This window comes from Cherax quadricarinatus, chromosome 61 (assembly GCF_038502225.1).
Source record: "Cherax quadricarinatus isolate ZL_2023a chromosome 61, ASM3850222v1, whole genome shotgun sequence".
NCBI classification, from domain to species: Eukaryota; Metazoa; Arthropoda; class Malacostraca; order Decapoda; family Parastacidae; genus Cherax; species Cherax quadricarinatus.
This window is the reverse complement of record NC_091352.1, coordinates 16,605,480-16,749,658: the sequence shown is the minus strand read 5'-3', so window position 1 is coordinate 16,749,658 and position 144,179 is coordinate 16,605,480. Positions and strand designations below refer to the sequence as shown.

General features: G+C 40.0%; 3 protein-coding genes across 10 annotated transcripts in view; 2 read left to right on the top strand and 1 right to left on the bottom strand.

Moving 5' to 3' along the window:
* The window catches only part of LOC128699302 (serine/arginine-rich splicing factor 6), a 227,318-nt gene extending 182,023 nt beyond the window's left edge, over positions 1 to 45,295 (top strand). For all 7 annotated transcript variants that reach the window (XM_070098266.1, XM_053791909.2, XM_070098265.1 and 4 more), the window contains 4 exons: positions 3,629 to 3,799; positions 31,987 to 32,100; positions 38,115 to 38,294; positions 38,555 to 45,295. In XM_070098266.1, the coding sequence (XP_069954367.1) occupies positions 3,629 to 3,799; positions 31,987 to 32,100; positions 38,115 to 38,294; positions 38,555 to 38,654 (565 nt within the window). In that variant the 3' untranslated portion in view covers positions 38,655 to 45,295. The remainder of the gene's footprint in view (positions 1 to 3,628; positions 3,800 to 31,986; positions 32,101 to 38,114; positions 38,295 to 38,554) is intronic.
* A 25,268-nt stretch (positions 45,296 to 70,563) lies between these two features.
* LOC128699303 (serine-arginine protein 55) lies at positions 70,564 to 130,535 on the bottom strand. Of its 2 annotated transcripts, none has more exons than XM_053791911.2 (10): positions 130,378 to 130,535; positions 111,455 to 111,586; positions 104,364 to 104,434; positions 104,119 to 104,196; positions 103,389 to 103,461; positions 101,606 to 101,679; positions 94,681 to 94,869; positions 94,431 to 94,475; positions 82,956 to 83,081; positions 70,564 to 72,774 (listed from the first exon to the last, which is right to left on the bottom strand). In XM_053791911.2, the coding sequence occupies exons 2-10, from the start codon at positions 111,578 to 111,580 to the stop codon at positions 72,681 to 72,683; spliced, it is 876 nt and encodes a 291-aa protein (XP_053647886.1). In that variant the 5' UTR covers positions 111,581 to 111,586; positions 130,378 to 130,535; the 3' UTR covers positions 70,564 to 72,680. The 2 variants fall into 2 exon arrangements, with proteins under 2 accessions (XP_053647886.1, XP_053647887.1); XM_053791912.2 differs by having other exon boundaries at positions 94,431 to 94,472.
* An 11,140-nt stretch (positions 130,536 to 141,675) lies between these two features.
* Positions 141,676 to 144,179, top strand: part of LOC128699487 (ESF1 homolog) — a 64,248-nt gene continuing 61,744 nt past the window's right edge. The window contains exon 1 of the mRNA XM_070098259.1: positions 141,676 to 141,847. The gene's annotated coding sequence lies outside the window, so the exon portion shown is untranslated. The remainder of the gene's footprint in view (positions 141,848 to 144,179) is intronic.

Genomic DNA, 144,179 nt, shown 5'->3' with positions numbered 1-144,179 from the left:
GTCACTGACACATGAGAAGTTGTACAGATCATTGGAGTACATAAGGCAGGGTAACAAACGAAGGAAATAGCTGAAACTATTGTTGTATGTGAGCATTCAGCAAGGATCTGGTTGCATCGGTTCCTTGAGGACAGTGGTGATGACATGCCCACAAATTCATGTATAGGGAAGCATAGAAAAACATCTTCCTAACATAAACTGGAATAACGACCCCAGAATCACCTTGTGATCATCTTTTACACAATGTGGTTCAGGGTTTTTATACAAGACAGTAGTGTTTCTTGCCACACCACAGAATCTGTTGTTCATTAGCTTCGTGACTGTGAGGCACCCTTCTTTGATGACTGACCATGAAATTCCCCAGACCTGAATACCATTGAGAATCTCTGGGCTGTGATATTGAGGGATATTGGAGTATACTATCAACAAGTTGCATTGGAATTTGCACTATGAAATTCTGAAGAATGCATGTTAATCGCTTCCTAGACTGTTGATGGATGTCCTAAAGCACAAGGAATGACCTATTTTGTGGTTATGGTTTGAAAGAGATGCTGATATACAATAATGATGAGCACCATATATGCCCACCTGCTTTTAATATCTGTCTTAATCCCCATCTATCCCAGTTGCTGTACCCCTTTCTTTCTGCCCACTGCCTTGTGTATTTTCCCCACATCCACCTCAGGCTGCTCCTGGTTCCTATCCTCTTCATCTTGCCATGACATCCACTTCATCTAACTTCTCCCTTCTTTCATTATTAAGAGCTAAGTTAATTTCCTCTCCATGCTTCCTTACTATTGGCATTATTTGTACGTACTACTGTATGGGATTTTTCAGGTGTAAAATTCTGTATTGGTATTAATTGTAATACAGTGGACCCTCAGTTATCGTAATTAATCCGTTCTGGAAAGTGTGACTAAAGCCAAATTTGATGATTTCCGAATTAATTTTCCCCATGAGAAATACGGTTGACCCTTTGTTATAGCCGATTTCGGTTTTAGCCAACTTTTTTGTCAGTTTTTTGGTTTCGTTTTTGTCGATTGTATGGAACCTGTCTGGTGCCCAGTGAGCAGACAAAGCCGCCTCCCACACCATTCTCAGCCAGTGTAGCTTGTTTCTCGGTGAGTGAACATATCCTGCCAGGTCATGCGAAACATTTCATAATAATCCATTGTTTTTGCCACTTGTTTATTGTGTATGACTGCTAAATAAGCCACTATGGGCTCAAAGAAAGCTTCTAGTGCCAGCCCTTTTCTGGCCCTAGAAACACGATATAATTCAAGAGAAAGTTTGTAGAAAAATGCTAAAGTGATGGTGGTAGAGGGTAGTAGTGGTTGTGATAATAGTAGAGGGTGGTAGTGGTTGTGATGGTGGTAGAGGGTGGTAGTGATGGTGATAGAGGGTGCCTTCTTCAGTGATTCAGCAATTCTACTAACTCCTCCAATGTTGTTGGAGTTATATAGGCCTACAGAAAACACCGCCGCCTCAGCTGCAGCCTTCACCAACATTATGTATGGCTTATGCTCACAGTGACCCATATACACCCACCAACAGCAGAACACCTGTCATTACATACATAATGACTTATTTTATTCATTCTAGAGTATATGTCATGTTTCTTTGTTATAAATATTGTTTATTATGTCATATTAGTTGAATTGTGATAGACAAGTAAGCCGTAGAGTTGATACTAGTGTCATATTCTCCAACAATAAACTCGCCTCCCTCTCCCCTCTGCCCAGTCTGCCATTCACCAACAAGTCTTTTCAATAAAGGTAAGTGTGATGTTAAATGTTCATTTATACATTTCATTAGTGCTTTATATTTATTGTCATTCTTTAAGCTAGAGAAGGGACCCCTGATAAGGACTTGGTACGTAGAGTCCTTATGGAGGGGGATTCCCCTTCCAAACAATAACCTCTCTTCCCTTTCCCCTCCTCCCTGTCTTCAATCAACAACAGCCTTCAATAAAGGTAAGTGTAATGTGTAATGTTCATTCTTTTGTGCATGTAAATTTATCTTTAAGGTAAAAAAAAATTTTTTTGTTGATACTTCTGGGTGTCTGAAACAGATTAATTCCATTTACTACATTATTTCTTATGGGGAAAATGGTTTTGGTTTTGGCCGATGGCTCTGGAACAGATTAAACACGAAAACCGAGGGTCCACTGTAATGTAAATCCAATTAATCTGTTCCAGACACCAAAAAGTATTAAAAAAAATTTTTTTTACTTGAATTATTCATTTACCTACACAGAAAACAAAGAGACATAAAGAATAAATCAATAATATGACAGTTACCTTTATTGAAGACTCTTCTTATTGTATATTGAAAACAGGTGGAGGGGAGAGAATGGAGAAATTACTGTTTGGAACTGGAATCCCATAACATAAAGACTTCAGGTACCAAGTCCTTTTCTGGGGTTACTTCCCTTCTTTGTTTTTTAATGCCACTAGGACCAGCTTAAGTCACTGGACCCCTGTCACTCAAAAAAGTGTTCCAGAGAGGTCTGTTTCTGGTGTATGTTAGGAATTATGGCAGTGGCAGGGGAGTGTATTTGGAGTCAGGACAAGATAATCCTTCAATATGACACTAATATCAAATCTGCGGCTTACTTATCTAGCATAGTTCATCTAATATGACATGATAAACAATATTAGTAACATAGAAGCATGATATATACTCTAGAATGAATAAAATGTTGTATGTCTCTCCCCCTAACCAACGAGTGCTGCTGTATTGTTCGTTGTTGGGTGTAGTATAAGGGCCACTGAAAGATAAGCCTTACATAGTGGTGGTGATGGCGGCAGCAGAGACAGCGGTGTTGTCAGTCACCCTATATAACTCCAACAACATTGGAGGAGTCAATTTCATGCTGTCCTTTTTCTATAGATTAATCACTTAATTTGCTACACTGTTAATGCTACACTTTATCTCTGGCTGGCACTATAGCCTCTATCGACTCCTGCTGCTTTAGTATTGTACATATTGTAGAATCAGTGAAGAAGGCACATTCTCCCCTCTCTCAGCCCTTTACCAAAGGGTTGGCTGGCACTAGGAACTTCCTTGGGGCCCATGGAGGCTTATTTAGCAGTTGCAAGCCTTAAAAAGAATGGAATAATACGAAATGTATCGTATGAACGTGTGGGATCGTGCTCAATGGCTGATAAACAGTGGAACACTGAGTGTTGGGCTGCTGTTGCCATGCAGACGCATTCAGGACGAATGACTATGACTGAGCTCAGTGACGATCACCGAGCCAGCATTTTGACGAAAAAATTACGATTTCCGAATATTACGAAATCCGACGACTACAATATCCAGGGGTCCATTGTATGTTTGATTTTTTAAGCATAAAATATTTGATTTAATTATAGTACAGAAGTATAGCATATTGGGTATTTCCCTGAAATGCAATTTTGAATATGTAGATAAATAAGAGTCTTAAAGAAAAATGTACTTTTCTACATGTAATTTTCCTTAAGGATTTGTTTTGTGATTGTATGTTTGCCATTATGCAAGGGATGCTTGTAATCACTATTCTCTTGTACTGTACATAATAGTAATTATAGTCCTGATATCTTCAAAAAACAAAAAGAAAACTAATTAATATTTTTTTTGTGGACAGAGTTGTAGAGTTTGCAACATATGCTGATATGAAGGGAGCTATTAACAAGTTGGATGGCAAAGAGCTCCATGGTCGACGTATCCGCCTGCTCAATGACTCTTCTCGGCGACCCCGCAGATCACATTCAAGATCCTCTTCAAGATCTAGATCTCGGTCTCGTTCACGCTCCAGGTAAGAATTCTGAATAGCTGTTTACCATTCTCCAAAGAACAAGGCTTTAACACAATGGTAAGTAAAAGGGTGAGACAGCAACCACCCATTGAAATACTACTGTCTTGTTTAAGTGCATAACCCATTCTCTCTGCTAATGGTACTCGTGCAGATTTGAATGTTTCCTGGTGCTCCTTAGCCAGTGCATTGCCAGATGTGTTGCAACTTTTTATTTTTATTTCCTTGTTTGTGGGTAAACTTTATACTGTATTAGATTTCTAGGTTTGTGTATCCTAAGCTAACTCAACCTAAGCCAAAGAAAAATTTACAGCCTTTCCCTTGCTTTATGCAATTCCTGTGCTCCAGCCCCATGACACAAAGCAAACCCATTATAACTTGGTAAACATAGGGATTCATTCTAAGACTGCAAATTCTACTTTTTTAACTATTGATTTCCCTCCAAAAAATGAGCCTACCAAAGATGCACCTAATGTTCATATAGAAAACAGAAATTAATTTGGTAAAAAAATGGAAATATAAAATAAAAAATCAGTCATAATCCTTCTTTCAACAAACTGGTTGTATCCCACTGAAGCAGAGTGGCCCAAAAGGGAAAACAGAAGCTTCTCCTTTTAAATTTAGTAATATACAGTGGACCCCCGCATACCGGACGCTTTGATTGCAAAAATTTGGCCTCGCATACCGCCCAAAAACCCGCTCACCGTCCTTCGTCCGAGACGCGTCCAATGTGCGGCCTGAGCCAGCCTCATATGTTCCGCCGGTGGCATTGTTTACCAGCCAGCCTCCGCGGTAACATCCAAGCATACAATCGGAATATTTCGTATTATTACAGTGTTTTCGGTGCTTTATCTGGAAAATAAGTGACCATGGGCCCCAAGAAAGCTTCTAGTGCCAACCCTACAGCAATAAGGGTGAGAATTCCAATAGAAATGAAGAAAGAGATCATTGATAAGTATGAAAGTGGAGTGCGTGTCTCCGAGCTGATCAGGTTGTACAAGAAACCCAAATCAACCATCTCTACTATTGTGGGCAACAGAAAGGCAATCAAGGAAGCTGTTCTTGCCAAAGGTTCAACTGTGTTTTCGAAACAGAGATCGCAAGTGATGGAAGATGTTGAGAGAGACTTATTGGTGTGGATAAATGAAAAACAGCTAGCAGGAGATAGCGTCTCTCAAGCGATCATAAGCGAAAAGGCTAGAAAGTTGCATGATGATTTAATTAAAAAAATGCCTGCAACTAGTGATGATGTGAGTGAATTTAAGGCCAGCAAAGGTTGGTTTGAGAGATTTAAGAAGCGTAGTGGCATACATAGTGTGATAAGGCATGGTGAGGCTGCCAGTTCGGACCACAAAGCAGCTGAAAAATATGTGCAGGAATTCAAGGAGTACATAGACAGTGAAGGACTGAAACCTGAACAAGTGTTTAATTGTGATGAAACAGGCCTGTTTTGGAAGAAAATGCCAAGCAGGACCTACATTACTCAGGAGGAAAAGGCACTCCCAGGACATAAGCCTATGAAAGACAGGCTTACTCTTCTCATGTGTTCCAATGCTACTGGTGATTGCAAAGTGAAGCCTTTATTAGTGTATCACTCTGAAACTCCCAGACCGTTCAGGCAAAAGAATGTCCTCAAGGAGAATTTGTGTGTGCTGTGGAGGGCAAACAGTAAGGCATGGGTCACTAGGGACTTTTTCTATGACTGGTTACACCATGCATTTGCCCCCAATGTGAAAGATTACCAAACTGAAAAGAAATTAGAACTTAAGTGCCTCCTGGTGTTAGACAATGCCCCTGGTCATCCTACAGACGTGGCAGAGCGACTTTATGGGGACATGAAATTCATTAAGGTGAAGTTTTTGCCTCCTAATACCACTCCTCTCCTGCAGCCCATGGACCAGCAGGTTATTGCAAACTTCAAAAAACTGTACACAAAAGCTCTGTTTGAAAGGTGCTTTGTAGTGACCTCAGAAACTCAACTGACTCTAAGAGACTTTTGGAGAGATCACTTTAATATCCTCAATTGTGTAAACCTTATAGGTAAGGCTTGGGAGGGAGTGACTAAGAAGACCTTGAACTCTGCTTGGAGGAAACTGTGGCCAGAATGTGTAGACAAAAGGGATTTTGAATGGTTTGAGGCTAACCCTGAGAGGATTATGCCAGTTGAGGAATCCATTGTGGCATTGGGAAAGTCCTTAGGGTTGGAGGTTAGTGGGGATGATGTGGAAGAGTTGGTGGAGGAGGACAATGAAGAACTAACCACTGATGAGCTGATAGATCAACTTCAACAGCAAGAGGCCAGACCTGAGGAAACTGGTTCAGAGGAGGGGAGAGAGAAATTGAAGAAGTTGCCTACTACAAAGATTAAGGAAATCTGTGCAAAGTAGCTTGAAGTGCAAACCTTCATGGATGAAAATCACCCTCACACAGCTATTGCAAGCCGTGCTGGTGATTATTACACTGACAATGTTGTGAAACACTTTAGGGAAGTCATAAAGGAACGAGAGGTACAGGCCACTATGGACAGATATGTTGTGCAAAAGAAGTCCAGTGACTCTGAAGCTGGTCCTAGTGGCATTAAAAGAAGAAGGGAAGTAACCCCAGAAAAGGACTCGACACCTCAAGTCTTAATGGAAGGGGATTCCCCTTCTAAACACTAACACTCTCTCTCCCCTCCTCCCATCCCATCAATCATCATCAGATCTTCAATAAAAGTAAGTGTCATGTAATTGTGCATGCCTTTTTCAGTTTGTGTGTATTAAAATTAACATTTCATGTGGTAAAAAAAAATTTTTTTCATACTTTTGGGTGTCTTGCACGGATTAATTTGATTTCCATTATTTCTTATGGGGAAAATTCATTCGCATACCGAACATTTCGCATAACAACCAGCCCTCTTGCACGGATTAAGGTCGCTATGCGGGGGTCCACTGTATACAGGAGAAGGGGTTATTAGGCCCATGCTCCCAGCATTTTAGTCGCCTCTTACGACATGCATGGCTTAAAGAGGAAGAATTCTGTTCCACTTCCCCATGGAGATAAGTGGAAATAAACAAGAACTAGTAAGAAGTTAGAAGAAAATTCAAAAGGGTGTGTATATATATATATATATGCTTGTACATGTATGTATAATGTTACCTAAGTGTAAAGAGAAGTAGCAAGACATACCTGAAATCTTGCATGTTTGAGACAGAAAAAGACTCCAGCAATCCTACCATTATGTAAAACAATTACAGGCTTCCATTTCACACTCACTTGGCTGGACAGTAGTACCTCCCTGGGTGGTTGCTGTCTACCAACCTACTGCCTAGGAGTCATAATCCTATACAATATAAAATCTGGAAAGAAAAAAATCAACTTTCCTGTACAGTGGACCCTCATCCAACAATTTTAATCCATTCCAGAGAGCTTGTCCTTAGCTGAATTTATCGTTAGCCGATATACATTTTCCTACACAGAAAACAATGATACATGAACAATAAATACTACGTGAAGAATAAATGACACTTACCTTTATTGAAGATATAGTGATGAGTGATGAGATGGGAGGAGGGGAGATGATGGTGGTGTATTATTGTTTGGAAGGGGAATCCCTTTCCATAAGGACTTTAAGTAACAAGTCCTTTTCTGGGGTTACTTCCCTTCTTTTTTTTAATGCCACTGGGAACAACTTGACAGTCACTGGACCTCTGTCGCACCAAAAATCTGTCCATAGAGCTCTGCACCTGGTGTTCCTTTAAGATTTTCCTAAAATGGGCCACAACATTGTCATTGTAAAGGTCACCAGCACAGCTTGCAATATCTGTGTCAGGGTGAAGTTCTTCCATAAAGGCTTGCACCTTTGTCCACATTGTACAAATGTCCTTAATCGTTGAAGAAGGCAACTTCCTCCATCTCTCTCTCCCCTCCTCTGAAGCAGTTTCCTCAGTTGTGGTCTCCTGCTGTTGCTCTTGCAGTTCATCAGTGGTTAGTTCTTCATCGTCGTCCTCTACCAACTCTTCCACATCCTCCCCACTAACCTCCAACCCCATGGACTTACCCATTGACACAATATATTCCACAACTGGCATAGGCTCCTGAGGGTTAGCCTCAAACCCTTCAAAATCCCTCTTGTACACATTGTGGCCACAATTGCCTCCAAGCAGAGTTCAAGGTCCTGTTACTCACTCTCTCCCATGCCTTACCTTTAAGGTTTATGCAACTGAGGATACTAAAGTGATTTTCCAAAACTCTCTTAGGGTTAGTTCAGTGTCTGAGGTCACTTCAAAGCACTTTTGAAACACTGCTTTGGTGTACAATTTTTTGAAATTTAAAATGACCTGCTGGTCCATGGGCTGGAGGAGAGGAGTGGTATTAGGAGGCAAAAACTTCACTTTTATGAAACTCAACTCCCACAATTTGCTCTGGCAAGTCTGAAGGATGAGCAGAAGCACTGTCTAATACCAGGAGGCACTTGAGGTCCAATTTATTTTCCAGGAGGTAATTTTTCACAGCGAGGCCAAACACATGATAGAACCAATCATAGAAAATGTCCCTAGTGACCTATGCCTTACTGTTTGCCCTCCACATCACACATAAATTAGCCTTGACGACATTGTTTTTCTTGAGCACACTGGGATTTTCAGAGTGACACATGATTAGAGGCTACACTTTGCAATCCCCACTAGCATTACTACAAAACATTAGAGTTAGCCTGTCTTTCATAGGCTGGTAGTGCTTTTTCCTCCTGTGTAATGTAGGTCCTGTTTGGCATTTTCTTCCAAAACAGGCCTGTTTCATCACAATTAAACACTTGTTGGGGTTTTAATTTTTCAGTGTCTATGTACTCCTTGAATTCCTGCACAGATTTTTCAGCTGCTTTTTGGTCACAACTGGCAGCCTTACCATGCCTTATCACACTGTGTATGCCACTACGATTATTAAATCTCTCAAACCAACCTTTGCTGGCCTTAAATTCACTACATCACCACTAGTTGCAAGCATTTTTTTTTTAATTAAATTGTCATGCCTTGCCTTTTCACATATTATTGACTGAGAAACATTATCTCCTGATAATTTTTTTTGTTTATCCTCACCAACAACAGTCTCTCTACATCTTCGAGTATTTGCAATCTCTGTTTTGAAAACATACTTGCACCTTTTGCAACAACAGCTTCCTTGATTGCCTTTCTGTTGGCCAAGATAGTAGTGATGGTTGATTTGGGTTTATTATACAACCTAGCCAGCTCGGAGGCACGCACTCCACTTTCATACTTTGTGATTATCTCTTTCTTCAATTCCATATTAATTCTCACCCTTTTTACCACAGGGTTGGCACTAGAAACTTTCTTGGGGCCCATGGAATAATACAAAATGTATCGCAGGTACACGTGGAACCGTCTGCAGTGGCTTGTAAACAATGGCACACTAGCTGAAGGCAGGGCAGCTGAGGCGTGCTCAAGCTGGACGGACAGGCGGACACGTTCATGACAATTTTCCTTACCCAAGTTTTTCATCATTGGTCGAGCCAAATTTTTTACGCAAAAACGCATCGTTGCCCGATTTTATCGTTAGTCGATGCCAAAGTTGGTCGAGGGTCCACTATATTATAACCAAAGAACTTTATACAGTAGAACCCCAGTATCCACAGGTCTGGTATCTGCAGTTTCAGTTTTCCATGGTTTGCAGTGGCCTGAAAATAACCCTTAATTTTGCATAGTTACCTCAAAGTACAAAAGTAATAAGAGAAGCTGTGGAGCGCTTCTGGTCAGTGAAAAAGTGCTAATTCTCGACTTAGTGCGTAATTTACCAATTAAACTTTATAGTAGGTATGCATGTAAACAAAAAGCGACTTAGATATAAGGTTTGCTACTATCCATGGTTCTGGCATCCGCAGCAGGTCCTTGAAATGCATTCCCTATTGATACAGGAGTCCTGCTCTATAAATACTAGCTAAACACTGAGCATTCACATGGCAAAAATTAATGCAGTCAAAAAACAAACGAGAACAAATTTATTCAGTATTTAACCCCTTAACTACTATATGTTGTGTATCTTTATACGTATATGCTTCTAAACTGTTGTATTCTGAGCACCTCTACAAAAGCAGTGATAATGTGTGAGTGTGGTGAAAGTGTTGAATGATGATGAAAGTATTTTCTTTTTGGGGATTTTCTTTCTTTTTTGGGTCACCCTGCCTCGGTGGGAGACGACCGACTTGTTGAAAAAAAAAAAAACTACATTGTTACTGCTAGCACTCCAAACGTAAATAAACGTTTTATTTTTTCTGCTTCCAAATTTGGCATGATTGGTCTGAGATGCCTGGTCAGTATAGAATGGGTCTTAACACACTTTGTGCAGTATTAAAAAAATCTTGGCCCACCAGTTCAATTGAGTACTAGCTAGAGCAAACAGCCTGACAAACACCAAGCATTCACTGATGTTATGTCATATTAACACTCCCCTTTTAAGAGGAAAGTGATGCTGACCCTGAGTTTAGTGGCTTTGAGATGGATGTGGCCACAAGTGGTCGAGGAAATATCAAAAACCTCAATAATAACCCGTGTGCAACGTGTCCAACATCCTTTCAATTTTGATACCACTGGTAGTGTCATCATGCCAAAATGTCCTGTAACCTATGTCCTAAGTAAAGAGAAACAATTCTGGAACGTGTAATATGTGTTCAGCAGGCTGGCTGGCTAGGTGGCTGGCTGATTGACTTTGGCTGTCTCTATCTCTGTCTGTCTGTCTGTATCTATCTCTGTCTCACAGGTACACATAAATACAATTATACATAGTGTAAATTACCTAAGATAACCCCAAAAAATATCCAGACAAAGTGCTATACTGTGCTTGTAGATATAAGGCATAAGCATGACTGGCAAGGAATCAGGAATCAGACGTGATGACTCTGCATTATGTGCAATACTTGTTAGTCCATGAGTGGCTCTCTCTCTCTCAGAACAAGAGAGAGCAGCAGACAGAGAAGCAGGAAGACAGACACACACACAGACACACACACAGACACACACACACAGACACACACAGACACACACAGACACACAGACACACACACACAGACACACACACACAGACACACACACACAGACACACACAGACACACACACACAGACACACACACACACCTAGCCAAGCACGTAAAGAAACTAGAGAAAGTGCAAAGGTTTGCAACAAGACTAGTCCCAGAGCTAAGAGGTATGTCCTACGAGGAGAGGTTAAGGGAAATCAACCTGACGACACTGGAGGACAGGAGAGATAGGGGGGACATGATAACGACATACAAAATACTGAGAGGAATTGACAAGGTGGACAAAGACAGGATGTTCCAGAGATTGGACACAGTAACAAGGGGACACAGTTGGAAGCTGAAGACACAGATGAATCACAGGGATGTTAGGAAGTATTTCTTCAGCCACAGAGTAGTCAGTAAGTGGAATAGTTTGGGAAGCGATGTAGTGGAGGCAGGATCCATACATAGCTTTAAGCAGAGGTATGATAAAGCTCACGGCTCAGGGAGAGTGACCTAGTAGCGATCAGTGAAGAGGCGGGCCCAGGAGCTCGGACTCGACCCCCGCAACCTCAACTAGGTGAGTACAACTAGGTGAGTACACAGACACACACACACAGACACACACACACACACACACACACACACACACACACACACACACACACACACACACACACACACACACACACACACACACACACACACACACACACACACACACACACACACAGACACACTCACACACACACACACACACAGACACACACACACAGACACACACACACACAGACACACACACACAGACACACACAGACACAGACACACACACACAGACACACACACACACACACGCACACACACACACACGCGCACACACACACACAGGAAGACAGCAGCGAGTCATGGTACGTGGCGAGGTGTCAGAGTGGGCACCTGTGACCAGCGGGGTCCCGCAGGGGTCAGTCCTAGGACCAGTGCTGTTTCTGGTATTTGTGAACGACATGACGGAAGGAGTAGACTCTGAGGTGTCCCTGTTTGCAGATGACGTGAAGTTGATGAGAAGAATTCACTCGATCGAAGACCAGGCAGAACTACAAAGGGATCTGGACAGGCTGCAGACCTGGTCCAGCAATTGGCTCCTGGAGTTCAATCCCACCAAGTGCAAAGTCATGAAGATTGGGGAAGGGCAAAGAAGGCCGCAGACGGAGTACAGTCTAGGGGGTCAGAGACTACAAACCTCACTCAAGGAAAAAGATCTTGGGGTGAGTATAACACCAGGCACATCTCCTGAAGTGCACATCAACCAAATAACTGCTGCAGCATATGGGCGCCTAGCAGACCTCAGAACAGCATTCCGACATCTTAATAAGGAATCATTCAGGACCCTGTACACCGTGTACGTTAGGCCCATATTGGAGTATGCGGCACCAGTTTGGAACCCACACCTAGCCAAGCACGTGAAGAAACTAGAGAAAGTGCAAAGGTTTGCAACAAGACTAGTCCCAGAGCTAAGAGGTATGTCCTACGAGGAGAGGTTAAGGGAAATCAACCTGACGACACTGGAGGACAGGAGAGATAGGGGGGACATGATAACGACATACAAAATACTGAGAGGAATTGACAAGGTGGACAAAGACAGGATGTTCCAGAGATTGGACACAGTAACAAGGGGACACAGTTGGAAGCTGAAGACACAGATGAATCACAGGGATGTTAGGAAGTATTTCTTCAGCCACAGAGTAGTCAGTAAGTGGAATAGTTTGGGAAGCGATGTAGTGGAGGCAGGATCCATACATAGCTTTAAGCAGAGGTATGATAAAGCTCACGGCTCGGGGAGAGTGACCTAGTAGCGATCAGTGAAGAGGCGGGGAAAGGAGCTCGGACTCGACCCCCGCAACCTCAACTAGGTGAGTACCCACACGCGCACGCACACACACACACACACACACACACACACACACACACACACACACACACACACACACACACACACACACACACACACACACACACACACACACACACACACACACACACACACACACACACACACACACACACACACACAGAAACAGAGCTAGACAGTCGTGTTAATATGTAACAATGAGAAATAAAGCCAAGGCAGTGCACAATCAAGTGTCACTCCACTGCTGTACTGTCAGCAGTGGAGTGACACTAGTCTTACACTGTGCTTCAAGGAGTTTCATATATACTCCAGCGTGTCTAAAACATTGCTTTGTATGTATTACTAGACAGTAGTATGTGACCAGGCAGGTGAAAATGTTGCCCGTCAGTGTGTTTGTGACTATTTGAGTACTATTTCAGTACCTAATATTAGTGTCAGAACAAACATTGGCTATGAAATCACAAGAACTACTACAAATTGTAATTTTTTTAACAAGTCGGCCGTCTCCCACCGAGGCAGGGTGACCCAAAAAGAAAGAAAATCCCCAAAAAGAAAATACTTTCATCATCATTCAACACTTTCACCTCACTCATACATAATCACTGTTTTTGCAGAGGTGCTCAGAACACAACAGTTTAGAAGCATATACGTATAAATATACACAACTGCCAATATCCCGAACCCCTCTTTTAGAGTGCAGGCATTGTACTTCCCATTTCCAGGACTCAAGTCCAGCTATATAAAACCGGTTTCCCTGAATCCCTTCACTAAATATTACCCTGCTCACACTCCAAAAGATCGTCAGGTCCCAAATACCATTTGTCTTCATTCACTCCTATCGAACACACTCACGCACGCCTGCTGGAAGTCCAAGCCCCTCGCCCACAAAACCTCCCTTACCCCTTCCTTCCAACTTTTTCGAGGATGACCCCTACCCCGCCTTCCTTCCCCTTCAGATTAAAATGCTCTCCATGTCATTCCACTTTGATCCATTCTCTCTAAATGACCAAACCACCTCAACAACCCCTCTTCAGCCCTCTGACTAATACTTTTATTAACTCCACACCTTCTCCTAATTTCCACACTCCGAATTTTCTGCATAATAATTACACCACACATTGCCCTTAGACAGGACATCTCCACTGCCTCCAACCACCTCCTCGCTGCTGCATTCACAACCCAAGCTTTACACCTATATAAAAGTGTTGGTACTACTGTACTTTCATACATTCCCTTCTTTGCCTCCATAGATAACATTTTTTGTCTCCACATATACCTCAGTGCACCACTCACCTTTTTTCCCCTCATCAATTCTATGATTAACCTCATCCTTAATAAATCCATCCGCCGACACGTCAACTCCCAAGTATCTGAAAACATTCACTTCTTCCATACTCCTCTCCAATTTGATATCCAATTTTTCTTTATCTAAATCATTTGATACCCTCATCACCTTACTCTTTTCTATATTCACTTTCAACTTTCTACCTTTACACACACTCCCAAACTCGTCCACTGACCTTTGCAATTTTTCTTTAGAATCTCCCATAAGCACAATATCACCAGCAAAAAGCAACTGTGTCAATTCCCATTTTGTATTTGATTCCCCATAATTTAATCCCACCTCTCTCCTGAACACCCTAGCGTTTACTTCTTTTACAACCCCATCTATAAATGTATTAAACAACCATGGTGACATTACCCTTTCCTCTCTAAGACCTACTTTTACCGGGAAGTAGTCTCCCTCTCTTCTACACACCCTAACCTGAGCCTCACTATCCTCATAAAAACTCTTTACAGCATTTAGTAACTTACCACCAATTCCATATACTTGCAACATCTGCCACATTGCTCCCCTATCCACTTTATCATAAGCCTTTTCTAAATCCATAAATGCAATAAAAACTTCCCTACCTTTATCTAAATACTGTTCACATATATGCTTCAATGTAAACACTTGATCTACACATCCCCTACACACTCTAAAACCTCCTTGCTCATCCGCAATCTTACATTCTGTCTTACCTCTAATTCTTTCAATTATAACCCTACCGTATGCTTTTCCTGGTATACTTAGTAAACTTATTCCTCTATAATTTTTACAATCTCTTTTGTCCCCCTTCCTTTTATATAAAGGGACTACATGCTCTCTGCCAATCCCTAGGTACCTTCCCCTCTTTCATACATTTATTAAACAAAAATACCAACCACTCCAACACTGTATCCCCCCCTGCTTTTAACATTTCTGTCATGATCCCGTCAGTTCCAGCTGCTTTACCCCCTTTCATTCTACGTAATGCCTCACGCACATCCCCCACACTCACATCCTGTTCTTCACTCCTAAAAGATGGTATACCTCCGTGGCCAGTGCATGAAATTACCACTTCCCTTTCTTCATTGACATTTAAAAGTTCCTCAAAATATTCTCGCCATCTACCCAAAACCTCCATCTCCCCATCTACTAACTCCCCTACTCTGTTTTTAACTGACAAATCCATTCGTTCTCTAGGCTTTCTTAACTTGTTTAACTCACTCCAAATTTTTTTCTTATTTTCATTAAAATTTCTTGACAGTACCTCTCCCACTCTATCATCTGCTCTCCTTTTGCACTCTCTCACCACTCTCATTACCTTTCTTTTACTCTCCATATACTCTACTCTTCTTATAACACTTGTGCTTTGTAAAAACCTCTCATAAGCTTTCTCTTTTATCACACCCTTTACTTAATCATTCCACCAATCACTCCTATTTCCTCCTGCACCCACCCTCCTATAACCACAAACTTCTGCCCCACATTCTAATACTGCATTTTTAAAACTATTCCAACCCTATTCAACCCCCATCCCTCCCCACTACTCATACTTTCACCAGCCCACCTTTCTGCCAATAGTTGCTTATATCTCACTCCAATTTACTCCTCCCTTAGTTTATACACTTTCACCTCCCTCTTGCTTGTTGCCATTTTCCTCTTTTCCCATCTACCTCTTACTCTAACTGTAGCTACAACTAAATAATGATCTGATATATCAGTTGCCCATCTGTAAACATGCACATCCTGGAGCCTACCCATCAACTTTTTATCCACCAATACATAATCTAACAAACTACTTTCATTATGTGCTATATCATACCTTGTATATTTGTTTACCTCTTCTTCATAAAATATGTATTACTTATTACCAAACCTCTTACTACACATAGCTCATTTAAAGGCTCCCCATTTTCATTTACCCCTGGCACCTCAAATTTACCTACTACTCCCTCCACAACATTTTTACCCACTTTAGTATTGAAATCCCCAACCACAAGTACTCTCACACTTGGTTCAAAACTCCCCATGCATTCTCTCAGCGTTTCCCAAAATCTCTCTCCTCTACACTTCTCTCTTCTCCAGGTGCATATACTCTTACTATAACCCAGTTTTCACATCCAACCTTTATTTTACTCACGTGAGCGTGTTTGATAGGAGTGAATGGAGACAAATGGTTTTTAACCCTTTGACTGTCCAAAGGCCCAATCCTGAAGTGTCTCCTGGTGTTGCAAAATATTCGGAAAAAAAAAATTTTTCTTATGAAAATGTTAAGATTATTTTTCTGATTGTTTTAGTCCCCAAAAAAATTTTTCCCATCAGTACTTACCCAGATATAGAGGCATGAAGTGTGCCCTCAGACATGACATCTCCACTGCCTCCAGCCTTCTCCTCACTGCAACATTCATCACCCATGCTTCACACCCATATAAGAGCGTTGGTAAAACTATACTCTCATACATTCCCCTCTTTGCCTCCAAGGACAAAGTTCTTTGTCTCCACAGACAAAGAACTTTGTCCTTGGAGGCAAAGAGGGGAATGTATGAGAGTATAGTTTTATCAACGCTCTTATATGGGTGTGAAGCATGGATGATGAATGTTGCAGCGAGGAGAAGCTGGAGGCAGTGGAGATGTCATGTCTGAGGGCAATGTGTGGTGTGAATATAATTGTGTAGCCTATTTACCAGTGTTTCTTTACTGTAGTTTCTAGTTGACCTCATTTTTATTGTCCTGTGTAGGCCTATCCTATCCCTAGTGATTTTCCTGGTGCAGTAAATTATGAAATGATCACTAAGACCTGTGGTAATGACGCCTGACTGACTAATGTTCTCAGAGCGGTTACAAAGTATGTGGTCAGTTAGGGTGGCTGAGAACTGTGTGATCTGGGTTGGTGTATTAATTAGTTGAGTGTAACTATTTAAACCTAGAATTTGCTTATACCTTTTGCATAGACTGTTATTGTGCTGCTGAAAACAGTTATTGAAGTCGCCCAGTATTATTGTCTCGCAGTTGTTTTCAGGTCTGGACAAGACTCTGGAAAAAGTCTTCTAAGAACTGGTCCTGGGTAGGAGGGTGGTAACTAATTCCTACTAAGATGGGTTTGGTCTTGGGAAGCAGCACTTTAAACCATAGAATCTCCAGTTTATTGTTATTTAAATCAGGTCTTGGGTTGTAAGCTAAATCATTTCTAATGTAGGCACATACTCCACCACCCTTTCTGTTACTATCTAAGCGTTTTATATTGTAACCTTCTATTTTGACCTCGTCGTCAGTCACCGTACCATCCAACCAGGATTCAGAGATGGTTATAACTGCCGCCCTAATTTTGTTAGCTAGAATCCTAATCTCTGCCAATTTAGGAAGAAGTGATCTTGCGTTGACATGAATAAAGTGAAGGCCTGTTTTCATAAAACAATTATAATCATCAATACAGTGGACCCCCGGTTTACGATCAGCTCCCAATGCGACCAATTATGTAAGTGTATTTATGTAAGTGCGTTTGTATGTGTATGTTTGGGGGTCTGAAATGGACTAATCTAATTCACAATATTCCTTATGGAAACAAATTCGGTCAGTACTGGCACCTGAACATACTTCTGGAATGAAATATCGTAAACCAGGGGCCCACTGTATATGGCAATGGGTCATATGTATTAAAATTAGGTAACTCAGTGTCATCATTGCTAAAGGGTAACTGTGCCAAAGTGCATTTGTTACACACAAAGTGAATTCTGGCACCGTTACTATAATTGTACATAAATCCATCATGCACCCACCCCATACACATTTTACATAAGGTGCCTTTTCTGTTTTTCATGCGTACTTTAGTATGCACCTGTTTGGTAGTGTTTGAGATAATAATGGCTGTATTGTCTCACATTGACCTATGTATGCATTACATATGGAGTTAAGGTTATCATTCCTAGCTACTAGACCATCATTATCACTGTCATTTATCTGTCTGTTTTGCCTCTGCACAATAGTTTGAGGTCCTGGATTAATTTGGATATCACCACTTAAGAGTGCTACAATAAGAGCTGTGTGCCACTGTTTTTGTCTGGGTATGCGGTGTTGCCGTACCTTGCGGCTATAGTGACATTTACTTTTCTGGTAGGATGGCAACTGTTGGGCTTTTACTGTCCAGGGTGCTATTACTCCATTCACCTTTTCCAGCCCCCATGACTGATTTCTTTCTTCATGAAATTGAAGGAGAAAGATAAATATACAGTGGACCCCTGGTTTACAATATTATTTCATTCCAGAAGTATGTTTAGGTGCCAGTACTGACCGAATTTGTTCCCATAAGGAATATTGTGAATTAGATTAGTCCATTTCAGACCCCCAAACATACACATACAAACTGGGGGTCCACTGTAATTATGGCAGCCTGTACCCCCCCTAATGCCTGCCATTTTCACTCTTTGCTCTTTTACTCATATGCAGTAATATTTATTCTCTTTTCCAGTCACCTAGTACACCCTAGTATCTGCTTTAGCAATCACCACTGAATTACTAGTAAATTTTCTTCAAAACCCTCTTCACTGCTCACTTTTCCCTTAACTTCACACACCCCTTTCAGTTAACCCCTTATTACACACTCCCCTTCCCGCCTCACTTCACAGTCCGGTTTCACCTATTAACTTCTAACTCCTTTCCATTCTGGTAGACCAGAAAGGTTTAATCAATGGTTTTATCCTTCCAAATCCCCTCGATTCCATTTATCGGGGGTTGTGTCGTGTTGTTGACTCCTGACCTAGTCTGCTGACTCGGCCATTTTTTAAAACACTGAGGGAAGTAAACGCCACCTACAACCTGACTCGCCTTGAGTTTATAGATATATTTGGTGTTTTCTCCTATGATTCTCTCACTGTACACTGGTCAGCTGAATATAGGTCAGCTACTAAAACATTAACCTTGGGTGTTTAACTATTCACTTATTTCCCACGACTGGCACTGAGGGATAACCGTCCTATAACCTTTGAGTTTTGTATTGTTGATTTGACGATGTCTCCTGTGTTTCCCTCTCGTTAGCACTGGTACAGGTGATATGATGCTACTGTCAGTACAGATGAACGTCAGTAAAGATGAGAAATTCACTTCGCTAGTTGTACGTCTGGCAGTAGCTGCTGTTTGGATGCCGGTCAGCCATGTTTAACTGCTCAGTTCTTTCCCTCGTTTGGCGCTGAGGGGAAAAGAGTCCTACAGACCTGTCATTTCCTTGGAGTTTTGTTGATCAGGTTTTCTGCCATGTTGTCTTCCCGTTGAACACTGGTGCAGTTGATATGGAGGTCAGTTATTTCATTGTAGTGGAAAATGTCTCGTGTCTGGTTCACGTCTGGCAGCAGTTCTGGTACTTGAATGCCGGTCCCTCTTTTGTCATATTTAGTCCATTTCGTTGTCGTCACCGTCAGTTTTCATGTCACTACAGGTTCCTTGCATGTTGTTGCTTGCAGTACTTGCAATTTGGCCATCACTGGAGTTCGGATAGACCCAGGGGACGGCAAGATATAGGAGCAGCCTTGTTGCTGCTTGCTGCGGCTGCAGCTAGGCTTTTATTTCTCTCCACTGAAACTCTCCTACCCCCTTTAGCTTTGTTTCACGTAACGCTTTGACTGTCGCAAGCCCCTTTTTGAAAATGTCATTCTATGTTGCAAAATTTTTGGAAAAAAAAAATTTACTTCTGAAATGATAGTCTTTTCCCGATGGTAATTAATGACACCAAAAGTATGAAATTTGGTTGAAAACTCACAGAATTACGCTCCCGCGAAGTTAGCGGTCTCGGCGACATATACGCATCAGTGATTTCGCCAAATTTGAACCCTGTTTTTGGCCAATTCCCTTGTTCTAGTTGACCAAACTCATAGCTATTTCTTTAGAACTCCATTTTTTCTATCAATTGACTACAAGAAACCGCCCATTTACCGATTTTAACTACCCAATAAAGTAGTCAGAAATTGGCAGTTTTAACAAAAAAAAAAAAGGCACAATACCGTGACTGGAACGATACTTCTATGTGTGGGTTATTTGTGTATTGGCAGTTTGGCCATTTCACGCAAATTAAAATAGATGCCAATTTCAAAATAGGGTCCAGAATAGACAATGTAGACATTCATGGCACTTAAATAACATCTTCTGTTCATTAGTCACGTCTCTAGGCCCCTCTTATATTACTATTGCTTTGTTTTAATTTTTTATTCATATAAAAAATTCAAAATTTACTGTTATGCAGACTACTGCATCATTGTAAAAATGGTATAAGAATGGTTCAGAGAACCGACATGTTGATAAATTAGACACAAGTGCAACTCTTGGGTATCTTTATCCTCAATAAAGATACCCAAGAGTTGCACTTGTGTCTAATTTATCAACATGTCGGTTCTCTGAACCATTCATCTACAAACCTGTCAGACATATTTATACCATTTCTACACTAATGCAGTAGTCTGCAAAACAGTAAATCTTCTATTTTTTTGTGAGAATGAAAATTCAAAGTGGAAAGCAAGAGAGATGTAAGAGGGGCCTGGGGACGTGACTAATGAACAGAGAAAATGTTATTTTAGTGCCAGGAATGTCTGTCTTGTTTATTCTAGACCCTATTTGGAAATTGGCATCTTTTGAAATTTATGTGCAATTGGCAAAATTGCCAATTTGTGGCCACTTTATTAGATAGATGAAATCGGTAAATGGGTGGTTTTTTGTACTCATTTGATAGAAAAATGGAGTTTTAGCAAAATAGTTATGATTTTTGTCGACTAGTACACTGGAATTCGCCGAAAATAGAACTCATAGTGCTCGAAATCGCCGATGTGTAAACATCGTCGAGACCACTAACTTCGCCAGAGCATAATTCCTTAAGTTTTAAATCAAATTTCATACTTTCAGTGTCATTATGATCGGGTAAAGATTCTCTATTATTTCATAAGTTTCTTACCCTGAAAAGGTTAAAAACAGAGTAGGAGAGTAGTTGTTGGGAAGCTAGAGGTATTGCGTAGATGGCGGGAATATTTTGAGGAACTTTTAAATGTTGATGAAGTGAGGGAGGTTGTAATTTCTTGCACTGGTCAGGGAGGTATAGCACCTTTTAGGAGTGAAGAAGAGCAGGATGTGAGTGTGGGGAGAAGTGTGTGAGGCATTACGTAGAATGAAAGAGGATAAAGCAAATGGAACTGATGGGATCATGACAGAAATGTTAAAAGCAGGGGGGGATATAGTGTTGGAGTGGTTGGTATTTTTGTTATTAAATGTATGAAAGAGAGAAGGTACCTAGGGATTGGCAGAGTGCGTGTATAGTTCATTTATACAAAGGGAAGGGGGACAAAAGAGATTGTAAAAATTATAGGGGAATAAGTTTACTGAGCATACCAGGTAAAGTGTATGCTAGGGTTATTATTGAAAGAATTGGAGGTAAGACAGAGAATAGGATTTCAGATGAGCATGGAGGCTTTAGAGTGGGTAAGGGATGTGTAGAAGCATATATGTGAACATTATTTAGATAAAGGTAGGGGAGTTTTCATTGCATTTATGGATTTAGAAAAGGCATATGATAGAGTTGATAAGAGGAGCAATGTGGCAGATGTTGCAAGTACAGTGGACCCTCGCATAACGCTATTAATCCGTTCCTGAGAGCTCAATGTTATGTGAAATTATTGTTATGCGAATTAATTTTCCCCATAAGAAATAATGGAAATCAAATTAATCCGTTCCTGACACCCAAAAGTATGAAAAAAAAAATTTACCACATGAAATATTAATTTTAATACACACAAACTGAAGAAGACATGCACAGTTACATGACACTTACCTTTATTGAAGATCTGGTGATGATTGATGGGATGGGAGGAGGGGAGAGTGTTGATGGTCTTAGTGTTTAGAAGGGGAATCCCCTTCCATTAGGACTTGAGGTGGCAAGTCCTTTTCCGGGGTTACTTCCCTTCTTCTTTTAATGCCACTAGGACCAGCTTCAGAGTCACTGGACTTCTGTCGCACAACATATCTGTCCATAGAGGTCTGTACCTCTCGCTCCTTTATGACTTTCCTAAAGTGGTTCACAACACTGTCAGTGTACAGGTTGCCAACACGGCTTGCAACAGCTGTCTGAGGGTGATTTTCATCCATAAAGGTTTGCACTTTAAGCCACATTGCACAGATTTCCTTAATCTTTAAAGTAGGCAACTTCTTCAATTTCTCTCTCCCCTCCTCCGAAGCAGATTCCTCAGGTGTGGCCTCATGCTTTTGAAGATGATCTAGCAGCTCATCAGTGGTTAGTTCTTCATTGTCCGCCTCCACCAACTCTTCCACATCCTAACCACTAACCTCCAACCCTAAGGACTTCCTCAATGCCACAATGGATTCCTCAACTGGCATACGCCTCTCAGGGTTAGCCTCAAATCCTTCAAAATCCCTTTGGTCTACACATTCTGGCCACAGTTTCTTCCAAGCAGAGTTCAAGGGCCTCTTAGTCACTCCCTCCCAAGCCTTACCTATATGGTTTACACAATTGAGGATATTAAAGTGATCTCTCCAAAACTCTTTTAGAGTCAATTGAGTTTCTGAGGTCACTACAAAGCAAACAGAGCTTTTGTGTACAGTTTTTTGAAGTTTGCAATAACCTGCTGGTCCATGGGCTGCAGGAGAGGAGTGGTATTAGGAGGCAAAAACTTGACCATAATGAAGCTCATGTCCCCACAAAGTCGCTCTGCCAAGTCTTTAGGATGACCAGGGACATTGTCTAACACCAGGAGGCACTTAAGGTCTAATTTCTTTTCAGTTAGGTAATTTTTCACATTGGGAGCAAATGCTTGGTGTAACCAGTCATAGAAAAAGTCCCTAGTGACCCATGCCTTACTGTTTGCCCTCCACAGCACACACAAATTAGCCTTGAGGATATTCTTTTGCCTGAACACTCTGGGAGTTTCAGAGTGATACACTAATAAAGGCTTCACTTTGCAATCACCACTAGCATTGGCACACATTAACAGAGTAAGCCTATCTTTCATAGGCTTATGTCCTGGGAGTGCCTTTTCCTCCTGAGTAAAGTAGGTCCTGCTTGGCATTTTCTTCCAAAACAGGGCTGTTTCGTCACAATTAAACACATGTTCAGGTTTCAGTCCTTCACTGTCTATGTACTCCTTGAATTCCTGCACATATTTTTCAGCTGCTTTTTGGTCCGAACTGGCAGCCTCACCATGCCTTATCACACTATGTATGCCACTACGCTTCTTAAGTCTCTCAAACCAACCTTTGCTGGCCTTAAATTCACTCACATCATCACTAGTTGCAGGCATTTTTCTAATTAAATATTGATGCAACTTCCTAGCCTTTTCACTTATGATCGGTTGATAGATGCTATCTCCTGCTATCTGTTTTTCGTTTATCCACACCAATAAGAGTCTCTCAACATCATCTATCACTTGCGATCTCTGTTTCAAAAACACAGTTGCACCTTTGGCAAGAACAGCTTCCTTGATTGCCGTTTTCTTGGACACAATAGTAGCGATGGTTGATTGCAGTTTACTATACAACCTGGCCAGCTCGGAGACACGTACTCCACTTTCATACTTAGCAATGATCTCTTTCTTCATCTCTATTGTAATTCTTACCCTTATTCCTGTAGGGTGGGCACTAGAAGCTTTCTTGGGGCCCATGGTGACTTATTTTGCAGATGAAATCACCAAAAATGCTGTAATAATACGAAATGTTCTGATTGTATGCTTGGATGTTACCGCGGAGGCTGGCTTGTAAACAATGCCACCGGCAGAACATATGAGGCTGGCTCAGGCCGCACATTAGACGCGTCTCGGACGAATAGCATTGAGCGAGTTTTTTAGTGCTATGTGAGGCAAAATTTCAGCAATAAAATGTATCGGTATGCGGATTTAACGTTATTGATGCCAACGGTATGAGAGCGTCCACTGTATATGGAATAGGTAATAAGTTACTAAATGCTGTAAACAGTTTTTATGAGGATAGTTAGGGTGTGTAGAAGAGAGGGAGATTACTTCCTGGTAAAAGTAGGTCTTAGACAGGGATGTGTAATGCCACCAAGGTTGTTTAACCCTTTCACGGTCCTTGTTGTAGTTTTACGGCTTTGAGTTGTGGGTCCAAACCTTAGAACTATGCCAAAATTGTAGCGGCCTGAATTTTAGCATGAGAAGGCTGGTAGGCCTACATCTAAGAGAATGGGTCTGCGTGGTGTGTGCACGCCATAAACAAAAATTCTAGGCGCCTGCATGGCATTGTGGGAACGCCACCTCAGTAAGCTTTGTTCACCATGCCTCGCGGCAAGGCAGCTCTCATTCCGAGGTGAATTGGGTCTCTCCTCTTCCTAACTGATAGTTCTGACTCTGATGGAAGTGGAAAAGAAGTGGAATTCTATGGTTTTGATCATTTAGTGACCAAAAGCAGAAAATCCTGACGATCTTCAACCTTCTACCTCAGTCATGTTCAGTTGTACCTTGTCGCAAGAGAAAACTAATATTTTCGCGTGGCCAGGCCTCCAACTTGAGTAATGGTGATGATAGTGATGTGGACTTCAATTTTATTGCTCTTTCTGATCATTCGAGTAGTGATAGTGATGAATCATGTTTATCAGTGAAGTGTCGACATATACATTGCCACATGCGCTCAGGTAGTGTTCCCAATGCAGTGCCAAGAGGAGAGAGTACATCCTGGAGTACATCCCATGGCCCTACACCAGGAATACACAGTGAAAGTAAGGATGATGTAGCTACACTTGGCATGGATAGACCACAGGCATCAGTAGGTGGTGGTATTGGTGGTGATAGTGGTGGTGGTAGTACCACAGCCATGCATGACTCAACGGCCCAGGCTGGGACCCACGCCACTGACTCATCAGATCCAGGACTAAGCGGAGTGTCATCCACCACCACACCACAACTACAACCACAACCAGCTTATGATGTCCAGTATCCACCAGCAAACCACATCTGGGATTGGCAGCAAAATCCCAATTTTGTCCCCAGTCTGGATCAGTTTGATGACTCTCAAAGCAGAATCCTACCAGCTTGTTCCCTGCAAATGAACTGGAATTCTTTGAACTATTCTTTGATCAGCCCTTGATGGAAATAATTGTCAGGGAAAGTAACAAGTATTTTGAGTACACAATGGCAATACGATCATATCACCACAGTCAAGACTACACCGGTGGAAAGAGACAACTGTGGCTGAAATGTATTTGCTTTTTGCAACAATAATGCTTATGCCTCATGTCTATAAGCATAATATAAAATCATACTGGTCCACAAATCGGCTAATTTGTACCCCGGCCTTCAGTGAAATCATCCCAGTGAACAGGTTTATCTTACTGTTACGTATGTTGCATTTCTCTGACAAAACCAGCCCTGACAAAAATGACAGGTTATACAGGATTAGAAATGTTTTTATGCATCTGAAACAAAAGTTCAACATGTACATTTATCCATTCAAGACTGGTAATTGATGAGTCTTTGAACTGTCGTTCAAGCAGTATATACCGAGCAAGAGGAAACACTGGTACAAAACTGTTTGTACTCTGTGACTGTGACAGTGGCCTGGTATTGGATGTAATTGTATACACAGGAAGTAAAACTTTGAAAGATACCAGGATGTTATTGGGTATCTCAGGTGACGTAGTGAGAAACATGATGGCACCTTATCTTAGTAAGGGGCATATATTATACAATGGACCCTCGACCAAAAATATTAATCCGTTCCAGAGAGCTTGTCCTTAGCCGAATTTATCGTTAGCCGAATTAATTTTCCCTATAAGAAATAATGGAAATCCAATTAATCCGTTCCAGACAGCCAAAAGTATAAAAAAAAAAAATTCATGAAATATACATTTCCCTACAAAGAAAACAATGAGACATGCACAATAACTACATAAATAAATGCTAAAATGACACCTTTATTGAAGAGTATTGATGAGTGATGCGACTATATTTTCAGAGTGATACATGAGTAGAGGCTTCATTTTGCAATCCCCACTAACATTACAACAAAACATGAGAGTTAGCCTGTCTTTCATAGGCTTGTGTCCTGGGAGTGCCTTTTCCTTCTGAGCAATGTAGGTCCTGTTTGGCATTTTCTCCCAGAACAGGCCTGTTTCGTCACAATTGAACACTTGTTGGGATTGGAAATTTTCAGCTTCGCCATGCCTTATCACACTGTGTATGCCACTACGATTCTTAAATCTCTCACACCAACCTTTGCTGGCCTTAAATTCACCAATATGAGCACTAGTTCCAGGCATTTTTTCCTGTTCACCTGGGTGTTAGTCGACTGATGTGGGTCGCATCCTGGGGGGCAAGATTAAGGATCCATAATGGAAATAAGTTACAGTCCTTGATGATGCACTGACTGACTTGGGTTATCCTGAGTGGCTAACCCTCTGGGATTAATTGTTTCTCGTTAAGCCACATCAACAACACTCTCTCCACATCTTCGAGTAGTACATCTGACGGTGGTGCAGCAGCAGCTGACCGTGGTACAGCAGCAGCTGACGGTGGTACAACAGCAGCTGGCGGTGGTGCAGCAGCAGCTGACCATGGTGCAATAGCAGCTGACCGTGGTGCAGCAGCACCTGACAGTGGTGCAGCAGCAGCTGACCATGGTATGATAGTATTTTGATAGTATTTCTCACCCTTTTACCACAGGGTTGGCACTAGAAGCTTTCTTTGGGCCCATGGTGGCTTATTTAGCAGTTAAAAGCACTAAAAACAATGGAATAATACAAGATGTATCACATATACGCATAGAACCGTCCGCCCTGGCTTATAAACAATGGCACACTAGCTGAAGGCAGGTTAGCTGAGGCGCTCAGGCTGGCCAATGCATTCGGGACGAATGTTGTTACCCGAGTTTTTCACCTTTGGTGGAGCCAACTTTTTTACACAGAAACGCATCATTAAGCAATTTTATCATTAGATGATGCCAGCGTTGGTCGAGGGTCCACTGTATATTGATAACTGGTACAAAAGCCCTATACTCAGTGATTTCGTGCGAGTGAACACGGCATATGTGTGTGGCACAGTGCGTTCTAATCATAAACACGTGCCCAGGTTCAATGCAGGCACTCGTAGTGGTGAGCTGCAGGTATTTACTGCCAGTGACATCATGGATTTACAGTGGCATGACAAACAAGATGTCATATTGTTGACAACCATTCACCCTAACGAAATGAAAGACAGTGGCAAAGTTGATAGTGACTAATGGACATATTCTAAAACCAGAAACAGTGATTGATTATTCACAAAACATGATTTTGATTGACAAATGTGACGTGCAGATTGGCTTTGTCGATTGTGTTCGTAAGAGTTACAAGTGGTACATAAAATGTCCATCTCATGGACATTTCAATGCTCAATGCATATAATATGTACCAAATAAAGACCAGCAACAGACCACCTTATGGTGAATTTTGTCTGTCGTAAGACAACTAATAATGAAGTACCAGGTAACAACACCTGCTATACAAACCCGTCCTCGAACTTCTCAGGAAATACCCAAGTGTTTGAGGAGGGAAGGTGATCACTTCCTAATACAGCTTCCTGCAACTAAGAAGAAATGGGCTCAGAAGAGATGTGTTGTCTGTGCACAAACAAAATGACGGGAACAACAACACTCAGTTTGTGTGCGAGGAATGTAAGATACCACTGTGCATGATACTTGTTTCAAGGACTTCCACAGACTACAGCAGTTCTAGAAACATGTCCAGTGACTGTACATATGTAAATATATACTAGAACATTAGTATATACAACATTTGTGCATGTTTATTGTTGTAAACAATATTGGTAAACAGTATTATATTAACTTTAGTGCAGTTATTGTGTTCAATACAGTGAGTGTCTATATATATATATATATATATATATATATATATATATATATATATATATATATATATATATATATATATATATATATATACACACACACACACACACACACACACACACACACACACACACACACACACACACACACACACACACACACACACACACACACACACACACACACACACACACACACACACACACACACACACACACACACACACACACACACACACACACACACACACAGTGGACCCCCGCATAACGATCACCTCCGAATGCGACCAATTATGTAAGTGTATTTATGTAAGTGCATTTGTACGTGTATGTTTGGGGGTCTGAAATGGACTAATCTACTTCACAATATTCCTTATGGGAACAAATTCGGTCAGTACTGGCACCTGAACATACTTCTGGAGTGAAAAAATATCGTTAACCGGGGGTCCACTGTGTATATATACATATATATATATATATATATATATATATATATATATATATATATATATATATATATATATATATATATATATATATATATATATATATACAGGAGGGCCCCGCTTTATGGCGTTTCACTTTACGGCGTTCCGCTAATACGGACATTTCAAATTATGACCAAAACTCGCTATACGGCTCCCCCCACCTGTCTTTCTAATACGGTCACAGCGGCCCACCGAGTTTGTTTACATTCTCCCTGAGCACATCTCCTTATTATGTCTGGAAACTTTCCAAAATTTCAAGTGTTTTAAAGTTATTTTATATTTTATATGTATTGTACTTGATAATTAAACTTGTGTACACCTGTACCTAAATAAACTTACACACTGTGCTGGCATGTAGGTACACATTAAAATCACTAAGAGTCTCTCTACTCTTGATGCAATAATAATAATAATAATAATAATAATAATAATAATAGTAATAATAATCTCTTGGGCGCATTAATGTCGCATATTACGTTAATATAGACATTTCTCTTAATCTATCTGATATTTTTTTCAAAATTATATAAGAAACACATTATGTAACACACAAATATGATACATGCACCCACAGTATAAAAATTTATACAAATATATACGAGATGTTTACCAAACGGTTTGTAGAAGTGTCGGAAGAATTACGTTTTCTCTAGTCCGTCACCTGTTACTAGGGATAACTGTAGAAAAATATTCCTTTCGTATGCCTTCACTTTATAGCTATAATTCTGTACTAACTTGTACACAGTGTAAGAGTATTTGTTTCGTGATTTAATTATTATAATAATAATAAAAATATTATAAGGTAAAAGTTTCACAAACTCTTACAAATGTACATGAATGAACTAAAACTGGACACGTATTAATACCGTCTATTTCGCCTGACCGAGGGATCGTCCACAACCTGTTCAGTTTGTTTACGCTGTCTGAGCTCGGTGTATCATTAAATGTTGTATATTACGTTAATATACACATTTTCATTAATCCAGCCGTGATTTTTTTTTTCAAAATTATATAATAAACACGATACATAACATAAATACATAACATATGTGTAGAGAACCTAGGATAACCCAAAAAAGTCAGAGTGACTTACTTCCATTGCCTTCACTCAGAGCATCATTTCTTCTCAAAATGATGTTACATGAGAATGGGAGTGTTCTTCTTTATTTATTCTACCGTATCAATGTAGAGACAACCTGTACACAATGTAACTTGTACACAAACCAGACGTGTACACTGTTTACAAAACTTACCTTCGCCTGGTTTGTTTACATAACTCTGCGCCTGTCCTCTCTCATGCACTCATTCTTTCTCTCTGGTATGGTAGCCTGGCTGACTACCATACATACCACAATTGATTTTTTACAATAAATACTACTCATCTCACCCTATATTTTAAAGTAAGTAATGAGTGAACTGTATATACATTTTATCGCTCTGGGATGCTTAAATATCATAGAATAGTATGTGTGGGTGGGTTGGCCTGGTATGGTAGCCTGGCTGACTACCATACATACCACACTTGATATTTTACAATAAATACTACTCATCTCACCCTATATTTTAAGGTAAGTAATGAGTGAACTGTATATACATTTTATCGCTCTGGGATGCTTAAATATCATAGAATAGTATGTGTGGGTGGGGTGGCCTGGTATGATAGCCTGGCTGACACCATACATACCACACTTGATTTCTTACAATAAATACTACTTGTCTCACCCTAGATTAAGACTATAAATATTTTAAGGTAAGTATTGAGTGCACTGTGTGTGTATTGTACTTTTTTATTGTTTTTTGATGCCTGGTTCTATTGCTAACATAATATATGTTTGTGTAAACTTGTTATCTAGTGTTTGTATGCATTTGTAAGTGGAAAAAAAGGGTGTTCCACTTTACGGCGGTTTCTGCTTTACGGCGGTAGCCTGGAACCTAACCCGCCATATAAGTGGGGCCCTCCTGTATATATATTTATATATATATATATATATATATATATATACATACATTATATACAGTATTAGTCTCACAGGCCACAAATATTACTAGAAAAAAAAATTGAAAAGAAAAGAAAAAAGTACGAAAAACGGAAAACAAATGCGACTTTGCGGAAGTCGCGGATGTTGCCACCACCCGGTCATTTTGGGTCAACTTCATGCCTGTATATCTCAGTAAGTACTGATCAGAATTTTTTTTTTTTTTTTTGTTTCATTACCTTCACAAAACTATTATCTTTAATTCTGTAAGAAAAATAATTTTTTTATTTTTTCAAAATTTCTTGGACAGTGGGGCACCCATTGAAATTTGGCCTCTAGATCCTGAAAGGGTTAATATATTTGTAGATACGGTTGTAAAAGAAATAAATGCTACGGTGTTGGGAAGAGGGGCGGTATTAAATTATGGGGTATCAATACAAAATGGGAATTGACACAGTTACTTTTTGCTGATGATACTGTGCTTATGGGAGATTCTAAAGAAAAAGTTGCAAAGGTTAGTGGACGAGTTTGGGAGGGTGTGTAAAAGTAGAAAGTTGAAAGTAAGGTGATGAGGGTATCAAATGATTTAGATAAAAATTGAATATCACATTGGAGAGAGGGAGTATGGAAGAAGTGAATGTTTCAGGGATATTTGGGAGTTGTGTCAGAGGATGGGTTTATGAAGGATAAGGTTAACCATAGAATTGATGAAGAAAAAAAAGGTGAGTGGTGTGTTGAGGTATGTGGAGACAATAATCTTATCTATAGAGGCAAAGAAGGGAATATTTGAAAGTATAGTGGTACCAACTCTCTTATATGGGTGTGAAGCTTGGGTTGTAAATGTTGCAGCGAGGAGATGGTTGGAGGCAGTGGAGATGTTCTGTCTAAGGGCAGTTTATGGTGTATATTATGCAGAAAATTTGGAGTGTGGAAATTAGGAGACGGTGTGGAGTTAAAAGTATTAGAGGGCTGAAGAGGGGTTGTTGAGGTGGTTTGGTCATTCAGAGAGCATGGATCAAAGTAGAATGACATGGAGAGCATACATATCTGTAGGGGAAGGAAGGCATGGTAGGGGTCGTCCTCGGAAAGGTTGGAGGGAGGGGGTAAAGGAGGTTTTGTGGGCAAGGGGCTTGGACTTCCAACAAGTGTGCGTGAATGTGTTAGATAGGAGTGAATGGAGACGAAAGATTTTTGGGAGCTGACGAGCTGTTGGAGGGTGAGCAGGGTAATATTTAGTGAAGGGATTCAGGAAAACCTGTTACTTTTATATAGCCAAACTTGAGTACTGGAAATGGGAAGTACAATGCTTGCACTTTAAAGGAGGGGTTTGGGATATTGGCAGTTTGGAGAGATATGTTACACTGTATATGTTTATACATGTATACGCTTCTAAGCTGTTGTATCTGGGTGCCTCAGCAAAAACAGTGATTATGTATGAGTGAGGTGAAAGTGTTGAATGATGAAAGTATTTTCTTTTTTGGGATTTTTTCTTTGTGGGTCACCCTGCCTTGGTGTGAGATGGCTGACTCGAAAAAAAAAAACTCAACATTGAGCTAGGTCTTGTATACCGGTTTAATTCATTCACAGATTGAGACATCTTAGCTAAGGTAAAACTAAGTTCATAAAATGCATTAGTGAAGTGTTATGTGTTAATATTTTATTTCCAGGTCTCGCTCTCGCAGCCGATCAAGGTCGCGTTCCCGGTCACGCTCCCAAACTCGCTCTCGAAGCCGATCAAGATCTCGCTCACCATCTCGCTCACGAAGCCGTTCTCATTCAAGGTTAGTTGCTCTGTTGAAATAATTTTGTGCAGTAAATTAGACTTTTCATAACTTCATGTATGTGTTCTTAAGTACTTAACGGGATATTTTTTTTTTTTTTTTCTCATTTCACTTTCCATGTACAGTAGTCCCCCCAAATTCACAGGGGTTACGTTCCAAGATCACCCACAAATTTGAAAGAACCGCGAATTTGGGATGCAGTTAAAAACATGCCTATAAATGCCCATTTTTATAGTTTAAACCCTAAATATGTCCCCAAAACAGTTAAATTTCAAACTCAGCTTCATACATCACCCTAAACAAAAAATGTAAAGATAAACCCGTATTCAGTACTGTACTATGTCTCCCACAGTGCTAGAATGTAAAATACTGATGTTGCCCCCGTATTTACTGTAATTCATGCAACCTCGTTTTCTTTGGTATACGTACGGTAAATATACGGTAATAATTTAAATTATATTTTTCTTAATATTTATCAATAACACAAAAAATTATGTATTGCCACGAAAAAAGCCAAAATAAAAAATCAGTGAATTTGCAGGGATTTCCATGAACAATTATTAGTTAGGTTCTAAGGGAAAAATCTGTGAATTACTGAAGCCACAAATTCAGAACTGCGAATTCACAGGGGTCCACTGTACTATAAAATGCTGTACAGTATATCCTTCTTTTAACATCAGTCTTCCAGAACGAGCCATTTTAATTTATTTGCAGCTAAACTGCTATTAACTATAATTGATCTTATTGTTATTGAGTTTGGGTTGTGATCAACCCATATAAATATAGCAAGGAAGAGTTTAATTAAAATAGCTTAACCCTTTCAGTGGTTGTCATGTAGATATATGTTGTTGATGCCAGGGCCCCTAGATAAGCTATGAGTGGTGAATTGTGATGAAGATATGAGAATAGGTCTGTGTAGTGAGTGTGCATAGTATTAAAAAAAGTCCTGACCCCCACAGTGCATGATGGAAAAAGCAAAACTAACCATGTGTTTGGTTTAAAATAACTTTGAGGTATTTCCTAGGGTGTTTTTTCTATGGTTTTATTATCTGCATCTTGGTGTCAGTTGATAGAATGGAAGCTATGCTATTTCTGTAATAGATCTTCCATTCTATCAAATGAGACCAAGAAAAGAATACAACCATAAATGCCATACGAAAGTACACCGCAAAGTCGCTGTTGTAGACCAAAAACATGGGCCTAGTTTTTTCTTATTGTGCACTGCTTGCTGCAGGATTTTTTTTATACTGTGCACACTGACCATGCAGACACATTCTCTCACATGTAGGGCTACCAGCTTTCTCCCACAAGATTTGAAGCTGCTAGAATATTGGCATTGTCTTACAGGACTAACACTGGCTTCAAAGCTGTAATTTTATGGGACTGACACTGAAGGAGCTAATAGGTGTGATTCAATTATTGGGATGTCATAAACTATGATCATTCATTCCTGGTTATATTTTATTATCTAATAGGTAAATCTTTATTTATGGGGTTACTAGCCCCTTGCTCCAGGCATGTTAGTCGCCTCTTACAACACACATGGCTTGTGGAGGAAGAGATCTTTTTCACTTTCCCATGAAGATAAGAGGAAATAAACAAGAACAAGAACTAGTAAGAAAATAGAAAAAAAAGAGGGGTTTGTATATACAGTGGACCCTCAGCCAATGATATTAATCCGTTCCTGAGAGCTCATCATTAATCGAAATTATCGTTAGTCGAGTTAATTTTCCCCGTAAGAAATAATGTATATATTAATTTTAATACATACAAACTGAAGAAGACATGTACAATTACATGACACTTACCTTTATTGAAGATCTGGTGATGATTGATAGGATGGGAGGAGGGGAGAGTGTGGATGGTGTTAGTGTTTAGAAGGGGAATCCCCTTCCATTAGGGCTTGAGGTGTCAAGTCCTTTTCCGGGGTTACTTCCCTTCTTCTTTTAATGCCACTAGGACCAGCTTGAGAGTCACTGGACCTGTCACACAACATATCTGTCCATAGAGGCCTGTATATCCCGTTCCTTTATGACATTCCTGGAGTGTTTCACAACATTGTCAGTGTCACAATTAAACACTTGTTCAGGTTTCAATTCTTCACTGTCTATGTACTCCTTGAATTCCTGTACATATTTTTCAGCTGCTTTTTGGTCTGAACTGGTAGCCTCACCATGCCTTATCACACTATGTATGCCACTACGATTCTTAAATCTCTCAAACCAACCTTTGCTGGCCTTAAATTCACTCAGATCACCACTAGTTGCAGGCATTTTTTCTAATTAAATTGTCATGCAACTTCCTAGCCTTTTCACATATGATCGCGTGAGAGATGCTATCTCCTGCTATCTGTTTTTCGTTTATCCACACCAATAACAGTCTCTCAACATCTTCTATCACTTGCGATCTCAGTTTCGAAAACATAGTTGCACCTTTGGCAAGAACAGCTTCCTTGATTGCCATTTTCTTGGCCACAATAGTAGCGATGGTTGATTGGGGTTTTGTGCACAACCTGGCCAGCTCGGAGACACACTCCACTTTCATACTTAGCAATGATCTCTTTCTTCATTTTTTTTTTTTCCAACAAGTCGGCCGTCTCCCACCGAGGCAGGGTGACCCAAAAAGAAAGAAAATCCCCAAAAAGAAAATACTTTCATCATCATTCAACACTTTCACCACACTCACACATTATCACTGTTTTTGCAGAGGTGCTCAGAATACAACAGTTTAGAAGCATATACGTATAAAGATACACAACATGTCCCTCCAAACTGCCAATATCCCAAACCCCTCCTTTACAGTGCAGGCATTGTACTTCCCATTTCCAAGACTCAAGTCCGACTATATGAAAATAACCGGTTTCCCTGAATCCCTTCACTACGTATTACCCTGCTCACACTCCAACAGATCGTCAGGTCCCAAGTACCATTCGTCTCCATTCGCTCCTATCTAACACGCTCACGCACGCTTGCTGGAAGTCCTTCATATCCATAGTAATTCTCACCCTTTTTGCTGTAGGGTTGGCACTAAAGCTTTCTTGGGGCCCATGGTGACTTATTTTGCAGGTGCAATCACTAAAAACGCTGTGATAATATGAAATGTTCTGATTGTATGTTTGGATGGGACCGCAGTGGCTGGCTGGCTTGTAAACACTGGCCACAAGTGGACGCGTCTCGAACAGAACGAATCGTGTTGGTCGAGTTTTTTAACTCTAGTCGAGGCAAAATTTTTGCGTTAAAATGTATCGCTAGTCGGATTTAACATTAGACGATGCCATTGTTGGTCGAGGGTCCACTGTATATGCTTGTACATGCTTGTGTAATGTGGCCTAAGTGTAAGTAGAAGTAGCAAAACATACCTGAACTCTTGCATGTTTTTGAAACAGAAAAAAGACACTAGCAATCCTACCATCATGTAAAACAGTTACTGGCTTCCGTTTTACACTCGCTTGGCAGGACGGTAGCACCTCCCTGGGTGGTTGCTGTCTACCAACCTACTACCTGGGATTATTATTATTATTATTAAAATGGAAAGCAAGTATATGTAGGAGAGGCCTGGGGACATGATTATGGGGAGAAATGTTTTAGTATGTGGAATGTGTGCTGTAAGTTTTTGGTGCTTTTTAAATTTGTGTGTGTGTGTGTGTGTACTCACCTAGTTGAGGTTGCGGGGGTCGAGTCCGAGCTCCTGGCCCCGCCTCTTCACTGATCACTACTAGGTCACTCTCCCTGAGCCGTGAGCTTTATCATACCTCTGCTTAAAGCTATGTATGGATCCTGCCTCCACTACATCGCTTCCCAAACTATTCCACTTACTGACTACTCTGTGGCTGAAGAAATACTTACTAACATCCCTGTGATTCATCTGTGTCTTCAGCTTCCAACTGTGTCCCCTTGTTACTGTGTCCAATCTCTGGAACATCCTGTCTTTGTCCACCTTGTCAATTCCTCTCAGTATTTCGTATGTCGTTATCATGTCCCCCCTATCTCTCCTGTCCTCCAGTGTCGTCAGGTTGATTTCCCTTAACCTCTCCTCGTAGGACATACCTCTTGGCTCTGGGACTAGTCTTGTTGCAAACCTTTGCACTTTCTCTAGTTTCTTCACGTGCTTGGCTAGGTGTGGGTTCCAAACTGGTGCCGCATACTCCAATATGGGCCTAACGTACACGGTGTACAGGGTCCTGAATGATTCCTTGTGTGTGTGTGTGTGTGCGTGTGCGTGCGTGCGTGTGCGTGCGTGTGCGTGTGTGTGTGTGTGTGTGTGTAAAAATATGTAAAATATATACAGTAGAGCCCCCTGTATCTGCAGGGGATACATTCCAACCCCTGCCGTGGATACCTGAAACCATGGGTAGTAGTGAACCCTATATGTGTCATTTTTCATCTACATACATACCTCCTTCTTTCAACAAATTGGCAGTATCTCACCGAAGTAGGGTGGCCCAAAAAGAAAGACGAAAGTTTCTCTTTTCAACTTTAGTATTCTTTCTTCTTTCAACATACCAGCCGTATCCCACTGAGGTGGGGTGGCCCAAAAGGAAAAACGAAAGTTTTGCCTTTTAAATTTAGTAATCTATACAGGAGAAAGGGTTACTAGCCCCTTGCTCCCGGCATTTTAGTTGTCTCTTACGACGCACATGGCTTACAGAGGAAGAACTCTGCTCCACTTCCCCATGGAGACATACATACTTATGATAGTTTAATTGATAAATTAAGCAAAATATGTCTAGAATTATCACTTTTTTCACTGATGGGAAGCATTTCATGGCTTCTCTTAGGCTCTGAAGAACTGCTAGCATCAATAATTTTGCACATTGGGGTCATTCTTAAGTAAAATTAAAGATTATTTTTGGGACACAGTAAACTGTGGATAACTGAAACCGCGGATACTGACTCCGTGGATACAGGGGCTTTACTGTATTTTAACCCTTTCAGTGTTTTCGAAGTACTAGTACGGCTTATGCACCAGGGTTATTGACGTACTAGAATGCCTAAATTCTAGCGCTTTCAAATCTAGTGAAAGCTGGTAGGCCTACATATGAAAGAATGGGTCTATGTGGTCAGTGTGGGCAGTATAAAAAATCCTGCAGCACACAGTGTGTAATGAGAAAAAAAAAAACTTTGACAGTGTTTTTGGATTAAAACGGCGACTTTGCACTGTATTTTCGTATGGTATTTATGGTTGTATTCTAGTTTTCCTGGTCTCATTTTATAGAATTGAAGACATATTACAGAAATAGAGATGATTTTGATTGGTTTCACAATGAAAAGTACCATGAAATTTATTTTTACCTAGGTTCAAAAGTAAACAAATCATGCCAAGAGTCCAATACTGGTGAGTCTCATATTCTTTCACAAGTGCGCTGATATTATTTATACCATTTCTACACTAATACAGTAGTCTGCATAACAGTAAATCTTCTATTGTTTGTAAGAATAAAAATTCAAAGTGGAAAGCAAAAGAATGTAAGAGGGACCTGGGGATGTGACTAATGAACAGAGGAAATGTTATTTTAGTGCCAGGAATATCTTTCTTGTTTATTCTGGAGCCTATTTGGAAATTGGCATCTTCTGAAATTTGTGTGAAATTGGCAAAATGCCAATTTCTAACCACTTTCTTGGATAGTGGAAATTGGTAAATGCGTGGTTTCTTGTACTCATTCGATAGAAAAAATGGAGTTCTAGCGAAATAAATATGTTTTTTGCCGACTAGTACACAGGAATTGGCCAAAAATAGGGCTCAAATTGGGCAAAATCGCCGATGCGTAAACATTGGTGAGACCGCTAACTTCACAAGAGCATAATTCTGTAAGTTTCCATCAAATTTCATACTTTTGGTGTCATTAGGATCGGAAAAAGATTATCATTTCATAAGAATAAATAATTTTTTTTTTTTCCGAGAAATTTTCGACCCTGAGAACAAGTTTAGGAGAGGGCCTCTCGACCCTGAAAGGGTTAATATAATTAGTTGATAATACTTTCACTTATCACCTGTTGTTGCTTTCAATTTGCCAGAGACAGACGGGCAAGGAAGTCTCGATCAAAATCTCGCTCTAAATCCCGATCCCGTTCAAGATTGCGATCCCAGTCAAAATCCAGATCCAGGTCTAAGTCCAGATCTAAATCCAAGTCAAAATCCAAGTCTAGATCTAAGTCTAGATCACGATCCCAATCAAAGGAGAAATCGAAATCCAGGTATGATTTTTCTTTTTTATTAAATCTGTGAACATTAAATGCATGGCCTAACTTATCAGCATTTATGGATATGGTGTTTGTCTTTATGAATTAATTGTCGCAGTAAAAATATTTCATGAACAAGAGTCATCCTTCTGAATTATTGAACCTGTCACTAAGTAAATATAAATGTTAGAAGTGTAACAGCTGATACTTTATGTAGATTCAGTGTTTTATAAACAAGTTATTAGGCTGAATTCCTTAATATGTCTCATTTGCAGGTCACGATCACCGAGTCACAGCAAGTCTCCTGTTAATGATCAGTCATCCAGTCGATCTCGTTCCCAGACCCCAAAAGCAAAGGAAGAAGAGGACAATTAGAATTAGCATGTACAATAATTATAAAAAATATGGTATTGATTAAGGTGGAATAATGGAACTTACTTTCTTACATGTAACTTAAAGAAATTCTTGTACTGCATTTTATTGTTCATAAATTTCTTTGAAGCATTTATTAACTTCAGTGTTGTAAATGTAATTATATCATCATTATTATTATTATTATTATTATTACTACAATTTGTATTAACATTATTGTAGTTATTGTTATTTTGATTGAGTACTATGATGCCACCATCTGGTAAAGAGTAGGATATACTTCGCAGTCATTTTGTCTACCAGTTTTAGAAGTAGGCCTCACTGAATTTATATATCATAAATTATTTTTTTTTATTGTTATAAGTATTACAGTGGCTGTCTCCCACCAAGGTAGGGTAACACAAGAAAGGAAACATTCACCATCATTCAATAGCTATTTTCTCAGAAGTGCACAGACTTAAGAACTAAAGTTCCTGCACCTCTCTTTCGTTTCATAAGCAGATGAAGCCATTCTCTGTAATTTATATTTTTTAGTTATGTGAACCAGTTTGTAAGTTGTTTGCTGGCTCTCTGTCATACTTTCATTTTTTTTTTTTTTTAAGGTGCAGACACCATACTACAATGCCACAGTATATTACTCTTTGGCCTGTATTATGCTGTAAATATTTTTTTAAGCATTCTCACATCTATACCTGAAGGAAATTTAGTGTGTGCACCCGTGTAACATAAGAGTTTCTCAGAATTGTATTTGTGGTCTTTTTGTAGTGATTTTTTGTCTATGATGACTTGTATAATCCAATTTGATGCTCTCAATGTTTTATCACAATAGTATGTATTCTTTGAGTGGCCTCTTATTTCTTTTTCCCCATTTCTACTTCAAAGCACTTTTCAACTTCATATCCCAACATCACCCAGTTGATTTAAGTCTTCTTGTTACAATTTACAATCTCTCTTATTGCAGAGAATTTTTTCTTTCTTCTTTCAACACACCAGCCGTATCCCACCGAGGCGGGGTGGCCCAAAAGGAAAAACGAAAGTTTCTCCTTTTACATTTAGTAATATATACAGGAGAAGAGGTTACTAGCCCCTTGCTCCCGGCATTTTAGTCGCCTCTTACAACACACATGGCTTACGGAGGAAGAATTCTGTCCCACTTCCCTATGGAGACAAGAGGAAGTAAACAAGAATGAGAACTAGAAAGAAAATAGAAGAAAACCCAGACAGGTGTGTATATATGTGCTTGTACAGGTATGTGTAGTGTGACGTAAGTGTAAGTAGAATTAGCAAGACGTACCTGAAATCTTGCATGTTCATGAGACAGAAAAAAAGGACACCAGCAATCCTACCGTCATGTAAAACAGTTACAGGCTTTCGTTTTACACTCACTTGGCAGGACGGCAGTACCTCCCTGGGCGGTTGCTGTCTACCAACCTACTACCTACAAGATAATTTTTTATCATCCACAAATATGTCTCCCCTCCCCCCTTCCCCAAGTCAGTTGCATAAATCATTAACATTGGGTCAGGAAATCTCTTGTCCACTATAATGGTTTGCTTTTTATGTTTTGTGGCCTGTTTTATGGCTACTTTTGTGAACATTCAGTTATTGATATCATCACTCTGGCTTGTAGCACATAATTTATTACGTGCACATGCACAATTTAAATCATGGGGAAACTCATTTTACACTGGCAAATATTAAAAGTTCCTGAATATATGGATGAATGAATGCTAGGAAGCTTTTCACATTGTATGTTATGCTCAAAATATTTAGCAATAGTATTGTGTCTTCATCTCAAAAAATGCATGTGGATAAGATAGCAAAAGTCTCAAGTAAGTTCCAAAAATGGATCTCAACACTAGAAATATGACTTGCAAACAAGGATAAAATTAAGTAAAATGCCTTTGGGTGATTGAAGAAATGAGGAGTGTTAATTATATGTTGGGTAGCTGAATAATATGAGAAAATCTATGAAGATTTCTTAGTACCATCAAGAGAGAGGCTAAAGTTGTAAACCAAGGAGGGAACAAAAAATACTGTACTACCTGTACTAGTGTTTTTCTTAGTGACAAAACAGTGGAATGGTATCTATGAGTAGGTAGCACTGACATCACAAGCCTGGCTTTGTATTCATTGTAAAAAAATTGGTAGTCATACACGTACAGTTTTTCTTTTGTTCCACTAACAGAAAACTTCCAGCTTTGTCTTGCTTGAATTTCTAGTTTTCACTTGTGTCCTTCCCTAATAAAAGGTTTGTTTTATGTCTTAAATGATTACAGATAGATTGTCAGATAATGAAGACAAGGCCAGATTGTTATTTATTAGGAAATCCAGAGCAGTGGGACTTATGGAAATTGAGCTTCCAAGCAGGTTAGAGATGTGAAAAGCATTTCTGCAGAGGAAGAGTAACAAAGACAGACAAGAGATGGGCAGTGACAGAATAGAAACTGACTTCCTAAGGGGATTCAAATTTAAATATGGTTTAGCTAATTTACAGTAATAATTTATAAGGTAAGAAGAGGGCTGAAGAGCTGAGTCTTGATTTCTGCAGTTATAAAGTTGTTAATTGCAGAGATAAGTCATAATTTATACCTACTTTGAAGGGTTTAGAACATTGTCAGTGGTGTCTCAGATTCCTGAAGTGTAAACTGAGGGAAGGAACCAATTTAATTTCTGGTGGTTTACTAGGAGACATTAGATGTGGTGGCACAGACAGACCCACGTGTATAAAATAAAGCTGAAAATAGAGTACTACTGTGTATTTCAGCTTACCCACTGAAGCCTTCCTAAACAGACAAGGATGGAGAGGGCTCTTTTATTTTTGTAATGTTGGTTCATTTGTATATTCACAAAACCACCTTTACCCCCTCCCTCCAACCTTTTCGAGGATGACCTCTACCTTGCCTTCCTTCCCCTACAGATTTGTATGCTCTCCAAGTCATTCTACTTTGTTCCATTCTCCCTAAATGATCAAACCACCTTAACAACCTCTTGTCAGCTCTCTGACTAATACTTTTAGTAACTCCACACTTCCTCCTGATTTCCACACTATGAATTCTCTGCATAATATTTACAGCACACATTGCCCTTAGGACATCTCCACTGCCTCCAGCTGCCTCCTCACTGTAGAATTTATAACACATGCTTCACACCCATATAAGAGTGTTGGTACTACTATACATTTCCTTTATCTCCATGGATAACGTCTTTTGTCTCCACAGATACCTCAACACAACACTTACTTTTTTTCTTCATCAGTTCTATGGTTAACCTCATCCTTCATACGTCCATCTGCTGACACGTCAACTCCCAAATATCTGAAAACATTCACTTTTTCCATACTCCTCTCCAATTTGATATCCAGTTTTTCTTTATCTAAATCATTTGATACCCTCATCACCTTACTCTTTTCTATGTTCACTTTCAACTTTCTACCTTTACACACACTCATACATTTATTAAATAAAAATACCAACCCCTCCAACACTATATTATCCCCTGCTCTTAACATTTTTGTCATGATCCCGTCAGTTCCAGCTGCTTTACCCTCGTTTCATTCTACATAATGCCTCACGCACTACCCCTACATTCACATCCTGCTCTTCTTCACTCCTTAAAGATGTTATACCTCCCTGGCCAGTGCATGAAATTACTGCCTCCCTTTCTTTATCTACATTTAAAAGTTCCTCAAAATATTCCCGCCATCTACCCAATACCTCCAAGCTCTCCATCTAACTCCCCTACTCTATTTTGAACTGACAAATCCATTCATTCCCTAGGCTTTCTTAACCTGTTATCTCGCTCCAATTTTTTTTCCTTAATTTCAGCAAAACTTGGTTGACAGGGCCTCTCCCACTCTATCATTTGCTCTTCTTTTGCGCTTTCTCACCCCTCCCTTCACCTTTCTTTTACTCTCCATATACTCTGCCCTCCTTATATCACTTCTGCTTTGTAAAAACCTATTATAAACTACCTTTTTTTTCTTTTATCACACCTTTTACCTCATTCCACCAATCACTTCTGAAGAGGAGTGATTGGTGGAATGCACCCACACTCTTATAGCCACAAACTTCTGCCCCAAATTCTAATACTGCATTTTTCAAACTATCCCATCCCTTTATTCCCCTTCCCCCTACTACCCATACTTACACTAGCTATCCTTCTTGTGGCCAGTGACACTGAATGAATTATGGATATGGATTGTGGAATTTGAATAATTTTACGTGCTTTTATTTTGGTTTCTGTAATTTGACAGTGAGTTGGTGACAACAGTAGCATGTTGATAATGTAAATTTGATAATGTTAGAAAATGTATAATTTTAAAATACTGAATAACCTAACTGTAATTCTTTGTAAATAAGTAAAACATCTCCATCCCGCCAAGGTAGAGATCCAAAAAAGGAAACATTTTCTATCATTCATTCAATACCTGCCTTGCCAGAAGTCCACAGACATAATTCAGATGACCCTCCAGACTGTAACATCCTCACTCTTCCTTCAGACACAGCTAATAATTTTTTGGTGATGATGGAAATATTTTTATTTGAAAATAAATGAAGGTAATGGAGAAGATAATTATAAAACTTGCATATGAATTTACTAGTTTTTATCTGAGCATGGTTTAGACTTCAGATTTCTAAATACTGTATGAAACTCAAGATTCTTTAAGAAACTCAAGGACTTAGGAAAGGTGGCAAAATCTTCATTAGGAAAGATATATCTAAAGAAGATAGTAAAGATTAAGAGCAAAATATAAACCGGCTTAAGATTTAAATAAAAAATAAGTTTTTTTCCTTGTAAGAGGTCTGAATAATCACACCTGTGCACTGAAGTTGTGTGAAATATAAAACAACAGCATTTTTAGAATGTGTAACTTCCATGCTCTGGACAGGATATCTTAAGGCTTTTAAAGTGAATGTTTCATTTTTTATGGCTACTCTTACTTATGAGACTTCAGTGTGATTAAAGGAAAAATTCTCACCACATGTTGATCTCAGATATGACATCTCCACTACTTCCAACCACATCTTCACTGCAGCATTCTTAATCCATGCCTCGCACACAAAAGAAATGTGAGTTTAGGTCCCAGACCTGTTTTGCTTTTTTAACTTGTTGGCTGTTTTCCATTAAGGCAGGTAAAGAAGGCAAATACACTTGCCATCACTTATTCCTAGTTGTCTTTTTAGAGGTGTATTGATATCACACTTTGGTTGATCTACCAATCTCAGCATCTCCGATGATCCTTCAGTGCTCGTACCATACTTCCCAGCTCCAGAACTTGAGTCGGCCTTACCAGTTTCCCAGAATTCTTTGATAAATATTACTTTGCTTACACTCCAGAAGCCCCCATGAAATCCCAAGAACCACCTGTCTCTACTCAGAGACAGGTGGTTCTTGCTAGTAAGCCTGTACCTCTAATAACCTTTTCATGCCCTCTTATTCTTAGGATAGCTCTCAATACCTTCCATACTGTCTTGGTTAATGTATCCTGCTCCAGCCTTTCTGAATTATCTACCAGTCTTAAAAACCCCTCCTTCACCTACCTTATTCCCTTCAGTTTGACATTCTTTCATTGCCTATATTTTTCTTTAATATTATCACCTTGTTCATTTTCTATTTTCACTGAAAGTTTTTTTTACACTGCCTCTCAAACTTGCTTCATTTTATAGGCATTGTCCTTGTGTACTGTAATAAATACTACATATAATTTAATTATTATCATGAACACAGGAGCAGATTGAGCCGGGGTGAACGTTGTCACCACAGAAGTACATGTATCATCAGTGTCATCTAAGGATCTGCACATTATGGTTCATTCCATCCCCAACTTGCTGTTTTTTTTTGTTTTTTTTTCTTTCACTCTGCTATATGTAGCAGTATTTTCATAATTCATTCATCTAGATGGCATATGCATGTATAATTACAGGTAGTGTAATTCATAGTACACAAAATGGTGGATGCTAGGTTAGGCTGAAAATGTGCACCCTATTTCCTCTTACAATTATTTTTGTATGTGTTGTAGATTATTAAAACATGTAGGATAAATGAATTCTTTGATGCTGCATGCTCTATAAAATTATTCATTAAAACTAGGGCTAATATATTTTTAATAAATATAGTCTTCTGTCTCGTCATTGACTGTCTTCTATCGTGGAACATTTCACGACATCTGCAATTCCGTTAATACTTTCTCATTCGCTGTATTCTGTATCATTCATCTACAAACAAATCACACGTAGAATTGATTCCGAGTAGATATAAATAATGGCTATACTGTTCTGTACAACATATGATTTCAGGATTTCATGTTAATATGGAATAAAAGACATGTATGCATTTTGTAGCTAAACTTGACACCATTTGTAATGCCTAGACAGCCTTCATCTCCCTATTGCTTGCACTTTATTTTGTTTCTTATCAGTCATCAGTATACACATTAGGAGTATATGGTCATGACTATACTTATCACTGTTTATATCTAGGAATTTAATGAGTGGTGGAAGCTCAATAAGGATGAAATTACACTCTGTATTTTCTCTTCCAGCTGTTTCGATGTAGGTTTTCAATTATTTATATGGGGAAGGGGAATTACATATTCATTATAAAATTTTGTTCTAGAGCAAGATAAAATTCAACTGAATAAATATACTTGAAACCCTTACTAGCCAAGAGGAGAAAAATTATCTTAATACTAGTATAATCAAAGATCAGTTCTGACCCCAGTGATTTATATAAATGATCTGCCAGAGGAGAAATTATTTATATAAATTAATTTGCAGAGGCAAAAATCTTAGGCATGGGTAAATATCAAAATGACTAAATATTTGCAGGAAAGTTTGGATGATTGAATTTAATGTTGAAAACTGTCATGGAATGTAATTGGATGAAAGCATAAAGCTCATACAGAATGTAGTGATAAAATCTTAAGAACATCCCATTAAGAAAAAAAGGTCTTTGGCAATTGCCAATAACATTATTGGCAAATATAAATATTTGGATGGGGAAATTCTAAGTAAATTATATAAAACTAGAATATGCAGCTGCAGTATGCTCTTCACATCTAAAGAAACGATAGACAAAATGAATACATAGTTCATTACTATGTAACTAAACTTGCAAAGGAATTAAAAATTATGGCCTACAAAGAATGAATAAAAGTTTTGAAAATTACTTCATTTGAAAAAAATGAATATGAAAAACCAGATAATGAATTTTTGAAACAAGCAGAGAGGTGCCCTGTCCCACTTTGTGAGATTTGTCAGGTTCCAGTGTTGGTTTGTCATATTCAGTTGGACTCTCCTGTCTTTCAGCAAGCACCCAAAATTCACCTCTGACATTGTCACTGCTCTAACATTCTTTATCTTTCCTCCTCTCTGATAGCCCCACCTTTGACACAGGCTCCCTCTCTGACTTTTTGAGAGCAACCGATTTATTGCACAAACTTTGAAAATACAGTGGAACCTCAGCTTACGAACGCCCGCACCATGCCAACTTTTCAGGATACGAACTGTCGTTTGGTCGATTTTTTGCTTCTGGATATGAACGAAATTTTAGGATGCGTACACACCCCTCAAAGGAGGTTCTTTAAATAAAGAAAAATAAATATTTTATTTATTTATCTTTGCAAAGGTTACAATGTGTGTTTACATCTCATGATATGATTGGAGCAAAGAAAGCAACTATCATGCCGAAGCATATCAGGCTGACTTAACCTAATACTTATAGACTACTTAAGTCTAGATAGGTGAAAAGTAGTATAGTGTTTACCAATATTTTGCTGATAGTGGCATCAACTACTGACAGCCTTTTGAAGTTTCTCCTTACTGTTATTATTATTATTATTACTATTATTATTGTTATAATTATATTATTAGTAGTAGTAGTACGTATGTGGTGAGGGGCTCTTGATCATGGGAATTGGATCTGCGTTCCAGTTCCCTAAATTAAGCCTAAATACCTTCCATCCCCTCCCCCCCCCCCACAAGTGCATTCCCATTATATTAATAATATACTAATTAATAATATATAAAATATAACACGTATAATAATAATGTACTATAATAATAATTATAATAGACAGCTTCAAAAGGCCGCCACTAGATGGCAGTGAATGCCACAACAATGCGGAAGCGGTTATGACCGCCTCCACTTATCACATAATGACGTATTTTATTCATTCTAGAGTATATATCAGGTTTCTATGTTATTTATATTGTTTATTATATCATATTAGATCAATTTTGATAGATAAATAAGCCATAGAGTTGATATTAGCATTATATTGAAGTGAATTTTTTCTGCCTCTGAGATCAGGAATTCTACCGGAATGGATTAATGGCTTTTCATTTAATTTAAATGATGAAAATTGACTCAGCATACGAACAAGGTCACAGAACGGATTAAGTTTGTAAGCCGAGGTTCCACTGCACTTCCTTTAGCACTCCTCATATCCCTTCCTAACTCTACCTTTGTTGTCCTCTCCACTCTTGCCTATCCTTTGATCCTGCATCACTCCCTTCCCTGCAGTGCTGTATGACGCTAGTGAGTTTAGCACTTCATTTTCATTATAATAATAATTTGAAACCAGCAGTAGGGTGAATAGTAGGCCGCACTTGTAATTTGAGTTAGACACAACTACAGTATTCAAATGATGGTAAATGGCTCATTTTTACTTGAGGTAATGTGTGCAACAACTACAGGAAATTAAATAATTATGATTAATTAAAGAAAAGGCATGATGAACATAGCTCTACCATTGTAAAGTCGAGTGGTACCTCAGTATACGTCCACTTTGGAATAAATCCAACTTGGTATATGTCCTGTTTGGATGCGAAAATTTTTGCTTGGTATACGACCTTTGTTTGGAATGCGACTCGTGCACTACCCTTGTTTTTCTTTCTCTCAAGACAAAGCCATGACTGCTCACTAGCATCAGTATGCCCGTTGCTACCATTCAATGAACAACCCGCGCTGTAACTCTGAATTTTCACGTGATTTTGTTTTTCCATATAAATTTTTAATAAATTCATTAACCATGAGCTCTAAGAAAGTTTATGAGAAGAGCCAAACAGTGAAGAAAATGGCTAACAGGATCTATATTACACAAGAGAAGGCATTACCAGGACACAACCCAGTGAAGGATAGGTTAACTCTTGTTCTGTGCCAATGCAAGTAGGGATTGCAAACTGAAGCCTCCACTAATCTACCACTCTGAAAACCCAAGGGCCTTTAAAAAACAACTTGCAGAAAACTCAGTTACCCATGATGTGCAGGTCAGACAGCAAGGCTTGGGCAACCAGAGAATATTTCAGTGAATGGTTTAATGTTGTGTTTGGACCAAGTGTAAAAAAGTTATTTAAAGGAGAAAAACCTGCCTCTGAAGAGGCCCTCCTCATAATAGACAATGCTCCAGCTCACCCTCCAAGCTTGCAGGACTGTGCTGCCAGAGTGTGACTTCATCACTGTAAAGTTTCTCCTCCCTAACACGGCTCCTCTCATTCAGCCCATGAATCACCAGGCCATCAGTAATTTCAAGAAACTCTACACTAAAACTCTATTCCAGAGGTGCTTTGAAGTGACCTCTGACATAGAGTTAACCCTGAGAGAGTTTTGGAAAGATCACTTTACTATCGCCCATTGCATAACTCATTGACAAAGCCTGGCAGGAAGTTTCATACAGAACAGTGAACTCTACTTGGAGGAATTTGTGGTCAGATGCAGTGGCTGAAAGGGACTTTGAGGCTGTGAAGGATATTGTGTGTCTGGACAGGTCCATGGGTCTGTATATGAGTAATGGTGAGGTGGAGGAGTTAGTGGAGGGGCACAGGGGAAAGCTGACCACTGAGGAGCTGCAGGAACTTGAGGAGGGGGACCTCTTCAAGGGGGGCTCCTTGGCGTGGTGAAGAGGCTCTTGGTCTGAGGAATTAGACCTGTCGGTCTCCTTATTCAGACCGAACCTAATTACCCCCCAATCCCCCCTTCCCTATCCCATCCTCCCCTTTTCCCTTTCCTCCTCCCCCTCCCCACCCCTCCTTTTTGCCCTTCCTCTTTTGGGCCTTTGGGATTTTTCCCACAGGCGCGCTAGTTCCTAGGTAGGGGAAAGGGTACCGGGGTCCATCCCATTCCGTTGAGGTTCTTGGCGGTGGCGTAGTTTGCCGTGGAATCTGGATTGCTTGGGGATGTCCCGATCCCTCTGCGGTATCCCGGAGAGTGGCTTTGGGTGTCTTTCGGGCGACGGGTGTATCTCTGGAAGCCACCTTTTGGATTCCGGGGGTGGTGGCCGAAGGAGGTATGCTTTGTGGCAGATATCCGGCCGCCCTCTCTTTTGCCCACCAAGGTAGCTCGGCAGATGTGAGGTTGCTATCCCGGATTGCTGGTTTACTGGCATGATGGGTAGGGTATGGCACGGGTTCCATGCTGCATCTATGCTACTTGTGGTGCTGAGGTCCTCTTGGGCGTGGATGGAGATTTCTGGCCCTTTCATTCCTCCTAGGAACTATCTCTCCCCGTTCCCCCCTTTTTTTTTATTCTTTTTTTATTTTTATTTTCTTTTCTTCTTTCTTTTTTTTCTTAAAAACAAAAGAAAGAAGTAACCTAACCATGGAGAACCTAATCCATGAACCTGGTACCCCCGGGCTCCTTCTTGATAACAAACCCCGTTCTGACCCCGCCTCGTCTTTGGACCACTCTTCGGACACTCCTCATGCCTCTGTACCTCTTGCCGGTGCTGTTTCCTCACCCGCTTCAGGTACTGAGGTCTCGACTGACTCCTTTGATTTGTCTGACCTCCGCTCTCCTTTGACTATGCTTCTGGCCTCTCCCTCTATGGTGCGGCAATTTTCGAATCGCCGGCCCATTCCACGTCGGACCAACTCTGATCCCACGCCTAAACGCCAATGACAATTACCTGCTGATGATACTTCTCCACCTTCTCGTTCTTCTCAGAAAAGATCGACACGTCCTGCACTCCCTTTCCACGCTCGGTTTCAGACTGCACAATGGACTAAATTCTTCACTTTATGACCAACTTCCTCTACTGCCTATCTTTCCGACCACAGTATTGGCAAGGCACTCCTATGCCATGTTGGTAAAGATATTTCTTTTCATGCTCTTAAGAGCGGTACGCGCATCATCACGGTACAGAATGCTACCCAAGCTCATGATCTTTCTCTTCTTTTCCATATAGATACTGTTCCTGTCACTATTGAAAGACATCATTCCCTCAATTCTTGTAGTGGTACCGTCATTCTGCCCCATACCATAGTTCAACAAAATTTCCAGACATGTGGCAATGACATTCTTGAACAGCTGGAACTCCAAGATCTCCCAATCCTCAAGGTAGACACTTATGTTCTTCCTGCCCGCGGGCGGAGACGATACCCTAGCAATGTGGCTCGTTTAACTTTTGACAGCCGTGAACTCCCATCCTCAGTTTATGTAGCAGGACATCTGTTACAAGTTCGAAAAGTGATCCCTACACCGCAACAGTGTAGAAATTGCTGGCGATTTGGCCATCCAGTGAAATATTGCAGATCCATAGCCGAATGCCCAGTCTGTGGTGCCGATGACCATTCTAATACGTCTTGCAGTCGACCTCCCTCTTGCCTTAATTGTCATGAGGCTCACCCTTCATACTCTCGCCGTTACCAAGTCTACTTAAATGAGCGGGAAATCCGTTACCTCAAAGAGGCAGAAGGTCTCCCTTATGCCATGGCAGTTTCTCATCTCCGCCTCCAAGGGAGACTACCTCGTGTTTCTTATTCCCATGTTTCAAAACGTCCCCCCACTTCTGGGGTCTCATCTTCTGCAACCTCCTCTGTGGTTACCTCTTCCATAGTCACTTCTGTATCTAATTCTTTTGTTGTCCTAGGCTCAGACGTCCCTACTTCAACGCCTCAGTCTGTTCTCGCTTCTTCGTGTTCTCCCTCACAAGCCTCAGTATTGACGAGACCTCGTACGACACCTCCTCCCAATCATCCCTCTACTTCTCAGAAGTCAAAAAAAGGTCCTTTAACCCCTCCTTCCCTTCTTCCACCTCCTCATTTTACCTTCCCTGTCTCTGTACCAGGTTCTTCCCCTCTCACTGGCTCTGTTACAAGTGTAGAGGTTCACCCTCCTCCTCGTACTATACCTACCTCCCCTGTTCCCTCCCAAGTTTCTTCCTCTTCTGCCACCTCCCAGGTTTCTGCCTCTAATGTCCCCTTCCACGCTTCTTCTCCAGTTCCCTCCACCCTTTCGTCCCCCCCCCCCCCTACCTTGGTACAGTCCATTACAGTTCCAATCTTTACTCATCCTCCCCCTACCATCTCCAATATTGTCTCCCATATGACGTCTCTGAATTCCGAAACACTTGAAGCAATCTCTGAATATATTGCAGAGACCAAACCATCAATGGACACTGATCCACCCTCTGTTCCTTCTCTCTCCTCTCCTCCATCTGCGCAACTCCTTTCTTCACAGTGCACCGTTCCTTCGATGCTTGAACGTTTTCCGCTGCCTCCGCATGTGGACTTTTCTAACCCCTCTAGTCCGTAGGAACCCTTACCTGCGGATTTCAAGTATCTTTATCATTGCCAATCATGGCCTATTTACAATGGAATATACGCGGCCTCAGGGGTAATCGGGGTGAGCTTCAGATGTTACTCACCCAGCTTTCCCCTGTTGGTGTTTGCTTACAGGAACTAAAATTACACTCTGCTGTTATCTCTCCCATCTCAGGCTATAATTTATTGTATTCTTCAGATCCTTTTCCTGATGGGACCTTTAATGAAAGTGCCCTTCTTCTACGCACTGATATTCCGTACCATCAGCTATTTGTTCGTACTTCGCTGCATTACACAGCAGCCCGTATCCACTTGCATAGGTGGTATACGCTCTGTTCTTTATATCTCTCTCCTTCTCAGGCATTATCTATTCCGGATATTGCCTTTCTTGTTTCGTCATTACCACCACCGATTCTGTTACTTGGCAGTTTTAATGCCCATCATTTCCTCTGGGGGGGGTCTCACTGTGATTCCCGTGACATTCAGTTAGAGGCTTTTCTTGCCACCCACCCCCTCCATGTTTTAAATACAGGTACTCACACCCATTTTGATCCTTGGACTCGCACTCTCTCTTGCATCGATCTCTCAGTCTGCTCTTCCTCCGCCGCATTAGACTTCACCTGGTCTGTTCTCCCGGATTTACACGACAGCGATCATTTCCCAATCATTCTTACTTCCCCTTCATATTCACCACCTCTTCGTATCCCACGCTGGCAATTTGATCAGGCAAATTGGAACCTTTACTCACAACTAACTGTTTTTAGTGAGGTTCCTTCTTCGTCCTCCATCGATGAGCTTTTACACCTCTTCTCGTCCTCCATTTTAACTGCAGCTTCTCATTCTATACCCCAAACTTAGGGCAGGCATTCTCAGAAATGCGTGCCTTGGTGGTCTCCTGCTTGTGCTCGTGCAGTACGTTTGAAACGCGCTGCATGGGGCAGGTACCAGTACAATAGAACCACGGAGAGACTTCTTGATTTTAAGCAGAAGCGTGCGATCGCTCGCCGTGTCATCCATGACACTAAATGCACTTGCTGGCGAGATTATGTCTCCACCATCACCTCTGCTTCCTCTATGAGTGCAGTCTGGAAAAAAGTACGAAAACTGAGTGGTAAATATTCTCCTGACCCAGCTCCTGTTCTGCGAGTTGCCGGTGTTGATATAGCAAACCCACTAGATGTTGCCAATGAAATTGGCAATCATCTGGTCCGTATTTCTCAGGGGCTCCATCTATGCCCCTCGTTTCTTTCCTCAAAGTCTGCCAGAGAGTTAGCACCCTTGGACTTTTCTTCTCTCAGAGAAGAACAGTATAATGTGCCTTTTACACTTCAAGAACTGGAGGCAACACTCTCAGTTCGCCGATCATCGGCAGCTGGGCCCGACGACATTCATATTTGTATGCTACAACATTTACATCGGTCAGCCCTTGCAGTCCTATTATGCCTTTTCAATCTTATTTGGTCACAAGGAGTTCTTCCGCCCTTGCAGTCCTATTATGCCTTTTCAATCTTATTTGGTCACAAGGAGTTCTTGCACAGCAGTGGAAATCTGCCATTGTTCTCCCTTTCCGCAAACCAGGCACTACGGGACATGAAGCCTCCCACTATCGTCCCATTGCTCTTACCAGTGCAGTTTGCAAAGTGATGGAACGCCTGGTAAATAGACGTTTAGTGTGGTATTTAGAGACACAACAGTCTCTCCACTCGTCAATATGGCTTTTGTAAGGGACGTTCTACCATAGACCCCTTACTACGCTTGGATACGTATGTTCGTAATGCCTTTGCGAATAACCACTCAGTTATTGCCATATTTTTTGACTTTGAGAAGGCATATGACACAACTTGGAGGTATAATATTTTGGCCCAAGCCCACTCCTTAGGCCTCCAAGGCAATCTACCATCCTTCCTTAAGAACTTTTTAACTGATAGACATTTCCGTGTTCGGGTTGATAATGTGCCCTCCCCGGACTTTATCCAAGCTGAAGGTGTCCCCCAGGGATGTGTTCTGAGCACAACACTTTTTCTCCTTGCTATTAATGATTTGGCCTCTAGTCTTCCATCAAATATTTGGTCATCACTCTATGTTGATGACTTCGCTATTGCCTGTGTAGGCGCTGACTGTCACGTCATTACAGTTTCTCTCCAGCATGCGGTCGACCGTGTTTCCAATTGGGCCACCACACATTGGTTTAAAATTTCCAGCACTAAAACCCACCAAATTACTTTCACTAGACGCTCTGTCATCTCCGATCATCCTTTGTACCTCTATGGCTCCCGTATCCCTGAACGTGATACAGTCAAGTTTCTGGGCCTCCTCTTTGATCGTAGGTTATCCTGGAAACCTCACATTACCTCTCTGAAGGCAACTTGTCACAGCCGGCTGAACCTTCTTAAAACCCTTGCTCATCTTTCATGGGGAGCTGATCGTCGAACCCTCCTTTGCCTACATTCCACCCTCATTTTATCGAAACTTGATTATGGTGACCAGATCTATTCAGCGGCATCTCCTGCTACTCTCTCTAGCCTTAACCCCATTCATCACCAAGGATTACGTTTATGCCTTGGTGCTTTTCGCTCTATTCCTGTTGAGAGCCTCTATGCAGAAGCGAATGTTCCATCCTTATCCGATCGCCGTGATGCCCATTGCCTTCGCTACTATGTACGCACTCATGATCTCCGCAATCCTTCCATTTATAGAATGGTCACTGATATTAGTAGACATTCTTTATTTGTTCGCCGCCCCTGTTTACTCCGTCCCTTCTCTCTTCCCCTTCATTCGCTCTTGTCTTCTCTTCAATTACCACCTTTCTATGTTCATGTAGCATCTCACTTTTCCCTACCCCCCTGGGAAGTTCCAGCTGTTCGAGTCTGTTCTTTCTCTCTCCCTTGCTCGAAAGCCCAACTGTCTATGGTCGCTTCCCGCTCTCTTTTTCTTGACCACTTCCACTCTCATTCTCATGCCATTGCTGTGTACACAGATGGCTCTAAGTCTTCTGACGGCGTAGGATTCGCAGCAGTGTTTCCGGACAGCGTCGTACGAGGGCATTTACTATCTTCGGCTAGTATTTTTACTGCTGAATTGATATGCCATCCTTGCAGCACTTATCCGTATTGCATCTATGCCTGTGTCATCATTTGTGGTTGTCTCAGACTCCCTTAGTGCTTTACAGGCTATACAGAAATTTGATACACCTCACCCCTTAGTCCTCCGTATCCAACTTTGGCTACGCTGCATCTTTACCAAGCATAAAGATATTGTTTTTTGTTGGGTCCCTGGTCATGTTGACGTACAGGGCAATGAACAGGCAGACACTGCTGCGCGGTCAGCAGTACATGACCTACCAGTTTCATATAGAGGTATTCCATTTACGGACTATTTTGCTGCAATATCTTCCCACCTTCACACCTGTTGGCAACAACGTTGGTCTACTATGCTCGGTAACAAACTTCAATCTATTAAACCGAGTATAGGTTACTGGCCGTCTTCTTATCACCAGTGTCGAGGTTGGGAGACTACTCTCTCCCGTCTTCGCATTGGCAATACTCGTCTTACTCATGGATATCTCATGGAGAGGCACCCTGCTCCTCTCTGTGAGAATTGCCAAGCTCCATTATCAGTCAGCCACATTCTGTTGGACTGCCCACTTTATCAACGAGCACACAGAATTTACCTCCGTCGTCTTTGCTCCGCTGCTCTCTCTTTACCTTCCCTTCTCGCTGATGGACCCACCTTTCATCCGGACTCTCATTGACTTTTTGACAACAACTGACTTAATTCACAAATTCTGATACCTTCAGCCCTTTCTACCTCAATCTCTTGCTACCCTCCACCCCCGTACTATCCCCTGCCCCGCTGTTTTCTGTAACCTACTGATCATCCCTCCTCCCTTCTGCTGCCCAATACCCTCGCTTCCTTCCCTACCCTGCAGTGCTGTATAGCCCTTGTGGCGTAGCGCTTCTTTTTTATTATAATAATAATTGAGGAGGAGGAGCACAATACTAAGATGGATGCACTCTCTTCAGGCATGAAAGAGGAGATAGAGGAAGCCCCTACTTTATTAATCAAGGAAATCTTTGCCAAATGGATGGACATCAAAAACTTTGCAAAGAAGTACCACCCCAACACAGCCCAAACAAGCCATAATAGCATTGTCTGGAATGACCAGACAGTGTCACATTTCTGAAACAAGTGAGGTTAAATTTGCATTTATTTCATCTAATTCTTTTGTATTTATGTATGTATTTTAGTATTAAGCAGTGTTTAAATTACATATTTTAGTATTAAGCAGTGTTTAAATTATTGTATACAACCCCATCAATGTATAATATGCCAATAACAATAGGATTTTTTTTTTTTTGTAGGAACGGATTAATTGTTTTCCCTATATTTCTCATGGGAAAATTCGTTTGGTATAAGTCCAAGGTCCTAAAACAGATTAAGGATGTATACCGAGGTACCACTGTAACTACAAATGGGTAACTACAGTCTATCCTCCTTGGTGGGCAAGTGCTGATGTGTTTAAAAATTATTACATGTTTACACATCCAGCTGAGCTACAGATGTCAGGAAATACAGTATGTGTTCACCATATTAATTGTTAAAAAATAGAGCACTTAGACATTAATTATTTTTTATTATACAGCTGTATGGTTTGGAGTAAGACATGAGACAAGAGAAAAGGGTAAAAGCTACTGTACAGGATTCAATACTTGTGTACATTTAATACAAGGAAAACAGCCTTGTGTTGCAGGAGTCAATGATTGCATTTGTAAATATGTATAGTTCATAAAACAAGATTTCGTTTGGATTTTTAACCCCGGAGGGTTAGCCACCCAGGATAACCCAAGAAAGTCAGTGCGTCATCGAGGACTGTAACTTATTTCCATTGGGGTCCTCAATCTTGCCCCCCAGGATGCGACCCACACCAGTCGACTAACACCCAGGTACCTAGTTGCTGCTAGGTGAACAGGACAACAGGTGTTAGGAAACGTGTCGGCATGTTTCCACCCACCGGGAATCGAACCCGGGCCCTCCATGTGTGAAGCAGGAGCTTTAGCCACCAAGCCACCGGGCCACCTTGTGTGACAAGTAAACTGTCAGTATAATTGTGACAGTAGAAAGAGTTGAGCAAAAAAAAAAATTTTTTAATTTGTACCTGAAATTTTTTGGAGAGTGTGTTGAAAACAATATTGCAAATTTTGCCTCACATGATTACCTCAAAGGGTAATTGACAGTGACACTTTTACAAGAGAAGTGGTGGCTGCATTCTTGGATTAATCAAGGTTACAGTTTAAAAGATCCTTACAGTATTAATGGAGAACTGGTAATTTTGAAACAGTTCAGCTCGTGGGTTATGAGAATTCATGAACATATTTTAGTGTTTAGCTAAATAGAATGGAATACCACATTGTTCATTGCCATTTTTGCGAGTCATTACCTTAATTTCATTGGCATTATTTAGGGATATATTGTATTGTAAAAAATTGTCAGATAATAACTGATGCCTAAAGATCAGTAACTAATGAAGTTGTGTACATTAATTCTATACTGTGCTACAGTATATACCGAGGAAAGTGCATAACAGAACTGTTACTGAACGAGTGATGGGTGAGGCAGTCAGTAGGATTGCAGAGGAACAAGTATGATTTACAAAGGGAAGGCGCTATGTGGGTCAACTCTTTTGTCTTTTCACAAAAATATATCTGATTCAGAAGTTCTCTAACATCCTTAGGTTAGTTGATTTTGACCTTCAAGAGGGTGCCTTGGAACTGTCTTCCCTATCCTAAGTACAGTGGACCCTCAATCAGCGATATTAATCCGTTCCTGAGAGCTCATCGTTAATCGAAATAATCGTTAGTCAAGTTAATTTTCCCCATAAGAAATAATGGAAATAAAATTAATCCGTGCAAGACACCCCAAAGTATTGAAAAAAAAATTTTACCACATGAAATATTAATTTTAATACACACAAACTGAAGAAGACATGCATAGTTACATGACACTTACCTTTATTGAAGATCTGGTGATGATTGATGGGATGGGAGGAGGGGAGACTGTTGATCTTGTTAGTGTTTAGAAGGGGAATCCCCTTCCATTAGCACTTGAGGTAGCAAGTCTTTTTCTGGGGTTACTTCCCTTGTTCTTTTAATGCCACTAGGACCAGCTTCAGAGTCACTGGACTTCTGTCGCACAACATATCTGTCCATAGATACCTGTACCTCTTGTTCCTTTATGACTTTCCTAAAGTGGTTCACAACATTGTCAGTGTACAGGTTGCCACCACGGCTTGCAGTAGCTGTGTGAGGGTGATTTTCATCAAAAAAGGTTTGCACTTCAAGCCACTTTGCACACATTCCCCTCCTCCGAAGCAGATTCCTCAGGTCTGCCCTCTTGCTGTTCAAGATGATCTAGCAGCTCATTAGTGGTTGGTTCATCATTGTCCTCCTCCACCAGCTCTTCCACATCCTCCCCACTAACCTCCAACCCCAAGGACTTCCCCAATGCCACAATGGATTCCTCAACTGGCATAGGATTCTCAGGGTTAGCCTCAAACCCTTCAAAATCCCTTTTGTGTACACATTCTGGGCACAGTTTTTTCCAAGCAGAGTTCAAGGTCCTCTTAGTCATTTCCTCCCAAGCCTTACCTATAATGTTTACACAATTGAGGATGGTAAAAGGATCTTTCCAAAACTCTCTTAGAGTCAGTTGAGTTTCTGAGGTCACTACAAAGCATCTTTCAAACAGCTTTTGTGTACAGTTTCTTAAAGTTGGAAATGACCTGCTGGTCCATGGGCTGCAGGAGAGGAGTGGTATTAGGAGGCAAAAAACTTCACCTTAATGAAGCTCATGTCCCTAGAAAGTCGCTCTGCCAAGTCTGAAGGATGACCAGGAGCATTGTCTAATACTAGGAGGCACTTAAGGTCTAATTTCTTTTCAATTAGGTAGTTTTTCACATTGGGGGCAAATGCATGGTGTAACCAGTCATAGAAAAAGTCCCTAGTGACCCATGCCTTACTGTTTGCCCTCCACAGCACACACAAATTAGCCTTGAGGACATTGTTTTTCCTGAACACTCTGGGAGTTTCAGAGTGATACACCAATAAAGGCTTCACTTTGCAATCACCACTAGCATTGGCACACAACAGAGTAAGCCTGTCTTTCATAGGCTTATGTCCTGGGAGTGCCTTTTCCTCCTGAGTAATGTAGGTCCTGCTTGGCATTTTCTTCCAAAACAGGCCTGTTTTGTCACAATTAAACACTTGTTCAGGTTTCAGTCCTACACTGTCTATGTACTCCTTGAATTCCTGCACATACTTTTCAGCCGCTTTGCGGTCCAAACTGGCAGCCTCACCATGCCTTATCACACTATGAATGCCACTACGCTTCTTAAATCTCTCAAACCAACCTTTGCTGGCCTTAAATTCACTCGCATCACTAGTTGCTGGCATTTTTTTAATTAAATCGTCATGCAACTTCCTAGCCTTTTCACATATGATTGCTTGAGAGATGCTATCTGTTTCTCATTTATCCACACCAATAAGAGTCTCTCAACATCTTCTACCGCTTGTGATCTCAGTTTCGAAAACATAGTTGCACCTTTGGCAAGAACAGCTTCCTTGATTGCCATTTTCTTGGACACAATAGTAGCGATGATTGATTGGGGTTTATTATACAACCTGACCAGCTCAGAGACACGCACTCCACTTTCATACTTAGCAATGATCTCTTTCTTCATCTCCATAGTAATTATCACCCTTTTTGCTGTAGGGGTGGCACTAGAAGCTTTCTTGGGGCCCATGGTGACTTATTTTGCAGGTGCAATCACTACAAAGGCTGTGATAATATGAAATGTTCCAGTTGTATGTTTGGAAGCGACCGCGGTGACTGGCTTGTAAACACTGGCACCCACGGGACAAGTGAGGCGCGCTCAGGCCAAAGTGGACGCGTCTCGTATGGAACGAATAGCGCTGGTCGGGTTTTTAAGCGCTGGTTGAGGCAAAATTTTTGCGTTAAAATGTATCGCTAGTCAGATTTATCGTTAATCAATGCCATCACTGGTTGAGGGTGCACTGTATATATTTAGTTGGATGAATCTTATTGTAGCCAGCTGGCCCAGTGGCTGACACATCAGGCTGGAGTTTTACAACTCTCTAACCACAAGTTAAATCCCTGCTCGTGGTATGGTTTGTTTGCAATTGTGTCATACGGTTTTGTGAGTCGTGCTGCTTCATAGGTTGTGAATTTTACCTAGTTTTGGATTATATGGCCCATATATTGTGGGACTGATTCCAAGTTCTCACACTCCTGTCTTTTCTGTATTAATTTTTTACCCAAAGGGGTCATTGGCTGATGGGAGGATATTGGGTTGATCCAAGATGGCACTTCAAGCAGTGCATGACCCACAGTTTGAATTAGTAAACCTTAGCCAACACCAAACCTTATCTCGATACATTTGCCAGGGGGGTCGTATTATCCGAAAAGAGCCAAACCCATACGAGTCAAAGCACTAAAAGGTTAAAGAGAGCTGTCAACGAAGGGGAAGTATGGTAGTTGAAAGAGTGAGCAAAGGAAACTAAGTCAGGAAAAATTGGTAGTCCAGAAACTCAGCATCTGCATCACAAGTGAGCTTTCTGACAAAAGCAGACTAGGTGGGGACACCCAAGTATTGAAAAGGGGTCAACAGAATTTTGCACGACCTTAGATAAACTGTACACTCGGTCAAAAGGCGTTTGATCGTCAACGAGACACAAGTTTCAAAGAGGCACTGGGTGTCCATGTGAGAAGTGTCCCCTGTGTGGTGAATGTGCATTCATTCAAGAACCTTTTCCTTTTCAAGGGGGGACTCCTTGGCATGGTGAAGAGGCTCTTGGTCTATGGAATTAGGCCTTCTGGTCTCCTTCCTCAGACCAAATGTAATTACCCCCCAATCCTACCTTCCCTCCCCCACCCTCCCCCTTGATTTTTCCCTTTCCTCCCCTCTCTCCACCCTTCCTATGTTTCCCATCCCATTTGTAGTCTCTGGGGTCCTCCTCTCAGGCATTACGGTTTCTAGGTGGGGGAAGTGTGCCGGAGTTCATCCCACTCTGTGGGGTCCCTTGGGGGTGGTGTGGTTTGCCATGGAATCTGAATTGTCTGAAGGTGCCCTGCTCCCTTCCCGGATTTACGAGAAGTGAGAGGGGTGCCCTTCAGATAATGGGTGTATCTCCAGAAGCTGCCTGTCGGTTCTGGGAGGTGGCAGCCAAAGGAGGTATGCTTTGTGGCGGGTTTCCGACTGCCCTTTCTTTTGTCCGCTGAGGTGACTCTGTAGATGTGAGGCTGCTATTCCGGAGCACTGGTTTACTAGTGTGAAGGGTAGGGTATGGCATGGGTTTCATGCTGCATCTTCACTGCCAGTGGGCTCGAGGCCTTCTCAGATGAGTGGGATGAACTTCCGTGCCTCCTAGTGACTGTCCCTTTTTTTTTTCTTTCCTTCTTTTTTTACTAAAATAACAAGAAAGGAGATATCACAGAGAAGCACCTTTATTATGGAGTCTTCACCTAATGAAACCCTTCCTCCTTCCAGACCCCTTTCTGATCCCACACCCTGTTCTGACCCGGCTTTGTTATCAGTCCATTCTCTCAACTCTTCTCATACCCCTGTACCTTCTGCCGGTGACGCTTTGTCATCCGCTTCAGGTGCTGTGGTGTCACCCATTTGTCCATACTGCTACTTCTAGCATGCCTTTCACAATGCGTCCGGCTTCCCCGAATACGGTGCAATGGTTTTCGGATCGCCCGCCTCCCTCAGGTCAGACCACCCACAGTACTACTAAACATCCAAGACAACCTACTGATGACAGTTCATCGATGATCGCTCAAAAACAACCTACATGACACTCGCTACCTTTGCGTACTGGGTTAACAAGTGTGCAATGGACAAAATTCTTTTCTTTACAGACAACGTCACAAATGGATTATCTGTCTGATCATGGAATTGTTAACTCTTTTAAGGCACGTTGGCCAAAATATATTTTTCCATGCTCTTCGAAGCTGTGTGTGTGTGTCATAACAGTACAGAATTCAGAGCAAGCTCATGCTCTCTCCCACATCACTTCCATTGATAAAATAAGTCACTGTTCGTAATTCTTGCAGTGGTACTGTGGTCTTGCCGCGTACCACTGTACAGAGTGATTTTTTGTCTTGTGGTGATACTATTTTAGAACAATTAGTCCTTAAAAACCTCCCTATTCTTAAGGTAGATACATCCTGCCCACTCATGGGCGGAGGCGCTTTCCTAGTAACATCGCTTGTTTAACCTTCGACTGTCGTGAATTTCTGTCCTCTGTCTATATTGTGGGTCATCGTTTAGAGGTCCGTCAAGTAGTTCCCACTCCCCAACAGTGTCACAATTGCTGGCATTTTGGGCACTGCTAAACACTGCAGCTCTGCGGTGGAATGCCCAGTCTGCGGTGCAGCAGATAATTCCAGTACGTCTTGTAAGTCTTCCCCCCTCGTCTCAATTGCAAGGAGCCTCATACTTCCTTTTCCCACCGTTGCCAGGTCTCTCGTAATGAACAAGAGATCCATTACCTTAAAGAGCGTGAGGGCCTTACACTATAGCAGTCTCTCAGTTCCCCCTTCAAGGAAAACTTTGTCCCCCATATGCTCGAGCAGCCCGCAGACCTCCAACCTCGACAGTTCTCCCACCTCTCAATCCCTCTGTGTCCATGTCTTCCGGGGTCACTCCAGTTTCTAATGCTTTTGCAGTTTTATCCTCTGACACTCTTACCTCCCCACCCCTTTCTACTTCTACCTCTTCATTTCACTCGCTTACTTCTCAGTCTACTAGACCTCGCAGACCTACACTTTCTTCGCGTCCATCACCTGTACAGAATCTATTTTCTACATCAGAGACTAGTTCTCACCCCCTTTCCAGCTCTCACACAAAGGTGGAGGTTCACCCCCCTAGGGTAGTCCCCTCTTCCCCTGTTTCCTCCCCCCCCCAGTCTTCTTCCATAGTTACCCTCCAACCTCCTTCCTCTACTGTTACACTGCAGGACTCTTCTCCCCTAGCCAATGTATCTCTCCAGGCTCATACTCCCCGCCCCCTCAGACCTCTTTGGTTGTCACCATAGTTACTCTGACCTTTACTTGCAATACCTCTCCTGTCTTTGACATCATGGCATCGTTGGCTTCCTTATCAACCGCGACGTCAAGATGCTATTTCCAGCTATATAGCAAGAGACGGCACCCCTGATGGACACCAACACACCGCCTCCTACCAATTCTATTTCACGACCCGTGCAACAATCTATTCCTCCACAGTATTCTAATTCTTCCATGCTTACCATTGCTCCCACACATTATCTTTACTGATCGTAAAAGCCCATAGGTTTTATCGCTTCTTATTGTTGTCATTTTTATTTCTGTACATAATGTCTTTTTTACAATGGAATATTTGTGGCCTTAGGGGCAATTGAGAACGCAAATTGTTGCTCTCCCAGTTGTCCGCAGTATGTGTTGGGTTGCAAGAGCCCAAAATTCTTGCTGCTGTCATTCGCCCAGTTTCAGGCTACTTTCTGTTATACCCTTCTGATCATATACCTGACAAATCATTTAATAAAAAAGCACTTGTATGCGTTGATATACCGTAACGACAAGTTTTTGCTCGTTCCCCGCTGCATTATACTGCAGCTCGTACTTATTTACAACAGTGGTTTACAGTTTGCTCTCTTCATCTTTCTCCCTCCCGTGCATTCTGTATCTCTGGTATCACATTTTTAATTTCACCTCTACTGCCGCCTATTTTATTGGGTGATTTTAACGCTCACCATCACCTGTGGGGAGGGTCCCACTGCGATTCTTGTGGTGGTCAGTTGGAGACTTCTCGCTTCTCATCCTCTTCATGTTTTAAACACGGGTGCTCCTACCCATTTTGACTCGCACTCAGTCTCCTGCATTGATCTTTGTATCTGATCCTCACCCGTTACACTTGATTTTACATGGTCTTTTCTTCCAGATTTACACGATAGTGATCACTTTCCCATCCTTCTTTCTTCTACTGCATATGCCCAACCATTTCGTAGCCCTCGTTGGCAATTTGCTCGAGCAGATTGGGACTTATACTCCCATCTTACCACCTGTTGTGAGGACCTCCTTTCCTCTATTGATGAACTGGCACACCACTTTTCGACTTTAGTCCTAACTGCGGCAGCACGTTCTATCCCCCTAACCTCAGGCAGGCATTTTCAGGCATGTGTACCTTGGTGGTCTCCTACATGCGCCTGTGCAGTGTTTAAAATGTGCTGCGTGGGGCCATTATTGATATAATTGTACTGCGGAGCATCTGTTGGATTTCAAGCGGGCAAGGGCAGTTGCTCACCACGTCATCCGCAATGCTAAGTGCCCTTGTTGGCGAGACTACATGTCTACCATTAACTCGTCTTCCCCTATGTGTGCAATTTGGAAGAAGGTGCGAAATTGTGTGGTAAGTACACTCTGGGCCCAGCTCCCATTTTGCGGGTTGCTGGAGTTGATGTCGCTGAACCCTTACAAGTTGCCACAGCAATTGGGGACTATTTTGTCCATATCTCCAAAGGGCTTCACCTGTCCCTCATTTCCTGTGTCTAAACCTACCAAAGAGCAGTTGCCTTTAGATTTCTCCTCCGATGGGTTGGAGCCGTATGACGTACCTTTTACTCTTCTAGAACTGGAGTCCACACTTTCCATTTGCCAGCCCTCCGCACCGGGACCTGATGATATCCACATCAGTATGCTTCAACATCTCCATTCTACAGCCCTTCCCATTCTTTTACATCTTTTCAATCTAATTTGGAAGTGAGGGGCTCTCCCTCAACACTAGAAATCAGGACTTGACACCTCTCACTATCGTCCCATTCCCCAGACCAGTGTGGTCTGCAAGGTGATGGAACGATTGGTGAATAGACATCTGATGTGGTTATTAGACACACAATAGCCTTTCCCTTCGCCAATATGGGTTTTGCAAAAGCCGCTCTACTGTAGACCCCTTGCTCCACTTAGATACGTGTATTCAAAATGTCTTTGCTAACAACCACTCTGTCTTAGCAGTCTTTTTTGATCTAGAGAAGGCATATGACACCACTTGGAGGTATAATATCCTAGCCCAACCCCATTTCTTAGGCCTCCACAGTAATCTACCGAACTGTTTTTTTGTCCGATAGACATTTTCAGGTCCTTATTGGCGCCTCGCTTTCCTCTGACTTCGTACAAGCCGAGGGAGTTCCACAAGGTTGTGTCTTCAGCACTACTATTTTTCTCTTAGCTATAAATGACCTACCTTCCATTCTTCCTTTCCATATTTCGTCGTCACTTTATGTTGATGACTTTGCTATAGCTTACTTGGGCACTGACTGTCGACTAGTAGCAGCCTCCCTTCAGGTTGTGATAGACCGAGTATCCCATTGGACCACTTCTCACAGCTTTAAATTTTCTAGTATGAAAACCCAGTTCATTAATAAATAAAAAGGCACAATACTGTGACTGGAACGATACACAAATAACCCGCACATGAAAGAGAGAAGCTTACGACGACGTTTCGGTCCGACTTGGACCATTGACAAAGTCACTCTAACAGAGGTGGAGCAGGACGGCTATATATAGGCAGGAAGAGGTGGAGGTAGTAGTAGTAGTACAAGAATTGTATATAATACCGACAAGATGAAATTAAGACACATGCACAACACCCGGGCATCCCCATCATAGACGTTTCGCCATCCAGCCAGCCACTGGATGACGAAACGTCCACAACAAAGACAACCAGATGCCGCACATGTGTCTCAATTTCATCAGTAGTTGTAGTAGTAGTAGAAGAAGAAGAGGTAGTGGTAGTGGTAGAAGTGGGAAATAAGGATGACGAGCCAGTCAAAAACAAAGGAAGGGGAGCACTGCAAGAGAGCTAGACGTCCTCTTATTCAGGATATTCCCTTGTACTTACAGGGTTCGTGTATTCTGGCATGTGATAGGGTCGAGTTTCTGGACCTGCTCATTGATCGCCGGCTGACGTGATCACACATTTCTTTAAAAGACAACTTGCCATGGTCAGCTAAATCTACTTAAAGTTCTCGCACATCGTTCATGGGGAGCAGATCGTCGAAAGTTCTCGCACATCGTTCATGGGGAGCAGATCGTCGCACTCTCCTCCATTTGCATTCTACCCTAGTCTTGTCCAAGCTGGATTATGGTGACCAAATCTATTCTGCGGCCTCTCCCACAACTCTGTACAAGTTAGATCCCATTCATCACCTTGGTGCCTTTCGTTCATCCCGTTGAGAGCCTCAGTGCAGAAGCGAATATTCCATCCTTGTCTGATTGCAGTAATGCTCATTACCTCCTCTGTTATGTTTGATCTCATGACCTCCACAATCCTTCCGTATATAGGATGATCACTGATGTTAGACATTATTTGTTCGTCGCCCCTTTTCTCTCGTCTTCTCTTCAGTTATTACCTTTATATGTTCACGTAGCATCTCGCTTTTCCCTGCCCCCTTGGGAAGTTCCAGCTATTTTGTCTGTTCTTTCCCACTGCCATGCGCAAAAGCCTAACTACCTGCAGTGGCTTCCCGCTCTTTCTTGACCACTTCTGCTCTCATTTTCATGCCTTCACAATGGTTCTAAGTCTTCTGACAGCATTGGATTTGCAGCAGTTTCCAGACAGTGTCATGCGAGGACGTTTATTATCCTCAGCTAGCATTTTTACAGCTGAATTGTATGCCATTCTTGTAGCACTTATCCATATAGCATCTATGCCTGTGTCGCCATTTGTGGTCATTTTAGACTCCTAGTGCTTTACAGGCTATACAAAAATCTGATACACCTCACCCCCTAGTTCGTATCTAACTCTGGTTACGCTGTATCTCTAGCAAACACAAAGATACACGTATTGTTTTTTGTTGATGTACAGGGCAGTGAACAGACAGACGCTGCTGCATGGTGAACAGTACATGACCTCCCAGTTTCATATAGAGGTGTTCCATTCACAGACTAGCTGAAATTGCTACCCACCTTCGCACCTGTTGGCAACAACGTTGGTCTGATCTGCTCCATCACTAGCTTCATTCTATTAAACCGAGTGTAGGTTTCTGGCCGTCTTTTTGTCATCTATGTTGAGAGACTAATCTCTCCTGTCTTCGCATCAGCCACACTTGTCTTAACTCATGGAGAGGCACCCCGTTCCTCTCTCTGAGAATTGTCAAGTTCCAGTATCTGTTAGCCACATTCTGTTGGACTGTCCACTATCAATGAGCACGCAGAATTTACCTGTCAGTCTCCACTCCGCTGCCCTGTCTTTACCTTCCCTTCTTGCTGATGGACCCTCCTTTAATCCAGACTATCTCATTTACTTTTTGACAGCAAGTGATTTACTACACACACTGATGTCTCTAGCACTCTCCTCCGTCCTTTCTACCTTAATACATGCATCTAGCTACCCGCTACCCATGCACTATCCACTGCCTTGCTGCACTCCATACCCTAATCATCCATTTTCCCTGCCCTGCTGTGCTGTATAACCCTTGCGGTTTAGTGCTTCTTTTTTATAATGAAGAGCCTTTTCTTGAAAGTTCAGTATTGTTTGACCCTTGTGGGTTTAGCACTTGGGTTTTATTATAATTTTCTTCAAATATGACGTGAAAACAGTTGACCAAAAATTCTGTGGTTTGATGGATTGCTCTTCATCCTCTAATCCAGCACTGCCATTGACCCTGAATACCTTGATACAATTAGTAAAGGGCAGGTTGCTGCAAGAGATTGATAGGTCCTGAACCACTGAACGTGCAGTCTGCAAATCCACTGCCCTAAATACCAGAATAGCCAGGGACCCAGCAAAAGTCTTCATGCTTCCCAAATAATACTAGATTTCTGGTTTAGTTTAGTTTTGGTACTACATTCACGATGTAATTATTAAGGGCAGAAAAGCTAAACTTATAGGGGTCACATAGCACCTGGGAAAAGGCAAGAATAATTATTATAATCAAAAAGAAGCACTAAGCCACAAGGGCTATACAGCAAGGCAAGAATAAGCAGCACTGTACGGCCCCTATGATTTAGCACTCCGTTGTGATTATGGTAACAGAGGCGATGCAGCAAACAATGAGATGGACAACAGGATATAAAGTGTTACAAATGCAATGTCTATTAGCAGGCATCTACCCAGGAACACTAGGTCAACCTGTTGATGCGCCTCTAGCATCTAGCCCGTTTCTGGCTTTGTAATAGGTTTGCCAGTACTCATCCTTTACCGAGTTTAATAGTGCTGCTGTAGACCTTTATGGGTTTCGTGCTAGATGGGACTGCAGCGAGGAGAAAGAGCACTAACCATTAAAAGTTCAAAACACTATCCCTTAAGGGAAGTTCCTTGAAGCTGGCAAGGGGCTTTTGATCTAGGGAATTGGATTGTGCTCCAGTTCCCTGAACGAGTGAATACTTCTATTTCCCTGCTCCCCCACATGCACTGTATAATCCTATGCTGTATAGTCCTTGTGGCTTGTATAATCCTATGGGATTAGCACTCCTCCATGATTATATCTATTATTATAATCATGTGGAAGTGCTAAACCCTTAGGATTATACAATGCATGTGGGGGGGGGGGGATTGAAGGTATTCAGGCTCAATTCAGGGAACTGGAGCACAGATCCAATTCCCTACATCAAGAGCCCCTTACCAGCGTCAAGGAACCTCCCTTGAGGGGATGATTATATCAAGAAAAGTGCTAAACCTACATGTCATACAGCACAGCAGGAACGGGTGCAGGGGTATTGGGTATTACAATAATCAAACGCTAAATCCATAGGATTATACAGCACACGGGGATGGGGTGGAAGGTATTCAAGCTTAATTCAGAGAACTGGAGCACAGATCCAATTTTGATCAGGAGCCCCCTCACCAGCATCAAAGAACCTTCCTTGCCCCCTCACCAGCATCAAAGAACCTTCCTTGAGGAGAGGGGTATTATTAGGTCATGAAGTGCTGGGGTCGAGTTCAATTATCACAACAACAGCATCAAGCAAGGAAGGACAAACTACCCTATCTGGGGGTAATTGACCTGTCCTCTACATGAGGCAGAGCTGTATAGCCCTTGTGGTTCAGTGCTTTTTGATTTATGTATAATGAGGCAAAAATAAAATATCCAAATTCCTGAATCTGAGCCCTGTAATTTTAAACCCTGACTACAACTGCACAGCAAGATTCAGGATATGAAGCATAGTAAATGTCAGTCACCAGTTTTAAATAAGGTTCCTGCAAGCATAAACTTCCAATAGAAGAAAAAGTACATGTCAAGATCTTTAGGTAGTTCCTTTACCTTTATCTATGTAAGCTGTGCCCCTGGCTGTCAAACACCAACTTTGTTTATGCTTCCTTTAACACTACTCACTGTCATACTCTTCACCCTTGGTCTCTGATTAGGCATATTTCACCTTTTAGCACACCCTGCCTACAGTGCTGTATGACCCTCATGGGTTTAGTACGTAGTTGTGAACCCTTGATAAAGAAAACACAAATCATGCAAAAAGGCATTTGGACTAGTGTCTCCACCCACAAAAAAAAAAAAATCTTTGAGGACCCCACTCAAAAAGAGGTTTTGATGCAAGGAATTGGACCTATGGTCCAAATCTTTGAATCAAGCCTGAATACCTTCCATCTCCCCAGGCACTAGTTCCCACAGGTTTATTGCCCTCTCCCCTGTAAAATCCCTATGGGTTTAGTGCATGATAATTATTGCTCGCCCCGATGAATGTAATAACCTTGGATGACTGGCATGAAAACCCTCAGCCAGTGCTATGGAAGATGATTTATGATCATGGTCATTTATGAGCAAAATTATTGATGTGGAAGCTAGTGTACAGGTTTTATTCAGTCAACACCACCATTTTTAGTGGGAAGCATTACACCCACAGATGGGGCGTATAATGCTGGGGGAATGGGAGATAATCGGATTTAATCAAAATTAAGGGAAGGCAATTAAAGGAAATATATAAGTAATATAAGAGGGGCCTGGATTTGTGACTAATGAACAAAGGATATGTTATTTTAGTGTAAAGAATGTCTGCATCGTTTATTCTGGACCCTATTTTGCAATTGGCATCTTTTTTAATTTGCGTGAAAATGGCCAAATTGCCAATTTATGACCACTTTATTGGGTAGTTGAAATCAGTAAATGGGCAGTTTCTTGTACTCAACTGATAGAAAAAAAATGGAGTTCTAAAGAAATAGCTACGAGTTTGGTTGACTGGAACAATGGAACTGGCTGAAAATAGGGCTCAAAGTTGGCGAAATTGCCAATGTGTATATATCGCTAACTTCACGGTAGCGTAATTCTTTAAGTTTTTGATCAAATTTCATACTTTTGGTGTCATTACCATCGGGAAAAGATTCTCTATCATTTATTAAATTTGTTTTTTCCCCAAAAAATTTTTTGACACCAGGAGACGCTTCAGGATTTGGGGTTGCGACAGTCAAAGGGTTAATAGTGTGTCTTCAGTAAATAAGTAAATAACTTTTGAGATATTCAAAAACATGGTGAAGCATATTACTAGTGAAATTTTTTTTTAATTTTTGAAAGTGATGCTTTTTACGATTAAAGGCATATAAAGGGTTTTTCTATAGTTAACTCTTATAATACATAGCTTTTCTGATGGTAGTAAACTAGAAAGAGCAACTTATAATTCTTGCCATGAATTCTCTTATGTACACCTGGCTATCACACACCACAATTACATCGATGTGTTCTAGTATGGCTGTGTGCATTATGTTTATATGTAGCATGGTTATATAATTTTCCAAAACATGTCAGATGAATTAATGAAAAATTATAATATATATATGACATTTATAGCAACCCAGAGCAACACGTTTCCTGTGCCAATATCTATCCGATGTTAGTGAGAGACTCTTAGCTACTTCCTTGTCTGGCATAGCTTCTACTAATTTGTAATGCCAAATAACAATTCTAATGAATTAGCAAATAAATATACATCTGTGAAAAATGCTTAAAATTCACTAAATGCAAAGATATATGCATATTACCTGTGATGCCATCACATCAAATGTTATAGTTAATATAAATTGCTGTAGAAACACTAAAAAAATTTTTGGACTATTTTTCTGTAAGCTTCACTCTTTCCAAATATTTTTGTACCAAACATAATACACAACGGGTATAATTGAAAACTGCTGAATTAACAGAACACCATGAAGTATTCTAGGATATGAATGTACAACTGCTATTCAGTACCTTAAAATTTAAAGAAGTGGGCATAGAAAAATGCAGTGTTAGCTCAAGAGGTTTTTTTTTCTTATGAAAGTAGTTTATTTTTTATTGAATCTTTAAGCTACTTTAGAAGAATAAAGTGCATTTTTATATACAATGTTTATTCTGGCATCCAAAAACTTACAATTATTTACACAAAATTGTCTTATTTTAGCTTATAATTTTATTACAGTATACTTTACTTTCAATTTGGGGCTTTATTCACCAAACATTAACACTAAATTCTGTACATAAATATATATTACACTAACATTCCAGATCATATGTACCAAACATCATAATTGTTACGACTCGCCAAAGTATTGCTTTCTGGAAATTAAATAAATAATATCTCGTGGTTTTTAAATGCACTTAAATAATGTTTGATAAAGGTTTTTAACTGCTGTTTTATATAAATAATCTATGAGCAGTCTCAAAATATAATAGAATGACACTTGCAAGTAGAATACTTACAAACTCTTGATAAACAAATTTAACCTCACTCATTCAAATTAACATTCATGCTGTGAACACTATTATGCAACACCCAAAAGTTCCAATTAACACCTGGATCATCAAAGCACTTTAATGCAGAAAGGATACTGTAGGAACTGTCAAAGTGGCACAAGCATCAGTCTTAATGATCTAATTTCAGTTTCCTGTTTAGAGGGCATCAAACTATTTAACAATTTAAAAATTAAGTTGGTGTATGAAGAAACATTATTATTATTATTATAATCAATGGGGAAGCGCTAAACCCGGAGGATTATACAGCGCCTGGGGGGGGGGGATGTGGAAGGCATTCAGCCTTAATTCGGGGAACTGGAGCACAGATCCAATTCCCTAAATCAAGAGCCCCTCACCAACATCAAGGAACCTTCCTTGAGGGGTATGAAGAAACAAATCCACTTTTGTCACTAGACTAAGGGAATTTTTTGTAATCTTCATTTTTGAGACATGAATGCACTAATTTTGTAAATCGGCTTTAATAATCTTACTGCAGTCTGACAGACACACAGACACACTTACTTTTGTGTACTGTACCCAGAGCTGATAAATACCACACATCCTCAATATCCTTCCAGCACAGTGGTGCAGAGACATTCTCCAACAACAGTGAGAACCAATAAGAAATGCCTTCAATATATCAAATTCATTTATAAAATACACCTAAATAGAAGTTTTATCCTCCTAGGGTATACAATTATAATTATTCCATGAAACTAAGTGATCAGTATTCATAGAAATCTGAGGTGTATAATCGAACACTAGGCAATATTTCCTCAAGAGAAAGTTTATGTAACGTGCAAATTCATGAGGGCAATATGGCAATACTTTATGCCCAAAATATTGCCATTTGACAAAACTGAATTCTCCTGCATATTATACTTAAATGATTCCTAACTGTAATTACAATTACAGTAGTGCATTTTTTTGTAACATTCACAGTGATTATCTTTTAAATGCCTTCCTCATTCCACTAAGTGAACTGACAATTTTTTTTTAATCAGTGGGATGCACTAAACCCACAGGAGATATGCAGCACCAGGGGAGATAATCAGATTCAATCCAAGGAAGGGGAGGGCAGGTCCAGTTCCTTGGATCAAGAACCCCTCACCAGCATCAAGGTACCTCCCTTGAGGGGTGAAATGATAAAAGTCTAGTAACTAAGTTTGACTAACATATTAATATTCCTTCATTCCAATTATACAATTGTTTCAGTGTTGATTTAAAACAAATTCAAATGTTAGGGTGGGGTGCTAATGCTCAAGTTTAATCTTAATAAATTAAAAGTCCATACCTCAATAAACTGCAGATTTTCTATAATAAATCAGTACATAGATTAGAAGTAAAGGAAAATAGAATTCTAATTAGCTCATTGCTAAAGCAATGAACCATTTTGATGCTAGTTATACCCACCTCCCAAGCCTTTTAAAAAAAATCCTGCACAGCAATTAGTGCAGTTTTAATGGTTTTTACTATCTGTTTATAGAAAATGAATCTTAACTGCCAGCAAAATGGCAGTGATAACTGGTTCATTCTTCTAATCCAAGGAGGAAATTCTTTCAAGACTCAATCTTATAATGTATTTCACATTAAAAATATATGGGGTCTCAGTCAACAACTTCAAAATGCTCAGAAACATACATATTCATTTTAATCTGAAAGGAATTATTATCCAATTGTACTGACAATGCACAATCCACAACCAGTTAGACTGATTACTTTTCTTCTTCAGAGTCACTCTCTGCTTCAGCAGATTTTGAGCGACTGCGTGATTTTTTCTTCTCTGGGGTAGGACTATGAGAACGAGACCTGAAAGAAACACAAAGTTTTGAGAATTGAAAATGAAAACTGTGAGGGAAAAGTTCAATAGATAGGAATAGAGAGGGAGTATATAGTAACAATAGTTTCATTGCCGGCTACTAGTTAAGGTAGGATAAGTCAAGCTCCTGCCTTTCTTCCCCCTCCCCGAAAGTGATAGTTTCATTGCCGGCTACTAGTTAAGGTAGGGTAAGTCAAGCTCCCGCTTTTTCCCGCCTTTTTTCCCCCTCCCTGAAAGTGATAGTTTGACTGCCGGCTGCTTGTTAAGGTAATGTCAGACTAGCTCCCGCTATCCCCCCCCCCTCCCCGAAAGGTGACGTGTGGGGCTCTGGTCAAACAGTAAATCAGTCGACTCACACCTCCCAACACTACTGTAAGTACAGTGGACCCCCGCATAACGATTACCTCCGAATGCGACCAATTATATAAGTGTATTTATGTAAGTGCGTTTGTACGTGTATGTTTGTGGGTCTGAAATGGACTAATCTACTTCACAATATTCCTTATGGGAATAAATTCGGTCAGTACTGGCACCTGAACATACTTATGGAGTGAAAAAATATCGTTAACCGGGAGTCCACTGTACATGCCTGCCTTGTATTCTAGTGGCTTTATTGGTTGAAAGCTTCACTTTTGATCAATAATAAAATTAGTCTTTTCAGCCTTGCTCTAAGCTAACTGTTGTAATAATCACCACATCTTTTAGGTATTGTACTTGCCATGGAGAGTGATTTTTAAGCAGTGGGTAACCTGTCTATCTTTTCAGCTTGGATGACAGTGAGGGTCACCTGTCAATCAACGAGAAGAACAGGAGACGGACTAACGTCCTGGAGACGTCCCATTTTGGATTTAATTACCTGTGCACCTGTAGGAAATTGCAGGACGTAACCCCTCATCATTGCAGCGGTAAAGAACCTGCTTTCCTGTCATCGGGATAGAATACTCAAGGCCCTATCTACTGTGAAGAACTAGCCAGTGGGTCGTAACCAACACCTGCGACCCCCCCCCCCCCATCATCAGCAACGGCTACGATTTCAACAACAACAGTGTCGCCAACACCAGACACCCCTATATATATTAGCGTTGAATTAAGTTTTTCATTTTTCATTTTCTTTAATGTAGGATTAATATTTCATATTTAAGTGTTTTATATTTTAAATTTCTATTTAATAAAGTGTTTATGTTTGTCTGTTATTATTTCTTTCTCTATTCACTAATTTTCCTGAGGAGGAGCCAGCCTTGGTAATACTGTCTGAAGTTGTTACAGGGCTGAGTAAGCCTTCACAAAAACTATATCTACTGTTGGAGTAATTTCTCCAAGCTTTTAGACCATTGTTCAAGGCAGGTTGGCTAGATATAAAACAAACTTTGTTACTACAGCAAATACATTCTAATGGGATGAGTAGGAATGTAAAGACAAAGGTTGTGCTATACAGTGAATCTATTAAATTTCACAGATCATCACCCATGTGGCCCAGTCTCAGACATATCCTGTATTAGAAGAGGAATAAAAACTAGTACAAATCACACAGGAAATAAACAGTAAGTATATACATATTATTATACAGTAGATGCGTGGGCTATCTCTGAAATCTTGGATGCTAAGGAAACAAAGAAAAGATTATCACAACATGACTGCCAAAGTGCAAACATTTACTGACATTTATTGACTGACCAGCAGTATTTCCCTGGGTGGATGCTGACTACCAGCCTATTATAACCATTTCACAAAAAAAAGTTTTACACATCATGCTCAAGATAAATACATTTAAATATAAAACAAACTGATTTAGGTATAGTACTGTGCCTCAACTCATTTACTGTTGGAAGACCTAAAATTAAAAGTGCTGACAAAGGCAGGATTTAAAAAAAGAAGAAAATGCCATAATGTGAAACCTGATGGAAAATTTAGAATTATACAGGCATATAGTTAGCAATCTGAGAGCAAATTCCATTGCTCAATTTACCCAAATTCTTAAGATATTTTGCTAGTATGCTTTTCATTCTATTGATTGTGCACAAGGAATTCTAATTTAACCCTTTCAGGGTCCGTCCCGTAGATCTACGGCTTTACGTTCAGGGTCCAAACCGTAGATCTACGCCATGAGCTCAGCTCACTCTGATAAACTGTGAGTGGTACATTTGGGCCTAGATATGAGAGAATACATCTATGTGGTATGTGTGCACCACATAAAACAGATCCTGCAGCACACTGTGTATAATGAGAGAAAAAAAATGAAATCATGATTTTTCGATTAAAACAGCAACTTTGCAGTGTTTTTTCATATGTTTTTTTATAGTTGTATTTGCGATTTCTTGGTCTCATTTGATAGAATGGAAGACATATTACAGAAATAGAGATGATTTTGATTGGTTTTAGCATTGGAAATGGCTTGAAACTGAGCTCAAAGTAGCGGAAATGTTAAATTTTTGCCGATATTCAAGAATAAACAAACGACCTCACACGTCTAATACACGTCAGCTGGTGGGTCTAATATACATTCACAAATATGGTGATGATATTTATACAATTATTACAGTATTGCATAACAGTAAATCTTCTATTTTTTGGTGTGAATAAAAATTCATTATGTGAATAAAAAATCAAAATGGAATTTATTTGTAAAGCCTCAAAACATAACTAATGAACAGAGGAAATGTTAGTTTAGTGCCAGGAATGCCTACATTGTTCATTCTGGACCCTATTTTGAAATTGGAATATTTTGAACTTTGTGTTAAATTGGCCAAATTAACAATTTCCGATCACTTTATTTTGTAGTTGAAACAGTTGACTTGGCGATTTCTTGTGCTCAATCGATAGAATAGAAGTAATACTAGTGAAATAGCTAAGAATTTGGTTGATTGGAATAATGTAATTGGCCTAAAATGGGAGTCAAAGTCGGCAAAATCGCCGATTCGTAAATATCGCTGACACATCAAAATTCGCGAGAGCATAATTTCGTCAATTTTCCACCAAATTTCGTACTTTTTGTTTTATTACCTTCACAAAAAGATTCTCTACAATTTCATAAGAAAAAATAACAAATTTTTTTTTGGAAAATTCTTGGACACTGGTGCGTGACTCCAGATTTGGGCCTTGGACCCTGAAAGGGTTAAAAGCTAGCCTTTCCCATACAACACTTTCCATCCATTTTGACATCCATCACATGCAAAAATAGTTTTTTTTTATTTAAAGATATTTTAACCCTTTCAGGGTCTAAGGCCAAAATCTGAAGTGGTGCTCCAGTGTCCAAGAAATTTTGGAAAAGAAAAAAAAAAATTACAGAATTAGAGAGTATATTTTTGTGAAGGTAATAAGACAAAAAAAAAATTCTGATCAGTACTTACCGAGACACAGTGCCAAGAAGTTTACCCAAAATGGCCAGGTGGCAGCAACATCGACGATTTCCACATACGTGCATTACTTTATTTAACGTTTTTTGTAGTTTTGTCTTTTCTTATTTTTTTCTTTTCCTACTAACATTTGGGGCCTGAGAGACCAATACTGTACATAATGTATATATATATGTATATATATAAGTGAACAGTATTTAGATAAGGCTAAAGAGGTCTTTGTGGCATTTATGGATTTGGAAAAGGCGTATGACAGGGTGGATAGGGGGGCAATGTGGCAGATGTTGCAAGTGTATGGTGAAGGAGGTAGGTTACTGAAAGCAGTGAAGAGTTTTTACGAGGATAGTGAGGCTCAAGTTAGAGTATGTAGGAAAGAGGGAAATTTTTTCCCAGTAAAAGTAGGCCTTAGACAAGGATGTGTGATGTCACCGTGGTTGTTTAATATATTTATAGATGGGGTTGTAAGAGAAGTAAATGCGAGGGTCTTGGCAAGAGGCGTGGAGTTAAAAGATAAAGAATCACACACAAAGTGGGAGTTGTCACAGCTGCTCTTTGCTGATGACACTGTGCTCTTGGGAGATTCTGAAGAGAAGTTGCAGAGATTGGTGGATGAATTTGGTAGGGTGTGCAAAAGAAGAAAATTAAAGGTGAATACAGGAAAGAGTAAGGTTATGAGGATAACAAAAAGATTAGGTGATGAAAGATTGGATATCAGATTGGAGGGAGAGAGTATGGAGGAGGTGAACGTATTTAGATATTTGGGAGTGGACGTGTCAGCGGATGGGTCTATGAAAGATGAGGTGAATCATAGAATTGATGAGGGAAAAAGAGTGAGTGGTGCACTTAGGAGTCTGTGGAGACAAAGAACTTTGTCCTTGGAGGCAAAGAGGGGAATGTATGAGAGTATAGTTTTACCAACGCTCTTATATGGGTGTGAAGCGTGGGTGATGAATGTTGCAGCGAGGAGAAGGCTGGAGGCAGTGGAGATGTCATGTCTGAGGGCAATGTGTGGTGTGAATATAATGCAGAGAATTCGTAGTTTGGAAGTTAGGAGGAGGTGCGGGATTACCAAAACTGTTGTCCAGAGGGCTGAGGAAGGGTTGTTGAGGTGGTTCGGACATGTAGAGAGAATGGAGCGAAACAGAATGACTTCAAGAGTGTATCAGTCTGTAGTGGAAGGAAAGAGGGGTAGGGGTCGGCCTAGGAAAGGTTGGAGGGAGGGGGTAAATGAGGTTTTGTGTGCGAGGGGCTTGGACTTCCAGCAGGCATGCATGAGCGTGTTTGATAGGAGTGAATGGAGACAAATGGTTTTTAATACTTGACGTGCTGTTGGAGTGTGAGCAAAGTAACATTTATGAAGGGATTCAGGGAAACCGGCAGGCTGGACTTGAGTCCTGGAGATGGGAAGTACAGTGCCTGCACTCTGAAGGAGGGGTGTTAATGTTGCAGTTTAAAAACTGTACTGTAAAGCACCCTTCTGGCAAGACAGTGATGGAGTGAATGATGGTGAAAGTTTTTCTTTTTCGGGCCACCCTGCCTTGGTGGGAATCGGCCAGTGTGATAATAATAAAAAATAAATATAAATTTGCTGTATTGAACACAATAACCGCACTAAAGTTATCATATTATTGTTTACCACTTTTGTTTATTACAATAAACATGCACAAATCTTGTATAATACTAATGTTCTATCATATATTTACATATTTACAATCACTGGACATGGTTTTAGAACTGCTGGAGCTTGTGGAAGTCCTTGGAACAAGGCACCATGCACAGAGGTACCTTACATTCCTCGCACATGAACCGAGTGTCTTTGCGTCTTTGTTGCCGTTGTTTTGTTTGTGCACAGACAATGCATCTCTTCTGAGCAAATTACTTCTGAGTTGAAGGAAGCTGTATTATGAAATGATCACCTTCCCTCCTCAAACGCTTGGGTATATTCTGAGGAATTCGAGGACCTTGTTGTATAGCAGGTGTTGTTACCTGGTACTTCATTATGAGTTGTCTGACAATAGACAAACAAAATTCACCATACGGTGGTCTGTTGCTAGTCTTTATTTGGTACATATTATATGCATTGAGCATTGAAATGTCCATGAGATGGAAAAAAAGTTTCATGTACCACTTGTAACTCTTACGAACACAATCAACAAAGCCAATCTGCATGTCACATTTGTCAACCAAGCGCATGTTTTGTGTATAATCAATCACTGTCACTGGTTTTCGAATATGTTCATTAGTCACTCAATCAACTTTACCACTGTCTTGCATTTCGTTACGGTGAATGGTTGTCAACAATGTGACATCTCATTTGTCATGCCACCATAATGCCATGGTGTCATTGGCAGTAAACACCTGCACGTCATCACCACGAGCACCTGCGTTGAACCTGGGCATATGTTTACGATTAGAACGCACTGTGCCACACATATCTGTCTTGTTCACTCGCAAGAAATCACTGAGTGAAGGGCTTGTGTACCATTTTTTTTTTTATTATCACACTGGCCGATTCCCACCAAGGCAGGGTGGCCCGAAAAAGAAAAACTTTCACCATCATTCACTCCATCACTGTCTTGCCAGAAGGGTGCTTTACACTACAGTTTTTAAACTGCAACAATAACACCCCTCCTTCAGAGTGCAGGCACTGTACTTCCCATCTCCAGGACTCAAGTCCGGCCTGCCGGTTTCCCTGAACCCCTTCATAAATGTTACTTTGCTCACACTCCAACAGCACGTCAAGTATTAAAAACCATTAAAAACTCAACAGGCTTATTCCTGTATAATTCTTACACTTTTATTCCCTTTCTTCCTTAAGCAAAGAAACCATGCATGTCTTCTGCCAATCCTGCAGTACCATAACCCCCCTTTCATGCATATACTGGGCTAATGCCCCACTCCAAAACTATATCACCACCTGCTTTTAACATTTATATTGATCCTATCTATCCTCCTTTGCCCCCATTCATTCTACTCAATGCCTCACACACTTTCCCCCTCCAACTCAAATCTGGCTCTTCCTCACAATTATGTCCCTTCCCAATGCATGAAATTACTAACCCCTTTCTTAATCATTTAACAACTTAAAATATTCCATCTCCTCATCTAGCAACTTTTTTTTTTAACCTTCAACTTATTTGTTCTCTAGGCTTTCCCACCTTTTAACCTAACTCCAAAACTTAAGTATCAAGCAAAACTTGTTAAATCCTCATTCACTCCCTCACTGCCTCTCCTCCTGCTCCCTCACCACTTAACATCTCTTCTACACTGTAAAAACCTCTCCTATCCCAATTTTTATCCTTTACCACCCTCTCTTCCTAATCATTCCACTAATTGCATCTCTTTCCTCCTGCACTCACCCTCTTATGAAACTTTCAAAATTCTGGAATGCTCTATCAGAAGAAACAAAAAACTGCATAAAGTCAAACCCACTCAAAAACTTAATAAAACTGTGTTAAGGTATAGCCTCTACATACTTTGTAAAATGCTCATGTTCCATGCACCAAATATAATTTACTGTAATCATTATTTATATTTTCTTTTTGTAATTTATATTATACCTATTAATAAAATCTCCTTAGTACAGTACTGGTTAATTTTGTCTTGCCAACTGATAAATTTCTATATAGGGATAAACTTGTTGCTTAGGTTTAATATTAATATGTGAAGTATTTTTAATTTGTATGTACTCTATACTGTATATTATAGATATAAATTATGCTGTATAATATTCTGTAAGTTTCAGTTTAATTTTTTTTTTTTTAACACATCGGCCATCTCCCACTAAGGCAGGGTGGCCCAATAAAGAAAAACTTTCATCATTCACTCCATCACTGTCTTGCCAGAATCACACTTATACTACAGTTATAAAACTGCAACATTAAACATCCCGCCTTCCCTCCACTACAGATTTATACACTCTCGAAGTCTTTCTATTTTGTTCCATCCTCCCTACATGTCTGAACCACCTCTCCTCAGCCCTCTGGATAATAGTTTTGGTAATCCTGCACCTTCTCCTAATTTCCAAACTACAAATTCTCTGCATTATATTCACACCACACATTGCCCTCAGACATGATATCTCCACTGCCTCCAGCCTTCTCCTTGTTGCAACATTCACCACCCATGCTTCACACCCATATACGAGCATTGGTATAACTATATTCTCATACATTCCCCTGTCTCCACAGACTCCTCAGTGCACCACTCACCTTTTTCCCCCCATCAATTCTATGGGTATATTGCTGACAAAATAAATGATCATTCATCAACAGCAGTAATTCATTGATGCCAATTTAAATAATGTCAACCCATTCACAACTACATGTTGAAATGGACAGTGATGTCATTTGTTTACTCTGAAACAGCCAAGCAATGGACCATTTCTCCTAGGTTGAGCTCTTATTTCAAGGTACTTTTCATCGTGAAAGCAATTAAAATCATATCTATTTCTGTAATATACAGTGGACCCTCGACCAACGCTGGCATCGTCTAACGTTAAATCCGACTAGCGATACATTTTAACGCAAAAATTTTGCCTCTACTAGCGCTAAAAAACTTGACCAATGCGATTCGTTCCGTCCGAGACGCATCCACTTGTGGCCAGTGTTTACAAGCCAGCCAGCCACCGCAGTCCAATCCAAACATAAAATCAGAACATTTCATATTATCACAACGTTTTCAGTGATTGCACCTGCAAAATAAGTCACCATGGGCCCCAAGAAAGCTTTAGTGCCAACCCTACAGCAAAAAGGGTGAGAATTACTATGAATATGAAGAAAGAGATCATTGCTAAGTATGAAAGTGGAGTGCTGGCCAGGTTGTACAACAAACCCCAATCAACCATCGCTACTATTGTGGCCAAGAAAATGGCAATCAAGGAAGCTGTTCTTGCCAAAGGTGCAACTATGTTTTCAAAACTGAGATCGCAAGTGACAGAAGATGTTGAGAGACTGTTATTGGTGTGGATAAACGAAAAACAGATAGCAGGAGATAGCATCTCTCAAGCGATCATATGTGAAAAGGCTAGGAAGTTGCATGACGATTTAATTAAAAAAATGCCTGCAACTAGTGGTGATGTGTGCTAATGCTAGTGATGATTGCAAAGTGAAGTCTTTATTGGTGTATCACTCAAACTCCCAGAGTGTTCAAGAAAAACAATGTCCTCAAGGACTTGACACCTCAAGTCCTAATGGAAGGGGATTCCCCTTCAAAACACTAACACCATCCACACACTCCCCTCCTCCCATCCCATCAATCATCACCAGATCTTCATTAAAGGTAAGTGTCAATTATTCTATTATTATTAATCTATTGTTATTGTTGTTATTGTAATTATTCTATTGCATTAAACTTAATATTTCATGTGGTAAATTTTTTTTTTTCACACTTTTGGGTGTCTTGCACGGATTAATTTGATTTCCATTATTTCTTATTGGGAAAATTAACTCGACTAACGATAATTTTGACGAACGATGAGCCCTCAAGAACGGATTAATATCGTTGGTCGAGGGTCCACTGTATCTCCATTCTATCAAACGAGACCAAAAAAACGAGAATACAACCATAAAAACCATTCAAAATTACCCCAAAGGGGTGGCTAATTGCCAAAAAGTGAACTTCATTATTTATGCTTAGATTTCTTTCATTTTTGGTGTAGGTTAAGAAGCATCTTTCCATCATCCACTGCCCAAGTTTCAATAAGATAGTCCAACAAACAAATGAGATACAATTCCCAAGATCAAGAGCAAGAGTCCCTCACCACTGTCAAGGAACCTGCCTTGAGATGTGCTCGCTTGTGGAAATTTTGCTCACGTATGGAAGCAAAAATTCGACCAATCGGCTGCTCGTATTTGGAAAAACTCGCACATGGACACGCTCACAAGTAGAGGTTCCACTGTATATATATTTTATTGCTCTGGGGCGCTTTAATTAAATGTCAGGTATATTACGTGTGATTCGGGTGGGGTGGCCTGCCTTGGCTGGCTACCACACTTCACAAACCTGACTTCCTACAAATAAAACTCACCTCACCCTACACTGAGACTACAAATATTTTAAGGTAATTAATGGACTGTATATGTATTTTATAATGCCAGGAGCAAGGAGCTAGTAACCCCTTTTCCTGTATATATTACTAAATGTAAAAGGAGAAATTTTCGTTTTTCCTTTTGGGCCACCCCGCCTCGGTGTGATACGGCCGGGTGTTGAAAGAAAGATATGTACAGTATTTTATCACTCTGGGGCGTTTTAATTAAATGTCATAGTATATTACGTGTGGGTAGGGTAGGGTGGGGTGGGCTGACCTGACTGGCTACCATACCTCCCAAACCTGACTTCCTACAAATAAAACACCTCTCACCTTACATTAAGGCTACAAATATTTTAAGGTATGTAATGGGTGTACTGTGTGTGTATTTTACTTTTTATTGTTTTTAATGTATAGTTCTATAGCTAACTTAGTATGTTAGTATAAACTTGTTATCTGGCATTTACATGTATGCATTTATAAGTGGGAAAAATGGCATTCTGCTTTCCGGCAATGTCTGCTTTCCAGCAGTAGCCTGGAACCAAACCTGCCATGTAAGTGGGGCCCTACTGTAGTGTAATAAACAGAATAAAGGAAATCAGCTTAAATATACATTTTTTAGGTATGTATACTGGTCAGAGACCCCGTCATAAGTCCGAGTTGTCGGTAAACAAGTATATCACTGAGGAGAGACTAATATAATTTCTGTCTATAACACCTGTGTGCCTTTAATGCTTCTAAATTTATGTGGTGGAAATATAAGCAAGAACCCATTAATGAAAATAATTACCTTGAGCGAGACCTGGATCTTGATCTTGATTTAGACCTCTCTGATCCTGATCTTGACCGGGAGCGTGAACCAGATTTTGAACGAGATTTAGACTTAGAACGACGTTTCTTGCTGTGGCCGCCACTCCTAGAAGGGGTAAACTTATAAGCTTGAAAAAACAATCATTTATTTCATCCTCCATTATTATAATCATAGGGGAGCACTAAACTCATAGGGATTATACAGCACCTGTGAGGAGGGAATGGGGTGGAGGGTATTCAGGCTCAATTCAGGGAACTGGAGCACAGATCCAATTCCCTAGATCAAGAGCCCCTCACCAGCACCAAGGAACCTCCCTTGAGGGGATTTCATCCTCCAGATAACATTTTTTTTCACCTCATGCACAATACCTGACAGACTACCCAAGAAAAATTTTTATATAGATGATTCTCACAAACTCATCACTAGTACTTGAAAGAAGAGATGCAGGAATGAGGGAGGTAAATAAAATGGCAGAATAAAATATGGGGGGTTAAAATAAGAAGGGGAACACAGAAAAGAAATACAGTAAAAGGAAAAAAAGTACCGAGACTGAAGAAAAGACATTGGAAACAAAGAAATGGAAAGAAGAATGGCAGTATTTGTGACTTGTGTCAACTGACAATTACGGAAGCTCTGCTTCACTCAACTCCCTCCCACAAGAATAATGCGGCTTATTATAGAATTTATACAGCCATGAAATCCCTAACAACTGCTAGTAGTAGTAATAGTAGTCAGCTAGAAGTAATCTTGGTAGTCAAGTAGTTAAGTTGAAGTGACAGAGTATTATTAAAATAATTGTCTAGTAGTAGTAAAGTATTGAGTAGTATACACAAATAACCCGCACATAGGAGCTTACAATAACGTTTTGGTAGTAGGAGAGGAAGTAGAGAGGTAGTGGTAGAGGTAGTAGTGGCACGTACATTCACTACTTTCCTTATGCTTCCTCTGTCAAGAAAAGTGCTCTTATCTCCCTCTTTCTCCGTGCTCTCCACATTTGTGATCCTCAGTTCCATGAATCAGAAATTTCCACTGTTTATAATTCATTTTCCCATCGTGGCTACCCTTCCCATTTCATACTCTGTCTTCTCATGTATTAAACGGACTTTTTTCTCTCCCAAACACTCTACCCCTGGGAACTCTCCTATCCTCTGCCTTCCCTACATTTCCAGTCTTTCTAATCTCAACAACTCTCACCATTCCTTAGACATCAAACTTACTTTTCGCCAGACTAACACTCTTCGCACTAATCTAGTTCATACCTCCCCTCCCTCTATAGATGCTCCTGGTGTCTACTAATTCTTGTTCCTCCTGTCCTCTTCAGTACTTTGGAGAAACTGGCCGTTCTCTTTCTGACAGACTCAGAGTGCACAATAGTGTTAGGCTTGCTGACACCAACAATGCTCTTTTCTGTCATGTCAGAGATCACAGTCATCCTATTGACTGGTCTTCTGCTAAAACTGTGTACCCTGCTTTTAACTTTCACAGTTGCCATCTGGTTGAATCATCCCTTACACACAACTTTCCTTGTATGAATCTTAGTCCTGGTTTTGTCTCTCTAGATGCCTTCCTTTCCCATTACATTGTAGAATGCTCCAAACTTCAGAACACCCGTGACTTAACCTGATTCTTTTTCCCCTTCTCCCTTTTCCTCTTTCTCCTCTGGGTTTTCTTTCCTCTGCCTTGGATATTTTTCCTCCCTATGTGTTCTTGCTTCTACCCTTTGTGGGCCCCTAGCTCCCTTGCAGTGCTCCTCTTTCTTAGTATTTGACTGACTCCACTACTACTACTACCACCACCTCTCTTCCTCCTTGCCTACTACCTGTCTTGTCCCATACCTGTCTGCTGGCCTATATATACTCCCTCCTCTCCTTTTTGTTAGTGTGACTTAGTAAATGGTCCAAGCTGGACAAAAACGTTGTCATAAGCTGCTCTCTTTTATGTGCGGGTTACAGTGGAGCCCCATTAATCAGCCGTAAACCGTTCCAGAAGGTTGGCCTAAATCCGAAATGGCTGAAAACCGAAGTAATATTTCCCATAAAAAATGATGTAAATCCAATTAATCCGTTCCAGACACCCAAAAATATTAACAAAAAATACATTTTTAAAGAATACCTACAGAAATACGTACAGAATACATACAGAAAACAATAAGAAATATAAAGCAGTAATTTTAATAATAAATGAACATTACATACCTTTGGAAATATAAACTAAGTTTAGGCAGTATAATGTGATCCTTTATTGACAACATTTTGCCCATGCAGTGGGCTTTATCAAGTCACAAACAGATATACCTGGGTGAAACATACATGGCTATATATAGAATGGGAATGCTGGGTCAGGTGGAGAAAGGTGCACGTGATAATCTTTGGAGATTGTCACACGCACCTTTCTCCACCTGACCCAGCATTCCCATCCTATATATAGCCACGTATGTTTCACCCAGGTAGATCTGTTTGTGACTTGATAAAGCCCACTGTGTGGGTGAAACGTTGTCAATAAAGGATCACATTATACTGCTTAAGTGTTTAGATTTCCATTGTGTTGGTATTTTGTACCATTTATTTCCATTACATACCTTTATTGAAGACTCTTGTTGGCATATGGAAGAAGGTAAGGAGGGGAGAGGGAGGAGAGCTTATTGTTTGGACAGGGAATCCCCTCCTTAAAGACTTCAAGTAAAAGTCCCTTTCTGGGGTTACGCCCCTTCTTTTTTACTGGCACTAGGACCAGCTTGAGTCGTTGAAACCCTATCACACAAAAAATCTTTTCAGAGGCCTGTTTCTGGCATCTCTGTAAACTTTGCCTAAAATGGAACAAGACATTGTCATTAAACATGTTGCAGACAGCTTGCAACAGTCTTGTCAGGGTGATAATTCCCCACAATACTTTGTACCTCACTCCACTTTGCACAAATGTCCTTAATCAATGAAGAAGGCACATTCTCCCCTCTCTCTTCCTCCTATGAAGTAATATCCTCAGCTGCAGACTATTGCTATTCCAGCTCTTCAGTGGTTAGCTCTTCCCTGTGGTCCTCCACCAACTTTTCCACATCCTGGCCACTCACATCCAACCCCATGGACTTCCCCAATGAAACGATAGATTCCATAATAGGCGTAGGGTCATCAGGGTCAGCCTCAAACCCTTCAAAATCCTTGTCGAAGACATTCTGGCTACAATTTCCTCCACACAGTTCAAAGTCCTGAAAGTCACTCCCTGCCAAGCCTTATCTATAAGGCTTATGTAATGGAAGATATTGAAGTGATTCCTCCAAAACTCTCTTAGGGTTAATTCAGTGTCTGAGGTCACTTCAAAGCACCTCTGAAACACTGCTCATCCTCGAAGTCTGAAGGATGAGCAGGAGCATTGTCCATTACCAGGAGGCACTTAAGTGGCAATTTATTTTCCAGGAGGTATTTCTTCCCACTAGGGCCAAACACTTCATTGACCCACTCAATGAAAATTAGCCTCGAGACCCATGCTTTATTGTTAGCCCTCCACATCACACACAAGTTACTCTTCATGACATTACTTTTCTTGAACACTCAAGGATTTTCAGAGTGATACACCAGTAAAGGCTTCATTTTGAAATCCCCACTAGCATTACTACAGAACAAGAGAGTTAGCCTATCCTGGCAGTGCCTTTTCCTCCTACGTGATGTAGGTCCTCTTTGGCATTTTCTTCCAAAAGAGGCCTGTTTCGTCATGACTGAACACTTGTTGGGAGAGGAATCCTTCAGCCTCTACATACCCCTTGAATTCATCAACGAATGCTCCCATTAACCATTTCTTGTTGACCCACACCAACAACTTCTCCACATCCTCGATTGTTTGAGACCTCTGTTTCGTTAGCATATTTACACCTTTCGCAACATCAGCTTCCTTGATTTTCGCTTTCTTCAACAGGAGGATACTGACTGTTGATGTAGATTTACCATACATCCTGGCCAGCTCTGCCACACATACGCCACTTCCATATTTTGTGATAACTTCTTTCTTGAATTATATAGCGTTTCTCACCTTCTTTACCAAACGGCTGGCATTCTGAACTTTCTTTGGCCCCATGGTGGCTTATTTCACAGTTGCCATCAATAAACAAGCACCAAAAACAATGGATGAACGCATGGAGTATTCCTAACCCAATGAGAGAGATGTGCAGACCGAGTGTAATATACGTGAGGAAGCGCGTTGCCGATGGGTGGACGCGTCTCGTACCAATGATTTCCGAGGGGATGGCTGAAATCCAGTGAAAAATTTTGCCGAAAAAAGTGCTGGACTTCCAAATTGGCCAATTTCTGCACTGGCGATATCCAGGAGCCCACTGTATTTGTGTATTGTTCCAGTCACGGTACTGTGCCTTTTTTGTTATTTACTGAGTAGTATAGTAATATCAAAGTAGCAATAGTAAAGTAGAAGTAAACCATTTAGTAGTAAAGTAATAAATTAGTAAATTAGTATACAGTAGAGTCCTACTGATACAGCAGGTTAAGTTCCAGGCTACTGTTGTAAAGAGGGGGGAGGGGGGTGAGATCACTGTAAAGTGAAACAAACCCTCTTTTTTACTTTCAAATGCATATATTAGCCTGATAACACATACAGTACACACATTACTTACCATAAAATATTTTTGCCCTTAGCTTATAGTAAGTGGTGAATATATTTATTGTAGGAAGTCTGAATAAATGAAGAATGGGTATAATTGAAAACCACTGCATTAGTGAAATGCTCTAAAGTGGGGTCCTCCTGCAGCAGTAAAGCAGTAGACAGCAAAATAGTATAAGAGTATATTTAGTAGTAGTATAGTACAGTAGGGGCCCGCTTTACAGCGTTTTGCCTTACGGCGTTCCGCTAGTAAGGCGATTTCAAATTATGACCAAAATTTGCCATATGGCGAGCGGTTTTTCAAGTACAACACACCCCACCTAGTTTTTTTTACATTCTCCATGAGCACATCTCTATTACGTCCAGATACTTTCCAAAATTTTAAGCGTTTTAAAGTTACTGCATATTTTATATGTACTCTGATAATTGTACTTATGTGTACCTGTACCTAAATATACTTACACACTGTGCTGGCATGCAGGTACACACGAAAAACAGTAAATCTCTCTACTCTTGACATAATACGTAATCTCTTGGGTGCGTTAAATGTTGTATATTTCGTTAATATAGACATTTCCATTAACCCTTTGACTGTTTTGGCTGTATACATACATCTTATGAGCCAATATTTTCAACATATTAATACACCAAAATTCTAGCAGTTTCAAATCAAGCAGGAGGAAGCTGGTAGGCCCACATGTGAGAGAATGGGTCTGTGCGCGCAGCATAAAAAATATCCTGCAACACGTAGTGCATAATGAGAAAAAAAACTCCGACTGCATTTTTGGATTAAAGCGCCGACTTTGAGTATTTCTGTATAGTATTTATGGTTGCATTCTCGTTTTCTTGGTCTCATTTGACAGAATGAAAGACATATTACAGAAATAGAGATGAGTTTGATTGGTGTACTGATGAAAAGGACACAATGGTGTCACGATTAAACCGAGTACAAAGTAGTGGAAATGTTCAATTTTTGCCAATGTTCGAGAGTAAACAAATCACACCATGCGTCAAATACATGTCAAATTGAGAGTAATATTCTTTCACAAGTGCACCGATATTATTTATACTCTTCTTCTTTCTTTCAACACACCGGCCGTATCCCACCAAGGCAGGGTGGCCCAAAAGGAAAAACGAAAGTTTCTCCTTTTACATTTAGTAACATGTATAGGAGAAGGGGTTACTAGCCCCTTGCTCTTGGCATTTTAGTCACCTCTTACAACACGCATTGCTTATGGAGGAAGAATTCTGTCCCACTTTCCCATGGAGGTAAGAGGAAATAAACAAGAACAAGAACTAGAAAGAAAATAGAAGAAAACCCAGAGAGGTGTGTGTATATATATGCTTGTACATGTATGTGTAGTGCGACCTAAGTGTAAGTAGAAGTAGCAAGACGTGCCTAAAACCTTGCATGTGTACGAGACAGAAAAAAAAGACACCAGCAATCCTACCATCGTGCAAAACAATTATAGGCTTCCGTTTTACACTCACTCGGCAGAATGGTAGTACCTCCCTGGGCGGTTGCTGTCTACCAACCTACTACCTAGAATTATTTATACCATTTTTACAATAATGCAGTAGTCTGCATAACAGTAAATCTTCAATTTTTTGAGAGAATAAAAATTCAAAATGGAAAGCAAGAGTAATATAAGAGGGGCCTGGAGACTTAACTAATGAACAGAGAAAATGTTATTTTAGTGCCAGGGATGTGTCTTGTTTATTCTAAACCCTATTTTTTAATTTGCATGAAATTGTTCAAATTGCCAATTTCTGACCATTTTACTGGATAGTTGAAATCGGTAAATGGGCGGTTTCTTGTACACCTACCATCTGACTTACAACCTGCTCAACATACGACCACTTGAGTTACAACCGTGTTTTGTATGCCAAATTTCTGAGAAAACTGTTTGTGTTGTACACAGTGTTTATCCTAAACCTTACAGCATAAAACACAGTACTAACAGCATAAAAAGTAAAATAAAAAATTAAATACCAAAATTTTTTTTTTTTTCCAACAAGTCGGTCGTCTCCCACCGAGGCAGGGTGACCCAAAAAAGAAAGAAAATCCCCAAAAAGAAAATACTTTCATCATCATTCAACACTTTCACCACACTCACACATTATCACTGCTTTTGCAGAGGTGCTCAGAATACAACAGTTTAGAAGCATATACGTATAAAGATACACAACATATCCCTCCAAACTGCCAACATCCCAAACCCCTCCTTTAAAGTGCAGGCATTGTACTTCCCATTTCCAGGACTCAAGTCCGACTATATAAAAATAACCAGTTTCCCTGAATCCCTTCACTAAATATTACCCTGCTCACACTCCAACAGATCGTCAGGTCCCAAGTATCATTCGTCTCCATTCACTCCTATCTAACACGCTCATGCACGCTTGCTGGAAGTCCAAGCCCCTCGCCCACAAAACCTCCTTTACCCCCTCTTTCCAACCCTTTCGAGGACGACCCCTACCCCTCTTTCCTTCCCCTATAGATTTATATGCTTTCCATGTCATTCTACTTTGATCCATTCTCTCTAAATGACCAAACCACCTCAACAACCCCTCTTCTGCCCTCTGACTAATGCTTTTATTAACTCCACACCTTCTCCTAATTTCCAAAATACAACAATAAAATAAAGTCATTACAAAAATGCGGTGTTGATATTCAGTAGCAAGGTTCGACTTGCGTCCATTTCAACTTACGACTGGTTGGTCGGAACCAAGCTCGGTCGTAAGTTGGATGGTACCTGTACTCAATCGACAGAACAAATGGAGTTCTAAAGAAATATCTACGAGTTTGGTCAACTGGAACAACCGAAAATAGGCCTCAAAGTGGGCAAAATTGCTGATGCATACATATCACCGGGATCCCTAACTTCGTGAGAGCATAATTCCGTAAGTTTTCCATCAAATTTCATACTTTTATTGTCATTACCATTGGGAAAAGATTCTCTATTTCATAAGAAAATTTTTTTTGTGTGCGTTTCAAATATTTTGCGACACAAGAGATACTTCAGGATTTGGGGTCGCAACAGTCAAAGGGTTAATCCATCTATGATATTCTTTTCAAAATTATATAATAAACACACTACGTAACATATAAACATAATAAATACACCCCACAGTAGAATAAATTAACAAATATGAGATGTGGTAGCCAGGCAACTTGTAGGACTTGTGGTAGCCAGGCTACTTGTAGTCCAACATCTGAGAAAATGTGTCACTATAATATTACTGGGGGGCAACTAGAAAATTACTCCTTTCATATGACTTCACTCAGAGCGTCGTTTCTTCTAAAAATGGTGTTACAGGAGAATGGGAGTGTCTTTCTTATTTATTCTCCTGTATCAACATGGAGACCACTTGTACACAATGTAAAGTGACAAAAACCAGACGGGTTCACCTGGTTTGTTTACATTATGTGTGGGTGGGGTGGGGCGGTGAGCGCTGCCTTGGCTGGCTACCACCTGACTTCCTACAAATAAAACTCACCACTCACCCTACATTAAGACAACAAATATTTTAAGGTAATTAATCAATGTAAAGTATATGCATTTTATCGCTCTGGGGCGCTTTAATTAAATGTCAAAGTATATTTCGTGTTGGACGGGTGGATTGACCTGGCTGACTACCAAACTTCCCAAACCTGACTTCCTACAAATAAAACTCACCTCTCGCCCTACATTACGACTACAAATACATTAAGGTAATTAATGAATATGCTGTATATGTATTTTATCAATCTCAGGCGCTTTAACCGGTAAATGGTCCAAACGTATATATACGTTTTTACCACTAGTGCCCCAAACGTATATATACGTTTTGTGTGTCCCACATTTAACATTGCCATGATAAGCCTGAGTCGCCTAGACATGTGAGAATGGGTGTGAGCACTCACTGTGCACCATATTAAAATAATTGGGGATGCCTGGGTACCATATGCTCTTTTTTCCTATTAAAAAACAGCATTTTTTTTTTTCCCTCAAAAAAGTTGGGGCAGTACGGTAGTGAATGTATATATACATTTGGACCCTTTACGGGTTAATTATATGTCGTAGCATATTACATGTGGGTGGGGTGGGCTGAATTGGCTGGCTATACTTCCCAAACCCGACTTACTACAAATAAAACTCACCTCTCACCCTACATTAGGACTACAAATATTTTAAGTAATGAGTGCACTTGTGTGTATTTTACTGTTGTTTTTAATGCCTAGTTTTACTGCTAACTTAATATATGTTAGTGTAAACTTATCTGGCATTTATATGCATTTGTAAGTGGAAAAACATAGCCTTCTGCTTTCCGGGGATATCTGCTTTCCAGCAGTAGCCTGGAACCTAACCTCCCATGTAAGTGGGACCCTACTGTATATTAGTAACAGTATACAGTGGACCCTCAAATTTCGTAATTTCCGTTCCAGAGTCTGACGAATGGCGAAACCATTTTCCCACAAGAAATAATGTAAATGCAATTAGTCCATTCCAGACACCCAAAAGTATTAAAAAATATTTTTTTTTTATTAAATATAGATTTTCATACAGACAACAATGAGACATCAAGTATAAAACAATAACATCACACTTATCTTTATTGAAGACTTACTGGTGTATGGAAGACAGGAGGAGGGGAGAGGAATCCCCTTCCATAAAGACTTAAGGTACAAAGTCCTTATCTGGGGTTACTTCCCTTGTTTTTTAATGGCACTAGGACCAGCTTGAAAGTCACTGGATCCCTGTCGCACAATAAAACTGTCCAGAGAGCTCTTGCAAATCTACCCTCTACCACCATCACTGCCACCCTCTACCATCACCACCACCACTACCACCATCACTACCACTCTCTACCACCATCACTACCACCCTCTACCACCATCACTACCACCCTCTACCACCATCACTACCACCCTCTACCACCATCACTACCACTCTCTACCACCATCACTACCACTATCACTACCACCCTCTACCACCATCACCACCACTACCACCCTCTACCATCATCACAACCACTACCACCCTCTACCACTATTATTACCATCACCTACCACTATCACTACCACCCTCTACCATCATCACTTTCACATTTTTCTACAAACTTTTCTCTTTAATTCTATAGTCTTTCTCACCTTCTTTACCAAAGGGCTAGCACTAGAAGTTTTCTTTGGGCCCATGGTGGCTTATTTAGCAGTTGCCAGCACAAAAAAGAATGGAATATTACAAAATGTATTGTATGAAAGCGTGGGGTGATGGTCACTTGCCAATAAACAATGCCACACTGATTGGGAATGGTGTGTGGGAGCGGACATTGGGAGGCCGCGTTCCGGACGACCAACGGATAGTAAGGCAAATTATAAACCGCGAGGCTATATTTAAACGAAAAAAGTTGTCGAAGAGCGAAATTTACGATGCACGAGGCTTACAAAACTCGAGGGTCCACTGCAGTAATACTAATAGTACTACTATTAGTAATAATAATCTGTAATAATAATTATAATAATCCATTGTTTTTGCCATTTGTTATTGTGTGACTGCTAAATAAGCCACCATGGGCCCAAAGAAAGCTTCTAGTGCCAGCCCTTTGGTAAAGAATGTGAGAAACACGATATAATTCAAGAAAAAGTTTGTAGAAAAATATGAAAGTGGTGGTGGTAGAGGGTGGTACTGATGGTGGTAGAGGGTGGTACTGATGGTGGTAGAGGGTGGTAGTGATGGTGGTAGAGGGTGGTAGTGATGGTGGTAGAGGGTGGTAGTGATGGTGGTAGAGGGTGGTAGTGATGGTGGTAGAGGGTGGTAGTGATGGTGGTAGAGGGTGGTAGTGATGGTGGTAGAGGGTGGTAGTGATGGTGGTAGAGGGTGGTAGTGATGGTGGTAGAGGGTGGTAGTGATGGTGGTAGTGATGGCAGTAGGAGGAGGTTGTAATGGTGGTAGAGGGTGCCTTCTTCAGTGATTCAGCAATTCTACTACTCCAAAGTTGTTGGAGTTATATAGGGCTACAGAAAACACCACTGCCTCAGCTGCAGCCTTGACCAACAATATGTACGGCCTATGCTCACAGTGGCCCTTATACACCCAACAGAACACCTGTTGTTACATACATAATGACTTGTTTTATTCATTCTAGAGTATAAATCATGTTTCTATGTTTTTAATATTGTTTATTATGTCACATTAGTTGAATTATGAGAGATAAATAAGCCGTAGAGTTGATATTAGCATCACATTCTCCAACAATGAACTCGCCTCCTTCTCCCCTCCACCAGGCCTGCCATACACCAACAAGTCTTTTTGATAAAGGCAAGTGTGATGTTAAACGTTCATTTATACATTTTATTAGTGCTTTATATTTATCGTTCTTTTCTGAATGTAAATCTATATTTAAGCTAGGGAAGTGACCCCTGATAAGGACTTGGTACCTAGAGTCCTTATGGAGGGAGACTCCCTTTCCAAACAATAACCTCTCTTCCCTCTCCCCTCCTCCCTGTCTTCCATCAACAACAGCCTTCAATAACGTTAAGTGTCATGTGTAATGGTCATTCTTTTGTGCATGTAAATCTATCTAAGGTAAAAAAAAAAAATTTTTTTTTTGATACCTCAGGGTGTCTGGAACGGATTAATTCCATTTACATTATTTCTTATGGGGAAAATACTTTCGGTTTTGGCCGATTTCAGTTTTGGCTGATGGCTCTGGAATGGATTATACACAAAAACTGAAGGTCCACTGTATAGTATTAATAGTAAAGTAGCAATAAAGCAGTCTAGTACAGTCACAGTCTAGTACTAAAGTAGTTTAGCAGTACAAGAGTACACAAAAAATTTGGAAGTCAATGAAATTAAAATGGCTACAAACCTTGAACGGGATCGACTGTGGGAACGTGTGCGGGAGCGCGACCTGCTGACAATGACTAATTAATACAAGTGAACATTACGAGTTACATAAAATCAACAAACATGTACCTAACACATGAAAACCAATAACATTATACATAAGAAGTACAAGACATCAGTTTGTTTATGCAAAAAATATATTTAACTTCAATAAAGCATTCATTTTGCTGAAATATCTAAAAATTCTAAAATTTATTAAGAGGAAGACAAACCTGGAACGTGAGCGTGAGCGTGAACGTGATCTTGATCGTGAGGATGACCTTGACCTCGACCTGCGAGATCTTCTAGAACTTCGGGACTTGGATTCGTCAACAAGCCGTATACGTCTTCCGTGTAATTCCTTACCATCTAATCTGTGCATAGCATTCTTCATGTCTGCATAAGTAGCAAATTCTACCACACTAGAAGAAAATATTTACATGTTATACTGAAATATTAATAATACACTGTATATTACATAAATATATTTTCCCTTCATTAACTGCAGTAGCCAGGTGAAATGTTCATAATATAAACATTCTTACAATCATGTACAGTACATTTTATTTAGATTTATGAATAAAGTTTCTGCTAATCAATTCTTCCAGCTTCATCAGTGATTATGGGGTATGTGCAATTATCCATTTATCCTATAATTTGGAATCATCATGACTCCAGTACATGTACATTTACACATTTACCTAATAATCTGTACAGCCTAATCTAGTACCAGTACCATCTGACTTGTGACCTGCTCGACATACGACCACTTGTACCTACAATCATACAACTGGCAGCAAAAATAAAAATAAATCACAACAACTGGTAAAAAAATAACATGCAATACGTACTATGTAAGTGCTTTTTCATAGCAAAGATTTGACATTATGCCCTACCCAGCATGTCAGCAATTTCTTAAGGTTCGACTTGCGTCCATTTTGACTTACGACCAGTTGGTCGGAACCAAGCTAAGCTGTAAGTCGGATGGTACTGTACTTGTACTGTATTACCACATTATCCACCATAAAAAAAATTTTTATACAGTATACAGTACTCAAACCCCCAAATCTGAGGACGAGGTATATTCTTAGGGGTCCTACAAATTCGAAATCTACGAACAACCCAAATTATATCTGCATAATCTTTTTTTTTTAAATTTGGGCCCATTTTGTATTTAGCACTTTCAAAAATTGCCCTAATCAGGTTAATACTAACTTTTATTATGATCAGGAAAGGGGGAGAGATTTGACCATGGGAATGTCAGTGTGTGTGGTGAATGCCAGCATACTACTGACCCTTTCCCAAAGTCAAATGGCATGAATGACTATGTACACACATTTGTTTAATAAATTCAGTATATATAAGCTTATCAACATGTATTAACATGGTCAGTGATGGGGGAATGTGATTGAATTGCTAACAGTAATTAATGACCAGTTTACAGGTTGATAAGGCTGTCACTCAATTCTGCATAGATGTTGCTAAACTTGAAAGTACAGTAGGGCCCCATTTATACGGCAGGTTAGGTTCCAGGCTACCACCGGAAAGCGAACATCGCCGGAAAGCAGAATGCCATTTTTTCCAGTTACAAATGCATACAAATGCCAGACAAATTTTCACTAACATATTACGCTAACAGTAGAACTAAGCATTAACAAACAAGAAGTCAATACACAGTACATTCATTACTCACCTTAAAATATTTGTAATCTTAATGTACGGAGAGACACGAGTACTACTTATTTGTAGGAAGTCAGGTGCAAGTAGTCCTGGCTCCCCATCCCAAACTTAATATTACGATATTTAAAGCAGCCCAGAGAGATAAAATGCACAGAGTACACTCAATATTTACTTTAATATATGTGTACAGTAGTCTTAATGTAGGATGAGAGTAGTATTTATTTGTTACGATGTCAGGTGTAGGTAGCTGGTAGATGTAGCTATGTAGTCCACCTGGCTACATAGCTACACCTACCTACATAGCTATGTTCTTTCAACACACCGGCCATATCCCACCAAGCCAGGGTGGCCCAAAAAGAAAAACTAAAGTTTTTCTTTTTAAATTTAGTAATTTATACAGAAGGGGTTACTAGCCCCTTGCTCCCGGCATTTTAGTCGCCCCTTACGACACGCATGGCTTACGGAGGAAGAATTCTGTTTCACTTCCCCATGGAGAATATAGCTATGAATATGATATTTAATACAGCCCAGAACTATATTATTACAATTGACATACCTTGTACACAGAGTTTAATCGTTTCTAGCAACTACCTTCAGATGCTATCTATTTCCTTTCTAGTTCTTGTTTATTTCCTATCTCTATGGGGAAGTGGAACAGAATTCTTCCTTCATAAGCCATACGTGTTGTAAGAGGCAACTAAAATGCTGGGAGCAAGGGGCTAGTAACCCCTTCTCCTGTACAAATTACTAAATTTAAAAAGAAAAACTTTAGTTTTTCTTCTTAAATTTAGTAATTTCGTTTTTCTTTTTGGGCCACCCTGCTTTGGTGGGATACGACCGGTTTGTTGAAAAAAAAAAAATACGTAAATAAAGCGAAAACTGTTAAGGGAAGTGACTGGGCCAAACACAGATTCATGCAGGTTTTTTCTGGTACTGGACCAGAGAAAACTGTTTTCCTTCCGTTTGGCTACCACATCTCACATTTATGTGAAATTTATTGTACTGTGGGTGTATCTACCATGTTTGTGTGTTATGTAACGTGTTTCTTATATAATTTTGAAAAAATAGATATGGATTAATGGAAATGTAATATTAACGTAATATACGACATTTGAGTCCAAAAGATTATTTTTATTAATATGGTATCTTCAAGAGTAGAGATACTTAGTGATTTTAATGTGTATACCTGCATGCCAGCACAGTGTTTAAGTATATTTAGGTACAGGTACACACAAGTATTATCATCAAAGTACATATATGTGTAGAAAGAGATTTGGTAATAAGCAATACATATTTTATGAAAAAGAGGATAAATAAATATACAAGGTATGATGTAGCACGTAATGAAAGTAGTTTATTAGATTATGTATTGGTGGATAAAAGGTTGATGGGTAGGCTCCAGGATGTACATGTTTATAGAGGAGCAACTGATATATCGGATCATTATTTAGTTGTAGCTACAGTTAGAGTAAGAGGTACATGGGAAAAGAGGAAGGTGGCAACAACAAGAGGGAGGTGAAAGTGTATAAACTAAGGGAGGAGGAAGTTCGGGCGAGATATAAGCGACTATTGGCAGAAATGTGGGCTAGTGCAAAGATGAGTAGTGGGGGGGTTGAAGAGGGTTGGAATAGTTTTAAAAATGCAGTATTAGAATGTGGGGCAGAAGTTTGTGGTTATAGGAGGGTGGAGGCAGGAGGAAAGAGGAGTGATTGGTGGAATGATGAAGTAAAGGGTGTGATAAAAGAAAAAGGTAGCTTATGAGAGGTTTTTACAAAGCAGAAGTGTTATAAGAAGAGCAGAGTATATGGAGAGTAAAAGAAAGGTAAAGAGTGGTGAGAGAGTGCAAAAGGAGAGCAGATGATAGAGTGGGAGAGGTACTGTCAAGAAATTTTAATGAAAATAAGAAAAAATTTTGGAGTGAGTTAAACAAGTTAAGAAAGCCTAGGGAAAGTATGGATTTGTCAGTTAAAAACAGAGTAGGGGAGTTAGTAGATGGGGAGATGGAGGTATTAGGTAGATGGCGAGAATAGTTTGAGGAACTTTTAAATGTTAAGGAAGAAACAGAGGCAGTAATTTCATGCACTGGTCAGGGAGGTATACCATCTTTTAGGAGTGAAGAAGAGCAGAATGTAATTGCTGATGAGCAAGGAGGCTTCAGAGTGGGTAGGGGATGTGTAGATCAAGTGTTTACATTGAAGCATATATGTGAACAGTATTTAGATAAAGGTAGGGAAGTTTTTATTGCATTTATGGATTTAGAAAAGGCATATGATAGAGTGGATAGAGGAGCAATGTGCCAGATGTTGCAAGTATATGGAATAGGTGGTAAGTTATTAAATGTTGTAAAGAGTTTTTATGAGGATAGTGAGGCTCAGGTTAGGGTGTGTAGAAGAGAGGGAGACTACTTCCCGGTAAAAGTAGGTCTTAGACAGGGATGTGTAATGTCACCATGGTTGTTTAATATATTTATAGATGGGGTTGTAAAGGAAGTAAATGCTAGGGTGTTCGGGAGAGGGGTGGGATTAAATTTTGGGGAATCAAATTCAAAATGGGAATTGACACAAGTTACTTTTTGCTGATGATATTGTGCTTATGGGAGATTCTAAAGAAAAATTGCAAAGGTTAGTGGATGAGTTTGGGAATGTGTGTAAAGGTAGAAAGTTGAAAGCGAACATAGAAAAGAGTAAGGTGATGAGGGTGTCAAATGATTTAGATAAAGAAAAATTGGGTATCAAATTGGGGAGAAGGAGTATGGAAGAAGTGAATGTTTTCAGATACTTGGAAGTTGACGTGTTGGCGGATGGATTTATGAAGGATGAGGTTAATCATAGAATTGATGAGGGAAAAAAGGCGAGTGGTGCATTGAGGTATACGTGGAGTCAAAAAACGTTATCTATGGAGGCAAAGAAGGGAATGTATGAAAGTATAGTAGTACCAACACTCTTATATGGGTGTGAAGCTTGGGTGGTAAATGCAGCAGCGAGGAGACGGTTGGAGGCAGTGGAGATGTCCTGTTTAAGGGCAATGTGTGTGGTGTAAATATTATGCAGAAAATTCGGAGTGTGGAAATTAGGAAAAGGTGTGGACTTAATAAAAGTATTAGTCAGAGGGCAGAAGAGGGGTGGTTGAGGTGGTTTGGTCATTTAGAGAGAATGGATCAAAGTAGAATGACATGGAAAGCATATAAATCTATAGGGGAAGGAAGGCGGGGTAGGGGTCGCCCTCGAAAGGGTTGGAGAGAGGGGGTAAAGGAGGTTTTGTGGGCAAGGGGCTTGGACTTCCAGCAAGCGTGCGTGAGCATGTTAGATAGGAGTGAATGGAGACGAATGGTACTTGGGACCTGACGATCTGCTGGAGTGTGAGCAGGGTAATATTTAGTAAGGGATTCAGGGTGGTAAATGCAGCAGCGAGGAGACGGTTGGAGGCAGTGGAGATGTCCTGTCTAAGGGCAATGTGTGGTGTAAATATTATGCAGAAAATTCGGAGTGTGGAAATTAGGAGAAGGTGTGGAGTTAATAAAAGCATTAGTCAGAGGGCAGAAGAGGGGTTGTTGAGGTGGTTTGGTCATTTAGAGAGAATGGATCAAAGTAGAATGACATGGAAAGCATATAAGTTTATAGGGGAAGGAAAGAGGGGTAGGGGGCGTCCTCGAAAGGGTTGGAAAGACGGGGTAAAGGAGGTTTTGTGGGCGAGGGGCTTGGACTTCCAGCAAGCGTGCATGAGCGTGTTAGATAGGAGTGAATGGAGACGAATGATACTTGGAACCTGACAATCTGTTGGAGTGTGAGCAGGGTAATATTTAGTGAAGGGATTCAGGGAAACCGGTTATTTTCATATAGTCGGACTTGAGTCCTGGAAATGGGAAGTACAATGCCTGCACTTTAAAGGAGGGGTTTGGGATATTGGCAGTTTGGAGGGATATGTTGTGCATCTTTATATGTATATGCTTCTAAACTGTTGTATTCTGAGCACCTCTGCAAAAGCAGTGATAATGTGTGCGTGTGATGAAAGTGTTGAATGATGATGAAAGTATTTTCTTTTTGGGGATTTTCTTTCTTTTTTGGGTCACCCTGCCTCGGTAGGAGACGGCCGACTTGTTGAGAGAAAAAAAAAAATAAAAAAAATAGAATATGCAATAACTTTAAAATACTTGAAATTTTGGCAAGTTTCCAGACATAATAGAGGTGTGTGCTCATGGCGAATGTAAACAAACAGGGTGGGGTGCGCTGTATTAGAAAGACGGGGTGCCGTATAATGAGCATTGGTTATAATTTGAAATATCTGTATTAGCTGAACACCTTAAGACGAAACGCCATAAAGCAGAGCCCTACTGTATCATGCCCCTTTTTTTTATTACATTAGTCTGTCAAAAAAGATGCAATTAGCACTTCTGCTACAAGACGGTTGAAAAATTGTAGCATATTTTCAATGAGAACACCATTACTCAGCATGGAATAAATTTAGGGAAAAATAAATAAAAGGCATTACATGAAAGTTAATAATCAATAATTTTATTAACAGTACTCATTCCCATGCTTTAATCACTTACTTCACTTGATTTAGCCGAAGACTGATGGTGTGAAAAGTAATTAAACGAGAAACTGAACAGATAATCTTGCGGAACTGCCATAACTTTGTTTGGTGTACGAAGGGCCATTGCAATATACATGGTTTATATACAATTTTTTTTATTACAACAGGAATCACAGCTCTAATTAAGAACTGTGACTAAATTAAGAAGTTTCCAGCATACCAGCCAATTCCCAGTTATTTCACAGCCTTTGCAACAAGAGGGCTAAAATGTGAGGATGATAAAAAACATATAAACTGAGAGGTATTCCAGACTCTCATATCTTTTGCTTCCTTCTATCTACATAATCAGGATTATAATAAGAGGAAACTGAGTATAGTTGATTGATAGTTAACATGATAGTTATATTCTTGAAAACAGCATGGAATAAAAAATAATGTACAATGAACTGAATAACACACCAGAAAAATAGGGTTACATTCTTTAGACCCCCACCCCACCCAAGAAAAATTTATCTCGAAACTATATACAAAAAAAAAAAAATGCTTGGTCATGGTTTAGGCTATCCCAATAATTGAAGCAGACCTAATTAAAATATATGAACATACCAGGTAAGAGGCACCCCTACCCTTCCCCTAGCCATGATACTGAAGGGTATAAACTACTATAAAAGGTTACCTATGCAAATGTTAATTTTGACTCTCCACTCCCACCCACCCAACTGCAAGTATTTTCTTAGCACACTGATCACCATCCATCAAGATTATTCCATGCATTCCACCCTCAAACCATTATTTCTACTAGTTGACTGTTTTGTTAGGCTTAAAGCCTATTAACTGAACTAATTTTTTTTAAGACTCCACTGTGAAAATTGGAATAAACACTGAAACCCAAAATAAAGAATCTCAAAACAGTCGTGTCTGAACATAAAACAAATCATAACTTACCCTTCATTTCTTCTGTATTTATGAGCATCTGCGTAAGTGACCTCGCCAGCTTGCCTCATAAAATCTTTAAGATCCTGCAGAAAAATGCAAAGAATTACACTTCAAAAGTTCACAACATGTGGTATATTAAAGCATAAAACATTAGTGGTTCCTTCTAAAATCATCTCCCTGACCATGGATATCCTCCAAGGTAGCCTAGAAGGGTAATGGTAGGACGAATACATCCACTGGATGCACTCTTAAGAAAAGATGGTTACCTTCACACTCAGGTCTCCTTAAAGGGAAACTGTATTATTGTTGATTTACTATCTCTGCCCATCAATGAGAACAAATTTATGTTAAGTTAATTTCTTTATAACATGAATTAGTGACAATAGACAAATTGGCAGAACATTATGAAGAAATGCATTGAATAAAGGCATAAGAAGAAACTATGAAATACGCGTATCAGGCATTTATGTTGTACCTTAATTATAAATATGGGCTTTATATATCTCCTATACCTCTAAGCCAAATAGTGTTGACCCCACTGAGCCTTTCAGACTTGACCTCAGCGGGCCCCTGCAGCGTGTTAACCTGGCCAGCCACTCAGGACAAGGTGACCGAAAGCCTGGGACGGAAGCCCCACTTCATGACACGCCTAGCACGGACCCTGCAAGTGGTCTGAGGGAGGGGAGGGAAGGCTGGGCAGCAGATGTCTCCGCTCCAGCCCAACGAGGTGTCCTCACACCCACGATACGTTGCAGGGAAAATGTGTCCCACGTCCTCGTTCCCAACTTTCGTCCATACGCTCCACCTGGGTCCTAGGTAGACCCAGTCCAGATGGTACCCTCGCCTCGCAAGACGAAACCCCACGTCTCGCCAGAACGACCGGCCCATTACGACGCTCCTTCGTCCTTGCTTGCGCGACCTTGCGCGTCCCTTCTCTCCCATGCCTCAAGCTATTTCTCCTGCCCTCTCTTACGGTGTCTTCAAAAAGACATCGGCAGAATGTTAGGGTCTGTTTTAACAATGAAACAGCAACTCTGCTACTTGCTACACTTTCAAGAACCATGAAGACAGGAAAGCCCATTTACTTGTTTCTATTTCCAAGGCATACTGTTAAATTTGCCCCCTAACCAAAATAAAACAGTTAATCCCCCTAATAAATGTGCCATCATAACTATTTCTTTCCATCCCAATACTTACCCTTCTTTATTCTAATCAGCTTTTGTTTTACTGACCAAGCCACCCTGTGATTTTTTTTTTTTTAGCTATTAAATAATCCTAAAATTACTTGCTACCTCAACTCACTGAAAAGTATCTCTCTTGCTTTCTATCAAGACTACAGAGGAGAGAAAAAAAGTATAACCTATTTCAAGAAGTCTATCAAGACCTGTATATAGAAATTATTTTTTTTTTTTTAAGATTACCCCCATAATGCTAAGTACTACATTAGATCTATTATGAAAAAAGAAAAAAAGGACAAGGACTCCCCACTAACGATAAGACTCCAAATAAGCTGATCTATCAGTTATCATTAATGTACATCCTGGTATAGACAAGTGCTGTACTTCATTCACGCACCACCAATAATCAAAATGTTAGTGTTCAGAGTGCGAGGAACGAGGTCATTTTGGATATATCACAACTTAATCCTATGAAAACAAAATGCAAAAAAGGGTAAGATTAAAACATTTGAATAAAAAACAAAAAGCACTTATGACAATTAACAGCTTAAGCATTGTATTTCATGAATTTCAATCAACATTAAGAATTAGCAATTATCAAGAATAATTCTTACCTGCCAAGAGACTCTGCTCGAGAGATTCTCAACTGTCAGACGGTAATCTGTTCGAGCAGCCATGCCAAAACGACTGAAATGAAATAGTGCTCATGTAGAGTGCCCTTAGTGAAGAGTATAAAATGGGTCCCTAAGCTGTAGGTACAGCACTAGAGACAAATGGTTAAAAAAAAAAAAAAAGTCGATAAATTGAGACAAGTGCAACACGTCTAATTTATAAAGTACAGCATAGTATTCAGAAGTTATGTTTTCACCTGAAGGAGAGTACAATAGCTTTTTCATTGGTTATTTGATAAAGGGAAAGGGAGTGAAGCATCAAAAGAATCAAAATACCCTCTTTGAAAGGTTTATGTTCAAGCTATTTGGGGAAGAGGCATGTTGAAACAGTACTTAGCACCTCCTAGAAATCCACGAGAGAATAAAAAAAAAAATTGAGCATACAAATGAAAGCCTATTTTATACCCATTGATGCACCTTGAAGTACAACAATGTTAATATTACAACTGTCTATGATATCAGTTGCCTATGTATACTTCACTTGCTTGAAACTCAACACTTCAAAACACACCAATGCACCCTAAATGATAAGTGTAACATTCACAGTTAAAAGTAAACTATATCAAACTTTCTATAATAGACCTCTTACCATGAAATTTTTCAGCCCTGAGACCTTAAACAATATCTGGAAATTTTAATCCATATTCCATCAATTTATAATAAAAATATTTACCTAGAATGAAATCCTCTTGGGGGTGGTGCTCGAGGCCAGCGCATTCGTGGAGCAGCACGAGCCTTTTCCACTGTTACTCTGTAAAATTAGTTTAAAAAATTATGCATACATATACGTATTACATTTTTAAAACTAGAGTCAAGGATAAAATATACCTTTGAAATACCATCTATTACTCTATATAAAACTACTGTACATACTAAGGGCAAATACAACTTCATCAACATAAAAATGCTTTTACTTACCTTCCACCAAGAAGCTCTTTACCATTCATCTCATAGACAGCATCATCTGCATCACGATCGTCATCAAACTCCTAAATAAAAAAAATACTGTATTTACAACATGCACATACACAAGCACAGAATGAAAGCAATTAAAGTTTAATTTCTGACTTGCATACAGTAGAACCTTGATTTTCGTTTGCCATGGTTTTTGTCGAATTCAGTTTTCGACGACTTTGTTTCGTCAAAATTTTGTCCCAGTTTTCATTCATCACCTCGGTTTTCGTCGAATTGACAATGGTCTGCCATACCAAAGGTGTCCACCCGCGCCCATACAAAGCATCCCACGCGTTCTGAATCAGTCTGGCTGTTTCTCGTCAGTGGAGGGTGGTACGGATGGTGGGAGAGGGTGGTAGTGGTTGTGATTGTGGTAGAGGGTGGTTGTGATTGTGGTAGAGGGTGGTAGTGATGGTGGTTGAGATAACCTTTTCTCCCTCTCCCCTCCTCGTCATCTTCCATATGCCATTGAGTCTTCAATAAAGGTAAAAGTGATGTTAAATGCTCATTTATCCATTTCATTAGTCCTTTATATTTCTCTTTTTTCTGTATGTAAAACTATAGTTATTCTCTAAAAAATGTATTTTTTTTTGTTAATACTTTTGGGTGTCTGGAATGGATTAATTGGATTTACATTATTTCTTATGAGAAACATTGCTTCAGTTTTCGTCAAATTTGGTTTTCGTCACACTTTCTGGAACGAATTATTGACAAAAACTGAGGTTCCACTGTATCTGATACTATCTTGCCCATCAAGGGCAAGATGCTACCTTGAGATTACAGTATGTTAAAACAAGTGGTAATCTAAATCGAGGTCTGAAACCAGCTGACAAGCCATCTTCACTTTCACCAGTCAACCCATACCATTTATGTTATGTTATTTATTTGTAAATGGTTTTATGCCTGTACTCGCCTATTTGTGGTTGCAGGGGTCGAGTCAACTCCTGGCCCCATATAAAAGATGCTTCATCCAAGCAGCACAGAGCATTTCATTCCAATGATTTCTTTACACCTAATAACCCTTTCAGGGCCAGAACCCCTGATCTGAGAATTGCTCAAAGGGTCAAAGAATTTAAAAACAAAAATTATTTTTTTTCTAATGAAACGAGATAATCTTTTTCCAAAGGTAATGAAACCGAAAGTACGAAATCTGATGGAAATCTTACGGATTTATGCTCTCTTAAAGTTGGTGGTCTTAGCATTATTTATGCATTAGCAATTACGCCCACTTTAATCCCTAGTTTCAGCCAATTCCATTGTTTCAAGCAACCAAACTCAGGTATTTTGCCAGTATTCCTTCTATCAACTGAGTACAAGAAACCACCCATTTACCTATTTTAACTACCCAATAAAGTAATGAGAAATTGGTAATTTGGAAAATTTCACACAAAATTAAAAAATTGCTAACTTAAAAATAGGGTCCAGAACAGTGTAGACATTCCTAGCACTAAAAAATAGAAAAAATTTCCTCTGTTCATTAGTTATGTCCCCAGGCCTCTCCTATATTGCACTTTTCTTTATTTGTGTATTCACACAAAAAAACAGAAGAATTACCGTTATGCATACTGAATTATTGTAATAATTGTATAAAATGACAGAATATTCCTGAACGTGTATCAGACTGACCAGTTATGAGCATACTGGACGAATGACATTACTTGGGAATATCAGCAAAAATCAAACATTTCTGCTACTTTGAGCTAAATTTCAAGTTACTATCAGTCCTGAAACCAAACAAAATTACCTTTATTCCTGTAATACACATTTCATTCTATCAAACAAGACAAAGAAACCGAGAATACAACCATAAAAACCATACAAAAATACAACGCAAAGTCAGTTTTAACCCTTTCAGGGTTTCTGATGTACTAGTACGGCTTATGCACCAGGGTTTTTGACATACTAGTACACCTAAATCCTAGCGCCCTCAAATCTAGCGAGAGAAAGCTGGTAGGCCTACATATGAAAGAATGGGTCTATGTAGTCAGTGTGTGCAGTATAAAAAAAATCCTGCAGCACAGTGCGTAATGAGAAAAAAAAAAATGAGCGTTTTTGGTTTAAAACAGCGACTTTGCACTGTATTTTCGTACGGTATTTATGATGGTATTCTAGTTTTCCTGGTCTCATTTTATAGAATGGAAGACATATTACAAAACCTGAGACGATTCTGATTGGTTTTACAATGAAAAGTACCTTGAAATTGAGCTCAAAGTAGCAGAAATCTTCGATTTTTGCCTAAGTTCAAAAGTAAACAACTCATGCTATGCATCCAATACACATCAACTGGTGAGTCTAATATTCTTTCACAAGTGCGCTGATATTATTTATACCATTTCTACACTAATATAGTAGTCTGCATAACAGAAAATCTTCTATTTTTTGAGAGAATAAAAATTCAAAGTGGAAAGCAAAAGAATGTAAGAGGGGCCTGGGGACGTGACTAATGAACAGAGGAAATGTTATTTTAGTGCCAGTAATGTCTTTCTTGTTTATTTTGGACCCTATTTGGAAATTGGCATCTTTTGAAATTCGTGTGAAACTGGCAAAATTGCTAAATTCTGACCACTTTATTGGATAGTTGAAATCGGTAAATGGGTGGTTTCTTGTACTCATTCAATAGAAAAAATGGAGTTCTAGCGAAATAGTTATGATTTTTGTCGACTAGTACACTGGAATTGGCCGAAAATAGGGCTCAAAAGGGCATAATTCCGTAAGTTTTCCATCAAATTTCATACTTTTGGTGTCATTATGATCGGGAAAAGATTCTCTATCTTTTCATAAGAATTTTTTTTTTTTTAATTTGTCAACCCTGAGAACAAGTCTGGGACAACGCAACGCTGGGACAGGGCCTGTCGACCCTGAAAGGGTTAAACCAAAAGCAGTCGCAGTTTTTTTTTCCCCATTATGCACTGTGTGCTACAGGATTTATTTTTATACGATGCACAATTACTGCATAGACCCATTCTCTCATATCTAGGCCCAAATTTACCACTCACAGCTTATCTTAAGAGAGCTGAACTCATCACGTAAAACAGCGGCACTGACCCATACTTCAAAGCAGTAGTACTATGGCACCTACCCTCAGAGAATTAACCCTTTCAGTTTTGGTCCCACTGTATTACAGCTTTGAAGCCAGTGTAGGTCCCATAGTATGACACCACGAGTTCAGCTCACTCATGAGCAGTGAGTCGTAAATTTGGGCCTAGATATGAGAGAATGGGTTGATGCAGTAAGTGTGCACCATATAAAAATAATCCTGCCTCACACAGTGCATAATTGGAAAAAAAAAAGAGGAGGGGGAGGGGTGTTTTTGGTTTAAACTAGACTGTGGTGTATTTTCAGATAGTTTGTATGGTTGTATTCATGGTTTCTTGGTCTTATTTGAAAGAGTGGAATATGAATTACAGAAATAGAGACGATTTTAATGGGTTACAGGACTGAAAGAAGCTGAAATTAAGCTCAAAGTAGCGGGAAGGTTCGATTTTTGCTGATATTCAAGAATAAATAAATCACTTCACTCGTCCAATACATGTCCAACTGGTCCACCTAATATGCATTCATGAATGTGCTGACATTCTTAAAATTACAGTAAAGCATAATACATAGTAAATCTCCTTGTTTTTTGTGAATAAAAATTCAAAATGAAATTCATGTGTAAAGCCTGGGCACGTAACTAGTGAACAGAAGAAATGTTATTTTAAATGCGAGGAATGCTCGCATTCTTTATTCTGAACCCTATTTTGAAATTAACGTTTTAAAATTTGTGTGTAACTGGCCAAATTGCCAATTTCTCATCACTTTACTGGGTAGTTATAATAATTCATTGGGCAGTTTCTTGTGATCAATCAATAAAATGGAAGACATACTAGCAAAATAGCTAAGAATTTGGTCTACTAGTATAATGTAATTGACCTAAAATAGGACTCAATAAGGGCAAAACTGCCAAAGCATAAATATCGCTGACACAGCAAAATTCACAAAAGCGTATTCCATCAATTTTCCATGTTGACACACAGGAGCTCCTCCTGCAGTTGGACCACAGTACACATTCAAGGTTTCCAAAGCTTTCCTGGGAAAGAGAGGGGCTCTTTCCATGTGTGCCTCTTCCAATACTTTTCAGAGAAAGGCTACAAGCACAATGCTTATCTTAGGAGACCTTCAACAATCCTCTAGACCTGTCCATCACAAAAGAGGGTCTAGAGTTATTTCGTTATTTCAGAAAAATATTCTCTACCATTTCATGAGAAAAAAAATGAAAATTCTTGGACAATGCAGACAAGTTTCAGATTAAAAGTCTGGACAGTGATAGGATTAAAAACAGAGTCCATAATAATCAATGTAGACATTCCTGGCACTGAAACATTTCCTATGTTCATTAGTCACGTCCCCAGAACATTCCTATATTAACCCTTTGACTGTCGCAACCCCCAATCTCCTGGCGTCGCAAAATATTTTGAAAAAAAAAAAAAAAAATCTTATGAAATGATAGAGAATCTTTTCCCGATGGTAATGACACCAAAAGTACAAAATGTGATGGGAAACTTACGGAATAACGCTCTCATGAAGTCAGCGACCTTGACGTTATTTATGAATCGGTGATTTTGCCCACTTTGAGCCCTATTTTCGGCTAGTTCCATCGTTCCAGTCGACCAAACTCATAGCTATTTCTTTAGAACTCCATTTGTTCTATCGATCGAATACAAGAAACTGCCCATTTACTGATTTCAACTACCAAATAAAGTGGTCAGAAATTGGCAAATTGGCCAATTACACGCATATTAAAAAAATGCCAATTTCAAAATAAGGTCCAGAATGAACAATGCAGACATTGGGGAATGTTTCTAGAAGTTCTACAGCCTGTGGAACTCTTTGAAACAGTGTCATGCACAGTGGTGTTTTACACTCCTCACAAACAAAACGAGTGTCTCTGCGTTGTGGGCGTTTTTTTTTTTTGTACATGCACAGACGTAACACCTCTTTCGAGCCTTTTTCTTGAAAGCAGTAGCAGGCAGTTGTATTAGGAAGTGATCACCATGCTTCAGATGAGAAGGTAGTTGATAATTTAGTGGGCGGTTTTCTATTGCAAGTGTTGCTCTTTGGTACTTGAATACTATTTGTCTGATGACAGACAGACAAAATTCGCCATTTGGTGATTTGTTTCTGGTCTTTATCTTGTACATATTATAAGCATTGAGCATGGAAATGTCCAGAAGATGGAAAAAGTTTTATGCACCACTTATAACTCTTGTGAACACAATCAGCAGACCCAGTCTGCATGTCACATTTATCCATTGAGTGCATATTGAATGTGTAATCAATCACAGCTGCAGGTTTTAGAATGGGTTCACTACTCTCTCTATGCTGCCTGCCAGTGTTTGTCATTTCTTTAGGGTGAACTAATGACAACAGTGTGACATCTCATTTGTCATGCCACCGAAATGCCATGATGTCATTGGCAGCTTGTTATTGAAAAGACTTCGATTCTGTTCGAAGGAAGACTTTCTTTCAAGCAGTACATACCAAGCAAGAGGAAACGCTTTGGTATAAAGTTGTTTGTGCTTTGTGATTGCTACAGTGGTCTTGTATTGGACATTACTGTGTACACGAAGTTATACATTGCAAAATACCAGGAAGTTATTGGGCATCTCTGGTGATGTGGTTAGAACAATGATAGAACCATACCTTGGTAAGGGGCATATATTATATACTGATAACTGGTACACAAGCCCCTCACTCAGTGATTTTTTGCGAGTGAACATGACAGATGTGTGTGGCGCAGTGCGTGCAAATCGTAAACATATGCCCAGGTTTGATGCTGGCACTCGTAGAGGTGAGGTGCAGGCGTTTGCTGCCAATGACATCATGGCATTTCGGTGGCATGACAAATGAGATGTCACACTGTTGTCATTAGTTCACCCTAAAGAAATGACAAACACTGGCAGGCAGCATAGAGAGAGCAGTGAACCCATTCTAAAACCTGCAGCTGTGATTGATTACACATTCAATATGCACTCAATGGATAAATGTGACATGCAGACTGGGTCTGCTGATTGTGTTCACAAGAGTTATAAGTAGTGCATAAAACTTTTTCCATCTTCTGGACATTTCCATGCTCAATGCTTATAATATGTACAAGATAAAGACCAGAAACAAATCACCAAATGGCGAATTTTGTCTGTCTGTCATCAGACAAATAGTATTCAAGTACCAAAGAGCAACACTTGCAATAGAAAACCGCCCACTAAATTATCAACTACCTTCTCATCTGAAGCATGGTGATTACTTCCTAATACAACTGCCTGCTACTGCTTTCAAGAAAAAGGCTCGAAAGAGGTGTTACGTCTGTGCATGTACAAAAAAAAAAAACGCCCACAACGCAGAGACACTCGTTTTGTTTGTGAGGAGTGTAAAACACCACTGTGCATGACACTGTTTCAAAGAGTTCCACAGGCTGTAGAACTTCTAGAAACATTCCCCATGACTGTATATGTGTATATAAAATACGTATTGAAAAATAGTAATAAACACTTTATATCGTTTGTGTGTATAAACAACTTTTATAAACAATATAGTGACAACAGTGTTTGTGCAGTTATTGTGTAGTAAATAAAGAAAAACTTACAAAACAGTACTCATATTGGTCTCACAGGCCATAAAAGTTACTTGAAAAAAAAATAGAAAATACAAAAAAAAAAAAAAACTGGGCGACCAGCAGTCGGCGATGTTGCTGTATGCTGGTCATTTTCTGTCAACTTCACGCCTCCATATCTCGGTAAGTATTGATGGTAAAAATTTTTTTTAGCCTATAAGATTTAAAAAAAAAAAAACTTTTCATTAGAATTTTTTTTTTTTTTTTAATTTTTCAACCCTGGGAACAAGTCTGGGAGAGGGCCTGTCAACCCTGAAAGGGTTAATAAATAAACATACACCACTTAAGTCTAGACTCAAAAATTATCAGATACGAGCATATATTAGAATTTCTCTTCAATAAAACAGGCTTCAAGAAAACAGGCAAAGTATCCAGACAATGCACAAATTAAAATTATGCAACTTACCACAAAACCGAAGCCATTCTTGATAACTATGTCCCTTAATCTGCCGTATGACCTGAAGAATCTGTCGAGATCCCTTTCCCCAACGCGATAGCTGAGTCCACCAACATACACACGAGTGCCTACCATGATGTCCTGGAAAGATTTTTTTCTTTTAATTAGCACATCTAATACAGCACATCAGAATTCATGTACATGCCATTCACTTGCATAAAAACGAGAGGAAAATGTTTACCATGCCCCTCTTCAACCACCACATACAGTTGTGTGTCACTTAATGACGTACACACATTCTGAGAAACGGGTCTTTAGGCAATTTCATTATGCGAACGTCATTATGTGTACTCTCACAAACCTAGATGGTATAGCCTACTACACACCTAAGGTTTATGGTTTGTTTGTTTTTCACCATATAATTGCTTGTAAGCAGATAATGCACCGTGAACATTCCTCTCTATTAATGAAAAACCTTTAGGTGTTGGGAGTCCATGTTTTCACTTTTTAAGAACCTTGTTGAGGACTGCAAAAAGCTTCTGTTAAACCCTTCACTGAGTTTTCTTTGTGTTTTTTTTTTTTTTTGCAGGGGCAATGATGAACAAAGCACGAGATTAAATCAAGTACAGGGGGAAATGATGCAATGGAGAGATGAGGAAAACATGAGGTAGCCTGCTGCCAGCATAACACAGCATACTGTTTTATAAGAACAGGTCCTCCATCACAAATCCGGCATCATTGGGACCTGTAGTGTGCCGGATTACTGAGTTTGCTGAATTACAGAGTGGTTAGGTTAGAATACACTTAATAAAATTAACCAACTTGACTTACACAGTTCATTGAACATCGGCAAAAATCGAACATTTCCGCTACTTTGAGCTCAATTTCAAGGTACTTATCGTTATGAAAGCAATCAAAATCATGTCTATTTCTGTAATATATCTTTTTTTTTTTTCCATTCTATCAAATGAGTCCAAAAAATTATAATACAACCATAAAAACCATACGAAAATATACTGCAAAGAGGCGGCTAATGGCTGAGAAGTGAACTCCCTTATTTATCGTCCATCTTTTTTATTTTTGTTCTATGTTAAGAAGCATCTTTCCATCATACATTGCCCAAGTTTCAATGAGATAGCCCAACAAACAACCGAGAAAAAAAATATTTACCAAAAATCATATATGGCAAGCCCAAGCCAGGTACTGGAAATAAGTCACTGACTTTTTTGGGTTATCCCAGGTTCTCTATACATACACTGCTATGTATGATAATCTATGTAACTATTTGTGTATACCTGAATAAACTTATTTACTTCTAGTCTGTCAACTGAGTACAAGAAACCGCCCATTCACTTATTTCAACTACCCAATAAAGTGGTCAGAAATTGGCAATTTGGCCGATTTCACACAAATTTCAACAGATGCCAATTTCAAAATAGAATCCAGAATAAGCAATGCAGACATTCCTGGCACTAAAATAACATTTTCTCTGTTCATTAGTCACGTCTCCAGGCCCCTCTTATATTACTCTTGCTTACCACTTGGAATTTTTATTCACAAAAAAATAGAAGATTTACTGTTATGCAGACTACTGCATTATTGTAATAATTGTATAAATAATGTCAATCCATTCTTGACTCCGTACTGGAATTTAGACTGGCAGGCGGACAGGTATTGGACGGTGACGTCATTTGTTTACTCTTGAGCTTCGCTAAAGAATAGAACATTTTCGCTACTGTGAGCATAATTTCAAGGTACTTTTCGTCATGAAAGCAGTCAAAATCATATCTATTTCTGTAATATATCTTTCACTCTATCAAATGAGACCGAAAAAATGAGAATATAACCATAACCATACAAAAATATACCGCTAAGCTGCCGCTAATGGCCGAGAAGTGAACTCCGCTATTTATGGTCTGATTTCTTTCATTTTTGGTGTACGTGAAGTATCTTTCCATCATACATTGCCCAAGTTTGAATAAGATAACCCAACAAACAAGTGAGAAAATAATATTAATAATATAATAATAATAATAATAATAATAATAATAATAATAATATCTTTATTTACTACACGTACATGTACAAGGTATACAGGCCTAGCTGACATCAATGACATACTACTGTATAGAAAGGCACTTGTTATGCTGAGTATTTCAAGAAAATTAGGTCAGTGTCTCAGGATAACACCCACACTAGTCGACTAACACCCAGGTACCCATTTACTGATGGGTAAACATAGACAACAGGTGTAAAGAAATACACCTAATGTTTCTACCCTGGCTGGGAATCGAATATTTACCAAAAATCATATATGGCTAACCCAAGCCAGGTACTAAAAATAAGCCACGTTGGCTTTTTGGGGATTATCCTAGGTTCTCTACATATACGCTGCTGTGTGTGATAATCTATAGAGAGAAAATAACTTTTTTTTTCATGTTTATGGTGGAGTACAAGTGTATATCATAGTTAGCCCTGTGCTATACTCCGTTTTCTCCATTATTGTTCAAATCTCGTAGTACAATCTCTTAGTAATTAAATAACTACCTCATTTTGTGATTTTACTAGTAAGTATAAGTCACCTTATCTAATTTTATTTACTATTGTTTGCTTAAATATTAGCTGAATCGATACTTTCTCTGTCCATATTACTACCTATTTTTTTTAAATACTATCAATTGATATTACTTACTAAAATTAATAATTACCATTTTTACTATCAATACAATTTACTCTTAACATTTTTGACATCATTTAATAACCATTACTTGTCTAATTACCTTAACCAGTTTTAATACCACATTTACTATCTTAGAGTACTCTTAATTACATTGTACTGCCAAATAACCTCAAGTATAACTACCAGTGCAATTTTGAAAGAAATATACATTACTTTTTCACTTATTTTGTAATCATTATTACTTACTAAAATTTTATTAAACACCATATTTACTACCAGTCAATTTTACTTTTGTACATTAATCATTATTTTATACTTCCCATAACATTTTGTTGCCAAATTTCCAAGTTTGTATATTCAACTCCAACCTTTATATTATCCTTTGTACCTGTGTACCTGTCTACCATCTTACTATCATATTATAACCAAGACATTGCCATTGTTATTTTTTAATTATTCTTTTGGTACTTTAATTTGTGAATTTTATTTTGTCAATTTAAATCTAGTTATACTCTTGATCTTGTCAACAACCTATACCAGACCCTAGTGCAATTGCAAGTACTATTTCAATTTGTATTTTTATATTATAAGTTTATATTATAAGTCCTATTCTAAGATTGTTTTCATATCTTAGTGACTATATTGTGTGTGCAATTAGTGTATATTTCAATTATATTATTGTTCAAGGCCCTTAACTATCTTTTGCTAGCTAGTACCAACTACCTCATATATTTTTTTTCTACTTTTTATTATTTTGCTACCTTAACTTGCATATTTTATCTTGTCAATTAAAATCTAGTTATACTCTAATTCTTGTAAACAACTTATATAAGACCTTAGTGCAATTACAATTGAGAGTCTTGTGCCTTTTTTATATCATTAGATTAAACTTGGTTGTACTATAGCTCATTCTAGCTCAATACATAGTCAATACCAAATTCATTATATTAGACCATTGTGTAATTACTAGTGAGAGTCTGGTGCTATTTTTAATTTGTATTTTTATATTATTAGTTTATACCTAGTTGTACTTTAGCTCATTCCAGCACAACACATAGACAACACCAACTCCATTGTGTGTATTAGTGACTATACTCTACATGACCAAAATGCTATAGCTATATACTTGTCCAAACTTCCCACCACTACAGATATCAGTACTAAAACTCAACCCACAACTCAGGATATAAATAACCATAATTTAAACCTAGATGATGATTGATCACGTTGACCCTGATCTAAACCTCCATAATATGACACACAATCAAAACCTATTGGAAAGTAACTGCCTTTACTATGCAGCATCACAAGCCAGCACTATCCTAAACAATGCTAAAAGTCTATCAGTACTTAACTACAACATCAGGTCCTTAAGCAAACACTATGATGACCTCCTGGCACTCCTTGAATCACTAAAGACACCCTTCTCCTGCATTATTCTTACTGAGACCTGGCTTAAGCAGGACATAATAGATATCTACCCTCTACCAGGATACACAGCAATCCACAACTGCAGACCATACCAAGTTGGGGGCGGTATTGCAATCTATTACTCTAACCAATTATCTTGTATTAGCACCACTTGCTTTAGTGATGAATATGGAGAATACATTTTTGCTAATTTTACTGTAAAAAACCTTAAGACGCCTATAACAATCGGTGCCATTTACCGGATACCCCACACAAACATCCCAAATTTCAGTGAGAAACTAAAGGCACTAATAACAAACAGACAAATGAATAAGCACCACCTTCTCTTAGCTGGAGACTTCAACATCAACCTTGGCCTACTAGATGATCAGCCTGTAACTGATTTCATCAACAATATGAACAACACACTTCTCATACCAACAATAACTAAACCAACCAGGCTCACTGAAACGAGTGCAACCATAATAGACCACATATGGACCAATATACTAGCCACCCTTAAATCAGGGATAATCACAGATAGCACTACAGACCACTACCCTACCTTCCTCTTGACAAACATTAGTAAACCACCACTTGAATACAACAAAGTTTCATTTAGACTCCATGATGAGGCCTCAATAAGGAAGTTCACAGCTGACCTAGAGACTGTTGACTGGCCTACACAATTCTCCAAGGCCAATGGTATTGACGACTGGACAGACATTTTTCTTAACAAATTACTTTGACTATACAAAAAACATTGTCCTATAAAAACGAAACAGATCACAAACGAACGGCTTGGTTGCCCATGGCTAACCAGCACCATTCTGAAATCCATTGATAAGAAACACCAATATGAAAAGCAATATAGACAGGGCTTAATACACAAAGATATTCTTAAACACTATTCATCAGTCCTCACCAAAGTAATAAAGAAAGCCAAACAACTATACTACTCCAGTAGATTCACTGACACAAGAGGAGATATAAAAAAGACCTGGAAAACACTCTCTCAGATTCTAGGGACCCAAAAACTGAAAAAAAAACAAGAATATTGCCCTAACTAAACCTAATGAAACACCACTGCATCCCACTGACACAGCTAACAAGATAAACGACTTATTCTCAACCATAGGTTCTAATCTCGCCAATAAAATCCCACGCACCAATGCCCATGCCGGGGACTACCTAGATGGGAATTTCCCAAATTCCTTCTATCTTGCTCCAACTGAGCCCATGAAAGTCACCGAGATTATAAAGTCACTTAAAAATAACTCAGGGAATCTGTCTCGTATCCCACCATTATTGTACAAGAGAGCGGCCCATGTCCTCTCGCATGCTATCTCATTACTTTTTAACAAGTCACTAGAAACTAGCACCTTCCCGAAACTACTCAAGACGGCAAGGGTTACACCAATACATAAAGGTGGTGACCCTACAGATTTAAACAACTATAGGCCAATATCAAACTTACCACTGCTATCCAAAATCTTTGAGAAACTCGAACACAGGAGACTATATTCATTTATAACGGCACAAAACATACTCAACCCCTGCCAATTTGGATTCAGGAAAAATAAAAGCACTAACGATGCAATCATAAAAATGCTAGATCTGCTTTACACAGCATTGGAAAATAAGGAATATCCACTTGGAATTTTTATTGACCTAAGAAAAGCTCTTGACACAGTAGACCACGGCATCCTACTCCACAAACTTGACCATTATGGTATAAGAGGCCATGCGCTTGCATATTTCAAATCTTACCTTACTAATAGGTATCAGTATGTCACCATTAAAGACAGCATCAACAACACAGCCACTTGATACTGGAGTTCCGCAGGGAAGTGTCCTTGGTCCCCTGCTCTTCCTCATATACATCAATGATCTTCCAAACGTATCTCAACACCTGAACCCCATTCTCTTTGCTGACGACACGACTTATGTCATCTCTCACCCTAATCTTGCCACCCTCAACACCATTGTTAATGAGGAGCTGATCAAAATATCGACTTGGATGACAGCCAATAAACTTACGCTTAACACTGACAAAACCTACTACATTATGTTTGGTAGCAGAGCAGGAGATGCGCAAATTAACATTAAGATCGACAACACTCTAATTGCCAGGCATAATGAGGGCAAATTCCTAGGCCTATACCTCGACAACAACCTGAACTTCAGCACCCATATCCAACACATAACCAAAAAAGTATCCAAAACGGTTGGGATCCTCTCCAAGATACGATACTACGTGCCGCAAACTGCCCTTCTCACACTATACCATTCACTTATATATCCATACCTCACCTATGCTATATGTGCTTGGGGTTCAACTGCAGCAACACACCTAAAGCCAATAATAACCCAACAAAAAGCCGCAGTAAGAATAATCACTAAATCCCATCCCTGGCAACACACCCCCCCCCACTCTTCATAGATCTAAACTTACTCCCTGTTCAGTACATCCACACTTACTACTGTGCAATCTACATCTACAGGACCTTAAATTCCAATATTAACCTTGACCTAAAACGCTTTCTTGATAGTTGCGACAGAACCCACAGGCACAATACCAGACACAAACATCTCTATGACATTCCCCGTGTCCGACTAAACCTTTACAAAAATTCAATGTATGTCAAAGGCCCTAAAATCTGGAACACCCTACCTGAAAATTCTAAAACTGCAGACACATTCATCACCTTCAAAACTACCATCAGAAAACATCTTATCTCCCTGATACACCCTGTCAACTACAGTGGACCCCCGGTTAACGATTTTAATCCGTGCAAGAGGGCTCATCGTTATGCGAAATAATCGTTATGCGAATGAATTTTCCCCATAAGAAATAATGGAAATAAAATTAATCCGTGCAAGACGCCCAAAAGTATGAAAAAAATTTTTTTTTACCACATGAAATGTTAATTTTAATACACACAAACTGAAAAAGGCATGCACAATTAAATGACACTTACTTTTATTGAAGATCTGGTGATGATTGATGGGATGGGAGGAGGGGAGAGAGTGTGTTAGTGTTTAGAAGGGGAATCCCCTTCCATTAGGACTTGAGGTAGTAAGTCCTTTTCTGGGGTTACTTCCCTTCTTCTTTTAATGCCACTAGGGCCAGCTTCAGAGTCACTGGACTTCTTTCGCACAAGATATCTGTCCATAGTGGCCTGTACCTCTCGTTCCTTTATGACTTGCCTAAAGTGTTTCACAACATTGTCAGTGTAATAATCACCAGCACGGCTTGCAATAGCTGTGTGAGGGTGATTTTCATCCATGAAGGTTTGCACTTCAAGCCACTTAGCACAGATTTCCTTTATCTTTGTAGTAGGCAACTTCTTCAATTTCTCTCTCCCCTCCTCTGAACCAGTTTCCTCAGGTCTGGCCTCTTGCTCTTGAAGTTGATCTATCAGCTCATCAGTGGTTAGTTCTTCATTGTCCTCCTCCACCAACTCTTCCACATCCTCCCCACTAACCTCCAACCCCAAGGACTTTCCCAATGCCACAATGGATTCCTCAACGGGCACAGGATTCTCAGGGTTAGCCTCAAACCCTTCAAAATCCCTTTTGTCTACACATTCTGGCCACAGTTTCTTCCAAGCAGAGTTCAAGGTCCTCTTAGTCACTTCCTCCCAAGCCTTACCTATAAGGTTTACACAATTGAGGATATTAAAGTGATCTCTCCAAAACTCTCTTAGAGTCAGTTGAGTTTCTGAGGTCATTACAAAGCACCTTTCAAACAGAGCTTTTGTGTACAGTTTCTTGAAGTTGGAAATAACCTGCTGGTCCATGGGCTGCAGGAGAGGAGTGGTATTAGGAGGCAAAAACTTCACCTTAATGAAGCTCATGTCCCCATAAAGTCGCTCTGCCACGTCTGTAGGATGACCAGGGTCATTGTCTAACACCAGGAGGCACTTAAGTTCTAATTTCTTTTCAGTTAGGTAATTTTTCACATTGGGGGCAAATGCATGGTGTAACCAGTTATAGAAAAATTCCCTAGTGACCCATGCCTTACTGTTTGCCCTCCACAGCACACACAAATTATCCTTGAGGACATTCTTTTGCCTGAACGCTCTGGGAGTTTCAGAGTGATACACTAATAAAGGCTTCACTTTGCAATCACCAGTAGCATTGGCACACATCAACAAAGTAAGCCTGTCTTTCATAGGCTTATGTCCTGGGAGTGCCTTTTCCTCCTGAGTAATGTAGGTCCTGCTTGGCATTTTCTTCCAGAACAGGCCTGTTTCATCACAATTAAACACTTGTTCAGGTTTCAGTCCTTCAGTTTCTATGTACTCCTTGAATTCCTGCACATTCCTGCATATTTTTCAGCCGCTTTGTGGTCCGAACTGGCAGCCTCACCATGCCTTATCACACTATGGATGCCACTACGCTTCTTAAATCTCTCAAACCAACCTTTGCTGGCCTTAAATTCACTCACATCATCACTAGTTGCAGGCATTTTTCTAATTAAATCGTCATGCAACTTCCTAGCCTTTTCACATATGATCGCTTGAGAGACGCTATCTCCTGCTAGCTGTTTTTCATTTATCCACACCAATAAGAGTCTCTCAACATCTTCCATCACTTGCGATCTTTGTTTCGAAAACACAGTTGAACCTTTGGCAAGAACAGCTTCCTTGATTGTCTTTCTGGTGCCCACAATAGTAGCGATGGTTGATTGGGGTTTCTTGTACAGCTTGACTAGGTCGGCTATACGCACTCCACTTTCATACTTATCAATTATCTCTTTCTTCATCTCTATAGTAATTCTTACCCTTTGAGGTGTAGGGTTGGCACTAGAAGCTTTCTTGGGGCCCATGGTCACTTATTTTCCAGAAACAGCACCGAAAATACTGTAATAATACGAAATATTCCGAGTGTATGCTTGGATGTTACCGCGGAGGCTGGCTGGTAAACAATGGGACGGGGCGGCACATGTGAGGCTGGCTGAGGGCACATTGGACGCGTCTCGGACGAAAATCGGTAAGCGGGTTTTTAATCGGTATGCGCGGCAAAAATTTTGCGATAAAAGTAATCGTTATGCGGAAAAATCGCTATGTGATGCCATCGTTATGCGGGGGTCCACTGTAATTACACGAATACCACCTGGTGGTTAACACTTACACTCACTCACCCATTTGACCATAAACAGAAATATCAATCTCAATCTCAAAATAATGAATCTTAACTAGTCATAAGTTGGCCTGTGATACTCCAATACTGAAACTATGTATAGTGCCAAAACAAAAGCATTCACATTGTTAAACTCACAAACTAGTATTTAGTCACTTAGCCATAATACCAACTTACCTCATAATTTTGTAATACAGTGGACCCCCGCATAACGATTACCTCCGAATGCGACCAATTATGTAAGTGTATTTATGTAAGTGCGTTTGTACGTGTATGTTTGGGGGTCTGAAATGGACTAATCTACTTCACAATATTTCTTATGGGAACAAATTCGGTCAGTACTGGCACCTGAACATACTTCTGGAGTGAAAAAATATCATTAACCGGGGGTCCACTGTATTTTAAACTTAAGTTTTAATTTAAGTCTGCCCGAAATGCCTAGCCATGCTAGGTGTTCTAGTTGTACACTCTGTAATTATTATTTTACTACATGTAAACAATACAATAACCAAATTCTGTAAACTCAGCATTGTAATCCTTATAGAGAATAAACTTTGAATTTGAATTTGAATATAAGCCACCAAGACAAGGATAGGAGAATGGTATTTGTTTACCATATCCTCTTCATAACTCTGTCGAACTGCTCAGTGTTATGCCAAATATTATTCATTCTGGAGTATTTAACATGTTTTATGTTATTTATATTGTTTCTTACGTCATATTAGATCAATTGTGATAGGCAAATAAGCTGTAGTGTTGATATTAGCGTAATAATAAAGCATATTCTCCTGCTTCATGAGACTGAGCTCATGGCAACCGACAGTGGCTTCAAAGCCACCTTATCTTTAATGGATAATGTACTGTGTAGGTGCTTTACATAATGAGAAGCATTTCTTTTATTCATTGGAACCATGGCTAGGGCTAAAAGTAAGCAGGTTAAAACAATAAATGGAGAAAAAGAAATTGGAATGACTTATGCAGCAAGTAGCACCACCAAACAGTACCAGCAGGTTGGTGTGGCGACCCTGGAAATTTGAAATTATGCTAGCCAAAATTAGTGCCGAATAACTGAAGGAACCGAATAACTGATTGCCGGATTTGTGATGGGGGACCTGTATGAAAGATCCATGCTTGCCTGTAAACATTAGCACAGCTTGTCAATATAATGGCTGAGATCACCCAGTCAAAGCATAGGTATGCCATCACACTAATCAACAGAGAAATTAAGCATATTGATGAACAAGACAAAACGAACAAAATTTGGTAATTATATTATGTGACCTCTTGTCTATTAAACCACTGCCAATTCATGAAATATCACTGCTTGAACTATATGTTTTTATTATGTGTAACTTCAATATTATTATTCTTATAAACCTCCACCCTGACTACCTCACATTAGTATTAAGATTAAATAAGATTTTAACCCTTTGACTGTCGAAACCCCAAATCCTGAGGTGTTTCCTGGCGTCGCAAAATATTTGGAAAAAATTATTTTTTCTCATGAAACGATAGAGAATCTTTTCCAGATGGTAATGACCCCAAAAGTACGAAATTTGATGGAAAACTTATGAAATTACACTCTCGCGAAGTTAGCAACCTCAGCGATATTTACGAATTGGCGATTTCACCCACTTTGAGCCCTATTTTTGGCTAAATCTATTGTTCCAGTCGACCAAACTCGTAACTATTTCTTTAGAACTCCATTTGTTCTATCGATTGAGTACAAGAAACTGCCCATTTACTAATTTCAACTACCCAATAAAGTGGTCAGAAATTGGCAATTTGGACAATTTCATGCAAATCAAAAAATATGCCAATTTCAAAATAGGGTCCAGAATGAACAATGCAGACATTCCTGGCTCTAAAATAACTTTTCTTTGTTCATCAGTCATGTCTCCAGGCCCCTCTGATATTACTCTTGCTTTCTATTTTGAATTTTTATTCAAACAAAAAATAGAAGATTTACTGTTATGCAGACTAATGCAACATTGTAATAATTGTATAAATAACATCAACCCATTCATGACTGCATAATAGAATGGTTAGTTGGACATTTATTGGACAATGACATCATTTGTTTACTCTTGAACATCGGCAAAAATCAAACATTTCCCCCACTTTGAGCTCCATTTCAAGGTCCTTTTCAAAAACCAATAAAAAAAAAACCTCTATTTCTATAATATGTTTTCTATTCTATCAAATGTGACTACGAAAACGAGAATACACAACCATAAAAACTATACAAAAATACACCTCAAAGTCGGCGTTTTAATCCAAAAAACATGGTCGGAGTTTTTTTCTCATTATGCACTGTGTGCTGCAAAAAACGCGATTCTAAAAGCTTAGAGATCTCCAGTGAATACTAGAAAGGACTGCCCTTCTAGCATCCAGCCTGTTACTGGGTTTTCGTAACAATTAGTCAGTATCCTTGTCCAATTATCCATTAGAATTCAGTATGATTCAATAGTGCTTCAGGATTACAACTGGTAGGCTACTAACTAGAGAAATTAAAATTTAATAAATTTATTAAGTCTAGAGGTATATTATATAATTAAATTAAATTAAATTAAATTAATCACAGTAATCAAAATAATAATAATCACTTCTCTCGTTTACAGTATTATTGTGCTGAAAGCACATATCACATGGAATTTGGAATTTGTGCATGGGGCTCAACAACAATTAACCATCTCAGACCACTAATTACCCAACAAAAGGCTGCAGTTAGAATGATAACAAATTCTCACTACAGGCAGCACACTCCACCAATATTCAATACACTAAACCTACTCACCATACAAAACATCCATACTTATTACTGCACCTATTACATACATAGAACACTTAATTAACTCTGATATTAACCCTCCCCTCAAACATCTCCTTGCCAACCTCAACAGAACACATGACCATAACACAAGGCACAGATCACTCTTTGATGTTCCTCGTGTTCATCTCACACTATGCAAAAACTCAATGCACATAAAAGGCCCTAAAATCTGGAATTCATTACCTGTAAATATAAAAGAAACACTACCTGTTTATAAATTCAAGTCTCTACTCAAAGATCACTTACTCACCCAAAACCAAATAAATACTGAATAACTGAACCTTATAAATTGTATATCTTAAATGTTTCTCACAATTATATCACATAAATGTTAAACCTAAAACCGAATCTAACTTTATTATTTTTTAAATACACTACCTAACAGAATCCTTCATATGACCTGTCTTTGTAATACTCACTTGTGCTTTATAGTAATCTGTTTACATTAATGTTTTATCACTGACTTCATCATTGCTTAGTTAATCTTAAGTTAATTTTAAGCCAGCCCGTAATGCTATGCATAGTATAAGTGGCTTTGGCATATTGCTCTTATCTGTATTTTTTTTTGTACCTCTGTATGTGTGCACAAATTTAAAATAAATAAATAAATAAATAAATAAATAATTCTTAAGTACCGTCTGGTACATTAACATTTAATAAGATATTACAAATATGTACAAGTAAGTTTGTGTATGCGTGTAAGTGCTCTAAGTAGTTCGCTATGTCTCAAGACTCGACTAGACTTAAACAAGTGACTGACAAAGTCCTCAAATAAACTAACTTCTTGACCAACTGGCAATCAGAACAGTCTGCTTGAACAATAAAAAGAATGCTAAGCCTAATAGCAATATAACAAGCAACTGCGACACTGAATCAGGAAAAAGGATATAATATAACTACACTAAGTAGGGACCATCTGCAGATCCTCCACAAAAGTCACAAAACTCCTGTACTACTGAATCTAAGTTCAGCATAAGAAAATCCCCAACTGTGATAATACACAGATACCAGTACAAGTTAGGTCAGAAGCTACAGCTCAGGACCTGAGTTGTTTCGAGTGTCTATGAGACACAACCTCAGTACAACGTCGAAAATCACTAAGTCTATACAGTGGACCCCCGCATAGCGATATTAATCCGTGCAAGAGAGCTCATTGTTATGCGAAATTATCGTTATGCGAATGAATTTTCCCCATAAGAAATAATGGAAATCAAATTAATCCGTGCAAGACACCCAAAAGTATGAAAAAAAAATTTTACCACATGAAATATACATTTTCCTACACACAAAAAGAAGGATACATGCACAACAGTAGAGTAGTATATGCACAATATATATTGTGCATGTACTACTCTACTAAATGAAGAATAAATGACACTTACCTTTATTGAAGATGTAGCAATGACTGATGAGACACTGTCCTGGGAGTGCCTTTTCCTCCTGAGTACTGTAGGTCCTGTTTGGCATTTTCTTCCAGAACAGGCCTTATCACACTGTGTATGCCACTACAATTCTTAAATCTCTCAAACCAACCTTTGCTGGCTTTAAATTCACCAATATGAGCACTAGTTCCAGGCATTTTTCCCTGTTCACCTGGGTGTTAGTCGACTGGTGTGGGTTGCATCCTGGGAGACAAGATTAAGGACCCCAATGGAAATAAGTTAGACAGTCTTCGATGACACTGACTTTTTTGGGTTATCCTGGGTGGCAAATCCTCTGGGGTTAATTGTTTTTTGGTATTCTCAATAAGCCACACCAACAACGGTGCTACAGCAGCAGCAGCAGCAGCAGACGATGCTACAGCAGCAGCAGACGGTACTACAGCAGCAGCAGCAGCTGATGGTGGTACAACAGCAGCAGCAGCTGACAGTACTATAGCAGCAGCAGACGATGCTACAGCAGCAGCAGACGGTACTACAGCAGCAGCTGACGGTGGTACAGCAGCAGCAGCTGACAGTGCTACAGCAGCAGCAGACGATGCTACAGCAGCAGCAGACGGTACTACAGCAGCAGCAGCAGCAGCTGACGGTGGTACAGCAGCAGCAGCAGCTGACGGTGCTACAGCAGCAGCAGCAGCTGACAGTGCAGCAGCAGCAGCTGACGGTGGTACAGCAGCAGCAGCTGTATCACCAATAGTAGCGATGGTTGATTGGGGTTTATTATACAACCTGGCCAGCTCGGAGACATGCACTCCACTTTCATACTCATCAATGATCTTTTTCTTCATCTCTATAGTAATTCTCACCCTTATTGCTGTAGGGTTGGCACCAGAAGCTTTCTTGGGGCCCATGGTCACTTATTTTGCAGATAAAATCACCAAAAACACTGTAATAATACGAAATGTTCCAATTGTATGCTTGGATGTTACCGTGGAGGCTGGCTGGTAAACAATGCCACCGGCGGAACATGTGAGCGTGGCTCAGGCCGCACATAGACGCATCTCAGACGAACAGCGTTGAGCGGGTTTTTTAGAGGTATGCGAGGCAAAATCTTGGCGATAAAATGTAGCGGTATGCGGATTTAACGTTATGTAAGGCCAACAGTATGCGGGGGTCCACTGTACAATGTTCTGTGAACAGAGTTCTACAGAACTAACAAGAATAATGAGACAGACAATCTGTCCAACCACCAAGAGAGTCTAGACCAGACTGAAAACTTCAGGCGAGGTGAGGACACCCCCCCCCTCGATCACGTTATAGCTCCGTGTACAGCTGCAGCTCAGAAACAGAAGCCGGCAGTCTAACGAGCCACAAGCGATAATTACAGTAGTTAGACAATCAAGACTTGAACTGAGCACATAATATGTAACATCCTACCTAACAACATAACAGTCAAATAATAATATAAAGCAATACATTTACGATTTAGCTACTATCGCAAATATAAGCAATATAAAATTATATGAAAAGGTAATATATGTACATTATATATATACATAATAATCATTGCAACCCATTCAGGGGTTGTAACAACCACACGGACTCATTTTCTCGCACGTGGGCCTACCAGCTTTCTCCTGCTTGATTTGAAGCCGCTAGAATTTTTGAGTATACATGTACATATATACATCAAACACGATGGCTCGTAAGATGTATATATACGACTGAAACAGTCAAAGGGTTAATAAACTTAATCACTATTATCTTGTCTAGACTTAAATAGTTATTATGTACTAGGATTAGTCTGCCCAACATGCCCCAGCATGATAGTGACTTTCTTTGTACTTATAAAACCAAAATTGTAATTACACATTGTAACCTTTACAAAGAAAGAAAATCTTTATCTTTTAACAGAGGAAGGACTGATAGACAAACTGAACAATGAAAATTCAAGTGAAACATATACAATAATGAAGCAAACTTGAATATTACAACTCGTACAGAAAACACTGCAAGAGTTAACCGATATTATAAAGGACAGAGTAAAGCTTAACAAGGAATTAGTAGTAGTAAAAATAATAATCTGTTTCTACAAACACATGATTCAACTATTACAGACCTAGCTGACATCACTGGAATACTATACAGAAAGTCCTTGGTTATTCAGAGCATTATGGGCAGCATAGGTTAATCTTGTTCCCAGGATACAACCTACAACAGTTGTACATGAATGGTATACAATACTGAGAACAATGGTTGTCTAACACCCAGGTACCTACTTACTGCTAGGTGAACAGGGGGCAGCAGATCCAAGGAAGTATGCCAAACATTTCACCCATGCCAGGATCAACCCCCCAGACCCTCAGTGTGTTAAACGAAGATAAGATAAGACATGATTTTGTTTAGATTAACTCTCTGGGTTAAAAATCTGAGCAAAAATCTGAAGATCTCGGACTGAGCCCGAATCCTCAGCATGCAAGTCGAGGATGCTATTAACCAAGCCACGAGCAGCCAAAGAATACAGCTGATATAGAGAAAAGATGGAATATAAAACAAAAATGATAGTTATGCAGGAATAAAGCCCAAGACAAAATTAAACAGGTGTAGCTAACTCATGATACTGAAAATATGTCAGTGAAAGCTTTGTGTTGAGACCCAGAATAGAAGATGGTTGTCAATAATAATAAAACAAATAAACAAACTAAGGAAATTAAATCTTAAAATAAAAAAGAAGAGAGAAAATACTATATAATTATACTAAATTTTTGAGGGAAACCATAAACAAAAACTTTTCTTTGTACTTTATTCCCAGGTGTAGTTATGTAAATTCTCAAACATTATATACTATGCAATATACAAATACAGTATATTTATGGTTGTCGTGATGAGTTGTGTAACCAAACCTAATGCTGCCCAACATAACCAACACTTTTTTAGCTGGTCTTAAGATTAGGAGTGAGTGGGTCGAGTTATACTATTAAAATTTACTTAAAGTTTTTTCATTTGTTGAATATACAGGGTAATTGTCCCCACTGCACAAACCACTATTTAATGAAATCAAATTTATATCAGAGAAAGAAAGAGAGAGAGACAGACAGTCTGAGAGAAAGCTACATTAGGGAGACAACATAGTGATTAGATAATTTCAGCATTCTATATCATATAATCAAATACAGATGAATTGGAAAATGTGATCTAGAAATGGCTATTGAGAATAACACTTACACATTAAGCAAAAGGATGAACTGCTATAGAACACTAAGGACAAAAATTATAAAGTTACAAGGACACACCAATTAGTTAATGTTTAGTGTAGATGAAGATAGTAATAATGGTAAAACTATCAACAAAAAGTTAGGTAAATGGATACAAATGCAACTAACGTGACATTTTCATTTACCTAAATGATAGAAAAGAATTCTTTTCAAAATAACAGAGCCACACCAACACAAATTATCCAACATAGATTTGTTTTAGGTTATTTTATTATTGCCTGCTGACAATTTTATGAAAATTATACGTCAAATATTTATGTTTTTTATTATTACTAACACAACGGCCATTTCTCACCAAGTTAGGGTGGCCCAAAAAAAGAAAACCTTTCACCATCATTCACCCCATCACTGTCTTGCCAGTGGCATGCTCACACTACAGTTCTAAAACTACAACATTAACACCCATCTTTCAGAGTGCAGGCACTATACTTCCCATCTCCAGGACTCAAGTCTGGGCTGCCGGTTTCCCTGTATCCCTTTATAAATTTTACCCTACTCACACTCCAACAGCATGTCAAATCCTAAAAACCATTTGTCTCCATTCACTCCTATCTAACACGCTCATGCATGCTTGCTGGAAGTCCAAGCCCCTTGTACACAAAACCTCCGTTACCCCCCTCCCTCCAACCTTTCCTAAGCTGACCTCTACCCCGCCGTCCCTCCACTACAGATTTATACACTCTTGAAGCCATTCTGTTTTGTTCCATCCTCTCTATGTCCGAACCACCTCAATAACCCCTCCTCAGCCTTCTGGAAAATAGTTTTGGTAATCCCACACCTTCTCCTAATTTCCAAACTATGAATTCTCTGCATTATATTCACACCACACATTGCCCTCCGACATGACATCTCCACTGCCTCCAGCTTTCTTGTTGCAATATTCACCACCCATGCTTCACACCCATATAAGAGCGTTGTTTTAATTATACTCTCATACATTCCCCTCTTTGCTTCCATAGACAAAGTTCTTTGTCTCCACAGACTCCTCAGTGCACCACTCACCTTTTTCTCATCAATTCTATGATTCACTTCATCTTTCATAGATCCATCCGCTGACATGTCCACTCCTAAATACCTGAATACATTCACCTCCTCCATACTCTCTCCCTCCAATCTTTCATTAACTAATTTTTTTGTTATCCTCATCATACTCTTTCCTATGTTCACTTTTCAATTTTCTTATTTTACATACCCTACCAAACTCATCCACCAACTTCTGCAACTTCTCCTCAGAATCTCCTAACCAATCTGAAAGCTGTAAATGCTCATAACTCGGTGCTCATGGCTTTCTTGATAGCGTCCTCAGCTCAGGTCTGGGATCGATCCCTGGCACGGATGGAACAACCATGTTTCCTCACACCTGCCACCCTAGTCATCTAGCAGATAGTTACAGAGTGTTAAACTGTTGTGGGTCGCATCCAAGAGGACAGGACCAACCTTAGTTGTCCATAATGCTCTATATATTAGGCCAATGATGTGAGCTAGGACTATAATAGTGTACAAATGATTTAGAAAACTAACTAGTTTATGAGGATACTCGGGCAACATATGGGTAGACAAGACACTTGTCCAACACTTGGGTATATTTATTCGGGAGACGTTTTGCCAGCCAGTGGCTTCTTCAGTCCGATTGGGAAGAATGGTGGAAGATGAGAAGTTTGAGGTTATCAGTCCTTCAAGACTGATGGACTGAACACACCGACTCCAGGCTGAGGGACTAATTACCCCAAACTCCTTCCCGTCTTCCATCGTTCTTCTCTGTATTTGACAGGACCTTAATAGTTGTATTTTGCACTTGCAGAAATAAAGATTATTATTATTACTACTACTACTACTATTATTAACATCTATGAGAATACTGGTGTTGGTTAACCCAAGTCATTTATCTGACATTTCCACTGAGGTCCTCAAACTTCCATAGATTAACAAACAAAAATTGGCCAAATGCACACGGCCATTTATCTTCGGAACAACAACCACATAAACAATGTATCTGGCCTGCAAACCTACTCAAAAGTCAAGGAGCGATGAGCTTCCACCATACTTTATTGATCATATTTAGTTAACAACATCCAACATGGCGGACAGGTCACCAGGAAATACCCGCCCATGTTCCCCAGCTTCACAAACACACATATAAACACAAGTCGTAGTTTCCCCGGCACGGGCAGTGCCTCAAGCGCCAAGTATAGATAAAGTGTACTTACTCTTGAAGGGGCTTCACATACGTAGAAGAGAGCAGCGTCCTGGAGAAGAGAGAATAGGTGCTGGACGAGGACGCCTGCGTGTCACAGTGACACCCAACACTGCTGCGCACCTCCACCCTGCGCACACCCACGCTACCACCACCACCACTACTACCACCACCACCACTACTACTACCACCACCACTACTACTACCACCACCACTACTACTACCACCACCACCACTACCACCACCACCACTACTACTACCACCACTACTACTACCACCACTACTACTACCAGTGTAAGACACATGTGCAACATCTGGGTATCTTTATTGTAGACGTTTCGCCATCCAGTGGCTTTATCAATACAAATTCTAGGACATAACTTGAAGACAGTAGAACTATGTACAGAAGATGAGGTAATCAGTCCCTCAACCTAGGAGTAGGTGCGAACAGCACCATAGTCGTGGAGATTCTCCACGACTATGGTGCTGTTCGCACCTACTCCTAGGTTGAGGGACTGATTACCTCATCTTCTGTACATAGTTCTACTGTCTTCAAGTTATGTCCTAGAATTTGTATTGATAAAGCCACTGGATGGCGAAACGTCTACAATAAAGATACCCAGATGTTGCACATGTGTCTTACTCTCATCTTGTCGGTATTATATACCATTTCGTACACTACTACTACCACCACCACTACTACTACCACCACCACTACTACTACCACCACCACCACTACTACTACTACCACCACCACTACTACCACCACCACTACTACTACCACCACTACTACTACCACTACTACTACCACCACCACTACTACTACCACCACCACTATTACTACCACCACCACTACTACTACTACCACCACCACTACTACCACCACCACCACTACTAACACCACTACTACAACCAACACTACTACCACTACCACCACCACTACCACCACCAACACTACCACCACTACCACTACTACCACCACCAACGCTACCACCACCACCATTACTAACACCACTACTACAACCACCAACACTACCACCACCAACACTACCTGGAGGTTACCTGGAGGTTATTCCGGGGATCAACGCCCCCGCGGCCCGGTCCACGACCAGGCCTCCCGATGGATCAGGGCCTGATCAACTAGGCTGTTACTGCTGGCCGCACGCAGTCCGACGTACGAGCCACAGCCCGGCTGATCCGGCACCGACTTTAGGTATCTGTCCAGCTCTCTCTTGAAGGCAGCCAGGGGTTTATTGGCAATTCCCCTAATGCTTGATGGGAGGCTGTTGAACAGTTTTGGGCCCCGGACACTTATGGTGTTTTCTCTTAGTGTACCAATGGCGCCCCTACTTTTTATTGGCGGCATTTTGCATCGCCTGCCCAGTCTTTTACTTTCGTAGGGAGTGATTTCTGTGTGCAGATTTGGGACCATTCCTTCCAAGATTTTCCAAGTGTAGATTATGATATATCTCTCCCTCCTGCGTTCCAACGAGTACAAGTCAAGTGCTTCCAAGCGTTCCCAGTAGTTAAGGTGCTTGACAGAACTTATACGTGCAGTAAAGGATCTCTGTACACTCTCTAGATCTGCGATTTCACCTGCTTTGTATGGAGATGTTAATGTACAGCAGTATTCCAGCCTAGAGAGAAGAAGTGATTTGAAAAGGATCATCATGGGCTTGGCATCTCTCGTTTTGAAAGTTCTCATTATCCATCCTATCATTTTCTTTGCACGTGCGATCGTGGCACTGTTGTGATCCTTGAAAGTGAGATCCTCAGACATTACTACTCCCAGGTCCCTTACATTATTTTTCCGCTCTATTGTATGGCCGGAGTCAGTAGTATACTCTGTTCTAGTTATTATCTCCTCCAGTTTTCCATAACGGAGTAGTTGGAATTTGTCCTCATTGAACATCATATTGTTTACCGTTGCCCACTGGAAAACTTTGTTTATATCTTCTTGGAGGTTAACCGCGTCCTCAGCAGATGACAGCCTCATGCAGATCCTAGTATCATCTGCAAAGGATGATACGGTGCTGTGGTGAATATCTCTGTTTATGTCTGATATGAGGATAAGGAATAAGATGGGGGCGAGTACTGTGCCTTGTGGAACAGAGCTCTTCACTATGGCAGCCTCCGATTTAACTCTGTTGACCACTACTCTTTGTGTTCGATTTGTTAGGAAGTTGAAGATCCATCTCCCCACTTTCCCAGTTATTCCTTTAGCACGTATTTTATGGGCTATTACGCCATGATCGCATTTGTCAAATGCTTTTGCAAAGTCTGTGTATATTACATCTGCATTCTGATTTTCTTCCAGTGCATCCAAGGCCACTACCACTACTACCACCACCACTACTAGCACCACTACTACAACCACTAACAACCACCACTACCACAACCACTACTAGCACCACTACTACAACCACCACTACCACCGCCGCTACCATCATCACTACCACCACTACTACCATCACCATCATTACTACTACTACTATTGCCACCATTCATCACACTATTACCACCACCACTACTACTACTATTACCACCATTCATCACACTATTACCACCACCACCACTACTACTACTATTACCACCACCATTACTACTTCTATCACCACCACTACTACTATTACCACCATTACTACCACCACCACTACTACTACCACCACAACCAACACTACTACTACCAACACTACAACCACCACCACTACCATCACCAACCACTTCCGCCACCACCACTACCGCCACCACCACTAGTACCATTACTACCACCACCACTATCACTACCACCACAACCACCATAGCCACCACTATTACCACTACCGTCACTACTACTACGACCACCACCATTACTATTACTATTACCACCACCACCACTATTACTGCTACCACCACCACAACCACCACTATTACCACCACTACTACAGTCACCACCACCACTACCACTGCAAAGGTCCCAATGCCCACCATCACCACCACTACTACCACCGAAATACCATCATCACTACCACCACCACTACTACCACAACCACCACTAGTGCCACCAGAAAAATTCAACGGGACTATGAAATTAACACGGAAAATAATTCGAAAACAAACCTGAATTCAGGCTTTTCCTGGTATATAAAACAAAGGTTAGAGAAAAGTTAAGTCCTCTTATTATTATTATTATTATTATAATCAAGGGGAAAGCGCTAAACCCGTAGGATTATAGAGCGCTGTGGGAGGGATGTGGAAGGCATTCAGGCTTAATTCAAGAAACTGGAGCACATATCCAATTCCCTGGATCAAGAGCCCCTCACCAGCGTCAAGGAACCTTCCTTGAGATATTAAGTCATCTTAAAATTAACTCTGGACATCTTACTGACAGAGAATTAATGTGCTCTTTGTTTTTTAATAATGATTTCCTCTCGGCTTTCACACAAGACTTTAATGATATCCTAATAATATTTTTTTTTATTGTGGGCCTGAAGCAAATAAATTATGTAATATCACAGTCACTAGGGATACGGTAATCAAACATGTTGACCAATTAAAGGAAAATAAATCTCAGGGCCCTGATGAGCTTATTTATTTCCAGGGTTCTTGAATAACGCAGAATGGAACTTTGTGAACCATTAGCTAACCTTTTTAATATATAGCTTCAAACAGGTGTAGTGGCTGAGATGTGGAAGATGGTTAATGTAATTTCTGTTTTTAAAGCAGTGGAAAAGTCATTACCGTCAAATTACCGCCCAATAAGCCTGACCTCAATTGTAGGCAAATTACTAGTCAATTATAGCTATATTATAAGAAGCCATCTTGATAAGCATATTTTGATCTATGATACTCAGCATGGATTCACAAGGAGCCGTTCCTGCCTGGCTAATTTACTGACTTCAGTAAAGATTTTGAGGCAGTTGATCATGATAAAGAGTACGATATTTATTTGGCAGCTCATGGTATTGAGAGGGAAAAGCCCTGTCATGGGTTGAAGCTTGGCTCACCACCAGGAAGTAGAGTCTCCATAAATGTGATGAAATCTGAGTGGAGACCAGTCACAACTGGCGTTCCACAAGGATCAAACCTTTACAAAAATTCAATGTATTTCAAAGGACCTAAAATCTGGAACACCCTACCTGAAAACTCTAGAACTGCAGACACATTCATCACTTTCAAAACTACAGTTAGAAAACATCTTATCTCCCAGATCCACCCCGACAACGTTAACTACATGATAACCACCTGGTGGTTCACAATTACACTCACTCACTCACTGACTATAAACCCAGAAATACTAATCTTAATCTTAAAATAATAAATCCTAACTAGTCATAAGTTTGCCTATGATACTCCAATATAGACACTGTGGAAAATACTGTATATATTTTCCGGAAATACGGTAATTTATAGGTAAATAGATGGCCATACTGTATTTAATAATATTTATGTCATAGAAAGCCTGCGTCTGCACAGGAGGGTCGCCATTTTGGTTTTTGAATTGGATACAACGTTAGTGTAATAGGAAAGATTTTTCGTGCTCTAGAGGTTAAAATTGGGCTGACACCTCTCAAATAGGAGGCGAAATTGTTGGATGTGCATTCCTGCATAACTTGAGATATCAGGCGACAGGACAGGACAACTCCAGGAACCTCAGATAAGTTGTCTAATTTATGTTTAATTTCTGGCCAGTAAAATTTTCATAAATGTAGGCAAAAGGGGTCCTGTACATGACACATTAATCTCCAGTCAAATTGGTGAGTGTTATGATTAAGATATTCTCCTTCTGTTATGTAAATGTGTATATATAATCCTTTTTTAATTTTAATATACAGTCCACAAATTTATATATTTACCAGCATTCCTGGTGATACATATTTCATTTATAATTAATAGGTCCAGAGCAACTCGTGGATATGACAGTGGTAAGTATCGAAGGGGGACATTTTTTTGCGACCTAGGTGTCCCAAATTCCTACTTGTCTAACTGATAAATAATAATTATCTATGTTCATTTATCTGAATGTATCATTATGTACATAACAGTAAATGAACATAGATAATTATTATTTATCAGTTAGACAAGTATGAATTTGGGACACCTAGGTCGCAAAAAATGTCCCCCTTCGATACCTACCACTGTCATATCCACAAGTTGCTCTGGACCTATTAATTATAAATGAAATATGTATCACCAGGAATGATGGTAAATATATAAATTTGTGGACTGTATATTAAAATTAAAAAAGGATTATATATACACATTTACATAACAGAAGGAGAATATCTTAATCATAACACTCACCAATTTGACTGGAGATTAATGTCTCATGTACAGGACCCACCCCCCCTTTTGCCTACATTTATGAAAATTTTACTGGACTGAAATTAAACTTAAATTAGACAGCTTATCTGAGGTTCCTGGAGTTGTCCTGTCCTGTCGCCTGATATCTCAAGTTATGCAGGAATGCACATCCAACAATTTCGCCTCCTATTTGAGAGGTGTCAGCCCAATTTTAACCTCTAGAGCACGAAAAATCCTTCCCATTACACTAACGTTGTATCCAATTCAAAAACCAAAATGGCGACCCTCCTGTGCAGACGCAGGCTTTCTATGACATAAATATTATTAAATACAGTATGGCCATCTATTTACCTATAAATTACCGTATTTCCGGAAAATATATACAGTATTTTCCACAGACAAACCAACAGATACAGATACTAATGCCGGAAAAAAAATCCCCCCCCAGTACCAACAATACCACCAGTCCGATAACATTCTTCTTTGCAAATATATAGGGTCTAAAGCCAGCAACAAACAACAAAATACCTTTCATCCGTGGACTGCTTGCAGAGGCAAAGGCAATGTTCGCGGCTTTCACTGAGACCCACATAAAGGATCACTTGGACAACGAAATATGGATCCCAGGTTACAACCTATACAGATGTGACAGAGTGAACAGGCAAAAGGGGGGGGGGTTGGCCTGTACATTGCAGAGTCACTTGTTTGCAAAGAACTGCTTAATGCCTCAAATGATGTAGTGGAAGTTTTAGCAGTAAAGGTCGAGAACCAAAACCTAGTCATTGTGGTAGTCTACAAGCCTCCGGATGCAACATCCCAGAAATTCCAGGAACAGCTGTTAAAAATTGACCACTGTCTGGAAAATCTTCCAGCTCCTGCACCCAACATCTTGCTCCTGGGGGATTTCAACTTAAGGCACCTAAAATGGAGGAATATAGCAAATAATATTGTTGCAGTAATAACACCAGGAGGCAGCTCTGATGAAAACTCACACTCACACGAGCTTTTAAATCTCTGCACAAAATTCAATTTAAACCAGCAAATAATAGAGCCTACTAGACTGGAGAATACACTAGACCTCATCTTCACTAACAATGATGATCTGATAAGAAATGTCACCATATCAAAAACAATATACTCAAATCACAACATAATTGAGGTTCAGACATGTATGCGTGAAGCCCCAGACCGACATAATGAGACTAGTCACGAGGGAGCATTCACCAAATTCAACTTCAATAACAAAAACATAAAGTGGGACCAAGTAAACCAAGTCCTAACCGATATAAGCTGGGAAGATATACTAAGCAACACAGACCCAAACTTATGCCTAGAACAGATTAACTCGGTGGCACTCGATGTATGCACAAGGCTTATTCCTCTAAGAAAAAGGAGGAGTAGATGTAAAATAGAAAGAGACAGGCGCTCCCTTTACAGGCGACGGAAAAGAATAACAGAGCGGCTAAAAGAGGTCAATATATCTGAAATGCGTAGGGAGACACTGGTCAGAGAAATAGCAAGCATCGAACTTAAGCTAAAAGAATCCTTTAGGAGTCAGGAATCGCGGGAAGAACTAAAAGCCATAAATGAAATCGAAAGAAACCCAAAGTATTTCTTCTCCTATGCCAAATCAAAATCGAGAACAACGTCCAGTATTGGGCCCCTACTTAAACAAAATGGGTCCTACACAGATGACAGCAAGGAAATGAGTGAGCTACTCAAGTCCCAATATGACTCAGTTTTTAGCAAGCCGCTAACCAGACTGAGAGTCGAAGATCAAAATGAATTTTTTATGAGAGAGCCACAAAATTTGGTTAACACAAGCCTATCCGATGTTATCCTGACGCCAAATGACTTCGAACAGGCGATAAATGACATGCCTATGCACTCTGCCCCAGGGCCAGACTCATGGAACCCCGTGTTCATCAAGAACTGCAAGAAGCCCATATCACGAGCCTTTTCCATTCTATGGAGAAGGAGCATGGACACGGGGGTCGTCCCACAGTTACTAAAAACAACAGACATAGCCCCACTCCACAAAGGGGGCAGTAAAGCAACAGCAAAGAACTACAGACCAATAGCACTAACATCCCATATCATAAAAATCTTTGAAAGGGTCCTAAGAAGCAAGATCACCACCCATCTAGAAACCCATCAGTTACACAACCCAGGGCAACATGGGTTTAGAACAGGTCGCTCCTGTCTGTCTCAACTATTGGATCACGACAAGGTCCTAAATGCACTAGAAGACAAAAAGAATGCAGATGTAATATATACAGACTTTGCAAAAGCCTTCGACAAGTGTGACCATGGCGTAATAGCGCACAAAATGCGTGCTAAAGGAATAACAGGAAAAGTCGGTCGATGGATCTATAATTTCCTCACTAACAGAACACAGAGAGTAGTCGTCAACAGAGTAAAGTCCGAGGCAGCTACGGTGAAAAGCTCTGTTCCCAAGGCACAGTACTCGCTCCCATCTTGTTCCTCATCCTCATATCCGACATAGACAAGGATGTCAGCCACAGCACCGTGTCTTCCTTTGCAGATGACACCCGAATCTGCATGACAGTGTCTTCCATTGCAGACACTGCAAGGCTCCAGGCGGACATTAACCAAATCTTTCAGTGGGCTGCAGAAAACAATATGAAGTTCAACGATGAGAAATTTCAATTACTCAGATATGGTAAACACGAGGAAATTAAATCTTCATCAGAGTACAAAACAAATTCTGGCCACAAAATAGAGCGAAACACCAACGTCAAAGACCCGGGAGTGATCATGTCGGAGGATCTCACCTTCAAGGACCATAACATTGTATCAATCGCATCTGCTAGAAAAATGACAGGATGGATAATGAGAACCTTCAAAACCAGGGAGGCCAAGCCCATGATGACACTCTTCAGGTCACTTGTTCTATCTAGGCTGGAATATTGCTGCACACTAACAGCACCTTTCAAGGCAGGTGAAATTGCTGACCTAGAAAATGTACAGAGAACCTTCACGGCGTGCATAACGGAGATAAAACACCTCAATTACTGGGAGCACTTGAGGTTCCTAAAACTGTATTCCCTGGAACGCAGGCGGGAGAGATACATGATTATATACACCTGGAAAATCCTAGAGGGACTAGTACTGAACGTGCACACGAAAATCTCTCACTACGAAAGCAAAAGACTTGGCAGACGATGCAACATCCCCCCAATGAAAAGCAGGGGTGTCACTAGCACGTTAAGAGACCATACAATAAGTGTCACGGGCCCGAGACTGTTCAACTGCCTCCCAGCATACATAAGGGGATTACCAACAGACCCCTGGCAGTCTTCAAGCTGGCACTGGACAAGCACCTAAAGTCGGTTCCTGACCAGCCGGGCTGTGGCTCGTACGTTGGTTTGCGTGCAGCCAGCAGCAACAGCCTGGTTGATCAGGCTCTGATCCACCAGGAGGCCTGGTCACAGACAGGGCCGCGGGGGCGTTGACCCCCGGAACTCTCTCCAGGTAAACTCCAGGCCATCTATTTACATATAACTACTGTATTTCTGCAAAATATATACAGTGGACCCCCGCATAACGATGGCATCACATAGCGATTTTTCCGCATACCGCTTACTTTTATCGCAAAATTTTTGCCGCGCATACCGATTAAAAACCCGCTCACCGATTTTCGTCCGAGACGCGTCCAATGTGCCCTCACATGTGCCGCCCGTCCCATTGTTTACCAGCCAGCCTCCGCGGTAACATCCAAGCATACACTCGGAATATTTCGTATTATTACAGTGTTTTCGGTGCTGTTTCTGGAAAATAAGTGACCATGGGCCCCAAGAAAGCTTCTAGTGCCAACCCTGTGGTAAAAAGGGTGAGAATTAGTATGGAAATTAAGAAAGATTTTGAAGGGTTTGGGGCTAACCCTGAGAAGCCTATGCCAGTTGTGGAATCCATTGTGCCTACTTCAAAGATTAAGGAAATGTGTGCACAGTGGGTTGAACTGCAAACCTTTATAGATGAAAATCACCCTGACACAGCTGTTGCAAGCCGTGCTGGTGACTATTTCAATGACAATGTTGTGGCCCATTTTAGACAAATCGTAAAGGAACGGGAGGTACAGAGCTCTATGGACAGATTTGTTGTGCGACAGAGGTCCAGTGACTCTCAAGCTGGTCCTAGTGGCATTAAAAGAAGAAGGGAAGTAACCCCGGAAAAGGACTTGCTACCTCAAGTCGTAATGGAAGGGGATTCCCCTTCTAAACAGTAAGAAGATAATGCTCTCCCCTCCTCCCATCCCATCAATCATCACCAGATCTTCAATAAAAGTAAGTGTCATGTAATTGTGCATGCCTTTTTCAGTTTGTGTGTATTAAAATTAACATTTCATGTGGTAAAAAATTTTTTTTTTCATACTTTTGGGCGTCTTGCACGGATTAATTTTATTTCCATTATTTCTTATGGGGAAAATTCATTCGCATAACGATTATTTCGCATAACAATTATCCCTCTTGCACGGATTAAAATCGTTAACCGGGGGTCCACTGTACAGTATTTTCCACAATTAGGTACCTTTTAGTTCTCTTCCTGAACTGGCTCATGTTACGACAGGCAGGTAATCCGTTCCACTCTTTTACTGCTGTATAATAAAAGGTGTTGGAAGCCTGACTACCTGGTTGACTGTTGTGGATTATTCTGTGTGGCTAACACTCCAGCTTAAAAATCGGAACAAATCTTATCCTAACGCAGCGAGGTCTGGGATTTTTTTTTTTTTTTGGGGGGGGGGGGACTTATACCTTGGTGATAGGGGTAGATAGTTTTTTTTCCCCTCCTGGTTCCGCAGTGCGGATTTTCTTTTTCTTCTGCACAAATAATCCACACTTAAGAAATTGAAACTTAGGACGACGTAACCACCACTAGTAGTGGTGGTGGTTGCAAACAGCTTTTGGAGCTGGATCCCCGTCGGCATTAATACAAGCGTTTACTTATATATACGCTTAGTTTTTGCGTCACGTACAAAAGGCCTGGGGTGCTAGTAACCTAATTGTTGAAGTACCACAGGATTTTTTCTACTCAGTGTATATTTCTTTAACGGTTTTTTTTGGGGAAGGCGGCTACTGAATTTAACAACAACAACAACAACAACAACAACAACAACAACAACAACAACAACAACAACAACAACAACAACAACAACAACAACAACAACAACAACAACAACAACAACAACAACAACAACAACAACAACAACAACAACAACAACAACAACAACAACAACAACAACAACAACAACAACAACAACAACAACAACAACAACAACAATAATATTTCTAGTACGTGATACAATTTATACAGACCTAGCTGACATCAGTGACATACTACATAGAAAGAAAGCCCTTGGTTATGCAGAGCTTTTTGGGCAACTTAGGTTAATTTTGTCCCAGGATGCAACTCACACCAGTCTGCTAACACCCAGGTACCTACTTGCTGCTAGGTGAACAAGGACAAAAGATATCTTATCTTGGTGGCTCTGGTGGCCTGGTGGCTAACGCTCTCGCTTCACACGGCGAGGGTTTGGGTTCGATTCCCAGCCAGAGTAGAAACATTGGACGTGTTTCTTTCCACCTGTTGTCTATGTTCCCCATCAGTAAAATGGGTACCTGGGTGTTAGTCGACTGGTGTGGGTCGCATCCCGGGACACTGACCTAATTTGCCCGAAATGCAGAGCATAACAAGGGAGTTTCTATATAGTAGTATGTCATTGTTGTCAGCTAGGACTGTATACCTTGTACATGTACTTGTAGTAAATAAAGATATTATTTTTATGATTATTATTATTATTATTATTATTATTATTATTATTATTATTATTATTATTATTATTATTAAGGTAACACGTCGATTATCACCCATACCGGGGATCGAACCACGGGCTTCAGTGTGTGAGCTGAGAGCGTCCAGTGACCCATTATGTACAAGATACAAAGGTAATGAACTCCAGATAGTTCTGGTCACAATCACAGTGATAATGAACTATTTACATGTTTGTATCTGGTAAAGGGCAACATCTCTTCTCCGTACATCGGGAAACAGGATTCGATAAGCGTAAGCAGTCAGAAGCTCTTATAAACCCAACAACAAGAAATTCACGAGTTGTCTGTGGCCCTATGAACTCCAACAAGAAAAAGAATTATCTCACGTGCGGCTTCATCTTTCTCCAGGTATATTTTATACATTCATGGTATGATAAGTTTCACACGTTGTTAGGTAAGACACATATGCAACAGTTAGGTATCTTTATTGTGAAACGTTTCGCCTACACAGTAGGCTTCTTCAGTCAAGTACAGAAAAGTTGATAGAAGCAGAAGATACTTGAAGACGATGTAATCAGTCCATCACCCTTAAAGTTTTGAGGTGGTCAGTCCCTCAGTCTGGAGAAGAGCATTGTTCCATAGTATGAAACAATATTGTTTCATACTATGGAACAATGCTCTTCTCCAGACTGAGGGACTGACCACCTCAAAACTTTAAGGGTGATGGACTGATTACATCGTCTTCAAGTATCTTCTGCTTCTATCAACTTTTCTGTACTTGACTGAAGAAGCCTACTGTGTAGGCGAAACGTTTCACAATAAAGATACCTAACTGTTGCATATGTGTCTTACCTAACAACCTGTCGGTATTTTATACCATTTTAATGTTCAAGTTTCACACGTGTAACAGTTAGGTATCTTTACTCCGAAACGTTTCGCCTACACAGTAGGCATACACATGCATGCTAGTGGCTTTCTTTTGTGCTGAATAATATACTCTTATTACGCGTAAGCTACATTTTGTATACTGCACTAAGAAATAAAGTTTGTTTGAGGAGGCAGCAGAAACAGTAGAGATGTAAAGACGATGTAATTAATCCATCACTGTTGAAGACAGTTTTGAGGTGGTCAATACCTCAGCCTGGAGAAGAGTTTTACTCCATAGTGTAGACTATGGTGTTATTGGGAAAAGTTAGATTTTAATGGGAGATGACAAAAGGTGTCATACACAAACAGAACAAGTTAAAGTACTCAAGATGTATAGGAAAAGTCATTGATGTAAACGAGAAAAACAAGGGGGCTGAGAACATTGCACCCCTATGTTGACGAGGTTATGCCTTTGATGGAGACACTGGTGTCTGCTGTTATGGTAGGACTTTATGTATCATAATGTTCTAGTTTAAGATGGAGGATGCTGTAGACTATCAAAAGCTTTCCTAAGCCCCATGGCCTGGTAGGCAGCGCTCTCGTTTAACAAGCTGAGTATCTGATGTCTGATCCTCACAAGGGTGTTTGGGTGTTTCCTTACACCTGTTGTCCCATTCACATATCGAGTAGGTGGGTACCTGAGTGTTACTCAGCTGGTGTGGATCACATCCTAAGGGACAAGATTGAAGACTCCAGGCCCGGTGGCCTAGTGGCTACAGCTCCCGCTTCACACACAGAGGGCCCGGGTTTGACTCCTGGTGGGTGGAAACATTTTGACACGTTTCCTTACACCTGTTGTCCTGTTCACCTAGCAGCAAATAGGTACCTGGGTGTTAGTCGACTGGTGTGGGTCACATCCTGGGGGACAAGGTTGAGGACCCCAATGGAAATAAGTTAGACAGCCCTTGATGAAGCACTGACTTTCTTGGGTTATCCTGGGTGGCTAACCCTCCAGGGTTAAAAATCTGAACGAAATCTTATCTTGACAGTCCCTCGATTATGAACTGCCTTCCTTGGGTTATCCTGTGTGTCTAACCCTCCAGGGTTAAAAATTCGAACAAAATATCTCTCTTATCTTTTATGAAGAGGCTCATTTTATATTCACTGTTTTTGAGAACTGTATAAATTGTCAAGCATTTTTGTAGTTGTATCTTTTGTACTTTTTCCTGGCCAGAAACCAAACTGGCAGGAGTTGAGTATATAATGGGACACTAGAATGAATAAGTTTTTTGAAGATTTTTACATAACAATGGCCTATAGTTATTTATACCAGTTGGGTCTTTATGTATTGGGTAAACCAGGATATCTTAACCCTTTCACTCTCCAGACTGCAAAATTAATATTGCTCCCAGTGCCCACATAAAACAAAAAATAATTTTTTTCCTCTGAAATGGTGAAGAATTTGTTTTCTGAAGGTAATGACACTAAAAGTACAAAATTTTATGGAAAACTTACGGAATTACACTGGTGCGAAGTTAATGGTCTGGGTGCAATTTACACATCAGCAACTTCATCCACTTTGAGTCCTATTCTGTCAGCTCCATTGTTCCATTTGTCCAAATGGAGGGTGCCAGTGCCAATTCAGTTCAACAAAAGAAGGGTGCCAGGGGCCCCTTCAGTTCAGCTGAAGAGTACCAATGCTCCTTCAGTTCTGTCGAAGGTGGAGCAGCTATATACCACTCTGATGAACTAGAATGTATGAAGTCTACTTGCACAAGGGATGAACATGGTGAATATAGCTTTGCTAAATTTATATCCAAAGACCTTACAAAACCTCTAACAGTCGGAGCAATTTATAGAGTTCCTCACTTCA

Bases quoted from the DNA above. Each gene is read 5' to 3' on its own strand.
- LOC128699303 (XM_053791911.2), bottom strand. From the start codon at position 111,580: ATGGTAGGCACTCGTGTGTATGTTGGTGGACTCAGCTATCGCGTTGGG. The intron at 101,680-103,388 runs GTAAGAATTATT...ATTTTTCTGCAG, and splicing joins CGAGCAGAGTCTCTTGGCAG to GATCTTAAAGATTTTATGAG. The intron at 94,870-101,605 runs GTAAGTTATGAT...ATTTTCTTCTAG, and splicing joins AAATACAGAAGAAATGAAGG to TGTGGTAGAATTTGCTACTT.